This window comes from Dendronephthya gigantea, unplaced genomic scaffold (assembly GCF_004324835.1).
Source record: "Dendronephthya gigantea isolate DGI-Jeju-01 unplaced genomic scaffold, DenGig_1.0 000052F, whole genome shotgun sequence".
NCBI classification, from domain to species: domain Eukaryota; kingdom Metazoa; phylum Cnidaria; class Anthozoa; order Malacalcyonacea; family Nephtheidae; genus Dendronephthya; species Dendronephthya gigantea.
In genome coordinates this window covers 647,580-791,758 of record NW_021163062.1, presented here as the reverse complement: position 1 = coordinate 791,758, position 144,179 = coordinate 647,580, and the positions used below count along the sequence as shown (strand labels likewise).

The window sequence follows — 144,179 nt, the reverse complement described above, 5'->3', positions numbered from 1 at the left end:
GAGAAAGTTTTAGTCAACTGTTTTCTGGCTTTGTCACATAATCTGCCTGATGTAGTGCGTATAACGGCGAGGCCGTCATCGCGGTACAGTCCGACGTTCTCCAGTTGCCCTTCAAGTTTATTCAAGATGAATAGACCGACGAGTTCGCAGATTTCGGCCCCATCAAAACTTCCCATCGTGACATCAAAAGCGTTTGCGGCATTCGACTTTGTCCACGTTTGGTTGTTGTTGAATAATAGTGATTGTCTGGCGTGCTTGATTATTTTGATGTCCTGATCACTAATTTTGGAAAACTGTTTAGCCCATTCAATTGCTTTGTCGAGTAGTTGCTCAGTAATTGATGGGTAGAATTCACATATGTCAAAGTTCAGGAAAGTGTGTTTGTCCTTGTTTTTGATATCCTTGAACCACGCGATCGTGTCATCGGTGTTGCGCCATTGGTTGCTGTTTGTCTGCTTGCGGATGTTGTTGTTAATACTGTCGAGGATTGTCTTACTAACCTTTCCGAGGTTGCTCTTGGCAGGATTAATAAGACGGCATTGCGGGTTATTTTCGAAGTTTTCTTTGTGGTCCTTAAGTGAGATAAACGCTGGTGTTTGGGCCATAGGTTCGATGCGATTATCGATTTCGATGACTAAAACTTTCTCGAATTTCGGGCTGAAAATCACCGCCACGGCCAACTTGAAGCGGGTAAATTTTCTTGACGTCACACTTGACTTGGCTAACGGAACATACAAACCCTACAGAAAACCCAACGACGACCCACTATACATCAACCGCCTTTCCAATCACCCACCCACTATCACACGACAACTTCCATCATCCATCAACAAGCGAATCAACAAATTATCATGCGACAAAACAACTTTTGACGCTGCGTCTCAATTGTACAACAACGCACTGAGACAAAGCAACTACGACGCAACACTTACGTACGAGCAACCAACCAACAACGTAGACATCGACAGCAGCAACACAACGCAAAAACGTAAACGGCATCGCCATATAATCTGGTATAACCCCCTTATTCGAAAACGTAAAAACGAACATCGGACAACAATTCCTACATCTGTTAGACAAACACTTCCCACCTTCCAATCAACTCCATAAAATTTTCAATCGACATAACGTCGAATCAGCTACGGCTGTCTTGACAACATGCGCTCATTCATAAACAAACACAACAAGAAAATACTGAACAACACACAAAACAGACAAACGCAAACACAAACGACACAAGCAACGACAATGCAACTGCAGACTACCGGAAAAATGCCCAGCTGAAGGTAAATGCCTCACATCAAACGTAGTCTACCAAGCCGAAGTGTCCACGCGCAACAACGATCCACCAGCCAGGTACATCGGAGTCACTGCGGACGTTTTCAAAACACGCTACCGAAATCACGCAAAATCTTTCGCGAATAAGAAGTATGCCAAGGAGACGGAACTGTCGAAACACATATGGAAGCTGAAGGAAGCTAAGAAAGATTTTTCGATTTCATGGTCCCTACTGAAAACTGTACCAGCCTACAAAGCCGGTTCAAGAAGATGCAACCTCTGCCTTGAGGAGAAACTCCATATCATGAAAGACAAAACTAGAACACTGCTGAACAAACGCTCTGAACTCTTTACGAAATGTAGACACGTAATTCGACACCTTATATCACGATGTAAATATAGAGAATAGCAACCAGACCTGCCATTAGCCTGATGATCGCTTTATAGCGTGAAACTCCGAGTAGCTAAGCTAGTCTTTCAATAAATATATATTATCGCTCTGCCAGTAATGGTATTGAGCGCTCTCCAACCATTGTCAAGTTCTGTGATCTTTTTGTTACAGTCAATTATTTGGATATTATATATATATATATATATATATATATATATATTATATATATATATTATATATATTATATATATATATATATATATATATATATATATATATACAATTTACGACCCCTGTCCTTTCCCGCTTTCGGAAATTCATGCAACATCTCTTATGCTCAGAGTTGTGATATTATTGAATAAATCAACCTATAGTATAACATTACCATAACCCTTGTTTACTTTGTTTAATATAACTAAGAAATCAAATGGTCGCCTCAACAATGTTTGGTTTATATTTATACGTAATCTGTGCCAACCCGGCACGTATATAGTTCACCCCGCAAAGTTCACGCAATCTTGCACGAAAAACCTTCAGTGAAGAATTTGATTTTCAAGAAAGGCATATTGTCGAAACCCATTGAAGACCGCGGTTAAGAAATCCACAAAACTTTTATGACAATACAGTCCATTGAATACGCCGGCTATCAATTTGTGCGGACAGAAGCCAGAAAATTGACATAAAATTCAACTAGCAACTTGTATGATAATTATATACAATTGAATATCTGCTCGCGTCCCATTTACTGTATATAACAATGTATATTATGCCTCTATGGTATTTTTTTATCTTGCTTTTGCATTTCATGGTTTTGGTGCCAAAATTTATTCCATTGTGACAATTTTGATCGTAGATCTCGAAAAGTATGAAATATTATTAATTTTAAAAAGCATGCGACCTGACTATATATAATTAATTACCTGTACGTTGCCACGATGTATGCAATATATACTGAAAATCGTTGACTTAATTAAATTTACACACGTTCAGCCAAAAACCATTTGTTTGTAGACTTAGACACGAACGATACCATAGCGCTAAGCAAAAGGACTCAAGGATATACCACTGTAGCGTATGCAGTGTACTTCGAAGGTAAGATTTTTGCATGTATAAAAGTTGTGTAGCTAAGATATTTAATTTGTTCTTAAAATACATGTGTTGCCGCAGATTTAGAAAGGAATAATTAAGGGCCTGTTTAGTATTTGTATTATGAAACAAATTGGTCATATAAAATTAAACTCAGTCGACTGGCCAATGCAGCGTTATGTGTTAAAAAATAATGCGGCCGTGGTCGAAAGAATATATTTTCATAAACTATATATACGCAGAAATACTTCTCAACATATAAGAATGCTAAATTTTTTCCACGTTTTACGTTTCCTGTGTCTATATTTTAAACTCTTTTAGTAGGAACATGCATGCATACACATATGGAGTTTGTCTTCTTCCTATATAACTTTAAGCTTTAAGTAAAAATACGGTTCAATATATGTATATACAGTATATATATATATATATTTTTTTTTTCTTTCTAGACAGTAGTGCTTATAGCGTCAACATTTAAACTTTTTTACAGGGAAATATCCACGGGATGTATTTATCTGCGCGATTCTAAAAAGATCTTAATTTTCCCCTTGTGGGGATATTGAAAGATAAAACGTTGTCACAACTGTTACGTACTTTCATGTATGTATGTATGTAAGTATGTGCCAATATTCGAGGGCAACTTAACATCTCTTGCTGGACATTTCTCCTATATAGCACATTGAAATTAATAAGCTCATTAAATTTTTCTATTTCAGCGTTCTAACTTGCGTATTTTATAAAGGCGTAATGTCCCGCCATCAGGGCCTTTTACCGAACTTGCATGTCAGCAACCAGTTAAGAATTTAACAATACTTGAAACTCGGCAAGAACTCAGCTGACTAAGCCTCTTAAGAACCCGACAATCCTGCAGGAGGATAATTGCCTTCGCATGTGTGATTTATAAAAATCGTCCAAACCGTCGTTCTTTCCTAGTAATTTAAATAAAACAATCATCAAAATACTCGCATATACAATTTACGACCCCTGTTCTTTCCCGCCTTTGGAAATACTCGCATTTGCAACATCTCTTATGCACAGAGTTGTTATATTATTGAATAAATCAATCAAGTATATATTATGGCAACCCTTTTTTAGATCCTTTAAAACGAAGAAATCAAATAGCCGCCTACAACAATGTTTGGTTTATCTCTATACGTAGCTAATCTGTGCCAACCGTATAATTTTATATCACCCCGCATAGTTCACGCAAACCTGCACGAAAAATCTTTTGCTATCCACTGAAAATTTTTTTCAAAATCCATATTATGGAAATAGTATGGATTGTAGTTTGAACAAGTATGGAATTTATAATATCATCCATACTAATTGCCATATGCATGTATGAACGAAGAATACTTTCGCAAACGTTTTACTTCAAAACTTGGACGATATATTTTTCCTTTTAACACCTCAGGAAGAACTCCTGCATGGCAGTCGAAATGACAGTCACTAAATCCGCTTACTACATTTTAATCTGTGATTCACGCAACACGCGTTGGGTAATAATATCATATTTATTATTAATATGTACAAGTTGTATTTCATTCGCCCAGCCTGCTTGCATAAAATTTACTCACGAAATTGATTATAAATTTAGTTATAACAGACAGCTTTTTCCTGTCTGATTTTATTTTTATAGACATTTTGATGTGCGAAATATTAATTATACCCAGAGAAACATGAAGCAGTTATTTGCAATACAATATTTACAATACTTATCATAGGAGATTATTAATTTTCAATATTCATTATTAATTTTTTATTAATAATGTATAAAAATATATGTATAATTATATAAAAATCGTATGATATTACCTTCCCACTGTTTTGCACTTCATTTAAAAAAAAATTATATGATCGAGGAACGAAACTGAACAGAATAGCAAATATAATGATAATATTAGTCACAGAATCTGCGTGATCTAGAAATTTGATTGGCTGCCCTTATATTTTTGGTGATAATTGAACCGCACTTGTCCGCTGACGCTGTTGTAAGTAAATGAGATGAACATTCATGTATTTATGTTCATATAACCGTAGGAAAAATGGCTTTTAAAGGAAGTTATTCAGGGGCCACGGAAGATCGTTAATTGGGGGCATATACTCATATATTCATGTTAGCAGACTATAAAAACAATCAATTTTAAAAGAAACTAATAATTGCTAAACATGAATAGATGAATATTTGTACCCCACTTAACGATCTCCGTGGCCCCCATAAGTAAGTTTTTGTTATTTAAATTATTTCATATTTATCGGGATTACCTTTTCAGTTCAACAAAACTGCTATCAATGAGGTCCTGGTAAGGTTCAGTCGGGTATAGGACAAACACATTGATATTCACCTCCTTAATTAAGCTCATGTATACACTTTGTACAACATGAATTGCGCTTCCTTCCATTAATCCTTCATTCACAATTGATTAAAATAGTGAAACTTTTCATGCAATTATTTTAACTATTACTGATCAGATATAGCAATAATTCTGAAGAGTTCCATATTCGCTCAATAATCATATGTTCCGGATAACCGTCGAAACTTATCAGCATTTTGAAAGCAAACAGAAAGTAGAGCATTATAATAAGTTTCAAGCGTAAGGCCTAGTTTACTCTGTCAATGTTTTTGTGATCAGAGTTTCAATTTTGCGTTGTTAAATCCAAAGTTTTAAATATTATGCACTAGCTGATATTGGGATCAAAAATTACTTAGTATTCATTTCCCCTGACCATATTTATTTCAAAAATTAATAAACGAATGTGAAACCTACACGTGGATATATATATATATATATGAATATATGTCTCCTCCTCAAAAGTTATTGATTTAACAAAGCAATTGATGCCTCTGGCCTTTCTTTAACAGTTCCATGCTGAGCGTTTGATTAATAATGAATGCTTTGTTATTAGTTTTTCTTATTAATGAAAAGTGATCATTCTGCCTATTATTATTCCTTGAAAAGGAAGATTTACATGGCTTAGGTACAGCATGTCTTCCTGGCATTAAAAATATACATAATAGCATTTCAATCTCGCATATATAAATTATGGACCTACACCCGTAGAGAAAAACGGAAATAGCTTCTGACAATGGCTATTGATGATAAGCTGAAGGTTTCGGTGAAATTACGTATTATTGATTTTTTCTCATCTATCGTGACGGCTCCGAGGTGGAAATAATAAATAAGAATTAAATAGTGAAATTAATGTACTGTGAAATCGTTGTCTCAGTTGTGTTCAGTACAAGGATTGCTATAATACTGTCTTAATTCATCTCCCGCCGTCAGGGAAAATGAAATACTTGGTTGATAAACTGGGGCAATAAAGTCGAGTTTACATAAAGGTGAGCCAGCTTGACTGCTTTTCAATTAATTTTGCTTTACGAATCCTACGAGGATTGAAGAGCGAATCCAAATTATTCCAAAAATATCAGACGAGGTCGAATGCGATGAGACGGAGGTTACACCTCGGCCTAACTCAGTCTGACAAACATTTCTTAAGATGTTTTCGATATTATTATTGTGTTGTCGTTCTCAGCTGTTCATAACATTTCGTTTGGGAGCGAACGGCAACCGCGATCGTATTTTTCTCTTGCGTTCGTCTGCCGTGTCTATTGGTCGACTGCAACTGCAGCCGAACCGCAACCGAACCGCAACCGAACTGCAACTGCAGGTTATTTCTGGACAGTATTGTATCTTGCAGTAATGAGAGTCAGAATTGAAATTCTAGAATCTACTTTGCTTTTAAAATTGCTTTATTTCGCCGAATATATTTCATTTTCAAAGCTGCCATCTTGTTGGCCAATGTACAGGCTTATCGTAAAAAGGAAATAAACCCTAAAAATATTTCAAAATTTTAGCATAATTCCTCGACATGCATGACGTATACAAGAGTTTTTAAACTAAAGGCATGAAGACGTTTAGCGCTATACCATTTCTTGTTCATTGCATTTAGAATAGTATAAGTTACAGTTCAAGACAGTTTAGTATAGTATAGGCTGTATAGCTTCAGTGCCATCTTGACTTTTTATATTAGTTCCGCTATCAATGCTAATATACCTTGACGTTCATTAACTGTAAAAACAATCAATTTCCAAATAAATAAATCATTGTGATAACTTAAATTTACATAAAGTGAGAAAAGGCCATGGCTACGCCACTGTGTGCAATCGCGTTGTTGTGATGCTATGTATGTATTGCTATGGTCATGTTCACTATAAAAACTGACTTATAATCTCTGTGATTTGCCAACTAATAGTCGTTGTTTCCCGGCAAGTCGACAAACAGGATCAAGTTATGTTGTTCTCTTGCAAATCTGGAAGAGATTAGTTTGCCCTTGCGAAGTCGAAGAGATCGTTTGGATTTCGTACGAAATTGTAATTAACTATAATTTACACAGCTAAATGTCTAAGAATTCATGATTGTAACACTTACACAAAACAGAAAAAACTCTCCAAATAAAATTATAATTAAATATAGCGTCTCGTAATAAAACATTAGGACGGAAGCGTCAAAGCGCGATAAACCTATTTCGTCGCGACATTATTAATAGAGAGCTTACGATTCACGACGCCGCTAGGGAAACGCTTTAGAAAGGCTTGGTAACTAGCGCGGCCAACGCGTCTTGTGGGATTCCAAGGCGTACTAGCTCTACGATTCTACGACGGAATTTTGTTAATTTTACGTTGTGATCACTACGCTACGAACTTCAAATGAAGATCGAATATTTTTTCATTTAAAATTTGAAATTAAGTTTTTGGGGGTTTTTTGGGTTTTTTTTAAAGTTCTTATCTTTTATTGTTTGATTATTTTATTCCATTAAATACATTTTCTGTGGCATTCAATCGTTAAATTTCGTGCAAATGAATTTGCTTATCTGATTGTGTTTTTAGCGTCCATATTTTTATCCTAGAACGTGAAGATTATTCAGGCACGCCGGAACATCGATAATTGGGGGGCATATATTCATATATTCGAGTTCTGCATTATTTGTTTCTTTTGAAATCGATTGTTTTTACGGTCTGTGAACTTGAATATATGAATATATCCCCCCCCAATTATCAATCTTCCGGTGTCCCTGAGATTATTTAAAAGCATGTCCGCGGGATTACAGAAATAAATAAACAACGAAATTCAACCCAGACGCATCATGCCGTTTCAGTTTCTCGCAAAGTTCATTCACGAAGTTCGTTTTCCATTTAAATTTGCTGTTACAAAAACCTGCATAACAAAGATTTTGAAATATCTCGTCCTATTTTGTTCCTTACGTTGCGCCTTGTTACCTTTCTAAAGGCTGCTTTTGACTTACGCGTTTTTATACGCACGTACACGTACGGAATATTCTAAATGTTTTTAAATTTTTATTATTTAACATCTAGGACAATTAATGTGAACAAAATATGCAGAAAACTAAGTTCTTTCGATATCTTCACTTAGTTTTTTCTGAGGTGACATTCATAAGAATTTAAACTTGCGTAAAGTGAAAAACAGCCTTAACACGTCTTCTCCGGTCGCGTCGTGAAGGCTTTCCTTATTGCGGGCTATCCTAACCCTACAATCAGGCGTCTCTTGGGGAACTTTCGGCCCCCATACAAAAGACGTGTCCTCCCTATTTATTTTCATACTAACTCTCCTGACGAAGGTCCTCAGGTCGAAACGTCGAGAAGTATTCTCGTCTATTTTAGGCAGTTTTTATACCACTTTTGATGCTATAAGCGTATCTCATTGTTTTAAAGCAATTTCACTTTTTTGAAACATGTAAATACTTAACATACCTTAAAAGAAGTATATTGCATTGGAAGTTGCAAGAAGATTGCATCGTGTAACACGACCGTTTGAAACACTGGTTCCAAAAGTCGCACCTCGACCTTCAGAATTAATTTAAAAACGGGACAAAGTTGTCGACAGTTGGAATATTAATCATAATATTCCAACTGTCTGCTGCGACGCCAAGAATGTTTCTTGATTTGTTTTGAGAAAAAGATGTGCTTGCGCAGAATTTTTCCATCATCTTTAAACATACAAATATTACTTTGTCTGCTGGAAAAAGATTGTCGAAGTAAATTCAGTAAAGATACTTAAATTTCGATAGACATTCGTAGAAGAAAATAATTATATACGCTACTCGTTAAATGAAAACCAGAGCCTGACATCCTGTCTTTCCTCTGCATTTTCTTACTTAACGTAGACTTAAACCAATTTCTTTCCAAAATATTTCACAGATTTTGAAATGGTTGATGAGAACATAAGAAGATACCTTTTTAAAATCACGATCATTATTCTTGGACTAGGCGTATTCCAATCACGAGGTTTGTATGGCTTCGAAGAAGTGTTGCGAGTGTAAAGAAAAAACTTTGGAGAGTTCAACTGCGAAACCTGTAGTTTAAAGTTTGGTTTATTGCTGAGAGGTTTATTGCTAATATTTTTTGTTTCACGTAGTTTCTGGGAGCGTCATGAGTTAAATTCGCCAAAATATCAACAAGACCTTGTCTTCTAAACTACAAGCTATTTTTTTTAAATCGATATTATTATAGACCTTAACGTATTTCTGTAGAATCGTTGCTGTTTGTTCAAATCATGTCTCGCTACAGTCGATTTTGCTGGCAGTTTTTGAACCTGTTTTTTAGGTTTTGGACCAAAGTTTCCACAATTGAAGGAATCCCCTTCACAATGTCAACCACTTATCATCGTTAAAATTTATTAAGAATATACTACAAATACAGTTTTTTAAAAGTTGTTTATGCCTCTCTTTTGTAAATGCTATCCCCCTGTGAGGACAATCGTGTGCAAATAAGTTGTAAACACCCTGGTTTGGGTTTGCAAGGGAAAGTTTTTCATATATTGAATATCGGCTTTTAGAACGATTACGAAATTCAATGTTTTAATATGAATGTTTTGCTTATCTTTAGGTTGGCTTCGTCGGTTTTTACCCACTCGTAAACCAGTTGCTAGAACGACTGCGAGGCCATACAACCAAACAGGTAAATGGTTGTTTTGCATTTTCTACATTTACAGGTTTTTATCACAGGAAATTACTTTCCAAATCAATATTATGGCAATAGTATACGGATACTAGTTGGAAGTAATATATATATATGTATATATAGAAACTTGTAATATTTGTACTAAAAATATATATATGTAAATATAGAAACTTATAATATTTGTACTAAACGTATAGCAATATTCCATAGTATAGATTCTGAAAAAAATTCAGTGTATGGGGATTAAAACCATTTTCAAAAAACCTAAATTGTTCAACAGTTTCAGGTGTTCAAACTAAGCGTTTTTATTATTAAATTCTGTTTTTTTGGAACGCATATACCTACCTGGAATAATGTCACAGATTGATTTTATATCAATCATGAGTGGTGTAAAAAATATGAGAATGTTGCAATCCACAATAAAATGTGCAACTTTTTCTTTATTCAAACTAAAAATGCAAACTAGAAAACTCACTAAAGCAAACTAGTAAACTTTTTCTTTATTCAAGACGAAGTCTTCGTTTTGCAGGACCTTATCCTGATAGCAATTTTACAGATGGTTTAAGAGGTTGGAAAAATGGAAAAAAACTTCATTGGGGACTTGCGAAATCCATATCAAAGGATGCTGGCATGTTAACTGGAGTACAAGGTAAAGTAAGCGACGACTGGTTTCCAGGAATGTTTTGGGTACATTTCCACGGGGAGGACGCAGCGTGGGAAATATACTCCAAATCCTTATAACGATCTAGATGCCGTGTGAATGAGAAGTTTGAGCACCATCGACCAATTATTTTCAAATATAGCTTTTTGTTTCCTCTGTACTGCTCCTTAATAATGGATACTATTTTTTGGCTCGGTGCTTCAAATATGAATTGGCGTGACGGATGTATTGAACGACATCCTGAAACGAGCTTTGTGATTCAAAACAATCGTACTCAGATTCCAAACATGATGCAACATCCACTAAAAACCTCTCAGTCGTATAGGTTCCCAAATGTTGGGATTAATTACGTCAGTTTCAACTTTTTCTCCCTAAGAGTTTTAATTTGCATGATCTTCTATTTTTGTGCTCCCACTGTACACTATTGCAGCACGTGTAAAATTGGTAACCGTACCTTATTTAATTCGTGCTCAGGCTACCAACATGAGCACAAAAAATATTAGTACTCAGTTAATGTAAATTATTATGCTTAACTAATGCAATCTCAATTGTGATTGGCTAAAAACCTACAGATAATTCTCAATGTCTAGCCACCTACACGACATTAAAAATTATCCGTAGGTGACGTAATTTTTTGCTGCTAGTTTGTTGTCAATAATGGCGCAGGCTTCCTCTCTAAAAAGGAAATACATACTAAAACATATATATTGAATTCGTTTTCGCGTGATATCGAGAATTGTCAAGCCTCAGCTTCGCTTCGGCGAAAAACGCAAACTTCGGCTTCATAATTCTCGATATCACACTCAACCTCATCCAATAATTGTAAAATATTTCAACTTTCCATTAAGGAGCTGGAGATGGTTTTGTTATCGTCCAATACACAGAATACGTGTTCTTTAAAGGGAAAGTAGCCAAACTTTTCAGCAATTTTATCACTGGGCCTGTGTGCATGAAATTTTATTTCTATCTCTATGGTCAAAATACTGGGTACATACAAATCTTAACCAAACAACGTAACTCGACGAACGAAAAACTAGTGCTCAAAAAATACGGAAATCATGGCCACAAATGGAATTTTGCACAAGTCTATTTCGACTTCCATAGGACAGATGTTTACCAGGTGAGAATTTTTCACAAAAATAATTTGAATGAATTTTGCGTATATCACTGGAAAACCCACTGTAAATAGTATTGAGCTGAAATTTATTTATCTTTTTAGATAATAATCTTGGGTGCAGTTGCAACCTTTAAAGTACAAGCAAGTTTTGCCATAGATGATATCTCATTTAAAAACGAAACTTGTGTGTCGATGCCGGAAGGTTAGTAACACTACTAAATGTTTTTCAAAATTCATTCAAAAACGCGGTTGTACATGCATGGTTTATACAGTCAAGAAATAGAATGCTAAACAATCATTTTTATTTTGTGAAGCGAGTAAGGCCTTTAAAGCTCTTTTAAATCATTTCGATGAGCGCGCTGATTAATAAACTTCAGCACGAAAAATTGTTGAGAAAAAACCATTTGAACATAATTCTATCAAGATCATTATCAAAAATTAAAACTGAAAAAATTATTGTAACAATTTTTCTTTGTTAATTATGACAGTGCATGCATGTACGTTTTAGACAAAAACTTTAACTGTTCATTTGATACTGGTACTTGCGGTTGGAAGTTAAAAGGAACAACGCGAATTAAATATAACACAGGTACGTGCATTATATTGCATTATATTGCAGTAAAAACACTAAAGCAAACTAGAAAACTATAGTGGTGTTTATTTCCTTCCTGTTACCATTCGTCAACACCTTTTCTGTCACCGCTAATTATCGCAATTCCTGTTAGTATTCATCATCGCAATTCATGTTACCATTCTTCATAATCAGACCTGTTACCATTCATCACCACCATTCGTCTCATTATTCATCATCACCATCCCTGTTAATAAACAGTATCACCATTTCGGTTAGTAACTACTATCGCCATTCAGTTCCACAAAGATGTACCAATTAAGTCGCCCATTCCCACCACTGCTCACTCTTTTTTCTCGTCTTTGCAGAGCTGAAACAGTACGTTAATGTTTTTGACGCCAATCAGCGCGTTAATCTTCAAAGCCCAACAATCACCGCACATAAAGGCTGCCTGACTTTGCAGTATTTCGTTTTCGACCGTTCGTCGTCTTTGGATAAATCTCGAATGTTTGTATACGTGAAAGACGCTAAGAGCAAGCAGTTGCTACCTGTAAACGATGAATTGGTGTATTATGGCCATTCAAATTGGAAAACGTTCAAAATTGAGTTAAATATAAGCAGTGGTTTTACACAGGTTGTTAATTTCTCAATTTAATGACTTAATACATATGATTAAAATAGTATGACATAAAATACGATTCAACTCCTATGCCTTTTGGAATCACACAGCTTCTTTAAAGTGCCTATTTTATGGTGGCGGGTTTTGAATATATAAAAAGTTTAAGGTATTTTAAAAACTCTGCACTGCATTGATGAATGGATGTGACGTCAAATCAGAAATTTCGTGCAAACTGATTTGCAATTCCCGATTTGAAGTCATGCCCGGTAACTTTAAAGGCCAATAAATCCATCAAAATTTCAAAAACAAAATGTATTGCAAAGTTTTTTAAAATACCCTAATTTTTTTATATAAACACTTTAATTAAGAGGCCTGCAGTCCTTTATAAAAAAATAATCTTATAATATCAAAATATTTTTAGGTGGTAATAGATTTCATTTTGGTTGAAAATGAAGTTTTTATCGCAAATTTTTTTCTTGGCACAGATTTTAAATATTGCAAAAGCGATGGTGAGTTAATCTTAATGAAATTTTTAAAATATGTATATGTATAATTATGGGATACATCTTGTGTATATTTGTGTACATAGATGTACCAAGCTGCGCACGATTGTAGTAATACTTCACACATTACTGTGGTAATTATTGTACTAATTATTGTACTAATTATTCGCCGAAGGTGCATACAGACTTTGAAACGTAAACAAATATGTCGACAGTTTAGCAGCGACTCAAATAAAACAATATTTTCGCGAAATATATTGAAAAGCGTTCCTGCAAAGTAGTTTATTAGCCTTTTTTTCCTTATAGACGTGGAGAAAATTTTCTTTGTATCCACTCGGAAAACGTTTCCAAAGGAATTCGAAATCTCGAAAGATGGAAGATCGTGCAATGTTTACCCAACCTCTCGCTTCACTGCTCATATCACTCCGACCAACAAATATCCTCTTCCATTCTTCATTTACCTCAGCAGTCATCACATGGCATTGAGTGAGAAAACAGACAATTCTTTGGGGTTTTTAGTTGGGTACTTTTACGCCAGTATGACGCGGCATCTGGATGCATCGGCAATTTATTATAAAGTCGAAAAAGATAAATACGGAGATTTTATATCGGAGTTTAGCAGCTCGCCTCCAGAAAGGATTGGACTGGGAATGTGGTATATGTAAAAATCATGAACATTTTACAGGTAATGGGGTTGTCTCAGATATTTTCAAGAATTTTATGGGAGAATATCCACAAAGAATATCCATAAAGGAGTTTCCCGGCATTTAAAATAATCCACGATACTTTAACTGTCCAATCGTTGCGGAAAATGAGTACTAGCTATTGCTGTTCAAAACATTTAAATGTGTGAAGGTCCCTTTCAATCTCATGTTGCTCAATACAATTATACTCAGATTTTTACGACATATTTCTCACCTGTCAACTCTCCGTAACATACTTGAAATATATCAGGTATCGTTTCAATTTAGATAATGGACATTGCCCTCCGGGATATCTAGGAATTGCAAAAAAATGTCTTTGGTTTATGTGTGAGGCAGATTATCCCCGTGGAGCCGAAGCGAGGTGTCTGCAAGATTTTAGCTATTTGGCTTCACTTCATTCAAATACCATGCACCTGGTTGGTGAATATTTGAACCGAATTCAAATCAAAAGAATTGAAATCTTACATGTTACTATCGGATTGTCAAGAAAAGATGGTAAATGGATGTGGACGGATGGCAAGATATATAACGATAGTGATGGTCTACTGGGAGATCACAACGAATTCGCTCTGTTAGCTTGGAATAGCAATAGAAACGAGTGGGGACTTATGGGCGTTCGAAATAATTTGGCATACGTCAGTCTTCATTTATGCGAGAAGCACAGCAGTAAGTTGACCGCACTGATACGTAAAGTTTCCCTGTCCTCAAATGCTCCTTCACGACTGAAAAGTATTGTATATTTGCCATTAATTTTGTTTTAAATACACGATAGCAGGGGTTTTAGAACAGATCAATAATAAGATATGCATGCCTACTTATACACACTGTGAGCACAAATTACGTTAGTCGAATACGTGTTCAATTTGTTCAAATAATTTTATACTCCAGTGATAAATTGCGATTATATTTCTTTATCGTTGTCGTGTAAGAATTAGCAGTTTTTCAGTCCACATCAATATTAAAACCTCTTTCTAAGATCCAACAATCCCTGTCTTCAAATATTTGTAAAAATAAATGACACCCACGGAGTCTTTCTATAAAATGTATATGAAAATATATAGGAACAATAATTATTTCAAACACCTTTGGCAAAATTGCTAAAAGCTGAAAATCAGCTATCAGCTAATCTGCTAGTAATTTCAAACTGGCAGCATGAGAAATACATATCTCATATCCCTTTGCAAAGAACCCGTTTAATTCCCACTTTGTTATTTTCTAGAGAACCGTGCATACAACTCGGACAGCCATCAATCTACAACCTATTCGCATTTTAAATCTAAATTTGCAGTCGATGGATTTTTGCATACATGCAGCTTAACGCAATTTCCTGCAAAGGTCAGTTTTCAGCATTGTTTAATCCATGTTAGATGTACTTTTTGACAACTTCAACATTGCCAATTATTTCCGTCGCATGCCTGTCATGCTATTGCAGGGAATCACAACGAATTTGCATATAGAAATTTGCTTGAAAATTGCCAGCTTAAAATAACTTTATTGTAGTAAATGAGGCGAAAATTAGCAGATTTTACTTGCTTAAGGAAAGAGTTACTCTTCGAATTCCTTTTTCATATTTTTGGTCTATTTCGAGAAGAATACGGTATAATTATGTAGCTACTCGATTTTGGCAAAGGCTAATCGTTAGTAGATTTTCTGTACATGTAAGATATGAAAATGAGGGATTCAGTGGAGTTCAGTCTTTATAATATACGCGTCTACAGAGCCTACCCTGGAAAAACCATATTCTCAAAAGGAAAAGTAAATTAATTCAATATCACCTTATATTTAAAAACGTTGATTTTAGGAATTTCAGCGTTTTTAATTGTATAGTATAAGTTTTAAATTATTTATTGCACGTTTCTTTTTGTTCATTGGTGCATCCGCTATTGAACAGCAAGGTATCGCGGACTCATACAACCTAATAGTTCGTAATGAATCTTCGTTTCCTTCTCAGTGGTTTATCAATCATCCTTTCTGATTTTGCCCACGAAGTCAAGTTGTTGCACTTTTAACTTAAAGTGGTGGGGGTAAAAAATTACTCGAATTTTCAGGTTTGCGACATGGCTCTCTTATTGACAGAACTCGATGAGAATTTTAGGGGAAAACATGTAGTAGCGTTGGAAAAATGCCCCGAAGGGTGAAAATGTGCATTTGGAAGAAATTACTTTTAATTTTATAACTTTAGAACTGCATCGTTATAATAAATTAGGTAAAACAATACAACACAACAGTGTTAAAAAGAAGGGCAATAGAACCAATCCCTGTATGGGTCAGGTAAAAGCCATGGCTTTACACAGAGAAAGAAAAACTTAATAGGATTTTTTTTTGTAGGCATATTTTTGTGTTTTTAAGGCAGGCATGCTTTTAAGAACACAAAATATTTTTTCGTTTTACAAAAAATACGCCGCAAAATTTTGTCCAGGACTGTCTTAACGCAAGAATATTAAAAACGTTAATTTTTTATTGTGTTCTTCCAGCGTTCCCAATATTCTTGGTGGGAAGTGAAATTGTCACAAGCTACAAAAGTCTACATGGTACAAGTAAAATATCCTCCCAGTAAACACCAAAATATGAGAGCCTCGCTCTCGTTAAGCCTAAAAAACCAGGATTTCAAAACAAATGTGAAAAAGATCAACATGGATACGGTAGAGACGCCCGTTATTTACGAACCACCTCTATCAAGTCGAAGCGTAAGAATTATGTCCCAAGATCAACAAGTCAAGCTTTGCGACGTTCAAATCTATGGGGCCGGTAAATAATCTCAATTTTTTAGAGCAAATGCCTCCAAACCTCCCAAAAAGTTTCATTCCCCAAAAAGATTTTGCGAACGCCACCGAAGTTTCGTCTAACTAAACTTTTTTTGTAACGTTTTATGCTGGTTAATAGTCCTTTTCCCTTTTATACTTAAGCTGCCGTTTACAGGTGCGATTTTTGTGTACGACTTTCATCTTTGGATAGGTGTAAACGAGTGGATAAGTTACGGATGTGCTATTAATTGCACTTATACATCAGATCATTCTTAACTGCCCACTCTTTAACATCTATCAAACGGAGAAAACTGCATATAAAACCGCGGAAAAATCTCACTTGTAAACGAGCCTTTAGCTTTCAAGCGCGCAATGCGTGGCGGTAGTTGATTATCAAGGTTAATTTAATTTGTGATTTTTTTTCATGTTCAGGAACGACTTCGTTTAACAAAGAGGCCAAAAAAATCGGCAAGGTTTTCTTACCAACAAGGTTTTCTTACAAGCAAGGTTTTTTTACAATCGCTTCTAAGCAGAGCGATATCGCAACTCAAAGTCGCTTCATGATCAACTACGTCACGCATTGCGCGCTTGGAAGCTAAAAGGGGAAAGGTCTATTGGGGCCCCAGAAGAGGAATTTGCCCCGACCCTCTAAAATTCTGAAAGTTATTTATTTTTATAATCATTTAATTGTTTTTATGTCTACAAAAGAACTATTTAAAGCAATTTGCATTTATGTACGCACTTCTTCTGGGCAACAGAATCAATCTTCCTCTTGCATCTCTGAAATACTAAATGTACTCAAATGTGTGATGAAATTCTTGTCACTCTTTTCCCGTTTCCTATTCTCATAAACACAATTGTTATTGCAGATTCTTATGAGGACATTCAGGGTGTCATGCGTACATTTTGGAGAAAGCCTTTAGGGACTAAAAATATCCTGGAAATATTACCGAATGATAAAAGCTACCCAAACCACCCATTATTTTTTAATCTTGCATCATCCTTTTTGTACACGAAGACGTATCCTCGCTACATACGAGAATTTCGGGCGTACTTTCTGGTATGATTTAATGAACTTAAAATAACATGACGTATATGATGATACTGCAGAATGAATACATTAATATTTCATGCAATCATGACTTTTTATTACAAACGTGATTTTATAACTTTTCAGGCTCCCGAAAGTGGCAACTATACTTTCTCTTTGGCTGGAAATGTTGAGGCTGAAATGTCGGTTACTATGTCACGATATTCAACTGAGAGTTTCATGACATTATTACTGGAAAAAGAAAAGTCTTCCTATTACAGGTATGAATGTGCAATTAATGTCGGTAGATATGACTTACATAGCTAAGTTATATTCGACTTAGTTATATTCTATTGTCCATTTCGATAAAAGATCAAAATATTTATGGATGATTTTATAAACTATATAGGCAGAGTCGATGGTAGCGTATCCAGCTTGACTAGTTAGTTACGTTAATTAAAGTTGATTCAAGGATGTAAATTCGCTGTTTTATAGATTTTTAACGAGACGCATCTCGTCATCTTTAGTATTGAAGGCATGTCAATTCTATTTTGTGAAGTTGATAACAACGTATTCTGAGCAGTTCAACAATCTTGTCATTGGCATAGAACAAGAGGGCAGACTTCACCAAAGCCTTATTGATACGAATAGTCTGTTCTGGGTTTTACCAGGTTAGAGAAACTGGTTATAAATATATATTTTATCGATCGGTTTTAACAAAATTTCTTTCAATGTATCACCCAAATTATAGTTGTCATATTAATACTGTTGATAGAATTATTCGTGTATTTATGGAAGCTGGAATGCTAAATTTTATCAAAGTTCTATTCCTTGTAGTTCATTTCCTTTTTTTGCACCCAGGACGACTTGAAGTAAGATTCCATCTAAGAAAAAGCGAAACAACGACTAGCGCTCAAATAACCCATCCTATCAATATCACAGGTAGTTAGATGAAGTATTGCTGCCATGCCAAAGTTTCAGGTTCAAACTGACATTTCTGTGTTTATCGTGTTTCCTCATCAGTTGAACACAATTTTCCACTTCATCAGTTGATCACAAACAGTGAGTACGAAATGTGTATAAATTAACACGCAGACAACTTCAATATACGCCTTGCATTATTCCCAATAAGTAAAAAAACTGAACGGCTAAAATTGTGATCACATTAAGGGGTAGACAAAGAGATTTTTATTTACATTTGAATGAGCCTTAGAGTCGCTGTTTGAGTACAGTAACAGCTCATTTCAGTAACCAAAACAGAATGGATAAATATTGATTACTTCCGATAAAAGTATATAATTTATTTACATAAGCATTAAAACTTTAGGCATTTTGATTGGCCTTGCCTAAAAAATGTGAACAAAATTGCACCTTATTCCAAAAAGAAATTCTTCATTGTTTCCTGTTTGTTTTTTGTGTCAGGATTTTACGACGTTGAATGCGTTGGATCGTATTGTGGTGACTGTCCTGTCGCAGTATTTCTCTCATTTGGTGGTAACATCAAATGTGTTACGACATCGAGCCCAAGTATTTCTCAGGAAGGTTACGTATCCTTACATTTGAAAAACCAATTCATGCTCCCTGGTGCAAAACCGATCTATGTAAGTATTTCTTCCTAATAATTATTATTTCAACGTTGGTGTGGAAACATAACTACACGCCACATCACATTGTAGTTTCGAACATTGCACTAACTGTTATATCGTTCCATTTGAATCAAGCATTGAACCAATCGTGTTAAAAATATTTGTCTAGATGGGTTACAAGGTAAACGGCGACTGTCGTATGATTTCATTAACCCCGGAATCAACTCTTCTTATCTTGATAATGTTGAGAAAATTGGAACAGTGCGGCTAAATCGTAAGTTTCATCCTGGAGCGCTAATACAATTGCGTAACAGTTTCAGAATCTACGGATCCCGTTTTACCGAGGTGCAGGGAAAATACTTCTAAGCAATTAGCGCACCTGCGCGATTAGCGGTTTCGGGGTCAGTTATAATGTATTAAAGCAGTTTACGTTTTAGTAAAATTTATTTACTAGAATCCGCCGTTAGCGGCTAGCCTGACTTTCCTGCACTTCATCTCGATTTCTCATGGTGAAATTCGTATAGTTGTAATAATCGGCTAGTCTAAAATGACACAGGGTGCGCGTTTAAAAATCTTTCACTGCCTTTCATTTCATTTTGTTCCCATATGCATGATAACAAAATGTCTTCTAAAAAAAGGAAATTGACATCGACTTTATATCTTCTCCTTAACCCGAAAATTTAAAATCTGTCGAATGGACACGATAGAATTACAATAAAAAAACGATTTTTACATTGTTGATGTAAGCTGCATCCAGTAGCGTAGCCAGCCTGCCGATTTGTCCCGCTATGCTAATATTTTGTGTTCATTGACTGTGAAAACAATAAATTTCTAAAGACATGAATAATTATAATAACTCGAAATTTACATAGCGGGACAAAATCGTCAGACTGGCTACGCCACTGGCTGCATCTACGTTGCACTGTCGAAAGAAAGTTGAGTGTCTCTCACGTCCTTTTGACTTTGAGGTAAACTCCCCATTTTCACCGAATATTGCCTTCAATTTTAAAGATGGCGGTGTTAACGTTCCAGCAGCATTTGAGTTCACAGGTTAACGTAATAATTAAAAGCTTGACTGCAAGTGCGTTACTTGACACATTCAAATGGAATTCACATCGTTGATTGTTTGTATCGACTGCAAACACCAGATGTTTTTGCGAGTCTTTAAAATCTGCGGACTTCTCACCGTTTATTAAAATTATGACAGCAATGATACTGACGTCCTGCCTCCTGAAATCAGCAAAGTTATGCGAAACGAAAAGCATCGTAAATTTCCACGGCTGGATGCAGAAAGTTGAAACTGGAAATAAACATGGTAAGTTCTAGAATATCCTTATAGCGTTCACTCAATGCAATCTGTGCAACGCCACGCAGGCATATATAGGCCTCGTCTACAGTATCCGTATTGCTTCCGGTGTGGGTCAAATTTTGTAGCTATTAAAAGGCAGTAAGAAATTTTACTATCAGATATCGAAATAAGTATAGTAAGGGGCCGATTACATGGACCGGGCTAGCCCGCTTTGCCAGGCTAGCCCGTTTCCTATAAATTATTATCGCAAGCAATTTTCACGTTTCGATTACATGCGAACTTTCAGCCCGGCTGGCCCGGTTATGTCAACCGGGCTAGCCCGTCTTTCCGGGCTGAAAGTTAGCATGTAATCGTCTCAGCCCGGCAAACCGGGCTGGGTATTCGTCAACACATGCACAGTGTTACACACATGCATAAACAACAATGGCGTCTGCGTTTGCTAAATTTTCTTCGTTTGCTAAATTTCAGCCCGGCAAAGATTACTCATATAATCGTTTGCTAAATTTCAGCCCGTGTAATCGGCCCCTAAATCTATCAAACTAATAAGCATTTGCTACTAACCGTCGCCCTTTAAAGGAAAGATATCGTGAAAAGCGGATCCGGTATAGTGTAAATTGGGCCATAGTATCGCTTGTGTTGTATATTTATTACGATACGTTAATCAGAGTCGTGTATTTCTGAGTTAACAAGGATTTAAGTCATTTAATTCCGCGAAATGTAGTATAAAAATAGATCTTTTATGTACAACCGGCCCCGAGAATGTAGTCACGATGCAAGCGAATCTAATAATGGCAGACTGATTGTTTGGAATGCACTTAAGCGCGGACTCCGGTGAAAAGAAAAGGTTAAAAGCTAAAGCTACAGGGTGTATCAAAAAAAAGGAGACCTTTAGAAATCAAGCTATTGTTAAAATTTGAATGCCTTTTCAATTGCATTTGCACATATGCTGAACCGTAGTGCGTTAAATATTGATGGCATGCATGCATACATTAGAAAATGAATTGACGTTTGTACACAAGATTGTCTGCTCCTGGGAATTTGAAAATAACTTTAATAGCATAAGGAAAAATAACGACCCAAAAATATTCAAATGACTAAGCACACTACCAGAACAAAAATGGTTCAACTAACTTCGGAGCAAAGAGTTTTTGTAGCCTTAACTTATACCCAACCTGCCGTCATCAGAAAAGCAGTTCGCGATATGCACAAGCGTACGGTTGTTTGTGTTTAGAGAAATGGAGGCCACGTTGGAGGTCATGGTCCATGACATGCAGTTCTTTTGATGTTCAATTTATCAGTAATTTTCAATTCGGATCGAAATGTCAAGTGAATCTGTGTCAGATCAAGTTGTAATTCATTCCTGACTCATGTAAACATTTTAATAGGCAGAGTTTGTAAAATGGGATGCTGAGCCATTCCGGATTCAAAGTCAATTCTAACCAGAGTTGCAAAAAGAGTTCAACCTTCCTCCGGTAGGATTTCAAGTTTTGAAAACCTTCCTCAAAATGACGTTACGTCACTTAGTCAAGTGGCAACCAGGATAAAGAAATATTTGGTTTTTGGTACATGCATGTGATCAATTAGAGTGTTCAACTTTGAACCTTCTTCACAAACCTCATTGAAAGCAAACCTTCCTCCGGGTGGTAACCGCGTACCCGCAGCTTTTTTGCAACTCTGATTCTAACTCATGTGAACAGCCCTAATGCTCGCACGCAGTGTTAAAAATTAATGAACAAATGATTTGTTCATGTTTTGAAGGAGCAGCTAAAGCAATTTACCACGCATACTGTTATCGCTTTTGTGCTTAGTCGTTTGTGCTTAGTCATTTGAATATTTTTGGGTCGTTATTTTTCCTTATGCTATTAAAGTTATTTTCAAATTCCCAGGAGCAGACAATCTTGTGTACAAACGTCAATTCATTTTCTAAAGGTCTCCTTTTTCTAATGTATGCATGCATGCCATCAATATTTAACGCACTACGGTTTAGCATATGTGCAAATGCAATTAAAAAAGCATTCAAATTTTAACAATAGCTTGATTTCTAAAGGTCTCCTTTTTTTTGATACACCCTGTATAATAACAATACAGGTGAGTAAAAAAACTGACACCTTTGAAATTCAAATTAGGCGCATAGTGGCTGTATATAATGTGACAGAAGTTGCCTAAAATATCTCATGGGTATACGAAGCATATCATATTAATCAACCTGAAAATTAAGTTTGTTCCCTTTGGTAGTTAAAATGTATTCTCACCCTGTACGTATAGCAAATGGTAAAAAATAAGGGAAGGTCCATACGAAAACTTATGCAAACATTGTTTCACCCAATGGAACTGATGTGAGTCATAAATACAAACCTGAAGATACACAAATAAATAGGAAATCGTCCACTAGCGCAGACGACTGGTTCATCGGAGGAATAATTTTATATGACACAATAACCTCAGAAACGTCACGAAGGGTAAATAGATATTTTACTCGTGTGCATGAACCAAGCTCAAGCGACTGCTTCCTTTCTACCTACATTGGGACCAGATAAAGTATGGGAGTTTTTATTCCGCTATGCAATTAGTTTAACATTCATTGCCAAGTGCTGATAAATTCAGTGTAGTGTAAACGGGGCTTAATAAATTTCATGTGGTGGTGAACACAAATCAAACATGCTAAAACGACAAATTTGAGTTTATAACGCGAATGCTTCATGGAATAGGTATTTGCTGGCGATAATCTAGAATACCAGTTCAACAGCTCTTTGGATCTTTAACTCAAATTTTTAGTTCTATAATTGAGTTCAATGTTTTTTGGTTAGATGAACCTAGCAGAAGGCAATTATCAAAGAGTCTTCAGAGTCTTCAAAACATTCCATATCAACTCAGATCATTCCATACAAACTTTGAAGAAGCACAGGCCTCAGATACATATATTCTATAAACTGATATATATTCCAATACGTATTCCTGGGAAGTAAATGCAGTATGCACGCAGAATATTATTTCAGTCCCTAAGTTTAAACGAAGGATTCGTGAAAAGCTATCGCTTATAATTTTGCAGGTAAAATATATCTTATCTCGAGTATGGAGAATGTGACATCTTCATTTTCGTACAAGTGGATCAAATACCACAAGTTCTTGGACAGAACAGGAATATGTTTCAGCTTTCAGTATAAAATCACAGGAGATAACAATACGTTGTCGATGTATTTTGCAACCTTGTCTGGGAAGAAAACGTTGGTTTGGAAAATCCATGGTAACCATGGAAACGTTTGGAAATATGGGGAGATCACGTATTGGCCAAGTGAAAATCTTTCGGTAGTATATTATGATGTCAGAAAATTTTATACTAGTTTTGTCCTTTTATAACAATTCGACGCACGTTTTTCTTCTATAAACTCATCTCTATTTTTCCTATTTTACAGTTTATCTTTGAAGGGCAAGTCATTCAACCAGATACCATGGTCGCTATTGCGAATATTTTGGTAAAAACAGAGTCTTGCAACGTAAAGGTCCAACCACTCTATGCTGATCCTGGTGGGTGCTTATTATTTTTGCTTATCATGCAGTGCTAAACTTTGCTATTAACATAATATTCTTGAATGTTTGCATGGTGACAATCAATAAATAATTTTCTCCATTCTTAATTTACGTGGTATACGTACAAGCTAAATTACTTTTGCTATTAACGTTGAAAAATTGGAAAAAACAGTTTTCTCTCTTCGTTTCTTGTTCCTCTAAAACATGTATGTATGCAGTAGCATTATAGACAAATCATCTAAAATCCTGTAAAATTTCGTTCGTTTTCATCCTCGAAACCGTCATAAAATGTCACATGAATTAGCTTTTTTTTCACTCCACCACAGAATATATATGTTCGCCTAAAAAGTTTGAATGTGGCAACGGGCAGTGTATCAAGAAAGGCTATCAATGTGATGGGGACCGATATTGTGCTGATGGTTCAGATGAGTTATTTTGTGAATGTCTCGCCGATCAAGTCAAATGTGAGGAGTCAGCAAGATGTGTCGATGCCAGAAAGTTGTGTAACGGGTTAAAAGATTGTGACGACGGCAGTGATGAACGGAATTGTGGTACGTTAATGATTTAAGTTCTCCTTTTCTATACACTTGTGAATGCCTAATATGGTGTCTTAGGTTTGTACAGCTTAATATTATATATACCCTTCTTTGGTACTGGACAGCTTATGTTTATCTTGGAATCGTCGAGTTTGAGAGATTAAGGTTCAGTAAAAGTCCTTCTACAATGATAAAGGCCTCATTATATGAGTATTACTAACTTCAAGCTGATTTTACAGCTTACCCGTTTGGTGACTCGGAACAACATCACAATATTCATTTCATTTATACACCTCCTTGTGTCTTTGCACTGTTACCATCACTAACTTATTCGGCTTTGCAGACAGTAGTTGCGAGCATGGGCAGTTTTATTGTCCAAGTGGCCTTTGCATTCCCTGGAATTTAACATGTGACGGAATTTGGGATTGTCCGGATGGAGCAGATGAACCACACGTGTGCTATTGGACAACAGAATGTATGCGCGTTTTTCTTTTGTTATTTTATATAAAATTCAGTCTAAAAATATCAAATGAATTTGTACCCGGCGTCTTCGAAACCAATGTTACTTCACGTTATTTCCAACGAAATTGTTGCGTTTTAGATGCGTTGTGTGCACTTGCCCTGGCATTATATGCATGGAATTCTCATTTTTGTATTTCTCATTTCTCTAGTTGACAAAAAAAGATGTCCGCTCAATGATCTCAGTTGCTTTGAAGAATCCGCAAATTTGACTTTTTGTGAAAAGTTCGCGGAGGGTTGGTAAAATTATCATCTTAACTTGGATATTGGTTGCACTCGTCGAGCCTTGTTTATGTTCCCACGTAGTTTACTTATAGAAGGTATTGTCTACATAGAATGCCATATATAAATCCTTTTATAGGCAGTTGCGATTTCGAGAGGAGTGGCCTTTGCAATTGGGAACAGGTCCTTGATGGTGGGGATAACTTTGATTGGTCAATAAACAGTGGCTCAACTCCTTCCAAGTTCACTGGGCCGAATGTTGATCACACCACAGGGTCCATAGAAGGTAGAATTTGACACTGTAAATTCACAGGACGAACCGTCTAGCTATGTAAAACCGTGTAATTGTATGTTTGTCTTGCTAATTCATGTATTTTGGTACTAAATATTCACGTTAACCGCCCAGCCTGACGTGAGTCAATCCAGGGTGAAAATACCTGGCCGATCGTCATAATTATGATCATAATATTCTTTAGGATCATACATATATATCGAAGCAAGCGAACCGCGTGTGAAGGATGATAAAGCATTGCTGAAAGCTGGACCTTTTCAGAGTAATATCAACTTTTGCTTTACTTTTCAATATCATATGTATGGAATAGATATTGGCAGCCTCAAAATATATAAATCTTTGAATGGAACTGACAAATTCCTCATGTGGACAAGGAATAAGCCTGCCAATGATATGTGGGAAACAGGCTGGTTTGATATTCAATCTGGGGAAAAGTTTTATGTGAGTATAGAAAAACAGATTAAACATCTTTTCGAAAATACAAACTGGCCGAAAACCTCATGCTTGCCACGTTACCAATGTCTTGACCACTGCGTGTATTGCAGCATACACAGTTTATAAAAAAAGTAATAAAAAACCTAAATGTGAAATTAGTCATAGGTATACCAAAAATGTCTCTAGGTTTACAAAAATGGCGCTAACATTTTATAAAATAGCACAGAAAAAGTATTTTTTACCTACATTGGGAATGGAGCAGTTAATACAAACTGTAGTATCCTGGGGTGTACTTAGGATAGAAGGCGAGTTGTCTAATTGTTTTAGTATACACCCTGTACCTAGATATATCAATTTCAAGAAAATAATCGGTACACGGCAATTACACCGAAAAATATTTTAACTAATTCAATTTTATACGGTCGCGCGAACGAATTTTTCCCAAGCGTGCACCATCACGAATAGACAATGGTTGAGTAGCCAATCAGAATGTAGGATTTATAATAGACAATAGTCAGGTGCATACTAATATTTTATAACTTACAGTTGCTTATTGAGGGTGTTTGTGGGGATGGTGCTCTGGGAGACATTGCAGTAGATGATATCTCAATGGTTCAGAAAAATTGTTCTCAAGTCCATGAAGGTATAAAAAAATTTATAAACATTGTGAATCATAACAATCGACGAGCTAATTTTAATTTTTGTGTTTCATGAAATAGATACTTCTCCATTTTGCTCGTTTCAAGAAAACTGTATTTGGGAAACGGTCGGGGATTGGGAACGAAAGCGAGTACGGGACAGGAATCGTCTCATGCCACAAGGTGTGTTTCATTTTTTTCACATTTCATATTTATACGCATTACGTAGGATACGAATCTACTAGTTCCATAAATCCGAAGATTGATTCTCACACAATTGTTTCCAGTAGCAGCTTGGGCTTACTTTGGGAGCTAGCGAATTTTTTTCTTAAATCCTTTCTTTGCATTGTGCCAGACAGTGGTATTTTGCTTTTCTTTTTCGATAGGCTATTTTCTAAAGACAATAACATCTGGAAAACTCTGGGCAACTTTGACAAATGAAATGACAGAAAAATATCAGTGCATGTCATTTTGGTATGCGTTCTCTTATTGCCCCGAGATGTCATTTACCTCTGCTCAAGAACATGACGAAAACATTCTTCGAATGCGCCATTACCTGTCAGATAAAGACGAAAATCACTGGTGGTTTACTGAGATGCCACTTGAAAGATGCGAAAAAAAGTCGAAGGTAGTTGATATCGATCCCTCGTTTAGTTCCAATGCCTGAAATGTTTCGTAAAGTATTTTTTGTCTTAACTAGATTACGTTTGACATAGTAATACCTTGTGCGCAGTCTTACTTTGGAATTGACGAAATACAATTCTCTATTGAACCGTGTTTAACTTTCCAACAAGGTCAGATAATGGAAACAAAATACAAGGCCTTACTCTTTTTATTAATTTTTCCGCATATTTGTAACTTACCATGTTATTGTATTTTCATATCGTCCATGTTATGAAGTAACACTTAATCAAATATCTTAAGGTGGTTCTGCCTGGATGCGAAAATCCGGCAAATTATTCAAAACGTCCAAAAAGCAAAACAGCGATGGATCCATCACTGCATTCTACAACAGTCGCCTTTCATCTTCACTCAATCATATTTCTCCGACGAGAACACCAAGCTTCATAGACGTAATATCTCCAGATCTCGTAAATTACATCGTTTCGAATGCCAAGCCCTCAAATCACTCTGAAATTAGCGTTGGAACAAGAGTATTTATTGAAAACAATCCGGACACTGCATTGCTGGGAACCGTGATTATGAAAGATGAAACCCCATCAAAATACAAGTTAACTGCACGACTTGATTGCAATGGTTCGGATATTGAGGTTTTTAATAGAAAGGTGTACCTTCTTCCCTATCAGTTAGATAGACATGGTAAGTGATAAATGTCACATTTAATTATTACTCTGGCGTCAGCGACGGAGTTGAAAATTCGCCCCGGTTTTGTTTTGTTTTTGTTTTTGTTTTTTTTATTTTTTTTTTTTTATTACTTTTCGTCGTCGCAAGTCTGTAATGGCGCGAAATATACTAGTATTTAAAATGTGTATGTGACCGTATTTATCTACGTCCCAGTCTTATCTCCCAAGAGTTGTGGTGCACAGCTTTGGCTAATTTTCCAATGCGCGATTCGATTTCGCTCGCATGATACGGCAATTCCTCCAAGAGGAACAAATAAACCGTTCTTTTCATGCTGTTCGATTAAGTTTAGATTGAATTGGGGTAAGAATATATTTAATACATGTAGATTCCGGTCCTATTTTAATAATATCGCTGCTATTTCGCCGTTTAACAAGATGATGTGGTCGTGTATGGGCGCGTTGACACGTCGCGTAGTTTGCACAGGATCGAAGATTTAATACAACTATATAAGCGCGAATTCCAAAGGCAAAGGGTAAGACGAAGCGAATGTATCATGCGGTTTATTTACATTTTTGAACAATTGAACTTCTATACTGCGATGTGCTTCTGAATTTTGCGATCGAACATTTAGGTTCGCAAGGCATCTAAATGCGAATATGTATGCGAAACAATACGCGAACTGTATTGTTTATGTTCAGAAGCTCTATATTGAAGACTGGCACGTGCGCCGGAGTTAACGCCAGAACGGCGTCTTGTTAATATAAGAACGGAGGTATTTCAAAAACGCGCGAATATTAAAAGACATACCAAAAAAATTTACCGAGTGCACCTGCAATGGCCATGACCTCTCTATCGGTGATCATATTTTAGCCCAATTTGGCAAAAAACAGACATTGTCGGCTATCGAACAGAGACTAATTGCAAAAAAGAAAAAATGAGTATGCATGGCCATAGCTAAACCGCCTAATTTGGGGGGGTGTATGTTCATATATTCGTGTTTACACAAGGAAGGATAGCGTACATAAGAAATCTATCGGGCTTAAGATGAATGTGTTAATCTACAAGCCCCCCCCCCCCATTCAAGCTCCACCTAAGGCCCTGTGTGTGTCGAGATTAGCGAGTTTCCCACCCCCCCCCCCCCCCCGCAAGCACCAACATCATCTAACGTCACAATCACGAATAGAAAAAAGTATTTAATCATACTATAACAATGATACAGCTATATAATTATAATTGATTTTCAGGTCCAAAATGGCGAACCACAAATCGCTGCCAGGAACAGTACAAAAGTTCTTGTATTTTATTTACGAACTTGCTTAATTGGTTTGACGCTGCCGACTACTGTAAAGCACGTGGTGCGGAATTGGGTAAAATCTACTCCGAAGACGAAGAAAAAATTTATAAAAGCTTGTATTCAAAAAAATTACCATTTTGGGTTGGCTATCACGGGCATAAACATCAAGGGAAGAAATTCGTATGGAATGACGACAATGAGGATGTCTTTAACAAACTGAGCAACAAGAGTTTAAAAAATGGATTATCAGCCGGATTATGTGCACTGGTCACAAAAGATCCATTATGGCAACGAACCAACTGCAGCGAGGCTCATTCTGTTTTATGCACCCAGCCAGGTGCACAGTTTGTATTTCTATTTTTTTACAAATCAGCAGTGGGTGGAATCTTAGCCTTTCCTGCAATCTGATTCGCTGTTGCGGGAGGAATTTTACAATATCTGATCATGGATGATAAAATCACTATCGCATGTTCGTCATCGTGAGAAAGGCCAATTCAATCCCAGTCCCAAACTGACAAACCTTTGAGTTTGGAGAAAGTCTTTAAAATCGGTCGAGGGTGATAGAGAATTAAATGCTTGTCGATCTCCATTTTGAAAAGGATGAAGATAGTTGCATATTTTATGCAAAATTCATCCGGACAACGAATTCGTTCTGTGAAATGCATATGTATCCCCCTGTTATAATCTTGCTTTCGTTTGCCACGCCCTTGTATGTTCCGTTCAGATTGCGAAATTGATTACTCTTATTCTAGGAAGGCAATTGAAGATCCTAAACTATTGTGATAGGGAGGATGTCCAAAAGCTCTCTTGCGAGATTTCAAAAACTGTGCTGCTGATCAAGAAGGCAGAACTTGGCGCAGCTACTGACGGAATGTGTTCAACGCCTGTCATTAAAAATAAAAACTGTTCTCAATTGTACATTTCTTCTAAACATCACCTCCTCGCGGAAATAAAGGCAATGTGTGAAGGGAGACGTGAATGCAATATATCTGTAAAGTCAATAACAAATGATCCATGCCCGTTGGAGAGAAAACGCATAAATATTGAGTATAAATGTTTGGTTCAGTCAAAAGGTTATCCTGGTGAGTTGTTTATTAGCATTAAAATGTGTTACTCTTTATATTCTATAATGCGCATGCTTAGCTATATTTTTCCTACTTCTCTTTACTAAAACCCTGCTTTGTTTCGATTTAAAGAGGCTAGGCAAAGCGTGAAACTGATCATTTGAAGTTGTGGTCTGTGGAAGAGAAAGCAAATATCGCGTACAATTTTGTCGTGTACAAACATGAAAGCTATGTGACGGATTAGTGACCTTTACTTTCACTTCGGCTCATTGAATGTATTATTTTTTACGTTCTTGTATACTATTTTGTTCACACTTTATCCTAGTACTCTTTTATGTTTTGGACCATTTATCCAGGCGACGCTTCTTTCCTCTACGGTCTGTTCTATATATAACATGTATACGGTCACTTCCGTCTCCCACTAATATCACTGATTAAGACACTTTAGTAAAACCCACCATTTGCAACATTAAACATAAACACTTATGAACATTATCTTTTTAGTGCTTGCAGAAAGAAATTCCGCATTCCGCCCAAGAGAATGGAAGAAATTTCGCGCAAGTTACTACAAAGCAGATGCACGCAAAACCATCTGGAAGGAAGCTAGAGCAATCTGTGAAATGGAAAGAGGAGCGACACTAGTTTCCATTGAAGATAAACAAGAAGAAAATTATGTGATGAACCTTATGAGTTCTATTGGCCTGAATGTTTCTCACATTGGACTAACAGCAAAAGAATACCCTGGAAATTTCGAGTGGCTGGATGGTAGCAAGAGTTCTTACAGGAATTGGGTGAATGACACCGTTAAGAGTTTTGCTGGTGAACCAATTTTTGTTGCGGTTGGTTTTAAAGGTTGGCTTCAGTCATTTGGAAATTATACAGCTGGTTTTATTTGCAAATATACTCCAGGTACCAAGAGATATTTTCAGCAAGATGTTTTTAATAATACAACGGATAAACTCTAGATAATATACCACCTTGAACAGCTTACAAAGTCGTATTATTAATACTTTTCATACAGGTGTTGGGGGTTGTGATTTTGAAACTGGTTGGTGTGGCTGGAAGGATACATCAGCAGAAAGCTGTTGTCCCTGGAGCCGTTCAAAAGGCATTGATGACACATCCACAAAAAGCACACTGTCCGGTTAGTGTATAGCAAAAAATCCTGATTTGTATATCGGTCAAAATTGTGACATGTACTAATGTGACTAATGCATGCATTGTAGGTGTCTACAAAACAGAGCAGACCTCAGACGTCTATATCTACCAGTTCCTAAATGAGAAAAAAGGAATCTTCTTTAAAAGTGGACAGACCGAAAGAAATGAATCGCCTGACGTTATTCTTTTGTGTATGTTTGATAACAAGAGTATCAGTGGAGCGACTATCGTTTTGTTGGCAAAAAATGGGGTGAAAATATATTATGAGAAAGATCTCAAATTTTTGTGGGGTTTTACGATTGGAATGCGTGAGTAGGCTATGCATACAAATCTCATATTTTTCAATGAAATAAAATAGTAAATTGAACAAAATGATAAATTACTTTTTTCTGCTTTTATCCAGCACTACAAACGCGACAGTCTCGATTGATTCTTGGCAACATATTTGTTTTTTGATTGATACTATTGAAAATTTGTGGAGTTTCTATAAAGATGGAGGTTTAACAGATATTGCTTTGTCAAGAGTATCAAAATTTTCCTCCGACGCACTTGATACCGATGATAATCAAGTATTTTTAGGTCAAGAGGTAAGTATTGTCCTTCAGTGTAGCGATTGATCACTTCACCTTCCTGGTTCACTGCAGGTGATATAAATATAAATATAATTTATTTTGCGCTGAATAATTTATACCATTTTGTCCTGATTGGGTAGTAAATTACCTCGAAGAATTAGTTCATTGGTATTATTAAGACATTGTAGCTGAGAACAATATAATGGCAAAAATTCCAATTACATTTTCAAATAAACTTATGTGCATTCGCCACTGACCTGTCTATAGTCAAGCGTCTAAGCAAGTAATAGTGAGCTTCAGCAAGTGATTTTTTGACAACACGTTCGTTGATCGGAAGTTTTTGTTATTCACCAATCATAATCCTTGACCCATGAGAACGTCACTTAGTAACTAGCAATCATCCTGGTCAGGCTTTTGTACAGAACTGCTTGAAGCCAGCTGTATAAACACGAAGCCAATGTCTACACTAGTTTTATTAAGTATAAAGTCGGTTTACATCTTGTTTTATAGACAAAATGTTCATTTGAATGCAGCAATGTTAAGCATTTTTTTGGAAAGATGACGAAACCTGTCATGTGGTCAAAGATAATCGATGCGCACGAAATCTTGGCTCTTTCTTCCGGCTGCGGTATATTCCGAGAAGCTGGTGATATGGAGATTTACAAAGACTCTGAACTAAACAAGCATGCAAAACTAGTGGATCATGGTGAATGCACTGCTGGGAAAGGTTAGTTTTTATGATGAATTACAAAGATGAATTATGACTATAGCCCATTTACACCGCGCACAATTTTTGGTATACGGTACAGAAAAAAATTGTACGGATGAAATTTTAAACTGCCAAGTAGTTAGCCAAATTTCAACAGTGCAAAATTTATCCGTTCACACTATGGTCAATTTCCGTTTTGGCACGGATAAAATTGACTGCCTATAAGTAGCTGGTCCAAATTTCACCCCCACAAAACCCAAAATTGCGCGTAGTGTTAATGCATGGAGGTTTATAAATCGCAATCAGAATAAATATTATATATCTTATCATGCTTCACACTTTCGAAGGGGGTTAATCTTTTAAAAATGTATGAAAACCGTCGCACATTGCAATAGCTATTGTTCTTATATGTTTCCATGAAAAGAGGTAATATTCTGTAAAAAAATGGCCTGTAAAAATTTATACATTCACTGGAATGATGATTCTCTATAATACATTAATAGCTAGGTAATATACATAATTATATGAATAATATATTCACAATATCTCATTGAACTTGACAGTTTTTTATTAATTATATTTCTCGGACTGTGCCATTCCATAATGGACAACTTGCGCTTTAGACTAACTTTTGATCGAAGTAACTAGAGTGATTATAATAAATCACAAAATAAATCACCCCAGCTAGAAAGATCATACTTAAATTACTTAAATTAGTAAAACTGCCAAGTTTGGCTGCGAAATTTTGTAAAATATGGAAAATATAGCCATGCGAAGTTGGTAAATTTTGTATACTTTTGTATTACGTGCGGAAATGTGTAACTAATTTAGTTACAAACTTCCGGTCGTAATACAAAAGTATACAAAAATCGACAACTTCGCATGGGTATATTTTCCGTATTTTACAACAATTCGCAGTCAAACTTGGCAGTTTTACTTATTTTAGTAAGCTCTTTCAGAAAATGCCCTTTTTATTGCCGAGGTAAGAAATTAGTCTAAAGCGCAAGGCGTCCATTGATGCCATGCATGTTTGCATCCAATAAGGGATATTTAACATTCTGTTTACTGCAGGTTTTCGACTCCAATGTCGAAAAATCAGCAACGCTTCAACCATAACGTTTCCTTCCGCATCAACTTTGGTTTCCCCCTGGATGAGGTCATCTCTTGACAGTGTTCGTGGCATTTGTATGAATTTCACATATCGCCTACTGGGGTTGGATTCTCAAATTGATGTTTGGATTCAGCCAAGAAATACTGTCAAAGAAAGGCTGTGGTCCGTTAAACGTTCTAGAAAGCACGATTTGTGGAAGAATGGTCAGCTTTCCTTGGGACTTGTTTCAAGTTTCAGGGTATATAATAAGATCTATTTATTTCTTGCCAGTTTGCTGTTTGCCTTAAAAAATATTTTGTTTTTATTTAACATTTTGCCTATTAGGTTCACGTAACAGCGACATTATGGTCCAATCTAAGCGAGGTCAACGTGGATAACATTTTCTTTACAGAAGGTTATTGTTCTCCTGTTCCTAAGAATGCCCAAGGTAGAGAATTTGCAATGTTAAAACATGTATAAAACGTATAACAGACGACTGTACACTAGGAACGTTTCAACGACAAGCTAGATAGAGCTCGAGGGAAGAATAATTGGGAGGGAAAGGGAAGAATACATTATATGTAAAACATGACAATCATAATTATATGTTTACAAAACCTGTTCCAAATTACTCTATTGCCAATGCAAAATTTGAAGATTTCGCCTAATTACCTAATTGTAAATTTAGCGAATTAACTTTTTCGTCTCGTCTTAAATTTGTTAAAACATTGAAGCTACATTCTTCTGTTTCAGAATGGCATACACATGTGGCAAATAGTTCCTCGGGATATTTAACTTCACCTTATTATCCCTCAGTTTACCTGAACAACATGAAACGTTCTTGGAAAATTAAAGTACCTCAAGACCAGCGTATCAATCTGACTGTTTTATTCATGAATTTAGAAGATGCCAAGCATTGCAGTAGAGACTCGATTGTTTTCAAAGACACTTTTCTTTCACGGAAATATACCTCTTATTGTGGTAACACTTTTCCGGTCGGGTATTTATCCACGCGTAATGTTGTTTATGTGACGTTCCAATCAGATGAATCTCAAGTTCGAACAGGTTTTAAAATTCACTATCAAGCGGTATCGAGTAAGCATTCATTTTCCAAAATCGTTTTTAATATTGCCCAATAATAGGTTACATTTTGTATTAACATGTCCGTTTTCCTACAGTTGACAAGGTTTCTTGTCAAAAGAACGATATCATAGGTAAGTAATTTACTATTCAATGGATGACAATAGAAATTCTATGAAGTAATACTGGTATATAAATAGATTGTTCTTCTTTCTGTTGTGCGCTCGTGAGTCATAAAAAAATACGTAAGAGTAAGACATGCTAAAAATTAGCTCATTTTCAAGAAAAACTCCTTGCCATCATTTTTTTTATCATCATTAGAAGTTTAATTTAGGGAAAGATGATATATATGTATTCATGTTCGCTCAACAGTAGCCGAAACAATAGCTAACAAAAGAGATCAGTCGGGAATCAGATGAATATATGAATACGCCCGACTGATCTTAAAATATATGAATATGTCCGACTAATCTCGACCAATATCGAGCGACCGCCCTGCTGATCATATATTACACTTAACTACTTGAAGTCTTTCCTTTTAGTACATTTCACTTCGTCAATGCCCCATTACTTCACATCGAAGAAAATACTGCTACCAACTAATCTTTTCATTTCAGATTGTCCACCAACACTACGTTGCCATCCTTTCAGTCTAAATAAGTCAAAAATATATGTTTATGCTGAAAACTTATTACGAATACCAGATTACTTTCCTAAGAAAACAACAGCAATGTAAGGCATGTCGTTGTTAACGTTTTTAATCAGCTTGCAGCAACTATATTTTTTAAAAAAAAATTTTCTAGAAATTTTGATGGCAACGCCTTGGTAACATTAACTACATTCGTAAACCTTACGTCTTTGGAATTCTTGTAAGTTGAACACATCATGATATATGATCTGTCAATATTGGAACAATGACTCAATTTCTATAATCGGAGATATTTTACCTCAGCTTTGATTGTTTTTCCTTCGTTTGTATCACTTTTCTCTTTGACAAATGTAGAAGTATTAGTGGCAACAAGATAATCTCTATAGATAAGAAGACTTTTCATAATTTGACATCGTTAAGGACACTGTAAGTGAAAACTTGCATCTTTTAACTTATTTGCTGCACAGCTATGCTTAACATGTTGTTTTTATTTAAAACTATATATTTTATAGACGATTACCTTCAAATTTTCTTAAAGACATACCAAGAAATGTTTTCCAGCGGGTAAAATCTCTCGAAATGTTGTAAGTTTTACCATGATTTTTATTCTAGGTTTGAAAAATTCATCATTTCATCTAAAGTTAGAGATGTTTTTCCGTGCTATTCTTTACACAACTCACGTGTAAAGTATACCAATGTTGTATGGATACATTATATAGAGATTTGAGTATGAACAGACTTTACAAGTTGGACAAGACATTATTCCTTAATTTAAATTATCTTCGATTGCTGTGAGTGATATAATAATTTATAATTACTAATTCGATACTGATTAAGTTTACACTTAGTCTAGTAATTCACGTTTCAATTATGATCTACGCAGGAGTCTTCGAAAGAATCGAATTAGATTTCTGGAAGATGGAGTGTTTTCTAATCTTCGCAAGCTTCAATATCTGTAAGAAATATTTATGATATTTTCGTTTTGATCGATTACATACTCTACCTGTGATTCATATATACATGTCACCGTTCTATAATTTACTTCACCTGGTTTACAAAGAGATAGACGTAATGAATTGTATTGCATGATATTCGTCCACGGACATAAAAATTATGCAGTAGCTACAAACTGCATAGATCTCATTGAATTCCATGACCGAATAATTGTTTTTTTTTCCAACAAACGACAAAAAGTTGATGTAATTTTCAAATTTCGCTAAAACAGCACAAAAAGGACGATTTTTTATTATTATATTTTTTTATTATACTTATTATTAATGCGCAATATTTCATTTTTCCCAGGTATCTTGATGATAATGATTTGTCAAATTTGGGAAGTAAAGTGTTTGATGCAAACTCTGCGTTGAAAACTTTGTATGTTTTATTTATTAAATAAATAGGATTTCCTTGTATTTATATTAATATATTTTTTTGTATTGTTTGGTAGGATATTAAAAAACAACAATTTAAAAAAAGTTAAAAAATCGTGGTTAAAAGGAAAGTTGTCACTTGTAACTTTGTAAGTATAAATGTTGGTTATTAATTTTAGAGTTTGGCCGGTTGTAACACTTTTAAATCTTGAACTCTTCTGGACTGCCACTGAGAGGAAAAAACACACATTGTTAAGTTTATGACGTGATTCACAATGATGAAAAGTGATCATAGCTATAAAAGTTTTCAAAAGGCGTTTTTAATACTTTTCAGTAGCTTTTTTTAAATGAAACAAAAGTAAAGTTATCTTTCTTTACGTGTTTATTTTAATCTGTCTGGATAAAATTAAACAATTATGTTGTGGAGGGTCCTTCATTCTCTACATACGCACACATATTATGCAGCTGATGTATGCATGTCATTGAATTAAAAAATAATTTTTTGTTCAAGAAAACTCCAGAATAATAAAATAAAAGAAATTGAAGCATCATTCGATGATTTGAGAAATTTGGTTGACTTGTAAGTATCATGCATCTATATAATTTTTTTTGCTTACCCACTGATATATTATTACCCAGTGTTGCAAAATAATGTGCACAAATTTGACCAAGCCTATTGAATATTTTTTTATTCAGGGATATATCAAATAATCAGATACACAAAATTCCTCAAGATTTATTTCAAAATCTTCTGTCACTTCGGCACTTGTAAGTCTTGACGTATTTGTGTTTCAAATTTAACATTTTGCAAAATTAAAAACATCATGAATCAGTCATTCCAGCTTTTGGTGATGAATTTAGTTCAATATTGCCCATGTTTGAAGAACGAAACTGGTCTTTCCGTCTTTCTGTTTCGCCATAATTATTCCTTTCCCCCTGTCTCTGTCTCCCCCCCCCCCCTTCCTCTTCCCACCTTTCTGTATCTCTGCCTCTCTGTCTTTCTATCTTTTTCCCTCTATATATATATATATATATATATATATATATATATATATATATATATATATATATATATATATCGCTTACAACACTGTATTAGTCTGTACATGTATATATCATTTGCATAGTGAAAATACGTCTAAGTCATGCATGACTTACTTAAGACTGAACAAACCCGAAAATGTCACCAAATCAGAACAACAGTTGTGGCTGTTCCGTAATAAAGAGCGCCTTTAAAAATTTAACTATTTAATAAATCACGCCTTGAATCATGTTACATGCACAACGTATAGTCTTCCGTTTTAAGGACATTGATATTATGCTCGCGACACTGCTTTTAAAAATTGAGTTGAATGAAATTTTACTTACCCTGTTATACTACAAAGACTATGTTATGTCAGTCTATGCGTCTGTTGATTCAGCATATAAATATGATAATTACTATAGTGTCAATTTTTTGTGGGACATACTGTATAATTATATCGTCTAATATTTCATCTTTTGCCATTTATTGTTAGAAAAGTGGATCATTTTACGCTGTGTTGTTTCGCAAAACAGAACAACCCGAGTGTTTCGTGCGTTGCCAAATTTGAAGGAGGATTTTCAAGTTGTGATGAGCTTCTGAAAAATGATGTGCTCAAATATTCAATTTGGATTCTTGGTCTGATGGCCTTCCTTGGAAACTTCATTGTTATTGTATGGCGATCGTTTTCAAAGGACAGCAATCGTGTGGCTTCATTTCTTTTAACAAATCTCGCTGTTGCTGATTTCCTAATGGGCGTGTACCTGTTGATTATTTCATATAAAGACACAGTGTGGAACGGAGTGTACTTTAAACATGATATTTCCTGGCGTGCAAGCAATTTGTGCATATTTGCTGGTGTTATCTCTACTCTATCAAGCGAAGTCTCAGTGTTAACTCTAACTGTTATCACCCTGGAACGTATGATATGTATTATATTTACTCTTAAATTTCAACGTTGGTCAATGAAGAAAGCTTGGGGCATAATGATCGTTGTTTGGTTGACTGGACTTTGTATTTCAATCATTCCGTTACTAAACAATGCATATTTCTATGATTGTAAACAGAATTCACACTTTTTTGGACGTTCACCGGTCTGTCTACCGCTCCAGTTATCGAGCGATCGGCCAGCTGGCTGGGAATATTCAGTGTGTGTATTTCTCGTTTTGAATGGTGTTTCTTTTTTATTCATTCTCCTGGCATATGTGTTTATGTACCGCTCCATAGTCAAGGCCGCCCGTTCAGTAAGGTCAACGAGGGTAAAGAAGGATTCAACCATTGCAAAGAGAATGATGTTCATTATTTTAACAGATTTCCTATGCTGGTTTCCTGTGATAATTTTAAGCATTTTGGCTTTAACAGGAAATTTATATGATCCTTCGAAACAAGTATATGCTTGGGTGGCTGTGTTTGTATTGCCCATCAATAGTAGCATCAATCCACTACTCTATACCTTCTCAACTCCATACGTTCGGAAAATGATTCCGACATCAAATCGTCTCTCTAGATTGTCCATAAAATATTCAATTAAAGGAAGATTTCAGAAAGGTAATTCTATTGAAAAATTCTTGAAAACGGACATTTTTGTATTCGTAAAGGAATGCATTTGTACTATTTCTGTGTAGTATGTGTTGTGGTCAGTCGTGGCCCGTTGTTCACTTTAGCTTTTACATGATATTAACAGACTACCAGCTATATACTCTCTTTCAATTACTGTATGCCAATAGCTAATGCATACTGGTTATGAGTATTTTTCAGTGTTTATCACTTGTTAATTATTATTGTTTCTCAAGCGGATGCTTTGCATTTTGCCCTGTTGATACAAAAATTACCTGAAATATGTTTGCCACGTTTATTACGCAGAAACGAATTTTACTAGGCAACCAAACAGAAAATTGTATTACTATGCTTCCAAGTTACTAAGGTTGGCTGATTGTAAAATCTCGGAAGCATACGACCGGCAAAATTTACTGGCCTCGTGCAGTTAAAGCGCACTGTAGACAAATATGTAAATGCACCCTGTTACCTGTACGTTTTATTTTTAGCATTTGCACTAGTATCAATGCAAACAGCAGCAAGTGAAATGGCAGTGCTATAGGTCCAATAATAGGATTTCACTCGCCTTTGTATTTGTTGCAATGTTTTAATTTTTTGTCGTCGCGTTGCATGTGCGTGTTTTTGTCCTTGTTCTTTCTGCCCTCGTATTTCAGCACCAAAATAAATCAAGTTTTCTATGCATTTAGATCGGCCCAAAGGTATTTTTGCTGACGAGAGTCCTGTGCGTGGTCTCGACACCATTCAAACAGCTGTGTCGCATTTTTCAACTCATCAAGCCGTTCGCAGAACGCATCTTGGTAATGCAGTTGAACAATTAACTAAGAAAAACGTCGGAGAAAGCAGTTTTATTCACGACTATGTCGAGCAATAAACTCAAATTAAATGTATACTTTTTATATTATTTAAACTTTATTTTCCATATATCAAGTATCAACATTAAAAAGTATAGCAGTAGTAGCCTAGGGACAAACGGTAAAGATGTTTATCCAAATAGTTAAAACCTATAATACAGATAAATGATTTCTTAACTGATGTAAATCGACTTACGTATATAACTGGTGGAGTTAAAAAACCAAAACCCTAGCAATAAAATATTTGAGCTCTTTGCAAACAACTTCGCAAGACCGTTGTCGATAAAACTTGCGCATTCTTTTCTTACTTGTGCATCTTTTATAATTAGGATATTAGACTTGCCTTCTATGATTTTTGGAAAACGTTTGATTTAGTACAATCATTACAAACTTCTCGAAACCAGGCTGGTTTACGTCCTATTTTAATGACAGACCACATGTAACATAATTTCAAAGAGAGCATTAGTCTGACTTGAAGACGTTCAAAGGTGGAGAAGAGTTCCAAATAGTACGATCTGTATTGGTATCCCTTCCACTGGACTCAAGATGTTGTTTAACTTCGATTCATGTGAGTTGAAAGGTATTTGTGTGGGCAGCCTCCTGTCAACCCTACATAATTATGTGCATCATTTCTCAAACAATTCATATTCATGAAATATTTACTGTAGATTTTATCTTTATCAAGAAATAATAATATGTGGGTACATATCATTTAGTTTTAGCGTATTTCTAATTTGAGCTATCAGTTGACAAGGTACAAAATAGCCTAATTTGATATTTTTAGAATGGTTAGAAAGCGAAAGACCGACCAGGCAAATTGGTCGGTCTGATACAAGAAATTGTCAAAAACCAAAATGTTATTTGTATGGATAATGGTTGCATAAAAATTGTTGGTGTTCTGTGCCACCAACAACTGTAATATATGACATTTGCTATTACGTCTAATAAACTTATGCTTATTCAATGTATTTTTAACCTCACTTTCATCCAATAATTGTGAAATTCATGCCATAATTAATGAGTCTAACTTTCAATCATTGCGCAGTATTTTCGTCACATGTATCCATCTGTAATTCTCCATAAAGGTCTTTAAAAGAATTAGTAATTCATGTATTAATTTTTATACAACTAATCTTAGTATTCATCACTTTGTTACACCATACCCTATTATGCATTAAGCTACTCCATTTTAACCACCCATACAGATCGGTCTATCGTGTTTTACCCAGTACTCCAAAAATTTTAAGATTTTCTGTATGTTTAATATTTGTCTCCTTCAGTTGCCCATTAGGTTGAGGCAAAATGCGACGTTTACCTCCAGTCGTGTTTCTTGAATAAATACCACAATATTGCCTGAAAATCAGTTTCAAATATTCCATTGTGCATCACTTTGACACGTTCAAACAACGCATTTTTATGATTTATTCCAGAGATATTGGAGTTTTTATATATTTTGATGACTTGTCCGTTGCTATGGCGACACACGGGTACAAAATTCACTACAAAATGTCCAATTTCCTCGGATATTTGGAAAAGAAGCACGTTGACCTCCATTTTTCTTTTGTGCATTATTTTACTTGGAAGAAAAACTAACAATTAGCAAAATATAAAAAATTCTATAATGCCACATTTTTGAAAATGCAAAAATGACATTTTTTTCGATTTTTTTTTGCCATTATAGAATTTTTTATTTTGGGCATTATGAGAGACGTGTGTAGTGCAATACAGCATGCAAAATTTCAGCATACGTCACTGCACGAAGTTCGGTGATCCAGTGGTGAAGAGGCATGAATTGCACTGAAACGATATATTGATTTTTTAAATTACGGCGTAAATTTAATCTTGAGGAGCCTGGAACTGGTTAAAAAATATAAATGGAACAAAATTAACCGCTTGGGACTTTCCAATCGGTATGAAAAGACAACCTTTTCAAACAAGCGTTCATTCCGGAAAATTTCTGGTTGGGCTGTCGAAATGAAATGCCTTTCAGGAAGTCCGCCAAAATTGTTGTGAGAATTCCTTCTGGCCTGGTAACTGGAATTATTTGTTATCAAGTTTCTACAAAGGAATTAGAAATCGAACAAAATCACCCTCGTTTAACTGGCTATTTTAGTGCGCAGTTGGTTCAGCAAGGTTTCGTTGCTAAACACCACACTGAATAATGTATTAAATGATATTAGGTTATTAGGCATGGGTTAGCTGTGTCATGGAAGGCGAGGAAAATCTCCTCAATATATTTTTTTACTCGCTCCCCCGACACAGCTAGGCCAAGCCAAATATGCATATTTTTAATACATAAGAGAAGCCTGCGGAGAAGGCTACTCTAACCCCTCCCTAAGTACTACCACACTGACTGATCTATCTAGGATTCTTTTCACTGTACTGTGTGTCCAGTGCCCACGCCCCACGGCCACCAAAAGATTTGTGCAGTGTGCACATTCCAATCATTATTCACAATTCACAACACTCTTACCTATAATTTATATTTATTTCATTAAATATCGTCTAGTATCTGTTATGTTCTTTTTACTGGTTGCTGCAATACTTACTGTATTCCTCGTGTTTCTTTACAAGAACGTTAAAGTAGATTTTACATTAAAATATTATCAATTATTTGGCAAAAAGGTTGATGAATTGCGGGGTCAGGTTGTGTGGATCACAGGGGCATCCAGCGGTTTGGGAGAATACTTGGCTTATAGGCTAGCAAGTGATGGCTGCAAGTTGGTTCTTTCGGCGAGAACAAAACATAAATTGGAACAGGTCAAAGCAAAATGCATTGGTGAGTTACAGTTGTCCGTGTTTGATATATCACAGACTCAACTAGCTATCACAGGTCATTCTCAGGAACCCCCTTATGCTGGCCTTTTATATTATACCTTTACAAACTACAAAGCCTAATGAAAATTTAATATTTTTATTACAGTATAGAGACGCGAAGGTAGATGTTCAAATTTAGAGCATTTTTAAAATTGTAATTCAAATATATAAACCATTTGCTATTGGGCTTCCTGTCAAATAGCAAATGGTTTATATATTTGAATAAGGTCTGACAATGCAAATTTTAACTAGTGTGAAGCTACCACAGGATTCACCACAGGATTCGCTCTTCCTCCGAGAACAAGAAAATCAAACATATGCGAAGCTAGCACGACATTCATCCGCACTAAATTCGATACGTAAACACAACATATTGTGTCGTAATTTTTATTTTGCCGTTAAAAACAGGCAGTATATTTAATGAAACTGGTATCAATAGAAAGCTTACATAACACGGATTCCGAATATGTAATTTTTATCTTGGCCCAAATTCGTTGTCGAATCTTACAGCTCCTGAAACGCTGACGTCTGCCAGCCTGAGATTCGAAATCGCATATAATGATGTACGTTAAATGTCCGTGAAATACGAGCGAAGTACGCACCCAAAAACGGCTTCACATTCAATGAAACTGCTATCGATAGACAGCTTACATAACACAGATTCCGAATATGTAATTTTTATCCTGGCCCAAATTCGTTGTCGAATCTTACAGCTCCTGAAACGCAGACGTCTGCCAGCCTGAGATTCGAAATCGCATATAATGATGTACGTTAAATGCGCGTTGAAATACGAGCAAAGTAAACACCCAAAAACGGGTTCACATTCAATGAAACTGGTATCGATAGAAAGCTTACATAACACGGATTCCGAATATGTAATTTTTATCTTGGCCCAAATTCGTTGTCGAATCTTACAGCTCCTGAAACGCAGACGTCTGCCAGCCTAAGATTCGAAATCGCATATAATGATGTACGTTAAATGTCCGTGAAATACGAGCGAAGTACGCACCCAAAAACGGCTTCACTTTCAATGAAACTGCTATCGATAGAAAGCTTACATAACACAGATTCCGAATATGTAATTTTTATCCTGGCCCAAATTCGTTGTCGAATCTTACAGCTCCTGAAACGCAGACGTCTGCCAGCCTGAGATTCGAAATCGCATATAATGATGTACGTTAAATGCGCGTTGAAATACGAGCGAAGTAAACACCGAAAAACGGCTTCAAAATTTATGAAACTACTATCGATAGTAAGCTTAGATAACACAGATTCCAAATATGTAGTTTTTATCCTGGCCCAAATTCGTCGTCGAATCTTACAGCTCCTGAAACGCTGACGTCTGCCAGCCTGAGATTCGAAATCGCATATAATGATGTACGTTAAATGCGCGTTGAAATACGAGCGAAGTAAACAAAAAAAACGGCTTCAATTTAATAAACTGGTATCGATAGAAAGCTTACATAACACAGATTCCGAATATGTAATTTTTATCCTGGCCCAAATTCGTTGTCGAATCTTACAGCTCCTGAAACGCAGACGTCTGCCAGCCTGAGATTCGAAATCGCATATAATGATGTACGTTAAATGCGCGTTGAAATACGAGCGAAGTACGCACCCAAAAACGGCTTCACATTCAATGAAACTGCTATCGATAGAAAGCTTAGATAACACAGATTCCAAATATATAGTTTTTATCCTGGCCCAAATTCGTCGTCGAATCTTACAGCTCCTGAAACGCTGACGTCTGCCAGCCGGCTGAGATTCGAAATCGCATCTAATTGCAGAGATTTTGATGGGTGAGTGAACATGAATATATATAAACTTGCATATTTACTCCTGCACAATAAATCGTTTCATGAATAGTGTGTATATTTGCTTGACAGTCTTTATTTCAAGATAAAAGAGTTTAAACAAATTTCAGATGTCATCTCGCATTTAATTAGATTTTCCCCAATAGAAACGCATAATAACAAAACACGTTTACTATATTATACCATTTGCGTTCAAGCTTGCCACAAAGGACCACAAAGTCGTTCAGATAAAACCTACGTTACTAGAGTAGCGTTTCAAGACGTACGTTTTGTCACACCCCCTGTCATACTTGGATAATGAAATTGACATGTTTTTGAAGTTCTTTCGGCATGTTTGATTCCCCAAGTTTGTTTGGACTTCAAAAACATGTCAATTTCATTACCCAAACAAAACAGAGGGCGTAACAAAACGTACGTTTTGAAAAGTCAAACGTACGTTTTAAAACGCACGTCGCAAGCTTGAACGCAAGTGGTAATAATATGTCACCAATTTCTGATGAAAAAGGCTGTAGGAAAAAGTCACTGTGCTGAATTTTACTAAATCACTAAAAGTAAAAGTTTTAGCTTTTTATCATTGCCCTCTCAATGCTGCAAGGCCAGTGCATGTGTCAATTAAAAACCTTAAAATTGTAAAAAGGAAGTGGTTTATGATTGAGAAAAGTACAATTTAATTCCTGGGTTTTTCAGTGACAGTTTCCTACAGCTAAAGGGCTATTTATACGAGAGAAAATAGGCTCCGGAATACATAAGACCTTACAATTTGTAATATATAATAAAAAACCTGCTCAAATAACTTTTTAAAAATCTAGTGAATATTACCTATTTTCTTTCTTATAAATAGCCTTTATAAATGCAATTAACAGTAAACAAATTAACATATTTCCACCACCATGTGGATATTTGAAGCTAAAAGAGGAAAAAAAAACAAGCTGTTAGCTGTTGTGACATAGAGAACTGGTATGTTATGTGTTTGGGGGAACCTACATACTTTTTATTTGTTTATCAGAGTGTATTTTTAAAATTTCAGTTATACCTCTTCGGTTACAGGCGGATGTTAAAGACCATCTGGCCCCCGCCGCGGCTTCCTCGTCCATCTTGGCCACCATGCCAGCTATCTCTAGTTCGTCGATTGCCCCGTTTTTTTCCACTGGGGCAATCTCGCCTTAAATGGTCTGTGCGTCTACATATGTGGCACCCTGTCATTTGTTATATAAGTTTGTATTATTATTATTATAGGATATCGCACACGCATGCATATAGTATGTGACTTAAAAGAAAAAGCAGTATTTCTGAGAGCGCATGATGAGATTTTACCAGCCAGACAATATATGGTTCAACTTAATGAATCGGATACACTTACTTTTAATGCTGCCATGTCTATTCCAGTAGTAACCTATAAATATATAGATTAAGAAACTACTTTAAGAGACAGGAACCGTTTACGGGGGGCAAATATCAGATTATCAGTAATACAGTAAACATCGTATGAGCATGTGTACGTATGATTCTACTGTCTGAGTTACACAATTGCCCATTTTTATGTTTGAACTATAAATATGGAAGTAATAATCATCTTACGGTCTCTCCGGCGATCTTCCCGGCGCCTTTCATCCGACTCACTATGCCGGCGCCTATCATCAGTGCGCCGGTTTGAGTCGTAGTCGCGACGCCTGTCCTGGCGTCGCCTCCTCTCTCTCTCTTCCTCTTCTCTTCCTATACAAAACCAAAAGTTATTAAAGGATGGAATGCTCGTTCCTTTAAAAGTGAAATCTGAATTTTTTTTTTGTTATCTGTGTTAGAGACAATTGGCAGTAATCACTAATGTAATTGTCAATAAATGAGGGGATATAAAAAATCAATAAATGCAGGTGTCATGTTCTCAAGTAGGGCATTTGTCATGTTCTCTCTCCCCCTGGCCCTATCTCTAAAATAAAATGTCACACTTATAGTTATTGTTATAGCTAGCTGACAAAATAGACAAAAACGATTTTGAAATATCATAGCCTTAATGTATATAGCCGGTACCGGTGAAAAAATAAGTTAAATATACATGCAAGAGAGATTTTGAAATTTTTATAGCAAAAAAATAAGATTATAACTCACGTCTTTTAGACCTGTCTTGATTATTTTGTGTATCGCTTTCCTTGTCTATGAACATAATTTTCCAAATTTAACACAAATCAAAGAAACATGCCTATATTACAGCAAATGAATATATAATACGTAGCGCAGAAATTTGTGTGCCAGTTTCAAAAGGCCGTTTACACTTGCGATTTTTGCTGCGATTTTATGTGCGATTTTCTTGTTTTGATAGACGTGAAAAACAACCGGCCCCAAAAAACATCGAAGATCAGGCCCGTTTTAACGGTGGATAAGTCAAATTTCACAACTGATTGGATTAGCCAATAGTAGAAGGTTGACTACAGCCGAAGCCAATAAAGTCTCGTCATTTGAACTAAAACCAGTAATTAAATTATTTGAATTCCGTGTCGTTACAACGAAAAAAACACGATATTTTTATATAAGTACTCCGAAAAGCCAAAAATACTCAAAAGTTAAATGTTTCGTTACTTTCGTATGTATTCAGTTGCGAGAATAACGATATTTCTATATAAGTCTCCGAAAAGCCAAAAGCACTCAAAAGTGAAATGTTTCGTATGTCTTCAGTTGCAAGTCTTACAAAGCCAAAGGAAAACACAATACCGCGCACGCAGTTTAAATAGTGAACAGCATTTTTACGTAGAAATAAAGGTTTCAAAAAATTGTCATATTGCCATAGCCTTGAATAATCGCACGCTTTCGGGTTAGCCTTTATTCCGGTTTGTATTTCCCAAAGGCAAAGACAAATGTTATACATTTTCGTTCAATAACATCCGAAAAGTCATGTCTAATAAATAACTATTTTCTTAGCCCTCGAGCATAATTAGATCAAATAATTTAGTGCACATACCATTTTTTTTCGGCGTGGAATATTTGTATCGGCTCCACCACCGCCACCGCCGGTCTTTGACAGCGTGCTATTTTCTTCTAAAAAGAAACGCCAATCTTTTGTATTACTCAACTGGGATAAGATAAAAAAACTACAGACAACTGTTCTGTAATTGCATTAAAGTCAACTGATGTATAAAACTGAAGCTCACTTTCTTTAGCCGTTTTCATTTGCTTTGTCGCCTCTGACATTGTTCCTTTCGATTTTACCACCACAGTCACAAATGACAGACTTCAAAGTTCAAACGTCAGGTTCAATTATAAAACACAATCTGCACGTGGGACACTTTGCGACTTTTTGCCAGTACTGCGACGCCATGAATTCACGAGGGCATGCAGGTATGGCTAATGATAAAATTCAAAGCAACCCAAAAAACCCCAAAGTGTTCCCCATTTAAAAGAATGGATTTTAAATATAGCTACATATTGCATATGCATGCAGAGTGTATGGAGTTCAGTTGTAAATTAATAAAATTGTTTGATGACGTGTATTTAACGTCTTTTGAGACTGATTGTTGAACTCGACGGTTTATAACTCTCTTTCAGTGAGATAAACTATTGTATTATTACATTTTTATTGTCACGCTCAACATTTTTGCTGTTTTTATTATTCTGAAAAACATTTTCAAGATGAAGGTAAGTTTTATTTTTATTCCACGCTTATTTTCTTTTTATACGATTAATTTTAAAATGAACTATCGTGAGATATGTAATTATTATGCGAAAATATTGGCTTTATAAAGCTTGTTCTTGATTCATTATTAACAGAAGACGGTTGGCCGGAATTTGAAGTATAACTTTGGCACAGATAAAGTTGTCGCTGCTATAACGAATGTCGAAGGTGACCCGAGAGAGTCTTGGAGGTCTGTAAACGGTTTCTGGGGCAAGGTTGTGCTGGAGATAGGGTTGAAAAACAAGATTCTAGTCCGCAAGAATTTGTACGTTCGTTGGTTTGAAGACAGAGATGGTTTACGATCGAAATGTGAAAGGAGAAATTATTTGAAGAACTTTGGTCCTGATAGTGATGAAACGCCCAACACCGATAATCACGTGAGTTTATTTTAATAATGTATTAGGTAGACCGGTTGCTCGAAAGGCGTTTAGCGTAAACGGTGGATCAATCTCTTTGGGATAATCCAACGGTTAAACGGTTTTTTGTATTTCAAATTTGAAACAGCGTGAACGGCCAATCAGAATAATTTCTGATTTCGATTTAATCAGAATTGATTCTGATTGGTCGTTCACGTCACGTTTCAACTTGGAGGAGAGATTGACGGTTGATGAGCCAAGTTTAAAAATACGTACTTCCATTCAAAATTAAATATTTTACGCTAAATTAACACCATTCGAACAACAGGGCTGCTTTCATGCTGCTTGCTTTGGTATAATGGCATGTACATCATTATGAATAGACCCATTTATACGAGGCAAAACAAGTCGCGAAATTTTGAAATGAAAGCCTAGAGATGCCACAATTTTGCCAATTTCAGGTTGATATTTAGAGCGAAACTTTTATGAAGGGTTTTAAATCGTTTTACTTGTCTACTATGAATCTACTATGTCTATGTTCCTAAGTCCTAATGTGGTAATGGTTTTGTTTTAAATGAATTTACCTCCTGAACACCCGTTTTTACCGAACATCGCAAATGCGCGTTTATGACATCGGGCCTTGATGAGTATTCAAAATGGAAAACGCAAGGAGTGACAGAGTGTTGCTTTTAACATTTGTGACGCAAAAATCGATTAAATTCTCGATATTCTACGAATGTATAGTTTTGAGTTTTGTGTTATACATTAAGACCATTCAGTAAGGCACAGATATAATTTAGACAATAAATTGATTAAACATATGTCAGAGAGCCAGGCCCAGGAAGTAACAACGTTGTGCTGTTTATGTATATACATCTCTTACGTGAATATGGACATATTTGATACCATTAAGCCCCGACATCCGACGCAGTGTACCGAAATCATTTTGGCGGTGTACAGGAAGTACGCCATGTATTAATACACGGAGATGAAAGGAACGAGATTGTAGCTTTAATTTAAAATTTTGAAACAATTCAGATATTTATACTGCCTATCGTGCAGGCATAATTTACAGAATATTTAAATACATAGTCTAATCATTGTGAAACGACTGTATATAAAGCCCCAGACCAGGCATATAATATAGCTACACCGGTAAATCTTCGATTTACATCGATATACAAAGATATAAATAGAAGAATATATAATATACATACACCGCAGGTAAATGGCGACCGACCGCAATGAGCAACTAAAAATATTGAATGGCAATATCACGCAATTGAATATTAGCAATGAAGCCTCCATTTGATCACGTTCGATTCAGGGCTATGTTTATCATGCTTCTTCAGATTTTTCTCGCCAGAATTCAAAATCTTATAGCTTATTTTGCGACAGACGTCGGGTGCCTAAGTGTCGGGGGGGGGGACACTAAAACTTTGCACTATATCCCTGGATCTTTAGCCGATCTAGCTATGCGAGAAAAAAATTCAACCCTGAATACAAATTTTGAATATTGCACAATTTTGAAACTGGCGTGCCGTGTATTCTATGAGTATATCTGTATATGGGCAGAAACTATATACGCCACTTGCCTATATGGATAGAAATGAAAGTTGTAATATATCACCTTGTGGTACGTTATACATCATTACCACCATTTCCTTGCATGTTTTAGGTCTATAATCTTACATTTTCTATGTTACAAATGTTAGTGTATATCGCTCCTGTTAATACTCTATAGACGGCTTCGAAGGTAGATTTCATTTTAAGCGTTGTAACTTGATCACGCGAGCCAAAATACAACGACAAATCCGTAATAATCAGACTCGATACGCTGATTGCCTTTAGCAAGTAATCACGGATATGCTTTAATCAAATGAATGACTATATCAATACGGTGTATGCAATTGTATTTATTTTTGAGACAAATTTTATTTTTTACATTTCATTTTTTCACAAGGATGCCGGAACTTGCCATCCATTCGATATTGCCAATGTAGAACTAGTTGAAAATTTAATAAATGATAGCAATAGCGATGACGGTAGTACAATGAGCGAAGAATACCCATTATACAGAAATACAACATCTACTCGAAAACAAAGCGATAATGATGCTGTGATGAAACCGATGAACAAAGAGTAGATGACATTACAGGAGGATTCAGTTGTACTGAGAAAAACAATGAAGATGAAAAAAAACAAGATGGCTCAGATAAGAAAAGGGACAACGATGAAAAAGATTCTATGGAAAGTAGAGTTTCCTGTATACCTAAAGTTTATACTCCGGAAAGCAATAACAGAGTGTTTGGTGCTTGTGTCAAAAAGAAGACTCTGGCTTTTACATTGTATGCGACGCTAAGAAATCTGGATGTTTAGAGTTTTACCATCCCAGCTGTGTAGGCTTAAATCATTTAATTTCAAAGAATGATGGCGACAAGTACAGCAACTGCTCCGACGGAAAATCTTATATTTGTCCTCTCTGTGCAAATAAAGTTTCTCGTAAACAGTGGTACACAGCAAACGACAAATTGTCAATTTCACAAAGTACGTGCGACGAACAGGATAGAGATAATCTCGTAAATGTCATCCGCGACAGTGACAAAACTACAAACACCGTTTACAATGTCTCCACTGATACGTCGAGAAAAAACATGGTAGAAAAGAAAAAGCGATGATTTCCTAATAGAACATTTTACTCGCGAAGATAACTGTGACACCCTGTCGCCGATCAACAGCGCTGAAAATATTTCCGAGCATGACTTAAGTATCGAGTCAACTGATGACGAGTTATTTCGCAATTCTTTCGGATTTCGGAATGATATAAAAGATGAGATAAGTAACGAAGACACGTGCAATTCCAACACAAAAGATAATAACGAAAACAATGCCAAAAACGACCACGATACTGTACAAGAGTCGACATACAACAGGCTGGTGGAAGAAGAAACAAGCGGTAGCGAATCCAATTATACGTCAAGCACATGTGACTCTAATAATTTCGATAAACACGTAAGTAAAGCTAAAAATGATGATAATCCCGTGCCACACGAAACATTGCGCAGGATGATGGATTGTCCTGGTTTGCCACCCGGTAATACATTCTTTTTGGCTAACATTCCCAGAACAGCATCCCTCCGTTTAACCGAAGCTGAATGGACTATAATACGCCCTACGTCGGAGAAGCCAAATACTTTGAGATGTCCTTGGACTGATATAATGGCGCGATATATGAAGGAATCAAACGATTTTTGTACTTTTCACTTCGAACGACATTATATTATTAAAGAGAATTCCAGAAAGCGAAACACTCCTGTTGTATTTTCTGCTTCGGGTCATTGCATATTTGAAGATTGTTCTTGCACATTCCAGTTGCAAATGCGGCGTGAAAATTTTGTTTCCAAACAAATCTTAGTTTTTTACGAAGGATCTGTGAAACATGCCGCCGGAGAGAGACAATCAAGATTTATAAAAAGTGAAACACGAAAAGAAATGGCGACCAAATTTCATAAAGGCCCAGATAAACCGTCCAAAGTGTATCAGGAAATAAAGGAAAACCTGTCAGTTAACGCTAAAGCATCCGGTAACAGGACTGGTTGTGGAAATCAACCGAGTACTATTAGAAAGATTGCAAGCGAAGGACAACAACAGACACAGCTTGATAAAGATGTTGTTCACTCATTACAAAAAGTTAGAGAGGAGTTGATGAAAAGAGAAAGGGAGCGTGCAATGCCACCAAATGCTATAGAAGGATTTGTTCATGCTATTTCTTTTTTTCCTCTCCATGTTTATATGTGGACTGAAGACGAAATACGGTTGTGGCACCACTTGTGTGGCAAAGATATAGCTTATTTGGATGCGACAGGAACGATTGTAAGAGACTTTATGGGGAAAAGAGTATTGTATTATGCCATCATTGTCCGACATCCTAGAAAGAACAATCCTCCTGTACCGGTTGCGGAAATGATAACGAATGATCACAGTGCGCCTAGTATCCGTGCCTTTATAGAAAGATTTCGAAGAGATGAATCAAAAGTGTTTAAAGGAAAACAACAAATTCCCAGACAAATAAATACAGATTATTCCAAAGCATTAATATTAGCCATTTTGAAAGAATTTAATGGTGAATCTCTGGACGACTTTCTCATTAGAGTATTTAAAATACTGCAAAAAAAGCATCAACAGAAGATTTCGAATTTACGGTGATACACGTCGGGTGTAGTCATTTCATGAGCATCATTCACAGAAAATTGAAAGCAATTATACGCTCATACAAAGGTTCCAAATCCAGTCACCATGACGACGTGTGGTATCGTTTTAACATGTACTGTGCATCATTACTGGTAAATTCTAGAACTCTGAATGAATTTGATTCAATACTTAAAGATGTTGCGGTGTGCTTGTTAAACGAGCGTCAAAATAGCGATGTTTTAAAATCGTTTACCAGGTTATGGGATATGATTCATCACATGGAGGACAGAGAGATAGTGTTTGATGTACAGAATGATTGCGTAAAAGAAGAAATTGACGATGAGGAGGATGACGGGAATATCAATAGAAGAGTTGAAGAATCTCGAAATCCGTTTAAGACACATTATGGCAAGCTGATTACGAAGTGTAAAGAACAGGCGTCAGAGAATAAATGCACAGAGATGAGTGATGAATGCGAATTTTCAGAGAATCGGAGCTACTGCCCAGAATTTTTTGACACCTTAGAATCGTATTTCCCGGAGATGCCTCTATTGTCTGGTGTTCTTTTAGGCTCTTTGGATAGATACATATGTGAGAGTGATACTAATTATGACAATTTGGACGGTTACCCGTATTTATCATTCAAGTCCGCCAACGCAAGCACCGAAGGTTATATTGAAGGCATGATGCGAAATTTAAAGCAAGAGGATTTCCCTGGAAGACGTAGATTGCGACCAGACGCGTTTGTGTTGGAAAACTACTCAAGGATTAGAAGAAGATTAACCGATTTCTCCGACTGAGTTGTAAGTAAGAAAATCTCAAGGCGGAGAACGCACGACAAACAAAACGGCAATATTGACGAGAAATCCGTTACAAAGGCCATCTCTAGCAGCGACCCAAATAACGCAGAGACACCTATTACAGTAAAAACTGAAGTTGACGAGTCTTTGAAAGTGAATGCTGCTGACGAGAAGCCATTATGCCGCGATAACAAGTCACCAACGGTCGTTACTAATGATTACTTAAACGTGACAGAAACATGGGGGAAGAAAGATCTGCTTACACCAAGGCGAAATCTATGTTGGACAGTTTCAACAGTCACCTTCTGTTCCCCTCAGCAAGACACCTGACGTTAAGAAAAAGAAGCGCAGCGGGACTTCTTCTTCTTTTTTTAACTTTTTCCATAATGGTGGTAAGAAAAATAGAGCAAAGGGGCGACGAAAGCAGTTGATTTAGCGAAAAAAGCCGGAGAGCTTTGGCACGATTTACCAACAGAAGACAAAACGAGATTCAGAAAGAAGCCGTTAAGGAAACAGAGAAAGAAAACTAGTTATAAAGAGGCAGGTGGCAGAGGAAAGCAAAAGAAGATACCAGATTTTTGTAGGAAAAGCAATAGCCAACAACATACCGGAACTAACGTTAACGATGTAACGAGAGGTCTGAAGAATAAAGCTAATGATTGCTGGCTGAATAGTCTTGTTCAATGCATAAACAGATTACCGATTAAGAATGTACTTACTAAAAATCCAAGCTCATCTCGAACCCAGATAACCGCCGCTTTAGAGTCTACCTTGAGGAAATTAAATAGCAACAATAAATATCCCTTTTATCCACAAGAACTTCACAACGTCTTTAGAAACCAATTTGGATATACGAGAGGACGACAACAAGACATACACGAGAGTTACACCGATTTGTGTTCCGACAGTACAGACGGAGAGATGACAGAGAATTTTGCGGGGATATATCAGTACACAAAGACCTGCACAAAATGCTACAAAAAAGAGGAACTTGGTCCTGAAACTTTCAACACCCTATTCGTTTCATTAGACGACGAAGTTACGAACCTTGCTGAGAGCATTGAAGATAATCTTGTCGATGGTGTAGAGATGAATTGCGACAACTGTGCAACTGAAACGCCTCACGTTCGCATTGGATTCTTTATTTCTTTGCCTAAAACGATTACTTTAGTTTTTAAAAGGTTTATCAACAATGGAAATGTTGGCCAAAAAAGTGACACCAGCGTGTTTTTGCCTTCAAATTTACGTATTTCAGTGGAAAGATCGAGTAAATGTTACAGTTTATCTTCTTGTGCACTTCATCATGGCGAACGCATAGAATGTGGGCATTACACTGCTGTTATTTTTAAAGGCAATGAAGCTTATGAAATTGACGATACAACTGTAAGGAACATCTCATCTTCATGGAAAGACGTTGTGGCAGCTTCCGTGTACTTGGCATTTTACACTTCTGAAGAAGAAACGGCAACGGTGGAGTTGGATATGGACGATGTCAATGATGAATGCAATCCCACGCCTTGCCAGAAACGAGAAAAAGTTGAATATGTAAATTTGATTGTCGATGACTCTGAAAAGTCAAAAGAGGATGCTTTGGAAGAGGGAATCTTCTATTGCCAGATAAACGAGAAAAAGTTGAATATGTGAATTTGATTGACGATGAGTCTGAAAAATCAGAAGGGGATGGTATCGAAGAGAGCACCTTTCTATTGCCAGGTGATTCTGAGATCGTACATATGAAGAAGCAATTTTTCCAACTATGTGATGTCTCAGTTCGACATAAACTTATTTGTAATCAAGATAAACATGGATATGAACTATATGGCAAAGATTTTAAAACGCTTGAACCATTAGTCGAAAAAAAATCGAATGAATCTTACACATTAGAAGATCCAGGATGGCTAAATGATGCAATAATCGATGCTTACTTATCACTCTTGGTAGAGAAATGTAGAAGCATGGGAATACAATGCTATGCATTTACCACACAGTTCATTACCAAACTACGATCCGTTACTACAGCAGGTAAAGAAGACGAATATAAGAAAATGATATCAAGGCATTATCGTTCTGTATACTTCGATTTGCAAGATGCCATGATAATACCAATTAATATCGGCAATGGACGACACTGGTCAATAATTGTTATCGATCCTCGAAAACAATTCATATTCTTCTACGATCCTTTACAACGTGGTGTACAACATATAACTCTACTGAAAATGGTCAAGGATTATTTTAAAGAAGTATATCTATCCAGATTATACAACGTAGAAATAAATCATAAAAAGTTCGTTTCAGAATTTGAAGTATATTGGGAAGATAGATTTCCTATTCAAGAAGAATTCATATCATGCGGTGTTTACATATTGGCATATGCAAGATACAGATTGGACTTGTTCAATGGTATCCCAAACAGCGATATTATCAATGCATCACGACCGACAATAGCATATGAACTCGTAAACCGAAATTTGTTGACTTCATCAGTACCAACCAGTTCCAACAGAGGGTGTATAATACCTACGGTTTATGAACAAAGGATCGATAAAATGGTTGCCATCAGATGTTTATTTACGGGAGAAAAACCATTGAAGTTTGAATGGTTTTTTAAAAGTAAGAACGTTTCTTGCGAACAAACGTGCAGAATGCTTTTGCGAGAAGACAATGTGGGTACATATTTTTGTCGCGTAACATACGCGAACGGCGTGGTTATCAACTCATGTCACTGTGAAGTTAGATCTAAATGAAGAAAATTCTGGAGAGATATGTTATTGAATTATGATAATGATATCACAGAAGAGATAATTAACACTGCGCTGCGCAACTGGCGGTTCTACAACTGAAAAATTCCGAGGCCGTTGCGTTTATAGAATACGAAAAACCTTTGAAAAACGGGCGAGTGTTAATGTGCGCGATAGGATGAGTCAGGATCAACACTGCGCTGCGCAACTGGCGTCTCTAACTGGAGAAAAAAAATCCAGTGCCGTTGCGGTAGTGACATGAAGAACCATTGATGTAACGGGCGAGTGTTGAATTCCATCGCGCGGAAAAAATAACCTGCCATACCTGCTTTATAACCTCCGTCCTCTATATTCGCATCCATGTAGGTAAGTTATATATGAGGTTACAATATTGACCATAACACTTGACCATAACATTCGTAATGATGACCATTTTATTTTCACATACATGTGATTTTTGTATCTAAACCTCTTTTTGTTAAGCCTTATTCCGGAATTATTTGTTAACTTAAGTGTAGAGATATTATAGCGGCGAAAGTATGTTTCTTTATTGCTCTTTAGACTGTATGGTTCAAGTTCATATTCAAAGACCGAAGTGTGCCCGCAATCAGAAGCAGGTCAGAGGCAGAAGAATCTAAAGAATGAATAATTATGGTTCAACGAATACGTGACGTTTGTGTGGTGTAAACGTAAGCATCTTTGTATTTCAATGTGTATAGTTTATTTGATGTATGAGAGTATTTTTAAACTTTGGCTTATCCACCGTTTAAGGACGACAAAACTATTCCATATGGATTATGGTATGCAAAATCATATCTTGGTGTAAATATCGCGTTTATCAAACGAAGTAAGTTTATATTCAATCAATTATGAAAAAATCTCCTATCCAAAATTCTCTCTAAGGAAAGATGAAGCGTGCACATTCTAAAACGGAGTGAAAACAACCTGAATTTGTTTCTTCATTCTAAATGACTACAAAAGTAAAAGCAAACCGTTCTGGTAAAATTACAATCCGCCATTTGAAATCAGTTGAAGTTGTGTCATTCAGAAAGATTATCATGTCATGCTAACAAAAGCGTTTTGTCGCATTTCTCTTTCAGATATATCATCGCTGTGATGTTGCTAAGAACGTATCAAAGAAGTTTTAACTAGTCCTCCAACGTCGCGTCAGTGTAGACTTTATAGTTCGTGTACCTATTTTCATGCAATTATACATTCATAACATTTATTTAGATTTAAAATGCTGACTTAAAGGGATATGACAATAAAATAACGGTAGACCACATTTGATTTTAAGAGACTTGAACTACATGAAGTCAAAGGCCGGGTTGACGTTTTTAATCGAAAATTTACATGGTTCATGATGTCATACACATTATAGACATGGCTGACCTGCACATCCAAAATAGTAAATATTGTCATTCTAGATCTCGAGACATTTTTCAATCAGTACTTATTTTTTATTGCCCTATCCCTTTAAAATGTTAATTATATCCTCAAAATGTCATTTCATCATGTAAATTGAAAAAATACATAATTAAAAATTTATTCTGGTACTATGCAATTCTCCTTCTAACTTGCAACGCAATTATAATTTTGAGTGATGTTCATTAATAAAGATTTTTTGAAATGCTGAAAGAAAATTTTCGCATTTGCAGATGCCTCTGAAATATAATTGCATTGCGATTTGCAAGGAAAGTCGCATAGTGTACACCGACTGGTCATATCCAATCACATCAACTCATAGGGTTCGGCTATAACAATGCAGGATGCACTCAAACTTTTGCGTCTTTTGCATTTAAGTCACTAGATGGCAATCGCGCATTATATAGAACATTACAACAGTTGTGTAAAATTCTTAACTACATTTCAAATAGTGAAACACTAGTTTATTAAAAAATGCATTATTCTATCGATACACATTTAACCGAAGTTTTATATTTACTTAATTAGTTTTATTTATATTTAATGATGCAAGCTTTCTATCGATACCAGTTTCATTAAATATGAAGCCGTTTTTGGGGGCGTATTTTGCTCGTATTTCACGGACATTTAACGTACATCATTATATGCGATTTCGAATCTCAGGCTGGCAGACGTCTGCGTTTCAGGAGCTGTAAGATTCGACGACGAATTTGGGCCAGGATAAAAACTACATATTTGGAATCTGTGTTATGTAAGCTTTCTATCGATAGCAGTTTCATTGAATGTGAAGCCGTTTTTGGGTGCGTACTTCGCTCGTATTTCACGGACATTTAACGTACATCATTATATGCGATTTCGAATCTCAGGCTGGCAGACGTCTGCGTTTCAGGAGCTGTAAGATTCGACGACGAATTTGGGCCAGGAAAAAACTACATATTTGGAATCTGTGTTATCTAAGCTTTCTATCGATAGCAGTTTCATTGAATGTGAAGCCGTTTTTGGGTGCGTACTTTGCTCGTATTTCACGGACATTTAACGTACATCATTATATGCGATTTTGAATCTCAGGCTGGCAGACGTCTGCGTTTCAGGAGCTGTAAGATTCGAGGACGAATTTGGGCCAGGATAAAAATTACATATTCGGAATCTGTGTTATGTAAGCTTACTATCGATAGTAGTTTCATAAATTTTGAAGCCGTTTTTCGGTGTTTACTTCGCTCGTATTTCAACGCGCATTTAACGTACATCATTATATGCGATTTTGAATCTCAGGCTGGCAGACGTCTGCGTTTCAGGAGCTGTAAGATTCGACAACGAATTTGGGCCAGGATAAAAATTACATATTCGGAATCTGTGTTATGTAAGCTTTCTATCGATACCAGTTTCATTGAATGTGAACCCGTTTTTGGGTGCGTACTTCGCTCGTATTTCACGGACATTTCGAATCTCAGGCTGGCAGACGTCTGCGTTTCAGGAGCTGTAAGATTCGAGGACGAATTTGGGCCAGGATAAAAATTACATATTCGGAATGTGTTATGTAAGCTTTCTATCGATAGTAGTTTCATAAATTTTGAAGCCGTTTTTCGGTGTTTACTTCGCTCGTATTTCAACGCGCATTTAACGTACATCATTATATGCGATTTTGAATCTCAGGCTGGCAGACGTCTGCGTTTCAGGAGCTGTAAGATTCGACAACGAATTTGGGCCAGGATAAAAATTACATATTCGGAATCTGTGTTATGTAAGCTTTCTATCGATACTAGTTTCATTGAATGTGAACCCGTTTTTGGGTGCGTACTTCGCTCGTATTTCAACGCGCATTTAACGTACATCATTATATGCGATTTTGAATCTCAGGCTGGCAGACGTCTGCGTTTCAGGAGCTGTAAGATTCGACAACGAATTTGGGCCAGGATAAAAATTACATATTCGGAATCTGTGTTATGTAAGCTTTCTATCGATACCAGTTTCATTGATATACTGCCTGTTTTTAACGGCAAAATAAAAAATAATATATTGTGTTTACGTATCGAATTTAGTGCGGATGAATATCGTGCTAGCTTCGCATATGTTTGATTTTCTTGTTCTCGGAGGAAGAGCGAATCCTGTGGTGAATCCTGTGGTAGCTTCACACTAGTCAAATTTTAACTCTGTGGTGACACTATGTTGTACCATTGGCATTCATAAAGGCAAAATGTACCATGAGTACAATTAGTGAAAATAGCTATACCCTTCAGCTATAGCTATACCTAAGAGTTGTCTGAGCGCCTGGGGAAGGGAAATTGACAAGAGGGACCTATTGTATACAAAGCAGTAGAAATTAATTAATACTGTAAGAAAAATATGAAAACAATGTGTTGCCTTGATAACATTTATTATCATCCTTAATTTCTATCAGAATTCTACATTAATTTCAATTGCCTCACCAAATTTCATCACCCTTGAAAGATTTATATCAAATTTTGAGATCATGCACTTGATCTTAAACATTATATTCATGCACTTGATCATGATATACTATATTGATTAGCTGAAATTTATGAGCACAATATTACCCCTGATACCAAAAATTTAGTTATAAATTCATTATCATGGTAGTCGTAGAAATAAAATATATTAAAATAATTTCAGAAATATCTGGTAAAAAAGAAGAAGATGCTGACAAAGATTTTCTTGTTTTACCTTTGGATGTTACAAAATATGACACCATGCAAGAGGCAGTTAAAACAGTCTTGGACCATTTCTCCAAGGTATTAATTTTTGTACATACTATTGTATGTCTTATTCGAATGTAAGGATCCGAGCATGAAGTAGATTTGACGTAATATGTGTATAAACATACATAGCAATTTAATTTAAGGTTTAGATTAGCATGCATATAACTAAAAAAATTATCATAAAGAGAAAGATTTGTTCTTTTCACAACAGACTTGTTTTGGTCTGCTTTTCGCACATTCTTGAAACATGTTGCACATGAAATTGGTGTGTAGGCAGGAAAAGTTGGGAGGAAAACTGGGGGGAAATGGTTGGCAAACCCCACCCCACCCTTAGGGGCTATACACCGCTGATTTGTGCTGCTATTACAAGTCTTCCAAGAGCTATCCTGAATCATGTAAACAGGGTTTTGGTAACAGAAATGACAGACGTCGTTGTAGCTGCGCTGTGGATCCAAACCTTTCATCAATACAATATCATCAATACAATAAAGCATTTGCACATAACGTCACATTAGGCATCTGGAGGACAAATTTGTTAATTATTAAGCTTAAATTTTGCAAAATCTTAAATTTTTGGCAAAATACAAAAATATTTACTAGCAGTGGCGTAGCCAGCCTCACGATTTTGTCCTGCTATGTAAATTTCGAGTTATTATGAGTACATATTCATTTCTTTAGAAATTCATTGTTTTCACAGTCAATGAACACCAAAATATTAGCATAGCATGACTAAATTGTCGGGCTGACTACGCTACTGTTTACTAGTGTGAGAAAGCTTGTTTCGTTAACTGCTTTTGACCGCTATACAATACGCTCACATGACGATTATATTTGAGTGAAGTAAGGAAACATTTTGAGGACAACTTTTAATGATTATTACGTCAGTGCAAGTGACCCTAATAACGCCCCCAATGTTACTAACATTTTGTACCTAAAATTCCAATACAACGTTTTGCCAGGTTTTATGTCGGAAAATATTGTATATCCAAGTACTTTGCATCAAATATGGTAACAACTGCCTAAAATAGACAAAAAATCATCTCGACGTTTCGACCTGAGGGCCTTCGTCAAGAGAGTTAGTATAAAATAAGTATGAGGATACTAACTCTCATACAAACTCTCCTGACGAGGTGGAAACCTCAAGAAGTGTTTTTGTCTGTTTTAGGCAGTTGTTATACCACATTTGATGCTAAGTTTTTTGACGACGCTGCCACGCTGTTCCCTGGTTATATTGGAGCGTATCAACATCCAAGTTCTGTAGTAGATTTCCAATCGAATTCTTGAGCGGTGGCTCTTATCACATCGTTCAGGTTTTGCAGAATCGTTTGCAGAATTGATCACGAAGCGAAAAGCGATTATATTAATTTCGCCCCTGACTGAAGTTGGATTGATTGATTTAGTTATTGATTGATTGATTGATTGGTTGGTTGGTTGGTTGGTTGGTTGGTTGGTTGATTGATTGGTTGATTGATTGACTGACTGACTGATTGATTGATTGATTGATTTAGTTATTTATTGACAGATTGATATTCTAGTGAACAACTGTGGCAGGGGCCAGCGAGGATTGGTTGAAAACACGGAGAGGAAAGTGGATCAAGAGTTGTTCGAGATAAACGTGTTGGGTACAATATCGCTGACTAAAGCTGTTCTTCCGCACATGATTGGGAGGAAGACTGGTCGTATTGTTGTTGTCTCCAGCATTTCTGGAAAACTCGGTGGGTCCTCCAGCATGCTTTATCAACTACTGCAAATTCGGCTTTTGAAATATGAACTGTATATCACCGACGGGAGCAAGACTCGCATGCAATTTAAAATCTGCATCCCACGATATACACTTGGGCATCCGAGATTATTGAATTTCATCCATGCTTTGCCATGATATAAATATTAGAGTTGGAAACTGCTAATAGTAATGGTATCCATTGTGGGAGAAATGAGATAGGTTGACTCAATGACTGCATGTTGTACATATTGTGAAAGTAGTTATCAGTATAGCAATAGTTTTTTGTGCACAGGTCGGTAGTTGAAAATAACCAAACGTTAAGCAATGTCGTTAACCTGCTCTGCCGACGTTTTTGTCCGAACGTTTGATCTTTACAATTAATGTGTACTATTATGAAATCCGCCTGCAAATAAATCAATGCTCTACAGTTTAAATCATGATTCATGGTTTATTTTGAACAGCAATTTCATTCCTTAAAGGGGTCATAACCTAAAATAGATCTATCCCCAAAAAAGAGTAGTTCTAAGATCACATATATAAAAGTTTTTTGCGGCTAATTGTGACCTCTTGAAATTCAGGGCCTTTTTTAAGGAGTCATTTTGAGACACGGCGTCCTCCCTGCATAAAGCACAAGCAATGTTGTATAAAACGTATATATACATCGTTTTTTGAATTTGCCAAAATTCTAACAGGGGGGTGTAATCCCCCCCGGGGGTACTCTTATACTTTGTACGCAAAAACAATATTGGCTGGATGCATGCTTCTATGTTTTTATGTAACAAGCATTGCTTGTATTTTAAACAGGGGGGTTGACGACTCTTAAAAGGTTTCCTTAAAAACGGCCCTGGACCCTGGTTAAAGTTACAGTGAAATAATTAATCACGCAATTTACACTGTTAATTTAAAAGGTACTCCAACATCTGCTACCTACTCTGGCACAAAGTTTGCACTACAGGTAAACCTATATATAGATATTTATTCTGACATGGTGACTTGAAAGAGCACCGTCTTTTCACAGATTAGACATTATACCAGAAGCCTCACTCTGCATTTGGCGTCCCAATTTTTTGGGGAGTGTGACGCCACCTAACGCAAGGCAAATACGCGAGCACACGCAAGCATAATGGCGCTTAGTATCCAACAGTGAACTCAAATAAGACTGGAACGCTCACTCTGCCGGAAGTTTGAAGCCAAGATGGCGGATCATGAAGCCTTTCTTGTAGGTATGATCCAGGCCTCCGGCGCGGAAATTTAGGTAATATTATGGCGGCTGATTTAAAATACGGATTTAAAAGTCTCGTCTAAGACTCAATTAGTCAATTTACGTACATTTTTTAAATAACAATAACACAAAAAATAGCATGTAATCTATACGAAGAACTATTGGATACACTTAATGAAACAAGAAATAATTTCTGTACAACATTGTTCGAGAAAACGTTGTAAACAGACTTCAAAATAAAAACAAAAAGTTTTGTTAATAGCCATCACTCACCTGTCACCTCGTCACTCACAACATGAAAAACAACAAAAGTTTTACAGCCTCTAAGCGCATAAACCTTTTATTTACTGTGTTTTAATTACTTTTTCTGAAGTTTATATATATATATATATATATATATATATATATATATATATATATATAATTATATATATTACATATTTCTGTTCAAAAACTGATCCTCCCCAGTACTCTATAACCTGACAGAGAGCAAAGTTTTTCAGTATTTTAACACGATAATTTCGAAAGGCAAAAATAAGGAGATATTTAAAAAAAAAATGCCAATAAATTGCACAATTCATGGGTGCAAAAGTAATGGATATAACAATGAGGGGAAAGAAAACAACTATATTTCATTTCACAGGCAAGTTTATTCAGGCATTCATAACAACAGTGTCATGTCTGAAATGCAAGGCAATTAGTTTCAAAATATTTGATAACAGAAGTACAAGCCATTGAAAATAATTAATGTATAAATAAAAGAGCATTTCTATAAAATGAAGTATCAATTCACTTGTTTTACAATGGGAAAAGCACACACATTGATGTTATATTAATTTTGCTGTATGTAATAAATATGTACACAGGCTATGTACTATAAACTATAAACATAAGTGACAAAGCAATCAAGTATTCAATGGGAAAGAAACAATGAAACTTACAGTATTACAGAGTAATATACAGATTACAAGTATTTAAAAAATTAATATTATACTAAACCATAATTTGCATGTACAGGTTTCCTTTGAAGGATGTGGATATGCTCCAGAAATGGGAAAATGCTGTCATGGCAATAAATAAGAGCAACCAAGCATGGAAAGCCACTCGATTTAGTTTCATCTGTAGCAAGCATTTTGACCACCAAGACTACATCATTCCACCAACCTCTGATAAGCCCTGTAGATTAAAAAAATATGCAGTGCCATCATTGTTTTCAACATTGGAGCAACCTAGTGCATTGGGCCTTACCTACGCTGAAAGTGATAGACTAGGAATTCCCAGAAAACGCCCCCACCCCAGAGAGTTAAGTGGCATGTCACCTGCAGCTAAGGTGTTCCTAGACCACAACTACTCAAAACAAATGCCAGATGAGGAGGATATTAACAATGAAGAAGATATGAGCAATGGGGAGCAAGAAGAGAAGCCAGATTTGTCACAAAAACTAAAGCAAAAAATTAAAAATTTGCAACAGCGACTAAGAAGATCAAAAGCAAAATTAAATAACATGAGCAATTTAATTTCCCACCTACAAGAAAAACTGGTCATCAGTACAGAACAGGCAGGATTACTGCACGCAGCATTTGACAACCTTCAGCTATCACTTTTTAAAAACACCAAAACAAATACCAAAAAGAAACCACAAGGAAGAAGATATGATGATCAGGTGAAGGAATTTGCTCTGACCCTTTATTTTTATTCACCTAAGGCCTACAAATACGTTCGATCCATAATTCCACTACCTAATCCCTCAAATCTACGAAAGTTGTCATCCTCTGTCAATTGTGAACCAGGCTTTTTTGAAGAAGCTTTTGATGCACTAGCAAGCGAAGCCAGTAGAGATGCAATAAAAAAGGACTGCTGCATGGTGATAGATGCAATGGCTATAAGAAAGCAAACAATATACGAGCCAAAGAATGATTGCTATGTTGGTTTTGTAAACTATGGAGAGGGTGGTCCAATTCCTGACGATCCAGACACGTTGGCTACAGAGGCACATGTTTTTCTTCTTGCTGGCACAAGAAGCAATTGGAAATGCCCTATTGGTTACTTCCTGACGGATAAAATCGCATCGAAGACCCAAACACAATTAATCAAGACAGCTCTGATAAAAGCCGCTGAAGCAGGACTCAAAGTGTGGTCAATTACTGCAGATGGAACATCTGTGAATATGAGTACCTTCGAGCAATTAGGATGCAAGTTTGGTTCCACATACGAGTCATTTCAAACAAAATTCCCCCACCCAACAACTGGAGAAGACGTATTTATAATTGCAGATCCTTGCCATATGCTCAAGTTGGCAAGGAATGCCCTAGCATTCCTTGGCACCATCAAAGATGACGAAGGCCAACCAATAAGATGGGACTACTTCAAGGAACTAAACAAGCTTCAACAAGAAGAGGGGCTAAAGATGGGGAACAAAATTTCATTAAACCACATCAAGTTTGAAAAACACAAAATGAATGTGCGTCTCGCAGCACAAACACTGAGTTCTTCTGTTGCAGATGCCATTGAATTTTTAGATGTTGGCATGAAAAATCCCAAATTTCATAACAGTAAGGGCACTGTCAAGTTTGTAAGAATGATCGATCGGCTTTTTGATGTCCTAAATTCAAGAAATCCTGTGGGGAAAGGATTCAAACAGCCTCTACGTGTCACAAACAAAGCAACTTATGAAGAAGTTCTGAAATCAACAGCAACCTATTTGTTATCATTACAAGTAGGTTCACCATCTCAACTCCTGGCAACTCACAGAAGGAAAACTTTCATCATCGGTTTTGTAACCGACATCATATCAACTATTAACATGGCCAACCAAATGTTCACACTGCCTATCAACCCCTTCAAGTACATTCTAACTTACAAGTATTCCCAAGACCACTTGGAACTTCTCTTCTCTTGCGTGCGATCAAGGGGAGGTTGGAATAATAATCCAAACACTTTGCAACTCAAATATGCTCTTCGACAAATGATGATGAAAAATGCCATCACTGCTTCTAAAAATGCCAACTGTGTGGAATTTGAAACCAACACCATCATACCAATTTTTCACAGGAAAAAACACAGGGCACCACTTGGCGAGGGCATGGATGAAAATGGCACAACACAAGATGAAAGCGAAGAAGCAGAAGAAAATTTGATGTTCGAGCATTTAGATCAGAACATTCACTCTGAATTTATTTCCAACATTTTATTCTACATTGGGGGATTTATTGTGAAGAAATTAATCAAGAAGGTTACCTGTGAAAGATGCCAGGAATGTCTTGTTGGCAACATAATTCTGCAATCAGAATTATCAGATCATGACTACTGTGGAGCGTCCACGTATGACGAAGTGTCTTCAGCCTCTGCATTCACCCTGTTCGTCAATAACGGTGGATTGAAAATACCATCCAAATCCGTGTTTCGGACGATCGAACGATGCGAACACATTTTCAGGCAGTCAGTTATCGCGAACGGCATCAGCACTGTAAAAAAGCTAAAAAACAAAATGATTGTTAACGTTTGCCATCATTTGCTTTTTGAAGCCAGCCAATCAGTGTTTGAAGAGCACAAGGGGGAAAATGACCACCAGCTAAAGCTAATCAAATGGACTGCAGATAAATACTTCACGCTGCGATTGTTCACCTACGGCAAACATTTTAGTGAGACAGTTGGGCAAAATGGATTGCCTAGTTCCAGGCACCAGCTAAACAAATTGATTTTGTTTAATAATCAGTAGAATTATATATGTAAATATGTTTGAATACTTACCTTTCCAGCCATTGATCCTCAGGAAAAATTCTTTTATATACGTTCGAATTTTGTCTAAATATTTTGACGACCCAACATGATATGTAATATACGTTCAATATTCCATCAATTACATATTCTTCTTTAGAAATATACTCTCCCTTGAAAATTGTTTGAAAAAAGCGTAAAATGCCTGCATGATTCAAACAAAAAGTACAAAATTTCTCCATTTTAACGAGTTTCCAAAAAATATAACCGGCCGCGTCGCCATGCTTCCACCCTTCGTGACTAGTCCACGCAAAAAACACGCGTGTTTCCTTTGGAATTTCCGCGCCAGAGGCCTGGATCATACCTACAAAAAAGGCATCATGATCCGCCATCTTGGCTTCACTCATTAATGAGGGAAAGTCAGAGAGTGAGCGTTCCAGTCTTATTTGAGTTCACTGGTATCCAATTTGTGTCTTGCTCACACAATCCTGGTGTGTGCAGGAACTTTTTCATGGGGGTACAAAGCTCCTGCACACACCAGGATGGCGTATAGAATTGCGTAGAATTATGCGTGCGCTTCTGAAAAGTTTCGGACAGGAAAACATTAGCAAAATGCAAAAAGTGAGGCTTCTGGTGTGTCTATTCTGTGGTCTTTATTAAAAACGTTTTTACTCTGGAGTTCCGCTACACCTTGGGCCAGTTGTATAAAAGACTAGTTAACTTTTAACAGAAATTAAGGACCGAATTGGCCAATCTGAGTTTTATGTTTTTAGGTTAACTAGGTCTAGGATTTGACTATGCAAAATGTAGTTAAAGAGTTTTATACAACCATCTACTGGCCGTTCATTTAAGCTACATGAAGGTCCTACATGCAGTGCGTGAAACAGTGGCGTAGGCAGCCCGACAATTTAGTCATGCTATGCTAATATTTTGGTGTTCATTGACTGTGAAAACAATGAATTTCTAAATAAATGAATAATGATAATAACATAAAATTTGCATAGCATGACTAAATCGTCATGCTGGCTACGCCACTGGTGTGAAAAAGGCACCCTTACGAAAGAGTACAATCGCACGTATCTCAAATTTTAAAGCGCCAATACAGGGTACTTTTTTGGACACACTGTATAAAAGGATTGATGAAATGTTGCTTTTTGTGTGATAACGTGCGCTCTAGCTGGGGTAAATTTAGTCTGTGAAAAAAATCACTTCGCGCGTTAACCAGCAAGTTATTAGTGACTGCATGATCAAGGGTAAGTCAGAAAAATGACTACAGCTCTAACATGCAATCATATTGGTAGATTTTTATGTAAAAATATTCTTTGGAAATGAATAACCATGCAATAGCGTTGTTATTAAGGTATTTTGAAATTGAAATTAGGTCGTGTCATTTGTTCTGACTTATCTTGAGTTCAATATACTGATGCATGTCATAGAAGCGGGATGAGCTAAATTAAGAACCTACAATGTTAGAACAAGTGGGTGGGGTAAAAGTAAAGAGCTATCCTGCTTTTTCACGGTGAATTTATTTGCAGACCAATCACATCACCGGATTTCAGTTTTCTATTTCCGCCGCGGGAATAAATTCCCTGGTATAAGATCGCGTTTCAAATACTATACAGGGTGTATCAAAAAAAATGTCCCAAATGTAAAAATTCCGTTTTTCAGGATATTTTGCAGAATTTGGCAAATTTTTGTGTTTCTAGAGATAGTTAAGACTTATCTGGTATACCTAGGCCAAGTTTGGTTTTTCATTAACAAAATTATGTTACCGGGGGGGGGGGGTGTTCGTTTCCACTGATATTGAGAGGGCTTGCGCGCGAAAATGTGAAGCTGAAATTGAGATATTATTTAGCTGTCTAAAAGTAGGAAAGCTTTTTAATAAACTGTCAAAGTTTCAGAAAATTTAATGCATACTGGGAGCAACGCGCGACCCCTAAAGGTGACAAATATTTCATTGCGCGCATTGGATTAAATGCATCGTTGATTTTAGCGTGACCGATCTCATACAAGGTGGGCAAATGAATAAATTAAAGCGAGAAACTGAACACATAAACAAAGCGATTTATACGTGATGTTAATCCTCAGCATGTCCACCATTTCATTCTAAGCAAACTACGGCTTGTCTGAGCATACTAAACACTGAACAGCGAACCATTTGTCTGTCCATTCGCCTAGATTTGCCGGTGGTAGCGTAGGCGATTTGCAAGAATTTCGAACGAAATGGATAATTTGAGACAGGACAGACAAATGTGGTTCGGCGTTCAGTGTTTACCATGCCCAGACGAGCCGCAGTTTGCTTAGAAAGAAATGGTAGAAATGTTGAGGATTAAAATCAAGAATAAAAATCTTGTTATTAAATCGCTTCGTCTTCTTGCTCAGTTTCTCGCTTTAATTTATTCATTTGCCCATGCAGCCTTGCATCAGATCAGTCACGCTAAAATCAACCATGCATTTAATCCACTGCGCGCAATGAAATATTTGTCACTTTTAGGGGTCGCGCGTTGCTCCCAGTTTGCATTATTTTTCCTGAAACTTTGACAGTTTATTAAAAAGCTTTCCTACTTTTAGACAGCTAAATAATATCTCAATTTTAGCTTCACATTTTTGCGCGCAAGCCCTCTCAATATCAGTGGAAACGAACCACCCCCCCCCCGGTAACATAATTTTGTTAATGAAAAACCAAACTTGGCCTAGGTATACCAGATAAGTCTTAACTATCTCTAGGAACACAAAAAATTGCCAAATTCTGCAAAATATCCTGAAAAACGGAAATTTTACATTTGGGACATTTTTTTTGATACACCCTGTAGAACTGCAATCGACGAAACAGTGGCAGATCCAGAGTTGGACAGAATAACGACTTGATTTGAAATTCAAAGTATTTTATTAACAACGCTATAATTATAGTTATGAATAATAATAATAAATATTTACGGATGCATTGGCAAATTAGAATAGAAGTAAGCTTTTATCCTCGTATGTGAACTGTCAGATAAGATAATTTAGTGGCCATCTTTGAAGCTAAGTTGAAGCCGAATTGGTCACCAATTGCCAATCTTTTTCTAATCTGCGTTTTTGGCTTCACGACCCACGATCGCGCTGAGAAAGATTCAGAGATATAAGAGACCTTTAGTTTGACGTTTATGGCAAACGTCAAACCGCTGGCAAAGTTTGTGTTTTAACTCCACTACCTTTAAGTGTGCGGCATTTTCGCTAAATTACAAACGTTCTGCGTAAAACTTGTGATGTTCAGCAGTAATGTAAGAAAGCAATACACTATTTCTGATGTATTTAGAAAAGCAGCAAATTCAGCTTTGCCGTATGTGCTTCACGTTTGCCGTATAAAATTTAATGCTCGAACGACTGCATACACCCTCAGCCGTTCAGGCATTGAATTTTATACGACGAACGTGAAACATATACGGCAAAGCTGAATTTGCTGCTTTTCTAAATACATCAGCGAAATTGCCGCACACAGTAGTGGAGTTAAAACACAAACTTTGCTAGCGGTTTGGCGTTTGCCGTAAGCGTCAAACTAAAGGTCTCTATAGTAACCAGATAAACCTGTAAGATACCGTCAATTAATTGTCATCCCAGTCTTAGTTTATAGAGTTAATATGGTCATTCTCGCTTTAATTTCTTGCACGGGTGTTTGTTTTCATAACCACATTCGTCTGAGGTTTAATTAAAGTTCTTCTATCATGGAAATCAAATTTGTTATTTTCTTATATTTTGTGATACGACGGCAGTATTCAGGAAGATTAGAAAACTCAACAAACTCCATGATATCCAGTAAATTAACAATTTTTTGTTTAACGCTATTTCAGGGGTATTTCTCTGCTTTGCGCTATGAACTTCATGGAAAAGGTATCAGAGTTTTATTAGTCTGCCCAGGACCAATAAAGTCGGCTATTGTGGAGAATGTCGTAACACAGACATGGGGCAAGGTATGTAAATCATTCTTTGACACTGAACAAGGAGGAATTTCGCTTTAAAGTAATCGGCATATTGCGGTGCCCGCGCCAAGTTTGGCACCGCATTATATTCTGCCTGTGAGTTTGTTTGTTCGCATCAATACGTTTCCTTAATCGCCTAGCAAAATTCCTTTCCTATAATTATTACTATAAATCTTGTTGTACGTTTGCCAAATTCTTTTTTTAAAGGAACGTTCTTTTTTCAATTTCAATCTCAAACTCTGATAATTGCGTGTATCTCTGCTTTTATGCACCCAAGAAGGACAAAAATACCACCATTCGATTCAGCGTAAGAAATTATACTTACAGGTCTTAAATACATTACTAAACAAGAGTATTCGCAGCGATTTATGACGTTTGAAAGACAAACGAAATTGAATTGTTGACAAATCGCTCAAAATTACTATGCTGTACTTTACTAGTAATAGTAAGTTTGGTCTTTGATATCTTTCATATCGTTGGTTTTCTCTTTTAATTTTCGTCCTTAAATAAGTGGATCGGTCTTACATTTAACAATTAGTCGCCGAAGGCGAGGTGATTACAAGCCTATATTCACTGAGCCGAAGGCGAAGTATAATTTCAGTATTGAAAAAGTTTTATTTATAAATACAACTGATTTATGTTCTCAATTTCTGCTTCCGAAATTTTTCCAAAACGATTTTGAGTATTTTCAGCCATGTTTTTTGGGGAAAAGCAATAGTTACTGCTCAGACTGCTCTGAGCAGTAACTATTGCCTCATAGTTACTGCCGAGGGAGCCAATCAGAATGCTCAAAGGTCATTTTTCAATACTGAAATTATACTAATACGATTTATTTTATAGTACTTTGAGCCAAATATATTCTATTTCGAAGGTTTTAAAGTATAGTTTCAATAAGCGAACTTTATGACAAATCGCTCAAAATTATTAAACAAATTAAAAATGCAGTACGCTTAATCCTTGACTTCTGTATCGTTGCTTTTCTAGTTTCCGGCTCTACACCAGTTTATCGTTTCTCTTCATTTTGATAGTATTTTTAGATAGTATTTTTAGCCTAAATATTTTATCTCTGAAGATTTTAAAACGGCGCAATTTTGACCTTAATGTACCAACCAACCAGGCTGCGGCCGACAGAATGTAAGTTGGTAATGTCGTTAGAAATGAGCGGACGTTTTATTTCTAGGCAAGCATTGCGGGCACCGCATTTTAGTACTGTGTCTGGTTTGTTTACATTTTTCAGGCAAAGCCAATCAAAAGGCCTAAATTTTTAATACTTCGTGTTTTAAAATTAATAATGTACCTTTTTACCGGAAGTAGTTTAAATTTATGCATTCTGTTTGGGTTACTGAAAATGTAAACAAAATTGCTTGTTGGTCTAAAACGAAATTCCCCTTGTTCTGGCACTGTGGTTAATGTGAAGAAAATAGATACAGGAGTATTTAATGAACTGCAGGACTGTGCAACTTTTTAATGTGTACTAGAGTGTAAAAGATACCCCATATGAATATGATGCGACGCATCGCATGGAAACAGATGAATTTGCAAACTATATGGCAATTGCGATGGTGAATGAATTGGATGAATGTTGGATCTCTCCCCAACCTGTATTGTTAGCGGCATATGTCTCTCAGTATATGCCTTCCACCGCGAATTGGTAAGCTTGGCTGTATTTATTTAAAGGGATATGGCAATAAAAATTATTTCTGTTTTGTTGAAGAAAACTTACACTTCTTATAGGATCTGTTCTAAAACACCACACGAGTCAGAACACGAGTGAACACGAATAAACACGAATGAACACGAGTCAGAACACGACTCCAAAAATATGAACACGAGTGAACACGAGTGAACACGAGTTAAAAAATCATGAACACGAGCGAACACGAGTCCAAAAATCATGAACACGAGTGAACACGAGTCCAAAAATCATGAACACGAGCGAACACGAGTCCAAAAATCATGAACACGAGCGAACACGAGTCCAAAAATCATGAACACGAGTGAACACGATGGTTGTCCAATACTGTTGCAAGCATACGGGTCGTTCGTTTCGTAAAATTTTTTATACGGATGGTAAAGTGGTTTAGGCATTTCTATTCGTTAGTATAGTAAGCAACCATTCGCACCATTGGTATCCGGAATAGACTCTAAGTTTACGATCCGTAAATAGACTATGTCGATTCGTAAACTCATTTTGTCGACTAGAACATGAGGCACAGACTGTGTCCATTTGCAAATAGGGCAAGTTGTGTCTATAGAATAAGGCGATGAAGAAATTGTCGATCCGTACCATTGGTATCGAATGGACTGTTCGTTTACGATCCGTAAACAAACTGTGTCGATTCGTAAATTGGGCCAGATGTGTCTGGGATAGGCATCTGAAAAGCTTGTCGATCCGTACCATTGGTATCGAATGGACTGTTCGTTTACGATCCGTAAACAAACTGTGTCGATTCGTAAATAGGGCATGATGTGTCTAGGACAGGGCTCTCAAAAGCTTGTCGATCCGTACCATTGGTATCGAATGGGCTGTTCGTTTACGATCCGTAAACAAACTGTGTTGATTCGTAAATAGGGCATGATGTGTTTAGGATAGGGCTCTGAAAAAGTTGTCGATCCGTACCATTGGTATCGAATGGACTGTTCGTTTACGATCCGTAAACAGACTGTGTCGATTCGTAAATAGGGCGAGATGTGTCTAGGACAGGGCTCTCAAAAGCTTGTCGATCCGTACCATTGGTATCGAATGGACTGTTCGTTTACGATCCGTAAACAAACTGTGTCGATTCGTAAATAGGGCATGATGTGTCTAGGACAGGGCTCTCAAAAGCGTGTCGATCCGTACCATTGGTATCGAATGGACTGTTCCTTTACGATCCGTAAACAGAGTGTGTCGATTCGTAAATATAGGGCATGATGTGTCCAGGATAGGGCTCTGAAAAAGTTGTTGATCCGTACCATTGGTGTCGAATGGACTGTTCGTTTACGATCCGTAAACAGACTGTGTCGATTCGTAAATATAGGGAAGATGTGTCTGGGATAGGCCTCTGAAAAGCTTGTCGATCCGTACCATTGGTATCAAATGGACTGTTCGTTTACGATCCGTAAACAGAGTGTGTCGATTCGTAAATAGGGCATGATGTGTCTAGGACAGGGCTCTCAAAAGCTTGTCGATCCGTACCATTGGTATCGAATGGACTGTTCGTTTACGATCCGTAAACAGACTGCGTCGAATCGTAAATATAGGGAAGATGTGTCTGGGATAGGCCTCTGAAAAGCTTGTCGATCCGTACCATTGGTATCAAATGGACTGTTCGTTTACGATCCGTAAACAGATTTTTGTCCATTTGTAAATAAAGTAATTTAACACCATGCGAGTGATGCGACTAAGGTTTGTCCCCGAAAAGGTGTCGATCGAAAACAATTTGTGATAAAGATACGTTTAAATTAACGCTGTTCCTTTTTAATAACGGCTGCCCTCCTTATGTCATTTTCGAATGGATTGTTTCGTCGCTATAGTAGCTACATATAACAAGTCTATTTTAATATCGTAGCTAGAGATTTGCCAGGCGGAAAACGACTTCTTATGATAAATATGAGAGCCCAACATAATTATAAAATTATGAAGCCATCAAAACAATTCAGAGCTTAAAAAAATACATTTCTAACGTTTTGTCTAATTTAAAGACATCTCTATTTTATTAATAGACATATCTTGTGAAGTTGTGTGCTATACAGGGTGAGTCAGAAAAAAGTCCCCTCTATTGAAATCAAGCCTTTGTTAGAATCTGATTGCCTTAATATTATGATAAACCCAATTGAAAGCAAGACGCTTTATTTGAATGCCTCAACCTAATAACTATGCTATTTACACACTACTGCGTTGATCATGCATTCAAATCAACAAAGGCTTCATTTCAATAGGGGGGACTTTTTTTTGACTCACCCTGTATATAATGCAATAACATTTTGCGGATTTTAATAACAACGCATGTTATATTGCTCGTATTTTTCTTGAGAACGAAGGAATATCATATATAATTAGACTATTGTATTGATAGGAATATCTTGGGTACCATAATATTACATTGAAGTGATATCTAGCGGGGTTTTTTAGCAATGCGTGTTTTGATTTCATACTCCAAGGGAATCTATGTCTATGCGTATAGCGGTTGGTAAATGAAAGTTTTCCATTAAAAATATACATGCACTATTTAATCCTTGCTGGGGTTTTTTTGAGAACGAGGAATGTTAGCTACATATAATAATTAACACTCATATACAGGCAAATACAGGCAGTTATCTTGAGTGCTGCATGCATGCATGTATTTAGTAAAGTAAAGCTTTGTGATGTATGACGCATATACAGTTATTGCATGCAGGGGAACATTGCATGCAGGTTTTATCGAGAATGCTTGTGTTTGGTCGCTTTTATCGAGAATGCGCGTATATCGCTCGTTTTTGTCTTGAGATCGAGGAATGCTACATATACCTATATAGTGTTCTATTTTACTGATAGATATGCATATCTTGTGCGCTATATATATTGCAGTGATATCTTGCGGCTTTTAATAACAACATGTTATATTGCTCGTGTTTTTCTTGAGAACGAGGAATATTATATATCAGTAAATAGTCTATTTAATTAATAAGGCATATCTTGGGTAAAATATATATTGAAGCGATATCTAGCGAGTTGTTTTAAAAACTCGTGTATTGGTATCGTTCTCTAAGCGTATAGCGGAAACGGTGTTATTTACGATTGGTAAATGCACGTTTTCCATTCGTACGGTTGGTACGGATGGTACGAATCGACAGTCGTTTCGTGTATGGGGATATTGTACTCCACAGGGGGTTAGACGTATAGCGGAAACGATGCTGTGATGAATTTTTTACGATTGATATATGAACGTTTTTCATTCGTACGGTTGGTACGGATTGAACGAATCGACAGTCGTTTCGTGCGTGTATGCGGATATCGTACTCCAAAGGAGCGCACTCGTTAATAAATTTACAAATGGTAACTGGGTTTTTTCCATTCGTACGGTTCGTACGTCAGTCGGGATTCAGTCCGTTTGTATGTCCCGTTTTACCATCAGTATCGATCCGTGAAAAGTGTCACGAAACGAAAATGTAGTTTACGAATGGTGAAAAAGGTTGTCGATCCGTATGCATGCGACAGTATTGGACATGTATGGTGAACACGAGTCCAAAAATCATGAACACGAGCGAACACGAGTCCAAAAGTCCAAAAATTATGAAAACGAGTAAAAAAAACACAAACACGAGTAAATTTTGTAAATATTTGAACTCATTTAAACAAACTGAACACAACAAGATCCTACAGAGGCATCTTTTAATTACACTCTTTATCATAGTAAAGTATTAACCCGGATTTATTTAAGATTGAGGCTGGTTAGTGGTTACTACAACCTCGGACAAAATAGTTTAGTAACGTGAAGTTATGTTATGCGGAAAATTTATCATGACTTAAACTCAACTTCGCAGCTAGAGGGAACAAGGATTAGGTACATATAATAAGAAAAGAATGCGCATACGACTTTGTCGAAGATTGTAGTATAATCATTATCAGTGACCGGTTCTTAGTGTTCAAAGCAGGTTAGCCTAGCGCAGGGCAATTTTCATCGCAGTGCTTTCCCCCCACTGTGCCCCCAGGAAAGCCTACGAAAGACCCTGGGTACGAGGTTGGCCTTAGGTAACAAAATTGTTCAAATGAAAGTTTCCAAGATTGGTGATGCTAAACGAGTAAATTTATAACTATAACAATGATTGACATCGTATAATTCCCAATCGAGCCGAGTACTGGGTCGAGTCGCGAACCGAAAAGTATCTATGGACTGTTTGGAGGGACAGGAAATATAAGTCTGAAATCATTTGTCCCTCCAAACAGTCCATAGATACTTTGCGGTTCGCGACTCGACCCAGTACTCTGCTCGATTGGGAATTATACGATGTCAATCATTGTTGTAGTTATAAATTTACTCGTTTAGCATCACCAATCTTGGAAACTTTCATTTGAACAATTTTGTTACCTAAGGCCAACCTCGTACCCAGGGTCTTTCGTAGGCTTTCCTGGGGGCACAGTGGGGGGAAAGCACTGCGATGAAAAGTGCCCTGCGGCGAAGGTTGACCTAAGGCTAGGCTAACCTGCTTTGAACACTAAGAACCGGTCACTGATAATGATTATACTACAATCTTCGACAAAGTCGTATGCGCATTCTTTTCTTATTATATGTACCTAATCCTTGTTCCCTCTAGCTGCGAAGTTGAGTTTAAGTCATAATAAATTTCCCGCATAACATAACTTCACGTTACTAAACTATTTTGTCCGAGGTTGTAGTAACCACTAACCAGCCTCAATCTTAAATAAATCCGGGTTAATACTTTACTATGATAAAGAGTGTAATTAAAAGATGCCTCTGTAGGATCTTGTTGTGTTCAGTTTGTTTAAATGAGTTGAAATATTTACAAAATTTACTCGTGTTTGTGTTTTTTTTACTCGTTTTCATAATTTTTGGACTTTTGGACTCGTGTTCGCTCGTGTTCATGATTTTTTGACTCGTGTTCACTCGTGTTCATGATTTTTTGACTCGTGTTCACTCGTGTTCATGATTTTTTGACTCGTGTTCGCTCGTGTTCATGTTTTTTGACTCGTGTTCACTCGTGTTCATGATTTTTGACTCGTGTTCGCTCGTGTTCATGATTTTTTGACTCGTGTTCGCTCGTGTTCATGATTTTTTGACTCGTGTTCACTCGTGTTCATGATTTTTTGACTCGTGTTCGCTCGTGTTCATGATTTTTTGACTCGTGTTCGCTCGTGTTCATGATTTTTTGACTCGTGTTCACTCGTGTTCATGATTTTTTGACTCGTGTTCGCTCGTGTTCATGATTTTTTGACTCGTGTTCGTATTTTTAGAGTCGTGTTCTGACTCGTGTTCATTTGTGTTCATTCGTGTTCACTCGTGTTCTGACTCGTGTGGTGCTTTAGAACAGATCCTTCTTATAGAGCCTTTTTACAACATTTGTTTATCTTACTTACTTCGCAAGAAATTGGCGATCAAAAACATCGACTATATCGAGATATATCCGCCATCTTGTTTTATATTGAGATCTAATTACGTCACGTAAAAGCAGGGTTGACGCTCAAAAAATAACAATTATTACGCTTTAGTTTAGAACTCGTTATGATTTGAGTACGTGCGATTCTAATACCATGGAACTATCACTTTCCTGGATCGTTAATTTGAAGTTACAAAACGAATTCTCACCCAGCTTATGACCTTACGCATATATCAGAGCAAGAATATTCATATCCAAAATGACGGATGTAAGATAATTTCATTCGAAAATATCTTGAGAAGTAATAAAGTTAACAAAAATCCGTAAACGAATTTTTGTAAATAATCATGACGTTGTTTTAAACTAGACAAAGATAATTTTTATTGCTGTATCCCTTCACTACGGCTTCCCCCATGCATGGTTATACGAGTTTGCCATATTAATTTAAAATCGTGATATTCTATTCGGACGCTCGTAACCGTCGCTCCCCTGACTACGGCATTTTGAGAAACTTTCGAAGTCCTCATACGTGATTAGAAATAACTATGAGATCACATTTTCTCCTTTTCCTGGAAAAAAAATTTAGAGAACTATTTTCATGACTGTGACTTTAATTATATGTGTATTTTTCGAAATGGTACGCGTAAGCTATCTTCTAAATACTGGATAGTATTATAGTACGCTAATATTAAATAAATCGGCAGGCACCGAGCTTTATCAGGCTGACACAAAGTGGCGTATGCATACAACGTGACATCTAAAGCTTTTGCTTCCACTACTTTCTGCCGATCTGTCTGGTTGCTGATGATTTTTTAACCAGATTGACATATCGCATTTAAAATGGTTCGCATTATTAAACTATCAAATCACCGTTGAGAAAAGAAAACTACGTTTTGGAACGGTGCCCAAAACATTGTGCAAAATATTTGTTTACGTTTCTAAAACATGTATTTTATATATTTTGTTTTCAAAATATCACCTTTGTATAAACGCCGTGACCATCACTGAATAAAAACATTCTTTTGTTAATAATTGCGCTGATTTTGCATAGATCAACAAGACACAACAGATCGTAGATCAGGTGGTCAGGGATGGGGTTTACTGGATTATTATAAGTCTCTATAATAAATCTACGTTGCTTGTTTAGGTTTTTTAAAAGAAATCTTCTTCGAATGGTAACCAAAGCCCGGAACATGAAAGGTATATTTTTCCTGCAAGAAAACCAAGTAATTGACATCAGATTTTATAAGCCAAAAAAGGATATAGGCAATCCCGTTGTCTCGCGACGAATCTCTCTCTTCGAGGGCACGTCGTGATGAAGGAAACAAGTAACATATTGATTTAGTCTCAGTCGCTTTTTGTTCCATGCTTTGTTTACCCAAAGTAGAATGCCGTAAATGTGTATAAATTATCGTGTGCGGCTATCTTCACTACTGGAAAGGGGACTGGGAAGACTCGAAACGTCCTAAACGAGGCACAATAATACAAAGCCGCCAGACACCTCTTGTAATCATTGTGTTTAGATTCTAACCACCCTCGCGGTTATAGATGATCAAACATGCAATTAATAATTTCATTCGCTTTTGTTTGATTTTTCTTTGAAAAATTTCATTTTTCTTTGCAAATTGATAAAAAATGCCCCTACATGTAACACTCTGCAATTTAAGAAACCTCAGGTTACGGCTCTACTTAATCACTGTCTTTCTTGTCAGTAAGAAAGCAAAGATTACTTAGAATTATCATCTCATCTATTTTTTATTGCCTTTTAACCCAAACTAAATGCGGCATCTAAATTATGCCTAAATTGCGTATTATCTTTGTTTTGTTTTCTCATAGCCAAGAAAGAAGATTAGATATTCATTGACTGATCAATCAAATTTTTCTGTAATCATGTGACTTCTCAAGATGAGTTACGAATCCGTAGGCGTAGAGTTGCGTTTTTGAATGCTCAGTAACTGATGAATAGAATTAAACTATATATTTATTAGTCTTTTCCTTATTGCAATGCAGTGACGGGTGTACAATAGCAAGATTTAGCGCTATTCCTTGAATAGTGATTTTTTTCAATAAAATTGTCCGTTCTTTTGTACATTTGTGATTAAACTTTAGTATTCTTAAACTGGGGGCTTTTTTTAGTAATTGGTATAGCTCCAAAACTGTAGTTTTTCTGCTTTAAGTATTTTTACAACGGTTGTAAAAATTACAATCGAGCGCTTTGCAGTCTTTGTACAACCGGCCCCAGGGACCTCGTGTATCGTGGTAGATTAAATTAAGCTAGTTGCTATTTTAAGACCGTTTCGCCTACACCCACCAATTGGGGGTCACCGAGATGTAGAGACTCTCACTAAAAATATATAGGGCATAAAACATTGACAGCACATCACAAGAAATAGAAGCATATGGTGAAATTTGTAATAAAAGGTTTCACGGTTCAAAGTCCGAACTTCGTGCATTAGTATGCTAGATGCCAATAAATACATGGCCTCCTCCGCAGGCATCTCTCTTATGTATTTATATTAGGCATTTATATTTGGCTTGGGTTAACTGTGTCGGGGAAGGCGAGGAAAAAAGTGGGACAATTTTTTTTCACTCCCCGACACAGCTAACCCAAGCCAAATATAAATGCCTAATATAAATACATAAAAGATGCCTGCGGAGGAGGCTAATAAATACAAACAATATGTTAATTTTGTTTCAAAGATTCTCTGGAGGTATAATCTTAAAGTGAGATATAATGTTATTATGTAGCATGTGCAGTATAATATTATGTACAGTATAATATTATAGCCCATCCCTAACCCCTCCCTAAGTGGCAAATATGCATATTTTTAATACATAAGAGTCATAAGTGTGCCTGCGGAGGAGGCTAACTGAGGCTTGACCAGTGGGCTTGACTCCCTCTCTAAGTACTAGCACACTGACTGATCTGTATAGGAATCTTTTCACTGTATTGTGTGCCCACCGAAAGATTTGTGCACATTCGAAATTCCAGACATCGGTCACAAGTCACAACACTCTTCCCTATATATTTATTGCAATATCGTCTTGTATCTGCTATGTTCTTTTTACTGGTTGCTGCAATACTTACTGTATTCCTCGTGTTTCTTTACAAGAACGTTAAAGTAGATTTCACATTAAAATATTATGAATTATTCGGCAAAAAGGTTGATGAATTGCGGGGTCAGGTTGTGTGGATCACAGGGGCATCCAGCGGTTTGGGAGAATACTTGGCTTATAGGCTAGCAAGTGCTGGCTGCAAGTTGGTTCTTTCGGCGAGAACAGAACACAAATTGGAACAAGTCAAAGCAAAATGCATTGGTGAGTTACAGTAGTCCTTGTTTGATATATGACTCTTCACAGATCATTTTCAGGAGCCCCCTATAAATGCTGGCCCTTAGCTACCTTTACAAACTACAAAGCCTAATGAAAATTTTGTATTTTTAATTATTATAGTATAGAAATGCGAGGTAGACCAGGAGGTAGATATTTTGCATGATTTTATTAGTGGGGGGTTTCTTGTGATATTGTAGTCTCAGCTGTCTCTGTCCTGAGAATGCATGATCAAGTTGTTTTAAAATTTGGCTGAAATGGACCTCATTTTTTATTAATTAAACAGCTGTATTGCTTGTATGAGCAACTACAATTACCGTAAACATGTTGTCATTAACCAAAAAGCCTAGGATGAAATTGACAGATTTTGCCATTTGTTTACTTGGCATTATACTAAAATCATGTTGCCCTACAAACAAGCGGCATGCAAGCAATGTAGTATACTATGTTATAACTACATTGCTCGCACATCGCTCATTGTAGGCTACATGCAAGATTCTAGTATTTTGCCAAGTAAATATAATTAACATTCCAATTAACAAAAGAATGATCGCTTTCTTCAAATTTTCAATATTTTAATTTATAGTATTTTTAATTCAAATATATAAAACATTTGCCATTGGCCTTCCTGTCCAATAGCAAATGGTTTATATATTTGATTAAGGTCTGACAATGCAAATTTTTACTTTGGGATGACACTAGCTATGTTGTATTAGGCATTCATATAATTAGGCGTGTGAAAATAGCTATACCCTTTTAAAGAATTTTCCATCAGGGCCTGGGGAGGGCAAATTGGGACCTAATGTTTACAAAGTAGTAGAAATTAATTTATTTAATTAGTACAGTAACAAAAATATGAAAACAATTTGTTGCCTTGATAACATTCATTATCATCTTTAATTTCTATCAGAATTCTTCATTCATTTAAATTGCCTCACCAAATTTCATTACCCTCGAAAGATTTATATCAAATTTTGAGATCAGAAGATTATCTAAAACATATTATGACTTCCATTCTGATGAATATTTTTTATATTCATGCACTTGATCATTATATACTAGGAGGATAAAGGAACTGGCTAGGAAGTAGGAACTAGGAGGGGTAATTTGCTTGACCTAAGTTATACAGATCAAACAGATATATAAAGGGCTGCATGACAACCAGCTGATCTGGGTATAAAAATCAACCAATCAGAAGCCAGATCTTCGACAAAACTGAATTATCATTTCCTTCATTGCATATGACTTCGACACTCGAAAATATCAAGTAATTTTATTATATTTATGTGAAAACACGTTTATTTTTTCCCAACTGCAAATTAGAATTTAAATTTTTCACCCTTTATACTATTAGTTGGAAGAATAAGGACAAATAACACCAGGCACATGATAACTCAGTTTTGTCGAGACGCTTTATGACGTCATGATCTCAGATCAGCTGGAAGTGGGGAAAACCCAGACTTCCATGCATTTCTACATAGTGAAACATTTTTGCACCATTCCCTCCCCGGTTGTGATCTACTGCAAAGATTAAATTAGGTAGAATGCAAATATATTCGTCAAATAATAATAAAAGTTTACAATGAGTTTGCATGGAACATTCAAACAAAAAACTAAATGACACCACTGATCTAAAAATTCAGATTAGTGAATGACTCCTATTCTACATTTCTCTTACGACTTCTACATACAGTGACCTTGAGAATTAGTCACAGCTAGATAATTAATATCAGTGTAATTACTAACCTTTTTTAAACCTGTGTGTTCTAATAAAGGGACCCTCATAAATGCAGTATATTTGCTTCTTTTTATTTATATATTATATTCAGGTGACTTGAATTAGCAGGAAAGTCCAGGAAATGAAAATCCATTTAATGATCAGTTGAAATAACTTGATATCTCTTGAAAAAAGCCATTTAGTTCCAGTTTCAAATTTATGCCAGAGCTACCGTATAGTTTTTTAATTAAACTAAACATACAGTACTAATCACAAAAGTTCAACTGGTTCCATAAAGAATAACAAAAGGTATAATTGATTAAGTAGCGCAAAAATTATTTCTATTTCGATTAGCTAAAGTATGAGCACAATATTACCCCTGATACCAAAAATTTGTTTATAAATTCATTATCATGTTGTGGTAGAAAAAAAATATATTAAAATAACTTAATTAATTTCAGAAATATCTGGTAAAAAAGAAGAAGATGTTGAGAAAGATTTTCTTGTTTTACCTTTGGATGTTACAAAATATGACACCATGCAAGAGGCAGTTAAAACAGTCTTGGACCATTTCTGCGAGGTATTAATTTATGTACATACTATTGTATGTTTTATATTCTAATGTAAAGAGCATGAAGTAGATTTATAATATGTGTATAAATATAGCAATTTAATTTAAGGTTTAGATTTGCATGCATATAACTAAAAAAATTATCATAAAAAGAAAGATTTGCTCTTTTCAACAACAGACTTGTGTTGGTCTGCGTTTTGCACATTCAACAGGTTGCGCATGGAATTGGTGTGTAGGCAGAAAAAGTTGTCACCTTAAATATTAGTGACTGTCTCTAGCTATTATCTTGATCTCTTTTCTCCAAAAGAGGCAGCACTCGCGATCACTGTTTCAAAGCTAGTATTTTTCAAATATGGTGGGCAAACCCCACCCCACCCCACCCTGATTTGTGGTGCTATTACAAGTCTTCCAAAAGCTATCCTGAATCGGGTAAACAGAGTTTTGGTAACAGAAATGACAGGCGTCGTTGTAGCCGCGCCGTGGATCTAAACCTTTATCATCAATGTACAAATTATACAATAGATCCTTTGCACATAACGTCACATTAGGCATCTCGAGGACAAATTCAAAATCGTAAATTTTAGCCAAAATACAGAAATATTCACTAGTGTACTAGTGTGAGAAAGCCTGCTTCGTTAAATGCTTTTGACCGTTGTATAAACCTTCACCGCTCGCATAACGATTATTTTTAGTGAAGCAGGGAAACATCTGGAGGACAACTTTTAATGATTATTACGTCAGTGCAATGGACCCTAATAACGCCCCCAATGTTACTAACATTTTGTCCCTAAAATTCCAATATAACGTATTGCCAGATTTTATGTCCCAAAATATTGTATATCCAAGTACTTTGTATCAAATATGGTATAACTACTGCCTCTAATAGGTAAAAACACTTCTCGACATTTCGAACTGAGGGCCTTCGTCAGGAGAGTTAGTATGAAAATAAGTATGAGGATACTAACTCTCTTGACAAAGACCCTCAGGTCGAAACGTCGAGAATTGTTTTTGTCTATTTTAGGCAGTTGTTATACCACGTTTGATGCTAAGTTATTTGAAGATGCTGCCACTCTGCTCCCTGGTTATATTGGAACGTATCTACATCCAAGTACTGTGGTAGATTTCCAATCGAATTCTTGAGCAGTGGCTCTTTTCATATCCTTCAGATTTTAGAGAATCGTTTGCAGAAATTGATCACGAAGCGAAAAGCGATTATATTAATTACGCCCTGACTGAAGATAGATTGATTGATTAATTGATTGATTGATTGGTTGATTGATTGATTGGATGATTGGATGATTGATTGATTGATTGATTGATTGATTGATTGATTGATTGAGATTTGATTGATTGATTTAGCTATTTATTGACAGATTGATATTCTAGTGAACAACTGTGGCAGGAGTCAGCGAGGAATGGTTGAAAACACGGAGAGGAAAGTTGATCGAGAGTTGTTCGAGATAAACGTGTTGGGTACAATTTCGCTGACTAAAGCTGTTCTTCCGCACATGATTGGGAGAAAGACTGGTCGTATTGTTGTTGTCTCCAGCATTTCTGGGAAAGTCGGTGGGTCCTCCAGCATGCTTTATCAACTATTGCAAATTCGGCTTTTGAAATGAGAATTCTAGCACCGACGGGTTGAGCAAGACTCGCATGCAATTTCAAATCTGCATCCCACGATATACATTTTATCCGCGATTAAAATCTCAAACTGCTAATAATAATGGTATCCACTCAGGGAGAAATACATGGGATAGGTTGACTGCTCTAGTAGACCCTTTACACATGACGTCACATTACGCATCTGTTAACGTAGCATAATTTTTTCAAAAACCTAAATTTTAGATAAAATACAGAAATATTTACTCGTGTGAGAAACTTTGTTTCGTTAACTGCTTTCGACCGCTTTATAAACCTGCACTGATGGCATGACGATTATTTTTAGTGAGCAAGGAAACATCTGCAGAACAACTTTTAATGATTATGACGTCGTTGCAATGGTTCTATACATATTGTGAATGTAGTTATCAGCACGTGAATAGGTCTTTGGTGCACAGGTCGGTAGTAAAAAATATGCAAACGTTAAGCAATGTTGAAATTTTTGCAATGAATGTCGCCGGTTTACCTGTTCTGCAGAAGTTTTTGTCTGAACAATTACTTCGAGCACAACATGTGCACGTTTGTTTCATCAATGCGTGCTGTTATGAATCCGCATGCAAATTCCCTATATACTATGCCCATGCTTGTCCAGACAGAAGAAAGATTACCATAAGTTGATGCTCTACAGTTTATTTTTAACGGCAATTTGATTGCTTAAAGACATGTTACAGCGGCTTCTGCGCAGCAGAACGCTCATAACTTTGGAACATTAATGATTTAGAAACTGTCTAAATTTCGCATATTTTGAGTTTCTTTGAACATAAATTCTATCTTCTTCATTTAGTAATATAGTGAAGTGAAATAGTGATAAATATTCCGACAGTACAGGATTTTTTAAATGATTAAAGACTGATTCAATACGTAAAAAAAGCCTCTGTTTACATTACCGACTGCATGTAACCCAAGGGTCATAGCCTATAATTAGATACATCCCTCCAAAAAAGTAGTTCTGAGGTCACATATAAAAGTGTTTTGCAGCAAATTTTGACCTCTTTATATTTATACACTGTTAATTTAATAGGTACTCCAACAGCTGCTACCTACTCTGCAACAAAGTTTGCACTGCAGGTAAACATGTATAGATATTTATTAGATATTTTATATTTTCTCAACTCTGGAGTTCCACTACACCTGCATGGCCTTGTTCATTTAGGCCACATGAGTGTCCTGCATACAGTGTGTGCCAAAAAAATTACCCTTTAAATTTTTAACTAAATTAGAATTACCCACAACAAAAGAGTTATTTCGAATTTGTGATTTTCTTATTTTTTTGTGATACTACTTATATTTTTTTGCGGTATTCAGAAGTGTCAGATAACCCAACAAACTCCATGATAGCCGACACCGCGGAAATTGGTATAGGCTTAGCCGCAATTCTCGATACTTAGACTTCAAACTTGGCGAGGAAAAAGATTTATAAATATTCAAGAAAATATGTCTTGCACAAAAGATTTGAAGCTTGCTCACGGTAAAAACGAATCGTCTGAATTAATAACCTTGTGTATACTTTAAGCCTCAAAATGGCCATTTCACAGCGGTCAGATGTGTATGATGAGCTGTAAAAAGATTGCAGAATGCGTATTCAGAAGAAAAATTGAACTTTTTTAAGATATTCAAAAGGTTTCTCTTTGATAGGGCGATACAGAAATGCACAATTATGAACCAGCGATTAGATTTTCGGGTTGAAACGTCTTAAACACCAATTTCTGCGGTGTCATGATAGCCAGTCAATTAACGATCTTTGGTTTAACGCTATTTCAGGGGTATTTCTCTGCTTTGCGCTATGAACTTCATGGAAAATGTATCAAAGCTTTATTAGTCTGCCCAGGACCAGTAAAGTCGGCTGTTGTTGAGAATGCCGCAACAGAGACATGGGGCAAGGTATGTACGTAAAAGTCATTCTTTGGTGCTGTGGTTAATGTAGAGATAATAGATACAGGAGTATTTGATTTAGGACTTTGCAAAAGATTTAGGTCACCTATTAAATGATAATTTAGTGGAAATGCTGTATTTTGAAAACCTAGAGTTTTCACATATATGGAAAGTATTATATATTGAAGCTGTCTTGCATGTACGCGTTGTGTATTAAAATAGATTTTGCACACAACTTAACAAGGTCAAGCCAATTATAGAGAACACTGAAAGTTTTAGAAGAAATGTTTTGGCAGAAATTATGTAAATATTGAAGGCCTAGAGGCATGCAAGCTGTGTCTGATCTGACGCCACTGACATGCATGCAGGCGAAATAGATGCGCAAGTGATTCTCAGCCAACGGCAACGTTAAATAACGAGTTAAATGGAACAAGGCGCGAAGTAGGCGTTAACTCGGGCTACGTGGACGGGGTACTGGGCGAATTATACGCTGCACTGAGCTGTATTAAAATAAGCCCCAGTCCGTGCGGAAGACTAAGCCTGCGAAACAAAGAAATAAAAAAATAATAATCGCAAGACCTATAGACTAGCCCGAATAAATATTTATAGTCGACTTCAGCATTACGAAAACCTTCAAAGAGTACGTGAAAATATCAATAATATCAAGTTAAATTGATATGCCATTGGCGACAGTGACTATGTAATGCTGCTATTTTAAACACATCGTTTAAAAACATACTTTTAGGCCAGAATAAAAAAACTCGCGTGATCGGCTTTTGACGTGACATGCTTAATTTCCAGGAATCCAAGATGGCGGCAGCTTGATAATTTAGGCTTAAATGCCCTCGTCAATGAACTTAGCAAGCGAAACACTAATCAAAATACTCAAGAATTGAGATAAATAATTTTAGGTGTTCTTTCAAATGAGAGAAAGAAACCTTGTATATGTCCATTATATATTTTCGTGGCCTTTCTGGCCGTTCTTATAATTGCACTCCAGTACAAAAATAGAATATTTCCGTTCGTTTTTTTATCCTCGATTTCTCCTCCTTTTATTTTCTTCGCCTGACTTTCATCGAAATTTTCACAAACTAGTTAACTTTCCTAACCTCGCCGAAATTATATATATAGCTACTCGGCTATTTATTCCCAACTTTCCTTAGCAACATTTACTGGGATGATACTGCATGTTAAACCGAGCCAACTTTTCTTCAACCGACCCAACTTTTTTATGTGTATTAGAGTGTAAAAGATACGCCATATGAATATGATACGACGCATCGCATGGAAACAGATGAATTTGCGAACTATATGGCAATTGCGATGGTGAATGAACTGGATGAAAGTTGGATCTCTCCCCAACCTGAATTGTTAGCGGCATATGTCTCTCAGTACATGCCTTCCATCGCGAATTGGTAAGGGTTAGGGCTCAGAATATAGAGACCTTTCTACGGCTTCCGCTACGGTTACGAGTTTGCCTATTAACCGTCGCTCCCCTGACTACGCGGGCATTTTGAGAAAACTTCGAAGTCCTCATACGTGATAAAAAAACATTTTAGAGAACTATTTCCATGACTGTTACTTTAATTATGTGTATTTTTCGAAATGGTACGCGTAAGCTATCTTCTAAATACTTGATAGTATTATAGTATCTAAAGCTTGCATCTAAAAATTTTGCTTCCACTACTTTCTCCCGATCTGTTTTGCTTGCTGATGATTATTTAATCAGATTGTTTAATCATATCGCATTTAAATTAGTTCACATTATTAAAGTATCAAATTACTTTTGAGCAAAAAAACTACGTTTTGGAACGGTGCCCAAATTTTTCTCGCGTAAAACATTGCTTTATTTTGAAAATCGTCGTAAAATTGTCAAGATATTTGCTTACGTTTTTAAAACATGTATTTTACACATTTTGTTTTCAAAATATCACCTTTGTAATTACACTGAAACCTCAGACGCCGTGACTGAATAAAATCACTGAATGCCATCACCGAATAAAACATTCTTTTGTTAATAATTGTGCTGATTTTAGATCAACAAGACACAACAGATCGTAGATCGGGTGGTCGGGGATGGGGTTTACTGCATGGATTACTATAGTCTCTGATGCTTTGGATATTTGAGAAATTTAACGTGACGAAAAACAGAAAAGACCCAAGTTTCTCTATGTAGCTTTATAACATTGTCAAATTAATTGATTTACGTTGCTTGTTTAGGTTTTTTAAAAGATATGTTCTTCGACTGGTAATCAGAAACCGGAACACTAAAGGTATATTTTTCCCGCAAGTAAAACCAAGTAATTGAGATCAGATTTTACAAGCCAAATAAGGATATACGCAACCCCATTGTCTCCCGGCGAATCTCTCTTCGAGGGCACGTCGTGATGAAGGAAACAAGTGACATATTGATTTAGTCTCAGTCGCTTTTTGTTCCATGCTTTATTTACCCAAAGTAGAATGCCGTAAATGTGTGTAAATTATCGTGTGTGGCTATCTTCGCTACTGGAAAGGGGACTGGGAGGGGTCGCGAAACGTCCTAACCGAGGCACAATAATACAAAGCTGCCAGACACCTCTGGTAATCATTGTGTAATTTGTGTTTAGGTTCTAACTACCCTCGCGGTTACAGATCATCCAACGTGCAAATAATTACCTTCGCTTTTGTTCAGTCATTAATAACAAATTGACTTTTGTAATGCGCAAATTGATAAAATGCCCCTGTAACACTCTGCAATTTCAGAAACCTCAGGTTACGGCTCTATTTGATCACTGTCTTTCTTGTCAGTAAGAAAGCAAAGATTATTTAAAATTATCTCATCTATTTTTATTGCCTTTTAACCCACACTAACTGCGGCATCTAAATTATGCTTAAATTGCATAATTATTATTTTTGTGTTTTCTTTTCTCTCAGCCAAGAAAGAAGATTAGATATTCATTGACTGATCAATCAATTTTTTCGTAATCATGTGACTCCTCAAGATGGGTTACGAATCCGTAGGCGTAGAGTTGCGTTTTTGAATTCTCAAAATCAGACTGTAATTGCATAATGAATAGAATGAATAGACTAGATTAGTAGATATTTCTTAGCCTTTTTCTTATTGTAATGCAGGGACGGTTGTACAATAGCAAGATATAGCGCTATTTCTTAAATAGTGATTTTTCAATCACTCTAAAATTGTCCGTTCTTTGGTACATTTTTGATTAAACTTTGGTATTCTAAAACTGGGGACTTTTCTTTAATAATTGGTATATGTAGCTCCAAAACTGTAGGAACGGTGTAGTTAGGAACTGTTTACAACGGTGGTAAAAATTACAATCGGGCGATTAGGCGCTTTCCAGCCTTCGTACAACCGGCACCAGGACCTCGTATATGGTGGTATATATTAAGCTAGTTGCTTTATATTTTAAGACCGTTTCGACTATACACCCAATTTATTGGCACAGTTACATTTACTACGCAACATCACGCTTCCTTTCGTATGAAGATATGGAAGCTGCATGTCACACTGCAAAAAAACTTGTCGTAACTGGGGGGTGTCAAAGGGCCAATTGGGGTTCAACGAGATGTAGAGGAATCTCACAAAAAATACAGGGCATAAAACATTGACAGCACATCACAGGAAATAGAAGTATGTGGTGGAATTTGCATGTAATACAAGGTTTCACGGTTCAAAGTCCGAACTTCGTGTATTAGTATGGTAGATGGCAATAAATACAAACAATATGTTAATTTTGTTTCAAAGATTCTCTTGATTTCAAAGATTGCGCGCGAAAATGTGAAGCTGAAATTGAGATGTTATTTAACTGTCTAAAAGTAGGGAAGGTTTATCAATAACTTTCAAAGTTTCAGGAAAACGTACTAGGAGCAACGCGAGACCCCTAAAGCTGACGAATATTTCATTGCGCCCAGTGGATTAAGGGGGTCTACCTGAAATTGGAGATTTCGAGTTTTTCCGGTTGGCAAGCTTATTGCTCACCATCTATTACTGCTAACTGCATAAAACTACATATATATCACCAGAAAGCTTATTAAACAAGGATTTCAAATAATAATTTTATTCCCATAGCTTAATTATTTACATCCATAATATACTTTCAAAGATAATCAAGATAATCTTCTCGAAAATAAGCTTATGCTTGAGAAAAGATAGCTCTTCATGGATGCAACTGAATTTTACTCCAATGAGCTTTTTGTGGATCACAATGCAAGTAGATTGAAATGAGAGATAGATTTTTGGATATTGCAAGCAGTGGCGTAGCCAGCCTGACGATTTTGTCCCGCTATGTAAATTTCGTGTTATTATATAATTATTCATTTCTTTAGAAATTAAACACCAAAATATTAGCAAAGCGGGACAAATCGTCAGGCTTGCATGCCAATGATTGCAAAACGTTTTTATACAACATAGTTCCAAAGTATTCGCAAAATAAAATATCGAAATTTTAAACGTTTTTCGTCTCTCAAATGGTGGGAATACACCCTATACCAAATCCTATCGCTCATTTCACTTATCAACTTGTGCTCTACCATCACTGATCATGAAAATTTCAGCCAAAATTTCAGGGTCTTCTCACTTTTCCCTCGGCGCGCAACGAAGAAAGCCCCTTGAGTTTTTCGCGGCCGCATCAATACAGGCGTAAAAGACCATTAAATTTGAAATGAATTCATTCATTTATGAAGAAAAAATTAACTGACGTAGTTTCCTTTTATTGCTGTATAAGTATGCTGTAATATTTTAATAATTATATAAGTATACTGTCATTTACTGTACAAGTTAAGCATTACGCTGTGAATGAATTTTCTCTGTGTTATTTTCATTAATATTAATTAATTAACAATTAATTAACGTTAATATGAATTAATTATTTAATTTTCTAATTAATTAATTAAATAATTAGAAAATTAATTAACCGACGGATTTCCTTTGCTTTAATTTTAAGTATAAACTGTGAATCATTTTACGTGTCATTTTCATCTCCATTAGCTTTGTCTTTTCTACATACTTGTGGAATATTTATCTCAATATCACTCATTGCTGATGTTCAATATCACGAGGGAAGTTCTTGTATTCAATGCTTAACCACAGCATTGAAAATAACCAGCAAACTGTAAGACCAAAGCCAGTGTACATCATTGGCAATTTGGCAAATGTTGCTCCTGCTATTAGACGACCGACCAGAATACCAAAATGCAAAACAGCAAAATTTATACCTTGATAAAACGAGGCGCTACTCACTGGAGTTAATTTTGTTAGTATTGAGCAAATCAGGGAAAAGTTTACAGCATTTGCTTCCAAAATAAACATTGTAAGAAGCAAGAGATAGGCTGCATTTACTGACAAGGTTGTGTTCCAAGAGACAGAAAAATAAAGTAAAACGAAGATTGGGAACATCAAAAAAACTTTTCCAAGAATTAGTAAATTTTTCTCGGAGATTATTCTCAAGAAGAGAGGAGTTAAAACAAACAAAATGAAGACAAACAACGTGCCATTGATAAAAATCAGCTTCACGTGAAGAAGACCCAATCCAAGACGGTGCGCTGCCAATAACGGAACATATAGCCCAACTACCGAGTAAAAAATAACAAGTACGAAGGTAAAATAAAATAAAGAAAATACGATTGATGGTGGGCGAATAATATCGTTTGTTCCTGAGGAAGACTTGAATGTATCAGTAATTTCACCAACACTTTCATTGCTTTGTTTTTCCTCTATATTTTCAATAACATTACTTGGTAGGAATATCGTAAAGGTAAGCAAGAAACACCAAAAAATCGTCATAAGTACTCCTGGTGAATTTCCTGCGTTTATTTGCCAACCAAATATATCGACGTTGAATGTGAGAATGCTGCCAAGTGTTGGCCCGAGTACTTGACCGGCAAAAAACAGTGCTTGAAAATATAGAAACGCCTGAGCACGATTTTCGTTTGAAGTACCTTTTGTAATTACTCCAAACAGGACAGATACTGTACTGGCACCCATGCCGCTCAAAAATCTTCCAAACATAGGAAAGTATCCATTGATCGGGATTGAATACAACATATTTCCTAATAACTTTACTACTCCACCCATCACTATGATTAGTTTGCTTGAATTTTGAAGTCTTACATTTAGGGCTCCGATAAATGGACTGAAAACCAAAGTCGCCGCAGAATAAGACGCTAGAGTTAGCCCAAGAAACATATTGGACTCTTTGAGATACTTCATGTAATACCAAGCAGTTGGTTGGATCAGATATTCCTCTACGCCGTCCAAAAAGAAACGGAGAGACAGATAAATGAAGACAATGTTACCCAGCGAAGTAAAATTTATTTTAGGCATGTTCTTGCATAGTCTACAAAATGGAAAAAAGTTAGTTATAGGAAATTTATATTTTGGTACGCAGTGAAAAGCAAATTAAATTTTTAGGCCCGAGGGGCATTTTGGTTGCGCGCAGTTGCATGCGCATCGTGGCGTTTTGATATCGTTAGACAAATACAAGTATGAGGAATATTTGGAAGATCGGTTGCAGGGTCACAGCAAAACTTCTACAAAATAAGGTACAAGATTTCAACCTATATTTTTACCATTCGCCGTTGTTTTCAATTATATCAGGACATTTTACTGCGATTAGTAATAGTGCACTCAGAAAAATTTGAAGCGTATTTGAAATGTATCATTTAATTGTCAGTTTTTGCTTACTTCTATTTGTGGACTAGTAAAAGCTACAGTTAACGGGTTTTCTTCATCTTCCTCTGCGAGTTAGTACGAGATTTGGTGCACTTTTTTCCAAAAGATGTGTTGTGCAAACTGAAGGACGATACTGGATTTAGTAATCGTAGCGTAGTCAAAGCTCCATATTGTGTGAACTATACAGTTCAAGCGGTAAAAATATTAACCAATCAGAACGTTTGTTTACATTTTTACGCTAAACCAATCACAAGGCATAAATATCAAAACATGTAACAGAAGGAACGAGAAAATAAGATCCCGTTCTGGCGCTCTAAGCATGTGGTGCACTGGTCGTGCCACTCGATATCAACGTTTTCGCATTAAAGCAGTCATATTGTGATAAAACGAGCCTTTCTCGTCAATTCTGTCGAGGGAAATTTGTGGATTCGGCGCGCAACGTAAAATATTTATATTTGAATATTCAATTCTAAGGACTTGTCATGCAATCTTGGACAAGTCAGGAGATTTGCGACACAGTCAGGATCATCACATCCTCTGTGATTGAAATTGTTAAAAAGTAAGCTTTATCAATCCTTAACATTATTATAAAGAACACAAAGCCAAATATTGTTATCAGTGGCCTTTTGATTCCTTTGTTTTAAACAAAGAAAACCATTGTTATGTTACGTCAGTGGGTCCAGATGGACTGCCCCGGCTGGATTTAATTACAAAATTTAGACCAAGAGGGGGCAGTCTAACTAGATTTGAGCATCTTCAATTTGCCAAATATTATTAACTTAATCCTTGTTTAATTAAAACAAGTAAATAAAAGGGCTGTCTTCCATAACAATGTTTAGCATATTCATTCAGTAACTTACCAACCATAAACTTTGGTTAAAAAAATTGTAACACTGGGTGCCCTATTGTCATGAATCTCGAAGGAGTCACTTGGTTTATCAAATAGTCAAGGTAGTCAAACTGCCATGTTTAGGTTGGTGTAAAGGTATTTTTGTGTAAGAAGTTCATCTGCCTGAAATGTCTTTCAATTTATTGATTTTCTACTAAAATTTTTCAGGTGTACAAAAAACTGAAATGAAAAAAGGGTGTGCCTGCATTTATTTCACTTTTAGTCTCCTTGGTCCTTCATCTTAGTGCAGACTGAGTGGAAATATTCCATGGCATTCATGATACTCTATAGGTCTGAAGCATTCAGAAGGTATTTTCTTGCAGATGGAGAAATGTTAAAATCATAATAACGCATCAGTGAGGCAATGACTGACAAAAAAGTTCACATTTGTTGCACTTAAGTGGTAGATACCTAAAATCATGCTAATACATAATTTTCTTAAAATTAAAATGTATGAAACAGTGGTGGGAATTGCCCCCCCCCCAAAAAAAATTATTTTCTGCCTCCTATTTTGCCTCCCTAGAATATCAAACTATACCTATCTGTTTAATTCATTGCATCACAGATATTCAATATTTTTAATATTGCAAAATAGTGAAAGAATGGTGTCTCCTATTAATGTCCATCCTTCGTGAATAAGTTTTAAAAGCAAGGATATTTTTAAAGGTTTTGGTTTTTTGGAAAATCACCAAAAATTTGATGGAAATTAGTATTAGCAAGACACACTCTTTTGCATTCATAACTGAAATGTGTAATGGACCTGTAAAAGGAACCAAGGGCGCTGTGGAAAAGGGAGGGGGCATTAAGTCCTGGTGTCCTCCCACTTTTCTGAAAAGAACAAGATGTGCCCCTTTTTTCAGCTAAGATGCTTTTTATTGAGTTATTAATAAACATGGTAAATATGGTAGTATTAGACTATTAGGTAAATTTCGGTAAATGTCATTACTATAATAACCTTTTTGGCTATAGTGCCCCACTACTTTTCAGTATTCCTGTACTGATCGGAACACACTTAACACTAGCTTTCTAATTTGCTGGTAATCAGTAACCAGGCATTGTTATACATGTATTACAAAGTACTACTTAATTAATTGATGCATGGCAATTAAGGCATAATTGTTATGCATGCATGACAATTGAGGCATAATGTTTAGCAACAACTATGGCATTTCGATTCGTGTGGGCAAGCTCCCACTTTTAAATGGTTCTGGAGCCCTTGAAAGGAACCACATTCTTCAGAGCAGCAGAAACTGTGAGAGCAATCAAATGATTTAAGGTGTATTTCCAGACCACTATGAACGATCTAATTTATTGCAGCAAAGGCAAGCAAAGACATCATCATATAATTTCAATGGTTATAACTTGACACTATAAACTAGTTTATTGCTTTGCCATGCTTCTCACCTATGGAATTTCTACTATTGAGGTATATGGCTTTAATTAACCCAGCCATGCATATTTTTAACATAATATGTCTTAGGACAGCATTACAATTTGAGAAATTTGAATAGAGGATTTGAGTACTATCATTCCCATGCTGTGGTATTGCCTTTACACCTGGAGAATCTTTCAGAAGCAAAGTTGTGATGTGGATATATAGCTTGAGTCTGGCCGGGTTTTTACAATTTGTTTGAGGGTATTCTATATGCCAGAAATCCTGGCATCATGAATTTATCAAAAGTTAATGCAGTAAAGTTTAGGAAAAAGGTAAAGAAAGCATTATATATTCACAAACGGTGAACAGACAGTACTCTAACAGTTCCGTATGAAATTTCCAAATGCAAGAACATCGGAGCTGTCAGCTGTCTATGTATGTACCGTAAGTGACTTCACTTTATACGCGCTCCAGTCGAGCAGTTTTTAGCAAACGCTGAATTAAAGTTTGGTAGTAAACTTACCGAATAAAGTCTTTCAAGAAGGCAACAACGTGCTCCATACTAGTTAATAACCAAGACTAAATATCTTTCCTCAAATACAATATGCCTAAATTTTTATCAGATGATTTCTTTACTCTATAGCAATGCACGAGTAGCCTCCTCCGCAGGCAACTCTAATGTATTTATATTAGGCATTTATATTAGGCTTGGGTTAGCTGTGTCGGGGAGTGAGAAAAATTGCATAATTAAAACCTGGATTTGACTCAAGACTTGACTCACAATAATACTTATAATAGGACAACAAAGGCTGGAGCAAAATATATATTTTTTGACAGTATTAAACTTTAGGATAATAACTGTGATTTTTACTATGGGTCATTAGGTACGTAAATATAACTATTTTATTAAGTTAGCAGCATTTATGTTTATCAGTGTTTCTCGCTGGTTTTGGCAGTGGGTTCGAAAATAAAACTAGACCAATATCGCGAGGCTATTAATGTTTCCACGCAAGAGCGCAACTAAATATACTGTATCGAGCCACCTTAAGACCCGTCACGGCCGCTTCGCGACAGAACATCAGAGGCCGCTTCGCCTGCGCGGGTGAAGTGAATATATTGTAACAGTCTTAAAGGATATGCCCCCCCCCCCTTCTCCCATATAGCGTGCGTGGCGCGCCAGCTATACCAGAAAAATGTAAAACTCCATTGTTGGGAACGAACCCAACCGAATATCTCATTAAGTCTTATTGTCGTCCTCATACTCTCAGTTTATCTATATATAATTCAATATAAATCTTGCCTGATTTAGTCGAATTATATCAGCGGCAATCCGACTTTGATTCTACTTCTCCAAGGCCTCGCGCAGCTCACGTTGCTATCTCTTTCTACAAGCGTTTGATAGTTTCTCTGCCCTTAATGAATTTCTCTCGAATTCGGGGAAGCAACTGCTCTTGTCCGCAGTGCCAGTGGCCAAGTAGCTGGTGATGAAAATGAATTTTTAAAAAATTTTGACATATACGCACAAGTAATTTTTAAAAAATTTTAAAAAATTTTTAACACTTAAAAAATTTTATGTGTGTAAAGTATATGCAAGATATACGCAAGTATTATTTAACTTTTTAAAAGTTTTCAATTTTCAAAATTTTGTAAATTTTAGAATTTTTTAATTTTTAAAATTTTGTAAATTTTAATTTTTTTTAATTTTCAAAATGTTCAAAATTTTTAGATATACGCAAGTATTATTCATTTTCAAAACTTTGAAAATTTTTACATATACTCAAGTATTATAAATTTTAAAAATTCTTTAAATTTTGACATATATTTATTGTTACAAATTTTTTTAAATTTTAAAAATTTCTTAAATTTGCAGATACGCAAGTAGTTTTTAAAAATTTTAAAAATTTGAAACATTTGAAAAATTTTATATATGTAAAATATACGCAAGATATACGCAAATATCGTTAAAATTTTAAAAATTAATCTTCACTCGATGCAGCTAAATTCTAGAGGTTCAAAGGGTGTTAATTTCGAGTAGATTTATACACACTTCAAATGCAAGCCAGGTATAGTTGATGGGAAAATAAGTCAACTATCGGTCCTCAGGCGGGAATCGAACGCTTTTCCGATTCCGGTGCCATGCTCTTGCCACTGATCTTCAGAGGTAACTGATGTGTTTTGATGTGTTTAATGTGTCTATGATGGAACCAGAGTTTATGATAATTGTTAACCATAATTTAATAATCATCAAAATTTTTAAAGATTTTAAGATTTTCACATATACTCAAGTTAAGTATTTTCCATTTTTTAAAATTTTCACATATACATATAGGCAAGTATTGCTAAAATTTTTAAAAAGTTTTTCAATTTTAAGAAGTTTTTGAATTTTTAAATTTTTTAACATCAAAATTTTTTAACTTTTCCTAATTTTTTAAATTTGTGAACATTTTCAAAAAATTTTGTGTTGAGGTTTGTACCGTTGCCATCGCTCTTTTATGAATATACAAAGCACAACATTCAACTTAGGAGTTTTACAAGGAATATATTTTAATCATACAAATCACTCATATATATACAGAATTATATCTATGCTAACTATTTGACATATTACATTTCATTACCATACAAGGTTTACAATTTCGATACATGCAACGACTATTTTTATGTTGGTATTTCTGGTAGTCAGAGATTACATTCTTTCATATATGACATTGTGGTTCAGTTATGTTAATTAATCTTATTTTGGATATTTAGAGCATATCTCAACACCCCCACTTGCTCTTAATGTCCTATGATAAACTATTTATTTGATGGCGTGCAGCAGGGCGGGCCATCGCTTTAAAATTATATGCGCAATTATGAACCTATGTATACTTACCTAATATGGTCTCTTTAAATTTTTCTAATTTTATTTTACTGGCTGGCTTTGTAAATATGTCTGCAATATTTTCCTCTGTTGAAACGTACTCTAACCTAACTCGTCCTTCCTTCACTTCTTCCCTAATGAAATGGTACCTGATGTCTATATGTTTTGTTCTCTGATGATGAATAGGATTCTTCGCCAGATTCATCGCTCCCTGGTTATCTATCTCTATGAAAGCCTTACCTTCATGTATACTTACCTTCATGTCGATACAGAGTTGTTTCAGAAATTTTGCTTCTTGCATCGCGTTTGTCAATGCAATATATTCCGCTTCACAGGTGGATAGTGCCACTGTCGGCTGTTTGCGGCTCTTCCATGATATCAACGGTCCCTTTTGCGCTAGTTGATAGTTGTATCCTGTTATACTCCGTCTATCTGCGATAGATTCTCCCCAATCTGAATCGCAAAAACCTTGAAGAATGAGGGGGTTAATGGACTTTGTGAACGTTAGACCAAATTTTGAAGTACCTTTTAGATATCTCAAAACGTGCTTTGCCTTAGTTAAATCTGCCTGGGTTGGTTTTGACATTTTCTGTGCCAATTTTGTCACGATGTAACACAGATCTGGCCTAGTGCCAGTCATTACATATATGAGACTACCTACTATAGCTCTATAAAGCCCGGGGTCCTCCATTTCAGGAGATTCCACTTCCAAAACTTTGTCTACTCCTAACTCACACGGCGTCGGCTTTGGCTTACAATCGGTCATTTTGAATTTCTCAAGAATCTTTTCAATGTACCGGGTTTGATTCATTTTAATTGTGTTTTCACTGCATTGAAATTCAGTGCCTAAAAACCATTTTAGAATCCCTAGGTCGGTCATTTTAAACCTTTCTTTAAGAGACTTTTTCACGCTCTGTAGTGAATTTGAATCACTCGAGGCGATTATGATATCGTCTACCCAAACGATTACGATCACACATCGTTCATCATCTATTGTACGCACATACACACATGGATCTGCAAGAGATTGAATAAAGTTTTCGTTAATCAAATATTGATGGAGTAGATTATTCCAATTCCTGCCGCTTTGTTTTAGACCATATAGCGACTTTTTCAGCTTACAAACTAACGTTTCACCGCTATCATTTCGCTTTTCAAAACCTTCAGGTTGTTCTATATATATTTCGCAGTCAATTGGCGCATTAAGGTATGCTGTTTTCACATCCATTTGGTGAATAATCATGTCGTTTTGCACGGCACGTTGTAATAACATTCGGATCGAACTCATGCGTGCAGTTGGTGCAAATTTCTTGGTAATCTATATCTGAAACTTGAGAATACCCTTTCGCTACAAATCTAGCTTTATATTTTCCTCCTCTTGATTTGTTTTTATAGTGTAAACCCACTTTGCCCCCACTACCTGTCTATCCTTAGGTCGCGGTACTAAATCAAAAGTGTCATTATCTGTCAACGCTTTCATCTCAATTTCCATTGCCTTTTGCCATTTGTTTGCCTCAGGCAACTCAAGTGCTTGTTTATAGCACACTGGAATGTTCGCAACTCTATAGCAATAATCAACAGTGTAATTAACATTCTCACCTAATGTGTCATCTAATTTGCTTTGATCGAAATAATTTGGCTTATTGCGAACTCTTGTTGGATACCTATCTCCCTCGGTAACCATTTCGGTGTTGTTTGTTGCATTCTCGCTGTTTGTTTCGAGATTATTCGAGCTCTCCTCAACTGTACTCGGCATTTTGGGGTTTTCATTGCTAGTACTCGAAGGTTTTCTTTCGGGTACAAACTCATCAAGATCGTTGAGTTTATTGTCTTTGCCTTGGAAGTTGTCAATGAATTTGACACAACGTACCTTTTCTATCTTGTCTAATTCCGGATAGTATATCAAGTAAGATGGGCTATCTCTGTCGTACCCTATAAATATACCTTTACGGCTCTTCGCATCTATTTTCTTGGTATTTTGCATGAAAGCATAGCATGTTGTGCCGAATACATGCATATTATTTAAATTTGGTTGCTTACCTGTCAACGCCTCAAATGGAGTCTTCTCTAAGCGTTGGTTAAAACATCTGTTTCTTATGTAGGCTGAAGCCATCACAGCGTAGGTCCACAACCGTTTTGGTAGTTTTGCCTCCAATAGCAAGCACCTAGCCATGCTAAAAAGGCTTCGCCACGCTCTTTCTGCAGTTCCATTTTGGTGAGGGGAATACGGGGCACTCGTCTCGTGTCTTATTGACTGCTTTCGTAAGAGAGATTTAAATTCTTGACTCGTAAACTCACCACCATTATCGCTTCGTATCCTTTTAACTTTACCATAAGGCGCAACATCGGCCAAAAATTTTTCTGTGGCTTCTAAAGTGTCGCTCTTTCGCTTTAAGAAATATATCATGTTGATACCTGTATAATCGTCTATAAAAGACAATGCATATTTAAATCCGTCTCTGGCAACGGGCTCAATTGGCCCTGCCAAGTCACAGTGGACAAAATCTAAAGGTGCTTTAGCTCTCTGATCTGGCTCTCGGTTTCTATTCTGACACATCTTTCCTTGAATGCATACTTCACAATCTTCTCGCTGTGGTCTATGATTTTCATACCTTTGACTACCTGCTCTAATTTACGCACATCTCCAAAGTTACAATGGCCTAAAATCCTGTGCCACTCATTAATGGAGGTAGCATTGTTACACGAAGAAGAGATACTATTTAAATAGTACAAACGCTCTCTCTCTTCTATCTCAAATACCTGACCTTCAGCTGTAGTGTATTTACTTACCTGTTCTCCTAAAGCAACCGATCCTCCTCTACCTATTTCTGCCGAAACTGAAAAAATATTTTGACTGTAGGACGGTATATAAAGTGCGTCGCTTAGCATTAGATTTTGTACATTACCCCTTACATCAAACAATTTAACCATTGCATTTCCCTTCCCTAAAACTACGTTAGCCTTGCTCCCATCGGCAAGTTCTATAAAGTGACTGTTCGGATCAAAGTTCTTGTCAAAGCTTACAAACCTAGACCTATCATTAATTATGTGGCTTGTCGCCCCAGTGTCCACGAGAAGCTTCGAATTCTTCGTACTCCTACCTTTACCATCTTTTAACGTAAATGCGAATGAATGTTCATCCAAATCTTGATTCTTCACTTGTCCGTTGATAAGCTTCGCTGCGTCCTTCTTTGCGGCTCTACAATCTCTTGTATTGTGGGTCTTGGTTCGACATTTGGCACACCATTTTTCGCTCTTTAGCCAACATTCAGAACTCTTATGGCCTTTCTTATCACATTTGAAGCATTTTCCGTCGAATTTCGTCTTGGCGGCAAACATCACGTTATCTTTGCCTTCCGTACTATGGCAACTCTTCTCACTTTCTTCGTAGTTTCGCAGCGCTGTTTTAAATTCGCTGAATGTCATCTGCTTTTCACGTTGAATTATCACCGTAGAGAATGTTTTATAGTTCCTTGGGAGACCTTTTAAAACCATTGCAATTAGTAAACCGTCGCTAATTATTTCTTCTGCTGCTTTGAGTGCTGTCGCAGCGGTCTCCGCGCGTGTGATGTAGTCCGTTGTGGACTCGCTTTCTCCTTTTCTCAGCGAAGTAAGTTCAGTGTACAAAGCTATAATTCTGGGTTTTCCTTTTCCTTGATAGTGTTCTCTCAGCACGGTTAAAGCCTTTCGACCATCATCTTTTGCCTCCCGTATCACTAGGGACAAGTCTGTTTTATATTAACACGTTACACCATCCCCCAACAATAATATTCTTGCCCACAAAAAGTGCAGTGTGAAATTTACGATGACTATGTTTACGACTGTTTTCTTACAGGGAGTATATTATCTTGCAACAAAACCGTACCGATATCAGGCGGCTGGACATTTTGCCTGAGATTCCTAGGCCTAACCCGTGGGATATGTGGAGCATCGTCCGGCGCAATTAGGTTGATCGAACGTTGTTCGTGGGAACAGTGTAAACCACTTGGTCGCCCCCAAGTTCTCGAGCAGGACAAACAACTTTGCCGCTGTTTAACGGTGCATAGCCGCGCTTTAACCGATCATGATAAACTACCGTAGTCTTGCCTGCGCTTGATTTTATTTTGTAATCAACGCCGAGCCTGCAAATAAGTTCAAACGGCCCAATCCACTTGGTTCCGAATTTCCATCCTTTCGGTCTGCGTAAATATACCGTCTCTCCTAGTGCGAATGGACACCAAGTCTGATTTCTTTTCTCGTTACATTTCCTTTGTTTCTTCCTTGCTTTCTCTAAGTTAACTCTTGCTACCTCTCTCACCTCTTTAAATATCTTCCTAACAGACCGGCTGTATTCTGATTGTGTCTTAGGTTCCTTAAGTGGAAAACCTAACTCTAGTTCGATGGGTAATCTAGGCATACGACCAAAGACTAGTTCATATGGTGAAGTTCGTACCGGACTCCTGCCGACTAGTGTTGTAAACAAAAACTGCCGAATCTAACCATTGATCCCAATCATGGTCATGTTTACTACAAAATGCCGCTAACATGTCTTGCAAGGTTCTTTTTTGCCTTTCTACCTGCCCGTCACATTGAGGGTGATATGCAGTGGTCCGACTCTTTGTAATTCCCATTATATCACACACTTCATGCAGTAATGTGCTTTCAAAATTTGCTCCTTGATCAGAGTGTAAGACAACTGGGGGACCGAACCGACTGAAAACTCGATCAACAAGTATTTTAGCAACTGTTGATGCTTTTTGATCTCAGGCAAAAGCCTCACACCATTTCGTAAAATGATCCATTAAACTAAAATGTGTTTGTTTCCACGACTACTTTCGGGTAACGGGCCCATATACAGGGCCGGTGTCCCAAAAAAAACGAAAACTATTGAAATCACTCATTGTTAAAATTTGAATGCCGTGTTAACGAATTTCAGCCCGTGGGGATTCAATGCAACTTATAAAATGCTAAATGCTTTGTGTTGCTAGAGAAAGGGGACATGTCGAAGGTCATGGTCCTTGAGATGCACATCTAAATAATGTTATCCATATTTGTAAATTGTAAATATTGTTAATAAATATCATTTTTGCGAACAAGCAAATTTTACTGCATCATATGCATGCGTAAAAATGAGTATGGTAAACATTTATGCATAAAAATGCTTATGGCAACCCCGATTTATACACGTGTGGGCCCAACAGAGTGCTTAGGCATTCAAACTCTAACAATGGCATTGTTATGGGTGATTTCAATAGTTTTCGTTTTTTTTGGGACACCCTGTAGTCTAAGGCCCAGAATGTAAAGGGTTCGCTAACCTCCAAGCTTTGAAGTGGCGCTTTTCCATTGTTATCCGTTAGCGCCGGCGCTTTTCTCTGGACATAAACGTCGCAATACATAATGTACGTTTCAACAGTCTTTGGCATTTTTGGCCAAAAGAAACGGTTAGAGTTGTAAAGTATTTTGCATGTCCAACCGAGTCTAAGAGGTCATGCACCCGAGGCAAGGGATGTGCGTCATGGCGTGTGATTTGATTGAGTTTGCGGTAATCAATACAAAAGCGAAGTTCACCGGACTTTTTGCGGACTAGGACGATTGGGCTGGCCCAAGGGCTAGTGCTGGGACGGATTATGCCTTGATCTAACATTTGTTTTTCTGACTGTTCGCGAAATGCATATGGCATTCGCCTGGCGCGTTGCCTTATGGGTGGATTATCACGCGTGTCAATTGTATGATGCACAATATGTTGGTTTGGCCAATGTCGTCGCTAAAAAAGTTCTTGAAACCCATGCAATACTTGTTTCACTTAACTTGTTTTTCGGGCCGACTTAATTCTGGTGATCTAACATAGAATCTATTTGTTGCGTGAACGGAGTTGTTTTGACGGCATTACAATTAACCGGATTAAAGAATATTTATTTAATAAAGTTAAAATGCAAACTCAGTGCATCATGCGCTGGTTCTAGAAGGAAGCACCTTCACAGTAGGTGCAGGAGGTAAGGTAAGGATTTAACAAGTTCGCATCATTAATTTTTGTCGCTAAGGAATCTTCAGCGTCACTTTACAGCCAATGGGATTGTCTGATTTGTCTCTTCGTTCTCATTGATATTCAACTATCTCGTCTTAATCTTGAGAATTAGCCAAATGATACGGATGAGGTGGTGATTAAGAGAACATCTTGAAGTCTTGAAGAACACTTATTCCACGTTTAAAGTCACGTATCTGGCGAATGTGGTCGTTCTTTTATAAGCACCAGGATGAGGAAGTATTGCATTTCAATTTGGCTGTATCACGTCTTTCAAAATCAGTAAAGTGCTCATCAACAACTCGTCAAGTGAAATTATAGTCTAAAGACGAAGCTTTGCATGCTTTAATTGAAGAACATGAAGTTCATCGCGACAAAGAACAGTGTTCCGGGAATTGAACCCAGTAACCGTGTGTACAAGTCAGCTTCCATTAGACCATTATGTTTTCTATTCTGAGGGCGTTTACGTCAGACATTAAAGTCTACTGGGTTGCGAAAATATTCTAAACTTTTTATCGAGTATAACGAGACATACCAATTATGCGGATATAAATTGTCAACAGAAATGTTTAGCTTTCATGCAATTTTACTCGTGAAAAGTTCAATTTTCGTATGGAAAACCAACCGTAAACACGGTTCCGAACACACGGACACTGTTTTTTACGAGGGAAACCAGAGTGCCTGGAGAAAAACCCTCACCGAAAGCCGGAATTAACACAAGTAACACAAGTTTAAGATTTTATTAAAACAAAGTCATGTATTACAACAAAGTGTGTGTGTGTTAAAGATATTGAAATCAAGAGAGAGGAGACGGACAATTTTGGGCCTATTTTTATTAATACTTCACTAAACATGTATTACAAAGCGTGTGTGTTTTCTTTACATATAATAGTACATCATTAATAAACGAAGACATTAAACTATTATATCTAAAACCGGTTACAAAGTATAGGTGCGTTTAAGATCTTGACATTTAAATTTATAGAACAGTGCAGGTTAATTAAATGTTAATTTGGCATAATTTAGTATAAATTGTTCATGTCTTTTTACAGTGTGCTATTGTGTTTGAGTAATGTTTAAGACTGATCAGTAAAACATGCATTAATGCGAGTAAGTGTTTCTAAGTTATCGTGTATATATTTTTTTGTTCTATTATAGACTTAACCCACTAACTCTGGTAGAGAGCTGAATAAAGCTTTTGAGATCGAGGAACTAATATAGTAATACATAAAAATGCCTGAGCTCAGAGTGCTTAGATTCAAGTTACGTTCGTCCAAAAACTAAAATTATTCGTGCTGACAAATCATAGGCAGTGTTCCTAATAGTTTCATTTTAAGCTGTCAAACTGTGCATATATATATATATTTCAAGGATCGAGTTAACTTGAAGATATTTCATGAGCCCTTATAGAAACAGCATGAAAGTATACACAATTGTCCTTGAAAACTTCATTGCACATTTTAGAGCTGAGGCATATAGCCAGAGCATGCTGCCCTTGTACAAACAAGGTTTGGAAAAAAAATACCACAAGAAATTGACTTTATATTTTTGAGGCTGAGGCATATAGCCAAAGCAACAAACTGTCAAAACCAAGTGCAGCATCAATTGTAAATATTTTTTTTTGAAAAAATTCAGTCAACATCTTTTAAACCATGCAAGGGATATTCCCGAAGCAAGCCGCCCTTATAGAAACAGCACCAAGAGTACAGAGAAACTGGACTAATACTTTCAAAGCCGAGGCATATAGCCAAAGCAAGCTGTTCTTATAGAAACAGTCACAGGAGTACACTTTTTTCTTTGAAAATCGGGTTTAAAAACTTTTAGAGCTAAGGCATATAGCCAAAGCAAGCTGCTCTTATAGAAACAGCAATGAAAATAACACTGCAACGTTATTAGATATCCCAAGACACCTGCTAACACTTCGAACCACATAGCAAAGTCAAACAGTACAGACAAAAAGTGGCGCCTTACTTTTCATAAGCACTGCTCGACGAAGCTAAATGATTGGAAATCTCACAGAGACCTTAGAAAAATAGTAAAGTTACAATGCCACTGCCAATGTTTGTCTCGTAATTGGTTTCTAACTATAGTAGAAATAAGGTACAAATCGTTTCAAGATAGTTTCAAGAATCGTTTCAAGTAAATTCAAATTCATTAATTGAGAGCATGTGTGTGTTAACTTTGATTGCCTAAATTCATGTATTTCAGAATAGCAAGACAATATAAGACATGCCGTAAAATCAATGTTTCTGGCTTTAATATTAACTGTAGTCTTAAGTGAATGCAAGAGATAAGAGAGATATAAACTAGAAGCCATTATATAGGCCATGGTTTGCATCAATGTATTTACTCGTGTGCGTGTCTATTTTATGTGCAGCTACAAGATCATGAGGTATAGTGCATGATGTTTTGTATCTGTTCATATTTTGATATAAATCATGTTTTTTCATAAATACATACACAATATTATATGTTCAATTACAAAATATAGTAAGGCAAGATATAATCTATATTTACAATGTTTGCTGAGAAATCAAAAACGTATATATTTACATACATACAATTTTACAACCAGACCGAATAGTGACTCTGTAGTTATCATTTTATAATGCTAATTCCGAAAGCCGCAATTGACCGGATTTCAAGAGCCGAAGATGATTTCAATCAGGACAAGACAGAGAAAGAGGAAAGAACCTATGGGATTATGTCTGCCATTTGTGGCTGTGATTTGTGTTAGTGTGTATGGCTTTTTAGCCATTTCTTATGTGAAATATGGGTATTTATAACAGTTGTGATGTTTTAAGTTTTAACAAGCAAATTATCAACCTTAAACCTCAGTTAGCGCAGCCTTAAGCACAAGCGAGCAGTCCTAAGCGCAAAACCGATTAAAATATTTAACCGAATTTAAGAAACGTTTGATCACATGCATCATGCATTAGCTATGTTCCTGGTGGCCAGAACTTAGTTAACTGAACTTAAAACTTTATTTAACTTAAGTTCGTTAACTAAATTAGTTAACTTCGTTAAGTTAATCATGCACAGCTAACCCCTGCATGCACATTTTTTGACCACCAGGCTACTCTAACCTGTAACGATGCTCGGGCATCGCTGATGCGTTGCTGTTTGGCGTCGATTTAGCGTAGTTATGGCGTCGAATTGGCCTACATTAGGCGTAGATTTGCCGTCGAGTTGGCCTACATTAGGCGTAGATTTGCCGTCGAGGTTGCCTACATTAGGCGTAGATTTGCCGTCGAGGTTGCCTACATTAGGCGTATATTTGCCGTCGAGTTGGCCTACATTAGGCGTAGATTTGCCGTCGAGATTGCCTACATTAGGCGTAGATTTGCCGTCGAGGTTGCCTACATTAGGCGTAGATTTGCCGTCGAGGTTGCCTACATTAGGCGTAGATTTGCCGTCGAGATTGCCTACATTAGGCGTAGATTTGCCTTCGAGTTGGCCTACATTAGGCGTAGATTTGCCGTCGAGATCGCCTACTTTAGACGTAGATTTGCCGTCGATTTGGCTTGTCAATAATAGCTCAACAGAGCCCATCAACCTGAAATAAGATCAAAGAAATAAGCAAACTACATTTTTTATTGAGAAGAAACACGCGTAAAATCGGGATTGTAAACAGACCCAGAACAACATCTAATAAACCCCTCTGGGATTTCCTCGCCATTATTCATTTCAAATTATCATGCGGCCGTTGTCGTTCTTGACCTGAATCATGCATAAACTCCCCATTGTTCGGTTTATCTAAAAATGTTCAATTGCTTATACTCACGTTTTATTATGAACAGGTTTTGTCGTTGTTTCAAATGGCTTGACCCGCTAAATCGCTACCTGCAATAAAACCAAAAGAATGCTTGTTATAGACAGCGATTTCAAGGATTTACATTCGATGAAGGGAGCTTAAATATCGGGAGAAAACTTGCGGTGATTATTCAGCTGAGAGAACGCATGATGCCTGATCAAGCGTTTCAAGTTTTCCCATCCTATTTTGAAATAGACCCAAAATTACCTGTTCATTTCAGCAACAAGCGCTGAAGAGCAGCTTTGGACATGCTATCTCTTTAAATGCGAGTCATCTCGGGGAATTTCAGGGTTTTCTTGTCCAGGTCACTTCTATATTCGGTTTGGTTTTAGCTTTTAAACTTCACCTGGAAGAATAAAAGGCATGTTAGTTTACTGGTTTAGTCTTTATAACTCAATTCAAAGGTAATTGCTTGCGATTGGAGCAAAGGTTAGCGGCTCACACAAGATTTAGCGTATATTACCTTTCTCATATCATCAACAAATCCCAAGAAAATGCGTACACGTGCTTTCTCTTCAAAGGCGAGCTATCTTGAGTCAAATGCGAGTCGTTTCGGCCAATTTCAGCTACGGTAACGGACTTTTTGCCCACTTCACTTCATTCAGTTTGGTTTTAAGCTCTCAAATTCCACCTGGAAGAATAAAAGGCACCATTAGTTCACTGCTTAGGTCTTTAGAACTCAATTCAAACGTATTTTGCGTGTGGTTAGAGGGAAGGTTAGCGGCTCATGATCAACGGTAAGATTTGACGTATATTACCTTTCTCATATCATCAATAATCCCCAGAAAAAGCCTAGACTTGCTTTCTCTGCAGAGGCGAGTTATCTTGAGCCAGTTCAGCCACAATTCATCGGTCGTCAATCTCTTGTTCACAAATTTCATCGTTTAACTTCGCTTTAATACGTCAAAATTCTGCATGAAAAGAATAAAAGCTACGTTAGTGCTATACAAGTTTGTATTTGAAGCTGAACACAACACGAGAGAGGCATTACAAGACGTGAACTAAAGACACGTGGAACCTCAGCCCAAAAGCTCACGATGAAACAAGCTGATAAAACACGCAAAGGGAAAGGCATATTACCTGGTATTACACCGACAGTCTGTCAGAGATAGTAAACTTCTATTAAACTTCTCTTGTGCTGAAGACGATAGCAATCTGATAGCAATTTCTGTTGAAATTTTCTTGGCATGGAGGAGACTCATTTTTATTCTTCAAAGACCAGCGCTGAAGTGATGTCTCAAACTGGGGTCAAAAGCACATATTATTCATTTCACCCGCTCCTCGTGTTTGCAAAATAAAGTCATCCTATTGGATGAACACTCCAGACCTGACAGCTCAACAACGCTTCTGATTGGACGTTCATAGTAATTTAAATAATATTAATTCTCTTCTCCTGTGCCTGAACATCAGAAATGAAAGAAAAGAATAATCATATTATTCAAATTACTATGCTCGTCCAATCAGAAGCAATGTTGAGCTGTCAGGCCGGGAGTGTTCAGCCAATAGGATGACTTTATTTTGCAACACGAGGAGCGGGTGAAATAAATATCTAGCTTTGATTCAACGTTGCCACATCACAACATGGATAACACGGAGTCGGAGTTCCGGAGCCGGAGTTTCGGAGCCGGAGTCCTGGAGTCAAAATTACGGAGTCTGACGTGATAATATTGGAAAACCCGGAGTCAAAAATTATGGAAAACACGTAGTCTGCCAAAAACATGGAAAACACGGAGTATAAATGTTTGGAAAACACGGAGTCAACGTAAATTATACATATATTCATAAATGAAGGATCGCTCATAAGTCTATACTAATTTTTTGTACCACAGTAATAGTATAAAAGAAAGAATACACAATAACAAAAGATTATAGCTATAATGCCTCTTGCTCAAAGTCATAGAATTATTGTTGTAGCTAACTACATTACGTGTCCTTATATCACCTTAAATCACACCAAAACTGCCACATCCAATTTCCTCTTTGTCTACAATAATCTCCCATTTAAATTGAGGAATATTATTTATGTTTAAGGATAAGTTTTTCGGTCGTTTATTTACCATTTGCGGAATAGCAAAAACGTTACGCGAATTTGACGCCATGTTTTTTAAAACACGCTATCAAATTTGCATAAAACACGTTGAGTCATTGACCACTGAGCTTGGCAGACTTCCAAACATTTATACTCCGTGTTTCCCATATTTTTAACAGACTCCGTGTTTTCCATAATTTGTGACTCCGTGTTTTCCAACATTATTACGTCAGACTCCGTAATTTTGACTCTGGGACTCCAACTTCGAAACTCCGGCTCCGGAACTCCGACTCCGTGTTATCCATGTTACCGAAACGAACTATGGTACTTATGTTTAGACCGGTGCATGGTTACATTTGTAGATATGCTTCCTACAATATTTAACTCCCCCCCCCAGTAATCGACGTACAACGCTGTGATTGCGACGTGTCTAATCGAACATGGTCAAAGTCTATTACATGCAGGATTTTATCACTTATGAAGGACTTCATTGATCCAGTATCTTACTGTATCTAATAGAGCATTGACAGGTACACCGTCAATGAAACAAGCTACAAACGGGTGTTCAGGTAAATTAATATCAGTGTGGCTGGTACCACTACTAACGCTAACATTATTATAAAATTCACAGTTCTTACTTGTGTCGGGGCTGTCTACTGGCCTGTGTTTCCTCGAGACGCCCCTTGGTAGTTTAAAGGCGCATAATTTCCACATTCTCGTGCGAAGTGCCCGTATCTGTGCCATTCGTAGCATCGAACGTTGGAGCGGTCTTGGCGTTGGCTAGGGCTGCGGCAATCGCGAGCCAGGTGGCCTTGTTTTCCACAACGAAAGCAACTGACCCTGGGTCGGTTACGATCCTGTTGTTGGATTGCTGCGGTGTACATCTGTTGAGACGTGGCCAGTTGATCCTCGAGCGTCTTCTGTCGAGTAGCGAGTTCGGTTACTAAACCTACGAGTCGGTCGATGTTGGCGTTCGTGTTTTCTCCTGCTGTGCTTGCGCTGGTAGAACCGGGTTTGTGTTCTTCAATTGCTCTATAGCGCTGTACAAAGCTTAGCATTTCGGTTAAGGTTGGTGTTGGGTTGTGCGCTAACAGTTTTTCTCGTATTGTGTTTGGCAGACCACGCATGAATTGGCGCGACAATAAGGCAATTTTTGCTTCGTCTCCTAGTGTTGGGTCAGCCTTTTCTAAGAGTTGCTTTAATTCCCACTTGTAAATAGATGGGTCTTCGCCGACACGGAGCATCCGAGCTTCAAATTTTACATAGTTATTTTCCCTCTCAACTGGTGAACAAAGGGCTTCTTTTAACTTTTTTGTTTTATCAGTTTTTTTAAAATATGGTTGGAAAGAAACTAAGAAGTACTTATAGAAAGAGAAGAGAGTGTAAGGCTTTCTCTGGGGCGCCAGCGTGTTAAAAAAATTTGGATTAAACCGTTCGTGAAAGATGTGACAACAGCAACGAAATTCCATCAACTAGTACCAGTACTTAAGACAGTTCAGGTCAACCATCTACCCCTGTTGGAGCATCTAGACATAAGCTCAGTGATCGAGGTTTTTCCACTGATAGTTCGGACTTACTTACTGCTGATGCATGGTGAAAATGACGAGTTGATTGGAAGCTGTTACAGTCTTACAGACCTGTTATGCCAATGTTTTGTCATCTACACTGTCAGAAGTTCATAAATATCCTGAAGGTTGGTTACAATTTCTATGTTCTTTAAATCATAAATTTGCCACATTGCAGTGGAATTGTATTATTTTTCTGCCATTGCGATATTGAAATATTTTTTGTTTGAGATTTAATTAATGTTACATAGATTTATTAACTTAAAAAGCTTGCAGCCGAAGTAAACCTACAGCTGAAAAACGTTAAGTTTTACACTTTAAAAATATAAAATTATCAACTTTGAGTTAGCTATAAAAATTATGTAACAAGATCAATCCGTTCAGATTAAAAACGTCCATGTATTACAAACTATAAAATCGTTCTTAAATCTATTTGTTTTGGAAGGTGGTGTTTGAAACTTCCTCTTCTCTCTCAGAGATATTTCTGAGGTTTTTAAAGGAGGTAATAGGTGGTGCAATTTGTTCTCGGGGTCATTTGCAATAGTTTTAAAAAGTTTGCTAGTTAAGTTCTGTCTCCGTTCAGCAAGTGTGGTGAGACCTAACTCTTTCAAGGCGTCGTCATAACGGTGTTCTGGCAGAATAATTCTACTGACTCGTTTTTGGAGTCTTTCTAGTTCGTCTCAAAGATATTTTGGGAGAGAATCGTGAAACACCTCACACGCGTATTCAGTAACGGGCCGGATACATGTGGTGTAGAACAGAAGAAGGTCTTTCTGTTGGACTTTGGCACGTTTCAATTGGCGTAAAAAGTACAAACGAGTTGAAATCTTTTTACATATATCTTTAATATGTGAATTACATTTAAGATCATTTGTGATGGTGAGGCCCAGTACTTTTACCTCCGATACAACTTATCATTAATAACGACAGGGTCAAATTCTATTCCCTTTGTCGAGAAACAAAGCCAAAGTTCCTTGCATTTGGATTCCTTCAGTTGCATACCGTTATTTGCAGATTTTCGGGCAAATTCACTTACAAAATGTTGCATAGCGCTTGAACAGTCTTTATCTACAACTTCCGACATCGTAGAGACATCTACGTATTTCCAAAGATCATCGTTACCAGTTGCATTGAGATCGTTTATCATGACCAAAAACAGCCATGGTCCAAGCTTAGTACTTTGCGGTACTCCATCTGGGATCGTTTTCCATTCGGAAACACAGTCGATGCCCAGTTTAACTCTTTGTCTACGATCCGTTATAAAATCTAGAATCCAATATAAGGTAGGCAGGGGGATATCATATGTCGCCAATTTGTTTAAAAGAATGTTATGATCAATCATATCAAATGCTTTTCGGAAATCAAAAAGCATGACTCTGTTTGTGGAACCGTTAGCATCGGTGCTTTTCTTCCAGGAGTGTACTGATCAAGGCATAAGTCGTACTTGAATTTGGGATTGTTCCAAATTGTTTTTTATCGATTTTAGCCAGTATTGCTGGTTTCAAATGATGTCAACCACAATTTCTTCCGCAACTTTTGATAGAACTGGAGTCAGTGATATTGGACGCAGATTGTCATTGACGTCTGTTATGGGTTTCTGTTTTGGGATTGATATAACGTCTGCATTTTTCCACGATTCTGGAACAGAACAACTACGAAAGGAGGATATTAGAATCCTTCGAACTGGATCTGCAAAGATATCTGCATTCTCCTTTAGTACCCATGTTGGGATGCCGTCGGGACCGTAGGCCTTCCTCGCGGGTTCAGAGCACATAGTTTAACAAACACATCTCCTGGTGTAATTGTTAGGATACGGACGGTCATCATTTATTATCGGTGGGAGCAATTCACGGTAGTAATCTGGAGACAGAGGTGTAAAATGAGACAGAGGGGACAAAAAGGTATCATTAATTTGGTTTGCGGCTAATTCAATCTTTTCGTGTTTCCGTGTGTTGATTATTAGGTCTTAACGCATTTATTATCTCCTCACTATTTTTCCCCATGGTTTGCATTCCGCTGAGTTTCTTCGCTTCTTTCCACCAAGTCCAAGAAGATGGTTTGCTTTGCTTCAGGTGCTTTACACTGTTTTCATAATACCTTCCCCTACAGATTTTCCTTTCACGATTTACTTTATTTCGTAAAAACTTGAATTAGATTCCTTGGTTGAGAGCCTTCTGTCTCTTTTTGATCAACTGGGATAATTTTGAGGTCATCCAGGGTGGTTCAGTACTTTTAACTTTGCATGTGCGTAAGGGCATGATGTAGTCCAGCCCGATTTTCACTATGCATTCTAAGAGATATGTTTTCTCTGTACAAGATGGCTCTTTGTCGAGCAATCCTGGGATATCTAAAAATTCCAAGTACTTCCGAAAAGCAAGGCGTAGGCTAGGTCGCAAGTCCCTTTTCTTGAAGAGAGTTTTCTGTACTTTCGGAAGCATACTACAATCTTTCGGGGTCAAGACAACACACATATGGTCGGTAAGGCCAAAAGGCGCATATCTTTCAGGCTGTTCATAGAATTCATAAAGATTGGTCAAAACAAGATCAAGGGTATTGCTGTCTCTAGTCGGGAAGTTGACAAGTTGGCGCATATTGTAACTATAAGTCAATCTTGAAATGTTCAACTTGTTAAAATCGCCTAAAATTATTAGGCCACAATTTGGGAGGCGCGATTCTAACGTTGAAAGACAGGACGATAGATAGTTTAGCATCGCAGAACTATCAGCACTAGGAGGGTAATAAACCGTACCAATTACTAGGTTGTATATCCTCTTGGTAATCTTGGCACACTCAGCCTGATCCACAAAACTTCAAACTGATCGTTATTAAGGTCATTGATTACGTCGTAACTTATATGATCTCTGATGTAAATACAGACACCCCCATGTTAGCCAGTGTCAGTGTTTGCTAATATAATCTTGCAAATTATTGATTGTGTATACTGGTGATCCATTTTAGGTCAACTAAGCCTCACAGAATATACTAGTGCCAGGGCTGGTCTGATGTCAGATTTCTTGATTGAATGCTCTTCCTGTAATAATTCAACCAAATTGAAAACATCAAAATAGACTGTCCACAAGGGCATGTGAACAAAAGAGCGGTGTACCATTCCTTGAAAATAGTAGTTTGCGGTTGCATCAGCAGTATGCCACTACCATGGTGGTGCAGCTTGTAGGCAAAAAAATATGTCTACACTAGCTGGGAAACATACAGAAAAGGCCTACAGTACTAAAGACAGAAAGAGAGTTGCAAACTGAGTCAGACCTGCAGGTATCGGAAAAATTTAAACGGCGTCGCGAGGGGATACAGCATTGAAAGTGCTGAGGGAGGCGGTAGGAGTGACCTATGAGGCAGGACGATATTTATAGATGGCTATTTTTTATTCAGTGACAAGTACCAGAAACTTGAATTACAAGAATGTGCAAATGTATTGCATATTTATATGTTGTACCCACTCTTTTTATATACCAAAACTTTCAAAGTCAATTTCCCGAAACTTTGCATCTTCCGCATTTGAGAAAAGATATCTCCACAACAATGGTATAAACACTGCGAAAATCTCCAAGCTTCTTTGAGATTGAGTGCATGCGTAGTAGCAAATTTGCTTAAGTACTGACCGAAATGAATGCTCGCGTGCAAAAATTTCAAGGCGTTCACATCACGCTTCATTCATTTCGGTAAGTACTTAAGGAAATTCGCTATGACGCATGCACTCAATCTTCAAGAATCTAGGGATTTTCACAGTGTTTACCAGGGACTGGTAAATAATCCAATTATCTGATTCGGAATTATTCAAGGAAAATTTAGACTCAAAAAATCTTTTTTAGAATTGCTACACTACATTCAAAATTTTTTACTTGGCGCTACAGATAGTGTACTTGTTTATAGTTACTATGTTTTCCCATGTTAGCTGTGATCATGCATGAAAACAAGGCTTTGATGAGTACAACAAGCATGTGGATTACAAAAGATGTGAATGATAAACAAGAGTTTGGGTATTTGGCGAGTGTGCAAAAAGTCGAGGGTAGAAGTTATTATTATCATTATTATTGTGGGGAACTAGAATACATGAAGAAGACGGGAATAGCTGTCTTAATTGCCATGCATTTACATAAATTATATTACATAAACAAGAAATTTAGAAAGGTTAATAATATAAAAGTTACCATGATTCACTATTACAATTTATATGTATCAAAAAGTCAAGTTAAGTTAAAATTTTTAAAAAACAGTTAAGATCTTGTTAAGCAATGATTATAAGAATTTATGGCATACACTAAATTAAAGGACTATTCTTAAATCTATCAGTCTTAAATTTAAAATTGTAATACGTTTCAGCATCAGATCTGGTTACCCTTTGCCTTTTGTCTTTGACACGATCTGGATGCAGAGCATGTAGACGGTGCTCAGTGGCAGATATATTTGTGATGAAGTCAAAGCAGTGGATTTCACGTCTTTCGCTCAGCATTTGCATCTTGAGATAATTTAAAGCTGTGGAGTAATCAACACCTGGTAGTATTATTCTGAAGGCTCTTTTCTGGATTGTTTTAATATTAGGACTTTGAGAATTTGTTATTCTTCCATTCCACCGCACATCTCCGTATTCAAGAGTTGATCTAATAACGCTACCATAAAATTGCAAGAGATCTTGCATTAGCGCTCCATACCTTTTAAGGACCTTAAGGAAGTACAACCGCTTTCTTGCTTTCTTCATGATGCAATCAGTATTACTATTCCATTTTAAATTGTCGTCGAGCCATATTCCTAACAGTTTAAAGGACGATACCCTTGCAACTTCTAAGTCATATAAATCGATGCTCGTATAATCATAGTTTTGTTAACACGAAAGTTGAAGAACATTTCTTTTGTTTTCTTAACATTCAGCACCGTTCTTTGCTCGCGACAGAACGTTGAAATCCTTTGCATGGATATTAAATCTCATATTTCCAATTGGTTGATTTGATTTGTGGTCGGTTAATTCAGTATTTCGGATAGCGTGGTGTCATCTATAAACATTGAAACTTGTTCCGTATCATCGGGTTGTCCGTCACAACAACATCAGGTAAACAATTGATTTTAGCAACAAAGGAAAACGGTCCGATCTTGCTCCCTTGCGGTACACCAGCATCACTCATGCAATATTATGGAAATTGGACAACTTCCCATCGAGTTTTACTCTTTGTTGACGTTGAGACAGATATGAAGCTAACCAGGGTAACAAGGCAGGCCTTACACCAATCTTTTCCAAATCAGATAGAAGAATATTATGATCTATAAGATCGAACGCTTTGGTGAAGTCCAAAAATATGACACGGATCACTGTATCAGGGTTTTCCACAGCTGCATACCATTTGTGAAGCAACTCAAGGAGAACCAATACTGGCCACGACCCAGGAATCCCGCCAAATTGTCTGCTGCTAATATTGTGTTCAGCATCATCCATCATCCACTCTAACGCGTAACTCTCTCGTATTTTGGAAAAAAATACTTGTAGTTGATATGTCTAATACTCTCAAAGACAGTACAAGAGTTGGACTTAGAGATTGGACACACATTATAGGCTTTCCAAATGGTTTCCCTACTCAACAGCCTGTCTACACTTAAGTGCCTGAATTTCTGGTTTAAAGTCCGCACACTTGCACGGAGGTTCCGACGGAATCTTAGCAGCCGTATCCTTATTTACATTGTCCTTAGATGGATGAATTTTCAAGCATAATCGCTGTATTACCTTATCCACCTTTGCTTTTCCTCCAAGAGATTGAGCTGTTATTGAACTTAAAAACTTTTTTGTCATTGCCAGGTTGTTTCCACGTACCGCTTTAATTCAGATCTTCAGCAACTAATATATTCTATGCATCATAATCACCAGTCCAAGCGAAACATGCATATATTATCCACTGCATGAAAGAAACATCTTATACTCTAAATAAATTTTTTTTGAGAGCTCTGAATTACACGTCTGTTCGCCTTAAATGCTTGAATATAAAAGGAGACGGAGGTAAGAAAAAATGTCCAGGGTTAAATCGAGAGTAAGAGAAAATATCGGGGGTGAAAATCGAACGATTTCCGTATATATTTTTTAACACTACGTTAAGGCGGATTTCCACTTACAGCGAAATCGTTCGCCAGCGAAATATTTGCATATTTTCTTTTGAATTTTAACAGCATAAATAAATTAGTTCGACTTGACTGTTCCGAATTCAAAGGAAAATATGCAAATATTTCGCTAGCGAACGATTTCGCTGTAAGTGGAAATCCGCCTTTACAATTCTACGAACAAGCTTGTTTGTGATCCCTTGAAAACACCTTGCCACGCGCATCAAATTTCGTCTACTTAACATTTCCTTTGATCGTTATTTTCTCTTGTGCTATAAACTCTCAATAAAATTCTCTTACCGGTTAAAAATAAGAAATGGTAAAAAGATCATATACGCTAGTATTGTTTTGAGTGACTTGCGCGAGGTAGTTTGCCGTTGGCGATGTGGATAAGGGTGCGTGATTGGCATCCTGGTATTTCACCGCATATATCATATATCATAATATGATTGTCTCGTTCGTCACTCGAAATTCTAAGTCTTGCGTTGTGTCAATTACCACGACGATAACGAGATCTTAAGAATGCGTGGGTTTTTCCGATAAAATCATAGATGTCTGATGATCTGCACCAAAGTTTTGAATATATATATTGTTTATACAAAGAACGCACAAGCTCAAAGACAAGAGGATCCGAACTATATACAAGGGTGCGATGTCTAAATTAATATTCCCAAAGTCCCCGTTACCTCTAGTGCGAGTATAATTCTATCCTTTCGTAGCCAACTAACCAATCATGTGCCAATTCTTGACAATGATAATATGACATTACCCTGCTCCCAAACCATGTCAAAATATGCTACGGTTGCAGGAATGACTTTGCGCAAAAATATCTCCACCGTTCAACTTGATCGTAAGGCATATGGATAGGAAGACAGGTAGATAGATAATGATAGATAATACTGATATTACTGATAGATAATAGATAATTGGATAATTTTTAATCCAGTTTAGAATCTGTGTATTTCCAATTTTGAGTCCGGGTTTTCTGATCTCGAGTCTGGGTACGAGTCCGGGTTTTCTTTCAGTCAGAGTCCGAGTCCGGATTGGATTTCGAAGAATGCCAAATTTTTGGAACACCGGGGCTTATATAACTAACTGCACGCAACAATGAGAATTGATATGCATGTCAAGTATCAACATACCATGTTTGACTACTGCCTCGTGATAAAAATTTAGGCATATTGTATTTGAGGAAAGATATTTAGTTTTGGTTATTATCAGGTATGGAACACGTAGTTGCCTTCTTGAAAGAATTCATTCGGTAAGTTTACGAGCAAATTTTAATTCAGCGTTTGCTAAAAACTGCTCGACTGGAGCGGAGGGCTTATAAATTGAAATCACTTACGGTGAATACATAGCCACAATCCTGGTTCAAAACATTGACGACACTCAGCGTTAATTGACACTACAGCCAGTAGTCGCGAGATTGATTTCAAAATTCTCCCCCTTTCCCCCACAAATCAATGTTAGGTGATGTGTCCAAACACATTCAAGCATAAAGCATTTAGCATATATTCAACATTATTTACATTATTAGGGGGGCGAGGGGGAAAATCGACACAGAGATGTAGATGTTTTGCGTAAGCAGCTCCGATGTTTTTGAATTTGAAAATCGCATACGGAATAGTTAAGAGTACTGTCTGTTCACCGCAGTGGCGTACAGGATGATAATTGGGGGGCACAAAATTAATATATTCATGTTGTGCAAGATTATTTTCTTTTCAAATCCATTGCCTTTTAAAATACAGGTCTCTATATTCATGTTAACAACATGAATATATGACTATGCCCCCCCCCCCCAATTATCGCTTCCCCTACGCCGATGGTTCACCGTTTGTGGATATATAATACTTTCTTTACCTTTTCTCTAAACTTTACTCCATTAATAAACGTTTGACAAATTCATGATGCCAGGATTTTTGGCATATAGAACATCCTCAAACAAATATGGTAATAACCCAGACTCAAGCTATATCCACATCACAACTTTGCTTCTGAAAGATTCTCCAGATGTAAAGGCAATACTACAGCATGGGAATGATAATAGTACCCAAATCCTCTATTAAAATTTCTCAAATTGTAACAATATGTAAGACATATGTCAAAAATACGCCTGACTGGGTTATAGCCATATACCTCAATACTTACATAGATGAGAAACATAACAAAACAATAAACTAGTTTATAGCTTCAAGTTACCATTGAAATCAGATGATGATGTCTTTGCTTGTCTTTGCTAGCTGCAATATATTAAATGGTTCACACTGCATGGTCTGGAAATACACCTTAAATCAGGGATGGATTTACTGGGGGGGGGGGGGGGGTGCTATTTTTTATGGTAAAACAAAAAAAATATTGGAGACAGAATAATTTGAGTAATAAAATAAGATAAATAATGATAAGCAAACTGTGAACAATTAAAACTGAAACACAGAAACACAGGAAATTGCCATTGAGGGACTCTAAATTTTAAAATTTTCCCGGGGGAGGATACTCCCGGACCCTCCTACAAGGCTCACACTTTTATTGTTTGATATATACGTGCTCCCCACCCAATTATTGTCAGGTCTGCCCATGCCAGTGATCAAGAATATGACTAATAAAAAATGGTGCCTTGAATCAATGGAATTTTTTTGTTGACTTTAATCATGCAATGCCCATGACTGATGACCGACACCCACAAACGTCTGACAGAGCGGCACCCACAAAGGAGAGACTATAGACCGACCGACACCTACTGCGCACTATAGCACCCCCCTGCAAAATCATGCTGGATCCATCCCTGCCTTAAATCATTTGATTGCTCCCACATTTTCTGCTGGTCTGAAGAATGTGGTTCCTTTCAAGGGCTCTAGAACCATTTAAAAGTGGGGGCTAGCCCATACCATATAGGCCATGTCTGATTGCTTGTTGCTAAACATTATGCCTCAATTTCCATGCATTTACATGCATCAATTAACTAGTACTTTGTAATACATGTATAACAATGCCTGGTTACTGATTACCAGCCAATTAGAAACCACATTTCGATCAGTATGTACAGGATTACTGAAAAATAGTGGGGCACTATAGCCAAAAAGGTTAATGTGTTGTAAGGTTGTTCAAATTTACCTAATAGTCTAATACTACCATATTTACCATGTTTAATAATAACTCAATAAAAGGCATCTTAGCTGTAAAAGGGGCACATCTTGTTCTTTTCAGAAAAGTAGGAGGCAACCAGGAGTCAATGCCCCCCTCCCTTTTCCACAGCCCTCCTTTTACTGGTCCATTACACATTTCAATAAATGCAAAAGATTATGTCTTACTAATACTATATAATTTCCATCAATTTTTTGGTGATTTGCCAAAAATCCAAAACTTTTGCAAATATCCTTGCTTTTTTTATCCTTGCATTTAATTTTGGGGGGCAAAATAGGGGCTAGAAAATAATTTTAGGGGGGCAATTCCCACCACTGTTTCATACATTTTAATTTTAAGAAAATTATGTATTAGCATGACTTTAAGTATCTACCACTCAAGTGCAACAAATGTGAACTTTTTTGTTAGTCATTGCCTCACTGATGCGTTATTTTAACATTTCTTCACCTGCAAGAAAATACCTTCCACATGCTTCAGACCTGGCTTCATTTCACAAGTATCATAAGTACCATTGGAATATTTCCACTCAGCAGTCTCCACTAAGATGAAGGACCAAGGAGACTATGAATATGCTAAACATGCATTGTTATACCGCCCTTTTATTTACTTGTTTTAATTAAACAAGGATTAAGTTAATAATATTTGGCCAATTCAAGATGCTCAAATCTAGTTAGACTACCCCCTCTTGGTCTAAATTGTTATTATTAAATCCAGCTGGGGCAGTTTATGCGACCAGATCTGGTCCCACTGAGGTAACATAACCATTGTTTTCTTTGTTTAAAACAAAGGAATCAAAAGGCCACTGATAACAATATTTGGCTTATTTATTCAGTGCTACTGTTCATAATAATGTTAAGGATTGATAAAGCTTACTTTTTAACAATTTCAATCACAGAAGATGTGATGCGTCTGACTGTGTCGCAAATCTCCTGACTTGTCCAAGATTGCATGAGAAGTCCTTAGAATTGACTATTCAAATTTAATTTTTTTACGTTGCGCGCCGAATCTAAAACCGGGAGTGGCACGGCATGCTTAGAACGCCAGAACGGAATCTATTTTCTCTTATTTTCTTTGCTGTGACCCTGCAACAGATCTTTTAAATATTCCTCATACATGTATTTGTCTCACGTCTCACCATAGCAGCCCAGGATTCAGGAATCTGTTTATACTCAGTCTTCGACTGCATTGTTTACGCGCGCAATATAATCCAGTAATTAGTACATCCTCATCCCCAGGGCCTAGCTCCGTTGCTCTCCACATAGGAGAGCAACGGAGCTAGGCCCTGGGGACGAGGATATAATTAGTACAGACAGTAGAAGCCGACCGCGCGCGTAAACAATGCAGTCGAAGACCGAGTATAAACAGATTCCTGGACTGCCTATGGTCTCACGATATCAAAAGACCACGTTGCGCATGCCACTGCGCACAACCAAATGCCTGGCCTAAAAATTAATTTTCTTTTCACTGCCTACTATTTCCACTAACTTAAATTCTTTCCATTTTGTAGACTATGCAAGAACATGCCTAAAATAAATTTTACTTCGTTGAGTAACATGGTCTTCATTTATATATCTCTCCGTTTTTTTTCCAACGGCGTAGAGGAGTATCTGATCCAACCAACTGCTTGGTATTACATGAAGTTTCTGAAAGAGTCCAATGTGTTTCTTGGGCTAACTCTAGCGTCTTATTCTGCGGCAACATTGGTTTTCAGCCCATTTTTTGGAGCCCTTAATGTAAGACTTCAAAATTCAAGCAAACTAATCATACTTATGGGTGGAGTAGTAAAGTTATTAGGAAATATGTTGTATTCAATCCCGATCAATGGATACTTTCCTATGTTTGGAAGATTTTTGAGCGGCATGGGTACAGGTACAGGATCTGTTCTGTTTGGAATAATTGCAAAAGGTTCTTCAAACGAAAATCGTGCTCAGGCGTTCCTATATTTTGAAGCACTGTTTTTTGCCGGTCAAGTACTCGGGCCAACACTTGGTAGCATTCTGACATTTAACGTCGACATATTTGGTTGGCAAATAAACGCAGGAAATTCACCAGGAGTAATTATGATGATTATTTGGTGTTTCTTGCTTACCTTTACGATATTCCTACCAAGTAATCTAACAGAAGAAAATATAGAGGAAAAACAAAGCAAGGAAATAATAGTTGGTGAAAAAATTACTGACACATTCAAGTCTTCCTCGGAAACGAACAATATTTTTCGCCCACCATCAATCGTTTTTTCTTTATTTTATTTTACCTTCGTACTTGTTATTTTTTACTCTGTAGTTGGGCTATATGTTCCGTTATTGGCAGCGCACCGTCTTGGATTGGGTCTTCTCACGTGAAGCTGATTTTTATCAACAGCACGTTGTTTGTCTTCATTTTATTTATTTTAACTCCTCTCTTCTTGAGAATAATCTCCGAGAAAAATTTACTAATTCTCGGGAAAGTTTTTTTGATGTTCCCAATCTTTGTTTTACTTTATTTTTGTCTCTTGGAACACAACCTTGTCAGTAAATGCAGCCTATCTCTTGCCTCTTACAATGTTTATTTTGGAAGGTAATGCTGTAAACTTTTCCCTGATTTGCTCAATACTAACAAAATTAACTCCAGTGAGTAGCGCCTCGTTTTATCAAGGTATAAATTTTGCTGTGTTGCATTTTGGTATTATGGTCGGTCGTCTAATAGCAGGAGCAACATTTGCCAAATTGCCAATGATGTACGCTGGCTTTGGTCTTACAGTTTGCTGGTTATTTTCAATGCTGTGGTTAAGCATTGAATACAAGAACTTCCCTCGTGATATTGAACATCAGCAATGAGTGATATTGAGATAAATATTCCACAAGTATGTACAAAGAAAAGGCAATTGGATGGAAATGACACGTAAAATGATTCACAGTGTATATTTAAAAAAATTAAAGGAAATCCGTCAGTTAATTAATTTTCTTCATAAATAAATGAATTCCTTTCAAAATATAATGGCCTTTGGGCTGAGTTGCAAAAATAGTTCAACCTTCCTCCGGTAGGATTTCAAGTTTTGAAAACTTTCCTCAAAATGACGTTACGTCACCGAGTCAAGTGGCAACCAGCATAAAGACATATTTGGTTTTTTGGTACATGCATGTGATCGAATAGAGTGTTGAACTTTGAATCTTCCTCACAAACCTCATTCAAAACAAACCTTCTTCACGGGTGGTACCCGCGTACCCGCAGCTTTTTTGCAACTCTGCCTTTATGCCTGTTTTCCACCAGGGGGAATTTTGCGCACAGAGCGGAATTTTTTATTGTCTGCCCGCTTTCATGCAGAACTGTAATGTGAGAAAAACAAAGAAAAATCCGCTCCGCGCGCAAAATTCCGCCTAGTGGAAAACAGGCTTCATGTCTGTATTGCTGTGTCCGCGGAAGATCAATTAGCTCGAGGTGGGACTTATATTGATTATACGCATTTTAGGGATTTTCGTGAAACAACTGAAAGTACTCGATAGGTTTCGAAATGAAAAAAATGCTTTTTGTACAATTCAGTTTTAATTTTAAAAGACATTTGTACAGCACGATTGCGAAAAGCCTTTTTAATGGTTTTGGTTTGAATAGCCAGCAATATTCCATAATTAATCAAATTAATTTTAATCTAATATAATCTAATCTTTAATCTAATGTTAGTTATTAAGTTCATAAAAAAGATACTGTATGAGTAACTGCTAATCAGTTAAGCGTCTGGAGACGTACGAGACAAAACGAACAGTAGATTTGAGAATAACAGTGTAGTAGACAAAGTCCTACGGGGATCCACCCTTCAGGTACTAAAATTTAACTGTTTTCAATTTTCATGTATATTTGTAGTTTGATTAGTGTCTATGTTTAAGTTTAGTTGGATTTATCGTATGATTAAAGAAAATGACTGGAATGCATGTATCTTTATACCTTTTACTTATATAGTTAGAACTTAATCTTTTCTGTGGAATATATTATCAATAAATATATTAAATAAATTTCCGTTCGAGTGCGTTCGACTTGCGTTTACCAATCAGGCTTTTAAGATCTCTTTTATTCACGGGAAAGAAATTAAACATGTCAAAATTAAAGCCTCCTTAACTTTAGTCCATGGTTGAAACAGACGACGAAAAATTCAAACTTGAAAATTTCCCGCCGTTACTAGTAAGACCCGAGTTCCCTGCAGTTGTCACGGCTTGTTACGACATTATGCATAAGGTCTATTATCGAGGGTTTTAAACTTTTACGTACGTAAAACGCGACAGTGCATGGAAAGCAGCCTATATGCCTCCTCAATCCGTCAGGTTATTCAACAATTTTTAGCCGAAGGCTGGGTGGACAATGGCTAAATAAAACCGAGACGAAGTCCGAGGCTTTTATTCTGTAACATTCACCGAGCCTGATGCGAATAATCGTTTTTAGTATAACTGTAAAGGTGATTATTTGAAAATTCCAATCTGTTGTAGAAAATACATTCTTTCCAAAAGTAAACAAATATATATCGACATTTTTACGGTGATTTAAATAAAATGATATTTGGCGAAATGATTTCAATTTTTCTTTCGTTGTATTGAGTACAGTTTTTCGTTAAAATTACTGATTTCTTCTTCTAAGTCACTGATAAAAACAACCCGCCTCGACCCGAGGTCGCTCGACCAATCAAAGGCTAGAATTTATCAATACAATATTCACCTTTGTAATTATACTTTCTTAAAAGTATTTTAAAATGTTTACACCCGAAGGCAAAGGTTATAGCCAAAAGGAGTCTGATATTTCAATAATACCGGAAAAGCGACGTATGTATACATACCATGCAATTATCAACCGAATTTGAGGTCCGTACAAGAAAAATATCAGACCGAGGTCTTGACAGTTACATAAAAGACCGAGGTCTGATATCTTTTCATTACGGACCAAACGCATTCGGTTAATAAGAGATTTATTATATGGCATACAGTATTTAGTTTTTAAGAAATAGAAAACATTTTCCGTGTTTCTATACAGTTATAGAACTGAACACGCGTGGGAGTTTGGGAGAACGAGAAATAATCAGTAGGAAAACGAGCCCGTAGGGCGAGTTTTTCCACGTTATTTCGAGTTCTCCCAAACTCCCACAAGTGTTTCTATAACTGTATAGAAACACAGGAAAAACGTTTTCTATTTCTTTTATAATATAACTCGATAAAAAGATTTTGTACAAATATTATAATTCGATTCAATTACAAATTCTCATTACATCGCTTCGCTTGCCAAGTTCGGCGGGAAAATTCCCGTGTTTCTATACAGTTATAGAAACACGCTTCTCGACCAATCAGCACGCGCGTACTATAAATGTTATATTATAAATTTATTTATACAATGCGCTGCAGCATTGTTCCCGGCCCTTTCGCCAGCCAGTCGCCAAGCAAGCACTGAAGTGGCTTCCAAAACTTTGTTTTTTACTCGTTAAATAAGAATGATACAGTAATGTAAACAAAAATCTAAGATGAATAAATATAATATTCACATGTACCAAATAATGCTCTTCTTCGTCCATTCTCCGTCGATATTTTTCGTGACAAAAATAAAAGTGCAAGCTTGTTTTTGTTCAAAAATATGAGAGTTGGACCGTTACTACGGCAACGGTCTATCACTGGGGGATTCCAGACCGGCAAAGAACCAATCAGCGCACGCCATTTTGTCTCAAGACCGCGTGTTATATAATAATATGTAATAATGCGATTTTGAAATTTTATCTGACAGCACGAACTGATGTCAGGAGGTTCGCCAGAATTCTCCTGGTATCTTAATTTCAAGCGGAATTATACACACTTCAAATTCAAGCCAGGAACAGTTGTTTTTACTATTTACCAGTTGTTGTATCCCCCTGTTCAATGTGTCTGCGATAGCATCGTATAACTATTACGATTTTTATAATTTTTTGCAATAATTTGTAATCTTTTTATCGATGAATAAATTCTCTTCGCTCCCCTTCTCTCGAATTTGTGCGGGCTTTAAAACGTGCGTGGCTATATTGCGAATAAAGTACTTCATAGAGTATACTTCATGACCTAGACCCTAGGACACAAGACAAACGAGGCCGCCTGTACGAAGACTGGATATTAGGCCAATCAACCTGGGCCCGGTTGTTCGAAAGGCGTTTAGCTTAAACGGTGAATAAGCCAAAGTTTAAAAATACTCTCATAGTCATAGATCTTGTGAATGACTGAACTTCCATTTTATGCGTTTAATTTGTACTTCCATTGAAAATTAAACTATTTGAATAAAAATATTTCAGCTCGGTTGTTCAACAAATCCATAATTTTGTTTTCCATTTTGAACTTATTTAAGCTAAACGCCTTTCGAACAACCGGCCCCAGATAGGGATTTTTCAACCTAGTAAGAATGCTTGAAAAGCAATGAAGCTTTCTGTAATTTTAAGAAAAATCACTGTAGTAATTGCTGCAAATTTCGAATTACTACAATCATCCGAAAAATTACCAAAAGTAATTAAAATTACTACGTCTTGTCACACATAATTTATTCGTTTTTGTTAGGGTAAATTAGGGATATTTCAAAAAAAATTAAAATAAATATCACACGATCCCATTTTGTTGGATCCAATTCACTTCTGGTGGATGTTTTATAGTCTGTTGTCTTGTAATGTATATGAGCAACAAATCTACTGAAGCCAATGCAGTACTGCTTTACATATAACCGACTATATCTCATACCTCAGAAGTTAATTGGATCCAACAAAATTAGCCTTTCTCACGATGACGAATATGCCGCCATTTTTGGGTAATTTTATTCAAAACCGGACGCGTGAGACCTCATAACGGCCACAGGCTGGAGTTATTCTTCAAATAGTCTGTTGATTCTAAAAAAAATTGCTCTTCAGGTTGTTATAACTTTTTAAACCCGTTTGAGAAAATTGAAAGCACCCCATCGTGTGAACATGCAGACCTGAAGTAGTAATTTTTGCCACCTTATATGGTAATTGCCCTTAAAACCTGGAAACATTCTCATTGAGATTTGATATGCATATCAAATATCAATATGCCATGTTTGACTGTTGCCTCCTGCGTTGCTAAGTAAATAAAATAATCTAATAAAAATTTTGCCATATTGTATTTGAGGAAAGATATTTAGTCTTAGTTATTAGACTGATTTAGCAAACATAACGCGACGTCAATCAGGACGTAAGAATGGCGTGGATTATTTATCTGGTATGGAGCACGTTGTTGCCTTCTTGAAAGACCTCATTCGGTAAGTTTACAAGGAAATTTTAATTCAGCTAAAAACTGCTTGGTGTACAAAATGAAGTCACTTAGACAATTTAATACGGTGCATACATGGGCAGCTCTGATGTTTTTGCATTTGGAAATCGCATACTGAATAGTTAAGGCCGTTTTCCACTTCTACCGTATCGTAGCGAAACGTACTGCGTATCTCATTGTTTTAAAGTCATTATAGTTCTGGTCGAATACTTCGGAATGCTACTACGATAATTTGAGGGGGCACATATTCATATATTCATCAGGTTGTGCAAGATAAATTTCTTTTCAAATCCATTGCCTTTTAAAATACAGATCTATTAACTGAATATATGAATATGTGCCCCTCCGCAATTATCGTACCCCGTACGCCAGTGCTTCACCGTTTGTGGATATATAATGCTTTCTTTACTTTTTTCTAAACTTTACTGCATTAAAAAACTATTGAAATCACCCATAACAATGCAATTGTTTGAGTTTGAATGCCTATAAGCACTCTGTTCGGACCCACAAGTGTATAAATGTTTCCCATACGCATTTTTATGCATGATGCAGTTATTGCAGTAAAATTTGTTTCTACGCAAAGTATTTATTAACAACATTTACAATTTGTCCTTTGTCGACCTTTGTCGAAAAGCGTTTCGCCCTTCCGTTTTACTTTAGGCACGCGTATAATTTATCACAATAAACACTCGTTGTTCCGCGGTCAGCTGTACATTTTCTTTCGAAGCCATAACAAGGTTAATTTAAATTTAATCATATTCACAATTTCAAATTTTTCGTATTTAGTATTTCATACTGAGTTGCATTAAATCCCCACGGGCTGAAATTCGTGCACACGGCATTCAAATTTTAACAAAGAGTGATTTCAATAGTTTTCGTTTTTTTGAGACACCCTGTAGAACATCCTCGAACAAATGGTAAAAACCCAGACTCAAGTTATTTCTACTTCACAGCTTTGCTTCTGTTACGCAAAGCTTTATTGTGTTTAGAGATATGCATATAAAAGTAGCTGTAAAAATAGGAATATCAATAGCATGACAGGGATTAGTGAATGATTTTTGCCACAAGACGCCTGAGAAAATATAATTTTCGGCCATTAGCAAACATTAATCGCTTTTCCCTTTCATGAATGACATATCGTGGGATTAAATAAGTAATAAGGTGAAAATATTTATAATCCTCTCAGAACCAATACCTGGATAAACAGTCTTAAGTCTTCACTTATCTTAATGGTCGCATTCTTTAAAAAACTGTGCGTGCTGTAGGGCATTCAAGTTCTTATGTCAATCAATTGTGTTAAAAATGTTGCTCGGTCAAGCATGTAATAGATTACGTCATCAAAAGTTCAATTCGATAAAATAAGAGTGAAAATAGTTTAAGTTGAAAGATATTGTTCACAGACGTATTGTTGGTATATTTTACTAGTTGTTGATGATCAATATTTTAAGTTGTGAACATTTTTAAGTATTGATCGATTGAGCAGAAGACCAACTCGACTAGTGCGACAACGCCAACCTTCAGTGGACTAGCGGAGTGGACTAGCGGAGTGGCCTAGCGGAGTGGACTAGCGAAGCCAAAAAGTATATGAAACGTTAGGAAAGTCATATAACAACTTGGTGAAGGAACGGCTCTAAAAAAAAAACCTCGCCTATGTACTATAGTAACAACGGGTGCATACTGGCCTTGCTGAAACGACCTGATGACTGGTTCGAAGGAAACGCACGTTCTGTATACATCAATACTTCTCCTTATGGCAATGCTAGACTTTGTTTCATTTTTTGGTTGTATGTTCAAGACAACTGTCTACAACCTCTACACTTCCCTCGAACTACAATTGAAACTACAGTCGTTTTGCCCTCAGTCTGCAGTCCAATACGAGTTTGATGACATGTACTCTTTCTATCCGAACGCGTTGGCTATGCCAGAAATCCAGCTAAAGACGCATCAGTGGAAGCCTCCGTGGTCGTTGAAATATGATTATTGAGACGTACGAAAGTCTCAGAGTTTTCCGGATCCTTCCTGATGGTCAGAACGCTTGTATTATGGACATGAAACTGGACGCATTTTAAGATTTGTATAATATAAGTTTTTGTCATTCTCATGTTACACGTATATGTTTATCACTTGTTTGTTTATGTGCGATAATATTAAACACGGGAGTATAGCTGTTCAACTGAAAATCCTTAGGTACACTCAGCATGCTGATTAAACATGTTGCCGTAGGATAGCGTATGCATGTTTTAATTGGGTCAGTATATAAATTTAATTCTGACGCTTTTAGTTATGCGTCATTCGTTGATAATATATTTTCCTCTTTCCCCGGGACAGTCAAGGGTCTCCCAAACTTGTTGTAATGGATTACAATTCTTTTTCAAGCCAAAAGCTTAAATATTAGGCACATTCTTGTTTTCTCTATGTAGACTCGGTATTTATATTGTCGATGAAAACCTACATTTTGGAGTTTGGTTTGCCGTGCATGACGTTTAAAAAAGTAAAATGAGTTTCAGTTATATTAAGAAGTATACGTATAAAATTTGTTTGCATAAGTTGAAATATTTTGAAGAATTATTAAGACGTATATATAGGTTTAGGTTATTATTATGGAGAGATGTTTTGTCGGAAGAGCTTTATAATAATTTCCTGTTATGTGAGTTGATCAACCAAGAATCTGAATACAATTTTCGCTGTTGCAATGATAAGATATTTTATGAAATTTGAATAATTTTTGGTACACTTTCTGACTGCATCTACAAAATTTATAATCTCGCTTAAGTCCCTGGTACATACATTCAAGAAAACAGGAATTTTTTACACCTTGTTTTCACACTAATTTTGGTTTAATATTGCTATATTCTGACGTGTTTAATATAAATATATGACATTATTATAGTTAGATTACCCCTGAGGTGCATGTAGGCATAAGTCAATTATATTTAGATCAGTTGTATCTCGTATAATCAATTATGTAGTGTTGTCGTAGATTAACAACACGTACTATGTGTATAGTCTCAGTTATTAGGCATTTGGTAATATGCCCGTGATAGCCACGCCGAGCTCAAAAAAAGAATAGTTGGGAATTTGTAAACATATTATATACACACATATCTATGATACTATTATATTTAGTCCACTTAAGTTCATCATAGCTCACTCGAAGCTGGGGACAGCTTATTCTAGGTGAGGAGGATTGTTACGCAAAGCTTTATTGTGTTTAGAGATATGCATATAAAAATAGCTGTAAAAATAGGAATATCAATAGCATGACAGGGATTAGTGAATGATTTTTGCCACAAGAATCCTTTACCAGCTGATAGTTTTAGCACATATAGAATTAAAGTAATTCCGAAAAATGAAATCATAATACAAATTTATTCTGTATATTTCGAATCAAGATCGATTCATCTTCAGCAGAATGGTTTACAAGATTTGCGTAACTATAAAGCGTGGTAAACAATTAAAACGAATTTTGACGTACAACGAATTCAAATGTTAACCGCTATTCTTCTGTTCAGCAATATTTGCCATTAGTTAAATGACTGCAGTTCGTTCTCTACTAGCCTTTAATCCATTATTCAATATTGATTTGCCTCTTTTGATGTGCAATGCTTCTTTATAAAGTAACAAGTTCCAGTTGTTTGAGTAGTCGATGATTTTAGTATTTGTCAGAACAAGTTCTGTCAGTTCATTGTTAGATTTAGAGTCCAAATCAGTTGCGATGTAACAGGAGTTTAGATGTTTGTTGACAGCGCTATTTTCGTCTTTGTATGCATGTTCTCGTACCCGTTCTAGTAGCGTTCTGTCAGTTTTACCAATGTAGGATTTGTTACATTTTGGACAAGTAAACTCGTAGACAATGTTGGATTTGCTTTGTTTAGGAACTTTGTCTTTGGTGTTTGTAAATAAGTTCAATTTTGTTGTTGTTACTTTCGTTCTGATTTGTACGTTAACGTTAAGGCAGCGCAGAAGTTTTTTCTTTAGTCCACGTAATAGTTGTTCTCCCTTTGTACCAATATATGGCATTTCTAACCATAGTGTAGGTATAGTGGCGTTAGCGTCTGTTACGTTATCGTTGTTCTCATTGTCAGTAGATTAAGAATTCGTTGTACGTCAAAATTCGTTTTAATTGTTTACGCGTGCTACGCTCACGCATGTTTTAAATTGTACACGCTTTATAGTTACGCAAATCTTGTAAACCATTCTGCTGAAGATGAATCGATCTTGATTCGAAATATACAGAATAAATTTGTATTATGATTTCATTTTTCGGAATTACTTTAATTCTATATTTGCCACAAGACGCCTGAGTAAATATATTTTTCGGCCATTAGCAAACATTAATCGCCTTTCCCTTTCATGTATGACATATCGTGGGATTAAATAAGTAATAAGGTGAAAATATTTATAATCCTCTCAGAACTAATACCTGGATAAACAGTCTTAAGTCGTGCTGTAGGGCATTCAAGTTCTTATGTCAATCAATTGTGTTAAAAATGTTGCTCGGTCAAGCATGTAATAGATTACGTCATCAAAAGTTCAATTCGATAAAATAAGAGTGAAAATAGTTTAAGTTGAAAGATATTGTTCACAGACGTATTGTTGGTATATTTTACTAGTTGTGGATGATGAATATTTTAAGTTGTGAACATTTTTAAGTATTGATCGATTGAGCAGAAGACCAACTCGACTAGTGCGACAACGCCTTAAACAAACAAGATATGAGAGCTGGAACGAGCTTCTAAGACCAACCCACATTTCTAACTTACAACGCTGATTGGTTGGATAAGAATCAGCCCACTCTGGTTGATGACGTCTGCAAGTTTCCCTCAACCGTTACTATAAAAGGGCGTGCACAACACCCCAACCTTCAATGGACTAGCGGAGTAAAAAGCATGTGAAACGTTAGGAAGCTCAACCATACAGGACAGACAACCAAGACAAGAACTCAAAAACGACGAAGATCAGAAGATCGAGTGAAGAGTAGAGAATCCAGAAAAGAAACTGAACATTATTAAACTTTAGTAAAACCATTGTAAAGATCTCCTACCTCGCGTAAATAGAAAATAAAAGCTACTTAACACTTCAAAAAGATTCTCCAGATGTAAAGGCAATACTACAGCATGCGAATGTTACTATGATAGTAGCACTCGAATCCTCTATTGAAGTTTCTCAAATTGTTAGAACATGTTAATGCTGTCTAAGTCATACGTCAAAAATATGCCTGACTGGGTTATAGCCATATGCAATGCCTCAATAGTAGAAATTCCATAGGTGAGAAGCATGGCAAAGCAATAAACTAGTTTATAGCGTCAAGTTACCATTGAAATTATATGATGTCTTTGCAATTGCTTGCCTTAGTTGCAATTCCTTGCCATAGTGATCTTGAAATACACCTAAATCATTTGATTGCTCCCACAGTTTCTGCTGGTCTGAAGAATGTGGTTCCTTTCGAGGGTTCAGAACCATTTAAAAGTGGGAGCTAGCCCACACCAATCGAAAGGCCATGTCTGATTGGTTGTTGCTACTAAACTTATGCCTCAATTGTCAGGCATATTATCACAATGCCTTAATTGTCATGCATCAATTTACTAGTACTTTGTAATACATGTTATATAACAATGCCTGGTTACTGATTACCAGCCAATTAGAAAGTGTGTTCGGATCAGTACAGGATTACCAAAAAGTGGTGGGACACTATAGCTAAAAAGGTTAATATAGTAATGACATTTACCGAAATTTACCTAATGCTACCATATTTACCATGTTTAATAATAACTCAATAAAAGGCATCTTAGCTGAGAAATGGGGCACATCTTGTTCTTTTCAGGAAAGTGGGTTGGTTTCTTTTACTGGTCCATTACACATTTCAATGAATGCAAAAGAGTATGTCTTGCTAATACTAATTTCCATCAAATTTTTGGTCATTTGCCAAAAAACCAAAACGTTTGCAAATATCCTTGCTTTTAAAACTTATTCATGAAGGATGGGCATTGATAGGAGACACGGTTCTTTTACTATTTTGCGATTGTAACAATATGGAATTTCAAGCCACTGGCAGCTCAAATTAGGGGGAGCTTTGAGTGGCGAATAAATTTTTGGAGGGCAAAACAATATATTAAGTGTCACATTAATTTTATAAATATATGTATGCACATAATTTTAGTATATCAAGCTTTAAAAAAACATGGTCTTGTAAAACATGGTCTTGTAAAACATGGTCTTGTAAAACATGGTCTTGTAAAACATGAACTTGTAAAACATGGACTTGTAAAACACGGACTTGTAAAACATGGACTTGTAAAACATGGACTTGTAAAACATGGACTTGTAAAACATGGACTTGTAAAACATGGACTTGAAAAAAATGGACTTGAAAAACATGGACTTGTAAAACGTAGACTTGTAAAACATGGACTTGTAAAACATGGACTTGTAAAACATGGACTTGTAAAACATGGACTTGTAAAACATGGACTTGTAAAACATGGACTTGTAAAACATGGACTTGTAAAACATGGACTTGAAAAAAATGGACTTGAAAAACATGGACTTGCAAAACGTGGACTTGTAAAACATGGACTTGTAAAACATGGACTTGTAAAACGTGGACTTGTAAAACATGAACTTGTAAAACATGGTCTTGTAAAACATGGACTTGTAAAACATGGACTTGTAAAACATGGACTTGTAAAACATGGACTTGTAAAACATGGACATGTAAAACATGGACAAGTCCATGTGTGGTAAGAGCACGTGCACGTGTAGCGAAGTGCGCATGTAAATGCGCATACAACCACAATGCAGCGCGATGCTAAAATTTGTTTTTTTCAGGCGGCTGAAAAAAATCACTAATACTGTCATGAACGGCCGTTTTGAATCGGATATACAGACCTAGCGATCACATATATATAAAAAATTGGATTCTCTTAAAAAGACACTTAACTGTAGCTTTTAATAGTTCACAAATAGAAGCAAGGAAAATCTGACAATTAAACGATATATTTCAAATACGCTTCAAATTTTTGTGTACTATCTTATAAAGCACTGCCGGAGTGATACGCGAATTACAAATTTAAGAAAAATAAAAATTACAGATTACAAATCGCAGCAAAATGTCCTGCAATAATTGAAAACAATGGCGAATGGTAAAAATATAAGTTGAAATCCTGTACCTTATTTTTTAGAAGTTTTGCTGTGACCCTGCAACCGATCTTTCAAATCAGTTTCTCATACTTGTATTTGTCTCACGATATCAAAAGACCACGATGCGCATGCAACTGCACACAACCAAAATGCCCCTCGCCCCCAAAGTCTGCAGCACACGAGAGCTATCAGCTGAGCCAGGGGTAACTCGTGCCTGTTAGCCCAGCCGACAGCTCACCATGTGCGGATAGATTTTTCTGAATTTTCTGCCACCTGCAACTTTACTCTTGTATCAAACATCTTAAAAAATTAATTTGCTTTTCACTGCGTATTAAAATATAAATTTCCACTAACTTAAATTCTTTCCATTTTGTAGACTATGCAAGAACATGCCTAAAATAAATTTTACTTCGCTGGGAAACATGGTCTTCATTTATTTATCTCTCCGCTTTTTTTCGACGGCGTAGAGGAGTATCTGATCCAACCAACTGCTTGGTATTACATGAAGTATCTCAAAGTGTCCAATATGTTTCTTGGGCTAACTCTAGCGTCTTATTCTGCGGCAACATTGGTTTTCAGTCCATTTATCGGAGCCCTAAATGTAAGACTTCAAAATTCAAGCAAACTAATCATAGTGATGGGTGGAGTAGTAAAGTTATTAGGAAATATGTTGTATTCAATCCCGATCAATGGATACTTTCCTATGTTTGGACGATTTTTGAGCGGCATGGGTGCAAGTACAGTATCTGTCCTGTTTGGAATAATTGCAAAAGGTACTCTAAATGAAAATCGTGCTCAGGCGTTTCTGTATTTTGAAGCACTTTTTTTGCCGGTCAAGTGTTCGGGCCAACACTTGGCAGCATTCTCACATTTAACGTCGATATATTTGGTTGGCAAATAAACGCAGGAAATTCACCAGGAGTAATTATGATGATTTTTTGGTGTTTCTTGCTTACCTTTACGATATTCCTACCAAGTAAACTAACAGAAAATATAGAGGAAAAACAAAGCAAGGAAATAGTTGGTGAAAAAATTACTGACACATTCAAGCCCGTGTCAGGAACGAACAATATTATTCGCCCACCATCAATCGTTTTTTCTTTATTTTATTTTACCTTCATACTTGTTATTTTTTACTCTGCAATTGGGCTATATGTTCCGTTATTGGCAACGCACCGTCTTGGATTAGGTCTTCTTCACGTGAAGCTGATTTTTATCAACAGCACGTTGTTTGTCTTCATTTTATTTATTTTAACTCCTCTCTTCTTGAGAGTGATCTCCGAGAAAAAATTACTAATTCTTGGGAAAGTTTTTTTGATGTTCCCAATGTTTGTTTTAATTTATTTTTCTGTCTTTTGGAACACAACCTTGTCAGTAAATGCAGCCTATCTCTTGCTTCTTACAATGTTTATTTTGGAAGCAAATGCTGTAAACTATTCCCTGATTTGCTCAATGCTAACAAAATTAACTCCAGTGAGTAGCGCCTCGTTTTATCAAAGTATAAATTATGCTGTGTTGCATTTTGGTATGCTGGTCGGTCGTCTAATAGCAGGAGCAACATTTGCCAAATTGCCAATGATGTACACTTGCTTTGGTCTTACAGTTTGCTGGTTATTTTCAATGCTGTGGTTAAGCATTGAATACAAGAACTTCCCTCGTGATATTGAACATCAGCAATGAGTGATATTGAGATAAACATTCGACAAGTACTGATGTATAATGGACAAGTCCAATAGAAATACACGGAGAAATCACACGTTAAAAAATGCTGGTTTTGGAGACTTATTAAAATATTAAAATTACGTTACTCCAATCGTGAGTAACTTAACCAATAGTGAACTTAAAATTTTGAGTAAATCATTATCAGTACGATATATTGCTTAAGTGTGTGTAAATATCCTTGAAAATAAAATGATATCGTTATAACGAAGTATGGATGTCTTGGAATAAAAAAGTTTGGTATTTTTAAGTGAACGTTTTTAGCATAGCGCCTGTATATTCTCTGCCAATACATGATTTGACCTCTAAAAGCACGCCTAAATATTCGTGTGCGAATGGTAATGATTCTATATCAAATGAAACTCATTTTAATAAGAGCAAACTGGATACCCTAAAAGGGTTTAGAATAGCTCATCTAAACGTCACCTCCCTCCCTAAATACATCGATCAAATAAGATCTTACCTAGTCAACAAACCATTAGATATTTTCTCATTCAACGAGACTAGACTAGATGAGTCTATCAGCGATACAGATGTATATATTCACGGATATAACCTCTATAGAAAAGATAGAAACAGGCACGGTGGTGGTGTGGCTATCTACGTTAGGGACATCTTGAATGTGAGAGAAAAGTCTATGTTTGTCCCTGAAAATATTGAAGCCGTTTGTCTAGAGATTACTAAGCCTAAATCTAAACCGATATTGATCACTACTGTTTATCGTCCTCCGAGTTCTAATGTTAACTTTATGGACGAATTAGAAAACTATTTCCACATTTTGGACGAGCAAGACAAAGAATTAATTCTTACAGGGGACTTAAACTGTGACCTTTCTCCTCTACATTTATTATCTCATTCACGTAGGCTTTTGGATATTCTTGAACTGTTTCAAATGAAACAAGTAATTACAGATGCTACACGTAACAAGTACCACAAAATCTTTACTTGATATAATTGCGACAAATCGCCCTGAAAAAGTGAGGGAAAGTGGTGTTTTCCACCTAGGAATCAGCGATCACAGTCTCGTGTACGTCTGTCTCAAGATATCTCTACCTCGTGAAAAACCTAAGATTATAGAAAGTAGAAACTTAAAGAACTACAACATCAATGATTTCAATAATCATATTTCTCACATGCTGGGTAGTCTAAATTGGGCACACAAAAACCCAGACCAATTATGGGATCAATTTAAGAATGCTTTTAATCATGTGTCGGATATTTATGCTCCAATGAAAACAAGAAAAGTCAGCAGCACATATGCTCCATGGCTAACTACCGAGATTAGATGTGAGATGAACAGGCGAGACTATTTAAAAAAGAGAGCAGTTAAAAATAATTCGGAAAGCCTTCATCGGGCCTATAAAGCAAAGCGAAATGAAGTTAACAATTTAATTAAATCTGCAAAATTTCGATATTGCAAGGATAATATTGAGTCAAACAAACATAATCCAAAACAGATGTGGAAGAACATTAACCAGGTCATCAGTGGAAAAGGTCGGTGTTCTAAAACCACCACTATAACCACAATTAAGGATGATCTGGGTAATACAATCCACGACGAAAAACTAATAGCTAACCAACTCAACAAATATTTTGCAGAAATTGGCCCAAAACTATCAGAGAAAATACCAACAAGTCCTAGAGATTTTTCTGAATTTATGGACCCAGTAGACTGTAGTTTCCATTTCACCGCAATTAAGGATGAAACAGTCTATCGAAAGTTAATGAAGCTCAAATCTAATAAGTCAATCGGATTAGACAAAATCCCCTCTAAACTGATCAAGGACTCTGCAAGCGTCATCACTCCTTATCTGAACAATATTTTTAATCAATCCCTATTGGAAGGCATTTTTATAAACGACTGGAAAAAAGCTAGAGTTTCTCCGATATTCAAATCCGGAAATCGAGAGGAATGCGATAATTATAGACCCATAAGCATTTTATCCACCGTATCCAAAATTTTTGAAAAAATTGTATTTGAACAGTTAAGTCAGTATCTTTCTACCAATAAGGTTTTAACAAAGTTTCAGTCAGGGTTCAGGAAAGGTTTCTCTACTTGTTCTTCTTTACTAAGAACAACAAATCAATGGCTTGTCAATATGGATAATGGTTTAATAAATGGTGTTGTCTTTCTAGATCTAAAAAAGGCTTTCGATACGGTTGATCACAATATATTGATAAAAAAACTAGAAATTTATGGCATTAAAAATAATGCCCTTCGTTGACTTCGTTGGTTCATCTCATATCTAAGTTATAGAAAACAGGTATGCAAAGTGGGGGTGTCTGTTTCAAATAGTGAAGAGGTCAAAACAGGCGTGCCGCAGGGGTCAAATCTCGGTCCTCTCCTTTTCTTACTTTATATAAACGATTTACCAAATGTCTCGATTCTTCGGTACCAGCACTTTTTGCTGATGATGCTAATATTACAATTAGTGGTGTTACCGCAAGCGAGATTCAAGATAAGTTAGAAAGAGAACTGAATAGAGTTCATATGTGGCTTTTAGCCAACAAATTAACTTTAAACATTAGCAAAACTGAGTATATGCTTATTGGATCTAGACAAAGATTGTCCCAAGTTAGTGCCGATCCAATTATATCAATGGGATCTGAGGGTATTAACCGTGTTTCAGCAACCAAAACACTAGGTGTTGTAGTAGACGAATGCATCACCTGGAAAGACCATGTTGACAAAGTGACAAAAAAAGCTGCAAAAGGGATAGGAATGTTGCGTCGATCTAAACACTTATTTGATAAAGATACGCTTAAAACCATTTATAATGCTTTTGTTTTACCTCATTTTGATTATTGTGCGCTGGTATGGAATAATTGTTCCAAAACCTTGCAAACAAAATTGCAAAAGCTCCAAAATAAAGCTGGTCGAATAATTACAGGTGATTGCTACAGAACTCCCTCTGATATTGTTAGAACTAAGCTTTCATGGGACACTCTAGAGGCTAGGAGAGAGAATCAGTTGGAAAATTTAATGACTCAAATAATGAAAGGTAACTCAGATAATTACCTTCGTGATCTTTTTACGATCCGTAATAACCAAACGTATGAATTGAGAAGTAACAATCACACTCTCCATATGCCTAAGCCTAACACTAATGCATTAAAACGTAGTTTTAGTTATAAAGGCGCTGTAACTTGGAACAATATTGATATCAATAATGATATTTTAACATAGTTCCTCCATATTTTATTATTTTAATATTTTAATAGTTCTTCTTTTAATATTTTTAACTTTGTTAACACACGGCCATCTGAAAATCAACCTTTTTATTTTTGCATGTACATGTATTCTTAAATTTTACAATAGTTTAGATAATTAGGTCTTTATTTAATTGGTTGAGATGCTACCGTGTATAAATAATTGTAAATAAATAAATAAATAAATAAACAAATCGAAAGAACGTAGTTTTCTGCATTTTAGTATGCATTAGTTGACCTAGATGTTAAATAATAAAAATTTAAAAGCATTTAAAATTTTCCCTACGTGTACGTGCGTATAAAAAACACGTAAGTGGAAAGCAGACTTTGGAGGGAATTGATTAGTTTTTAACATTCTCAAATTGACAAGTTAGGCAAAAGCAAAACAAGAAAATTCAGTACGGTCGCTATATATACTTCATTGAAAGAATGTATCGTGCACAAAAAGACAGTCACCCTGACAACGTTCACTGTTTCTGCTGAAAAAATTCATAGGAGGATGGTAGTTCCAAAATTTGTCGGTTCGGCATGAATTAGTCAACATATACATTATCCTTAAAATTTACTGTGAGTAATCTACTCTGACGCAATACGACAAAGAGTTTATTTATTGTCGTGCAATATTGTCATGCATGCCCCGCGCATGTGCCAAGTGGATGAAAACCCTTCATTCGATCTTGTTTGACAAACTGAAGATCACGTGTAGGTTCGACTTGGTATGCATTCAGATGTTCTGAATATTCGGTAACGTGTAATGCCTTATACAGGGTGAGTAAAAGAAACTGACACCTTTGAAATTCAAATTAGCCGCATATCGGCAGTAATGTGACAGAAGTTGCCTAAAATATCTCATGGGTATACGAAGCATATCAAATAAGTGAATCATTTATTAACCTAAAACATAAAGTTTGTTCCCTTTTGGAGTTAAAATGCATTCTAAGCTCTGTAAACAGTTTTATCAAATCGTTTTTCTAGCACACGCGCCACATTGAATTATTTCAATTGGTTTAAACACCTTCGCGTCCTGTTGATTGTAGACATGGGTCCGTCATGGGAATTGTCAAATTCCAACCATAAGTTCGCGGCTAATTTGACTTTCAAAGCTGTCAGTTTTTTTTACTCACCCTGTACATGAACAGTATGTCCTTTTCAGACGTGAAACTTTTCACGTGCCGAATTGAATGCAAATGAACATAAACAAAGGCTTTTGCTCATTAACATTAGCTTCGGCACATGAAAAGTTCGATGTCTAAAACAGGCCTATGTTTCCGATTACATGCAGTGATGCAGACTTGGTAAATTATACCAAAAACTGGTAAATTGACCATAATTTAGCCCAACTATTATAACACAGCCTCGGGAGCATAGCAAGTGTCTCAAATTTTAACCCAAGACATCCTGCAATAAGAATAAGATTTATTGCAGCAGCAACTAATCTGTAATTTTTCTGCATTAATTTATGACATATTTTTTTATTAACAACGGAGGAGTCATTTCTACGTAAAACATTTCTACCTACTACGGGCTAAAATATCAGCAAAAATGCATAGCTTTGATAACATGCTTACACTGTAACTTCAGTTTCGCCAGTGATCCATAATCAATCGCATCCATAATAATGCATGTAGACTAGCAGAAGCAACTGTTGTGACTTCGCCCAAAATTGATAAAAAAATTTTTTCAAAGAAATTGTTTAAAAGTATTTCTGCTGTCAGGTTGTTATCATACTACCGATAAAGCTTCAAAATTTTAATTACAGTAACCTGGTCCTTGTTCCATAGAACCTGTATCGAAATCTTCTTCTGACCTTTGTATAGAAGATATGCTTCCAAAGCTTGGTGACGTCTTGCTAGTTAATACTGAATAGTCAATGCTTTTTAAAATTATTGATTATTTCAAATAGTTTTTTGAAGTTTGGCTACAAATCTCATTGACCAACTTCACACTAAGCAGCAATATTCGAAATATTCACATCCTAAGAGACATGCATAAGAGTTTTATCTTCTCAGGGTTGGTGTGATTATTCAAAAACTGCGCACAGAGTGTGGGTAAACTCTTTTGTCTATTTTCATTCCTTGATCATTGACTAGTATCTAGGATATGGTAACGTCCACATAAATAAGATAAGAAATAAGGTGAGAAAGTTTCATAATAATATTCAACCACTGAATTGATACTGGATGATGAGCTATTTGAGCTTCAAGCCTTCAAATGCTCATTTTATTGATCATAAAAATTACCTGATAATTTGGCCAGGATAATGAACCAACGATATAACGCAGTTTTTGGTATAATTAATTCTTCTATCATACACCTTTGAGAATTGTTCTAGACAACCCTGTACCAAAACAACATGATATGCAGCTATAGTTCAACACTACATGATAGGGCAAACGCTATATATCTGATGAATCTTCATATAAGCTCCCAATTATCATAATTCCTGGGAATCAAATCTGGGAACCTGGGAACCAAAAACCGCCTCCCTTAGTTATGCGTGGTGACTATTACAGTTATAGGTCACAAATTAAGTTTTCTGTGACGTATGCTTAAAATGCTCAACAGCGCATACACATGCGAATG

General features: G+C 36.4%; 5 protein-coding genes and 1 pseudogene across 6 annotated transcripts; 5 read left to right on the top strand and 1 right to left on the bottom strand.

Moving 5' to 3' along the window:
• Positions 1–23,637: 23,637 nt before the first annotated feature.
• On the top strand, positions 23,638–25,680 carry LOC114528930 (MAM and LDL-receptor class A domain-containing protein 1-like). The gene is made up of 6 exons (XM_028550640.1): positions 23,638–23,884; positions 23,992–24,103; positions 24,433–24,657; positions 24,986–25,117; positions 25,314–25,397; positions 25,523–25,680. The coding sequence occupies exons 1-6, from the start codon at positions 23,651–23,653 to the stop codon at positions 25,678–25,680; spliced, it is 945 nt and encodes a 314-aa protein (XP_028406441.1). The 5' UTR covers positions 23,638–23,650.
• A 3,905-nt stretch (positions 25,681–29,585) lies between these two features.
• LOC114528929 lies at positions 29,586–32,873 on the top strand. The gene is made up of 7 exons (XM_028550639.1): positions 29,586–29,691; positions 30,100–30,429; positions 30,916–31,320; positions 31,433–31,555; positions 31,638–31,760; positions 32,062–32,156; positions 32,652–32,873. The coding sequence occupies exons 1-7, from the start codon at positions 29,586–29,588 to the stop codon at positions 32,871–32,873; spliced, it is 1,404 nt and encodes a 467-aa protein (XP_028406440.1).
• Positions 32,874–35,194: 2,321 nt separating this feature from the next.
• On the top strand, positions 35,195–40,488 carry LOC114528928 (annotated as a pseudogene).
• A 2,497-nt stretch (positions 40,489–42,985) lies between these two features.
• On the top strand, positions 42,986–80,738 carry LOC114528927 (dehydrogenase/reductase SDR family member 7-like). Its single transcript, XM_028550638.1, has 8 exons — positions 42,986–43,247; positions 60,905–61,023; positions 62,513–62,705; positions 63,622–63,668; positions 71,483–71,602; positions 73,090–73,262; positions 79,836–79,888; positions 80,525–80,738. Exons 1-8 carry the CDS (start codon positions 42,986–42,988, stop codon positions 80,539–80,541), a joined length of 984 nt encoding a protein of 327 aa, XP_028406439.1. The 3' UTR covers positions 80,542–80,738.
• Positions 80,739–81,668: 930 nt separating this feature from the next.
• On the top strand, positions 81,669–91,543 carry LOC114528957 (dehydrogenase/reductase SDR family member 7-like). Its single transcript, XM_028550666.1, has 8 exons — positions 81,669–82,006; positions 84,197–84,315; positions 85,680–85,872; positions 86,987–87,033; positions 87,727–87,846; positions 89,080–89,252; positions 90,058–90,110; positions 90,751–91,543. Exons 1-8 carry the CDS (start codon positions 81,745–81,747, stop codon positions 90,765–90,767), a joined length of 984 nt encoding a protein of 327 aa, XP_028406467.1. The 5' UTR covers positions 81,669–81,744; the 3' UTR covers positions 90,768–91,543.
• Positions 91,544–92,756: 1,213 nt separating this feature from the next.
• On the bottom strand, positions 92,757–97,424 carry LOC114528965. 2 transcript variants are annotated; one of them, XM_028550677.1, is made up of 2 exons: positions 97,295–97,424; positions 92,757–94,172 (listed from the first exon to the last, which is right to left on the bottom strand). In XM_028550677.1, exons 1-2 carry the CDS (start codon positions 97,330–97,332, stop codon positions 92,870–92,872), a joined length of 1,341 nt encoding a protein of 446 aa, XP_028406478.1. In that variant the 5' UTR covers positions 97,333–97,424; the 3' UTR covers positions 92,757–92,869. The 2 variants fall into 2 exon arrangements, 1 of the variants encoding a protein (XP_028406478.1); XR_003687563.1 differs by lacking the exon at positions 92,757–94,172 and adding an exon at positions 96,297–96,646.
• Positions 97,425–144,179: the final 46,755 nt, after the last annotated feature.

Coding starts and splice junctions, on each gene's coding strand:
- LOC114528930 (XM_028550640.1), top strand. CDS start 23,651: ATGGAGAATGTGACATCTTCATTTTCGTACAAGTGGATCAAATACCAC. Junction 24,104..24,432: donor ACCACTCTATGCTGATCCTG/GTGGGTGCTTAT, acceptor ACTCCACCACAG/AATATATATGTTCGCCTAAA. Junction 25,398..25,522: donor TTGTGAAAAGTTCGCGGAGG/GTTGGTAAAATT, acceptor ATCCTTTTATAG/GCAGTTGCGATTTCGAGAGG.
- LOC114528929 (XM_028550639.1), top strand. CDS start 29,586: ATGGATTATCAGCCGGATTATGTGCACTGGTCACAAAAGATCCATTAT. Junction 29,692..30,099: donor TGCACCCAGCCAGGTGCACA/GTTTGTATTTCT, acceptor CTCTTATTCTAG/GAAGGCAATTGAAGATCCTA. Junction 31,556..31,637: donor CACAAAAAGCACACTGTCCG/GTTAGTGTATAG, acceptor CATGCATTGTAG/GTGTCTACAAAACAGAGCAG.
- LOC114528927 (XM_028550638.1), top strand. CDS start 42,986: ATGTTCTTTTTACTGGTTGCTGCAATACTTACTGTATTCCTCGTGTTT. Junction 61,024..62,512: donor TCTTGGACCATTTCTCCAAG/GTATTAATTTTT, acceptor ATTTATTGACAG/ATTGATATTCTAGTGAACAA. Junction 71,603..73,089: donor TAACACAGACATGGGGCAAG/GTATGTAAATCA, acceptor AATGTGTACTAG/AGTGTAAAAGATACCCCATA.
- LOC114528957 (XM_028550666.1), top strand. CDS start 81,745: ATGTTCTTTTTACTGGTTGCTGCAATACTTACTGTATTCCTCGTGTTT. Junction 84,316..85,679: donor TCTTGGACCATTTCTGCGAG/GTATTAATTTAT, acceptor ATTTATTGACAG/ATTGATATTCTAGTGAACAA. Junction 87,034..87,726: donor CAACAAAGTTTGCACTGCAG/GTAAACATGTAT, acceptor ACGCTATTTCAG/GGGTATTTCTCTGCTTTGCG.
- LOC114528965 (XM_028550677.1), bottom strand. CDS start 97,332: ATGGAGCACGTTGTTGCCTTCTTGAAAGACTTTATTCG. Junction 94,173..97,294: donor TTCTTGAAAGACTTTATTCG/GTAAGTTTACTA, acceptor TCCATTTTGTAG/ACTATGCAAGAACATGCCTA.